The sequence below is a fragment of the Grampus griseus genome, assembly GCF_964374135.1.
Source record: "Grampus griseus genome assembly, chromosome: 19".
Lineage (NCBI taxonomy): Eukaryota > Metazoa > Chordata > Mammalia > Artiodactyla > Delphinidae > Grampus > Grampus griseus.
The window spans coordinates 24,029,580-24,173,758 of NC_139013.1; positions in this window are offsets into that span (position 1 = coordinate 24,029,580).

Consider the following 144,179-nt stretch of genomic DNA (forward strand, 5'->3'; position numbering starts at 1 on the left):
CAGTTAAATGATGTGGAGGACAGTGGCCCTCAATTCTACTCAACTTTTGAGAGTCAGTCAAGATACCTGTCCTTCCAATACGTTTGTCTTGACTTCTCCACCTAAGTTAGGTGCCCTTCTTCAAGGACCCCAGGAACTACATTTTATCATTGAAAATTTTATCATTGCATTTACTACATTGTTCACTAATTGTATGATTATTAATCTTTCTCCTATGCCTGGTTTTAAGTTTTCTCATTTTTATTTCTTTTTTTAAAATGTTTTATTTTGGGAGGGAGAGTAGGTAACACATAAAGGTGGTTAGACAATTAGATCAGTACAAAATGGTCTATGATGAAAAGCCTCCTCTGGCTGGAGCCCCCATTCTTGCCCCACACCCTTTGGGCAGCCATCGTTTCCACTTCTTGTGTGTTCTTCTAGAGAGTGGATGCAGAAATGAGCGTGTTCGTCTGCCTCCCTCTCTATTCCTCCTTCATCCTTTATCTTGCTCCCTGTCTGTCTTTTACCCAAATGATACAATCCACACTATTCTGCTTATTACATTTTTTAAAATAAGTCATCTATCTTGAAGATCTTTTTTATATAAGTATGTATAGAACTTTTAAAAAATTGCAGTGTAGCATTCCACTGTATGAGTCTGCCTCTTTTCTCACTCATCTAGGATTTCCAAAGGCTCCTAGTACAGATCCAGCCCATAGTAGATGGTCGATGAGCATTCGTCAAATAAACGAATGAATGAAAACTCTCTGTGTTGAGAGATCTTAATTAGAGCCTCAGGAATATGAAAAGTTCAACTACATGGAAACATTTTTTTCCCCCAGAGTAAGACATATGGGGGCGGGGAGTGGGGTAGTGCCAGTGGACCTTCTGTGGGAAGAGGAAAGGAAAAAGAGACCAAAGGTATGCCAAGTGGAATTAGACATAAGAGCCCAGCTTGCTGGGACTTTTATTTATTTGATGCACAGGTGGTCTCTCGGCTGGTGTTCTGTGAATCCTGTTCATTTTGGGGCTGGTATTTTTGATATGGGTCTGGATTTGTTCCCTCTGTTTTTGTTTGTTTTCTTTATGGGCAGGGACAGTGTGAAAGCTCTCTTTGACTGTCATCTGTGGCTGACTGCTAGCCCTGTGCAGCCTGGTTTATAGCTCAGCACCACTATGGTCAACTGCAGGCTGTCTGGGTGATGATGTGGGACATGCCAGCCGGCCTCACACACAGGGACACCTTTAGGTTTTCCAGGAGGATGGAGACTCCTGGAAATGGGGACTCCTTCCCCCACTTTCTTTCTGTGCTAAAGCTAATAGTTTAGGGGAAGCCGTGTGCACTATGGTTTCCTCCTTAGAGCCTATTGGCCTGAGTTTTGTCCTCCACACACACCAGCCCCCACTTTGAAACAGACAGGTATCCAGGCAGCTTGAAGGAGGCTGTGCTTTCTGGAAGAGGTGACAGAAGGGTGTGGCGTAAGAACTAAAATTAAGACTCAATATTACGTGTTGCATTGGCATCTCGTAAAATTGGGAGGGCCTCCAATGGTTTAACTGCAAATTCTTCTTCTAAGACTGTTTCCAAGGACAAGGTCCCCAGCTCAACAACCCTCCTTTTCAAGGGACTAGGCACAGTTAGTTCCTGCTTAACACTGGGTAGTGGGTTTCAGTTCCCTCCCAGTCCATGGAATTATTCAAACAAAAACCACATGCTCCCATGGAAACAAGGAACACCTCTTGATACTAGAAAGCCTGCCTCTCACAGCCCCTGGTTTTTCACTCTTCCTGTGTGGCCCTGCCTGGCATTCAGTGCCCTCCTTCCCTGGGCTATGAGTATAACAATCTGCCGTGTTGATCTTATGCGTCCTGGGTCAGGTGTCATCCATCCCCATAACCCTAGGGTGTGAATCCCTGCCTCAGCAACAGGGTGAATGGGGCTTAGAATAAAGGGTGCCTGATTCTGAACTCTTAAGTGCATCAGCATCACCCGAAACACTTGTTAAAAATGTGCTTTACACACAAGAGATTCAGAAGGTCTGGGGTGGTGCCTAGGAATCTGCATTTTAACAGGCCCAGGTGGTTCTCACTTGGGTGATATGCAGCCATGATTTCCAAAGCCTCTCCCTGCAGTCTTAATGTTGATAGGGAGGCCTGTTCAACCTGGGAATCCAGGGAAGGGTAGGAAATACGATGTTCCACTGCCCTTGCATGATCTCTTTTGCCTTCCTGCACCTATAATGTGGGTCAGGGCTCACCAGTTCCATCAGCACTTGGTTCTAAAGGTCCGGGCCGAGAGCACTGGAACGTTCACAAGCTTGTTCTCCATTTGATAAACTCTGGAAGGTTAAGTCACAGAGTGCCACTGAGCAGGAACCTCGGAGGAGCCTCATGGGAGGATGAGGGTGGAGTGGGGAAGTGTGAGAGATGACTCAGTTTGGGGTCTGGACTTTCTCTTGAAGTTCAAAAGTTACCTTGCCTGGCAGGGCCAAGTGAGGAACAGGAGACCTCTCTTTCAAGATCTCTATTAATAGTTGAGTCTAAGTTTATAGGAAGTCACAGAAGAATTTGATATAGCTCAGCCACTGGGTTCATATATGCATCTGTTCATTCACTTTATGTTTATTGATATCTTATTATGCTCCAGGGAAGCATTGTGTCAGGTGCTGGGTAAACAGTGATGAATTAAATAGACATGGACCTTGGCCAGATGGAGCTCACAAACTGGTGGAGAAAAACATTAAAGAAGGAACCAAATAAATACATAATACTGATTGGTTAAGTGCTATAATGGAAAAGATGCTATGAGGGTCTTATCAGGATTCTTTCATTTGCAACAGGAGAAACCCGACTCAAAATGGCCCAAGCAGAAAGATGAATTGGCTCGGGTAACTGGGCCTTTATCTCACTGCCTTTCCTCCGTTAGCCTTCTTCTCTTGGGCTTTCCCCCCCTGCTAAGGGTCCTGCTTGCCAGCAGCCCTGTGGATATGTTTGCACAGCTTGTAATCCAAGAAGAAACAGAACTTAGCTCTCAGTGCCCTTTGTAAAACTCCTGAGAGAGGACTTTGATTGGCCGTTCAGCAATCACTTGCTCAGTTCTGTAACTATGGGGACCACCTGAACCCCAGGGAATGGGGAAAGAACAACTCCCCAAAGGTATGGAGGTTAAAGGTGGGAAGAGAGAATTACACAGACAATGTCCACTACACAGAGGAACCTCACGGGGTTTGTGGAGTTGGGAAGGGCCTTTCTTAGGAACTGCTGTTTGGATGGAGATGTTCTTTCCCTGTTTCTGAAAAGGTGTAGATGCATTAGAGATACAAACAGGAGAGGGGACAGCATATCTGGACTGTTCTTTACATCTGCAAATCGTTTAGGGATGGGAAGGCATAGGGAGGCTTCCTAAATAACTACAAGTCAAGTCAACAACTGTTGAGCTACCCCAGGGGAAATTGTTCTGAGTGGAGCAGGTTGCCTTCTTCCCCAGAGAGGCAAGTGTTTGCCGAGACTACATCTGATGATGGCAACTTGTGGCCCCTCTGTCTGGGTTAACGCTTGGCTTGCTTTTTAAAAGAATTTTTAAAAATAATTTTATTTCTCCCTTTTATTAAAAAATTAAAGGGTATGTACAGTATACAATGTTTATCTCAGAAATAACTTAAGAAAAATCAGGTTAGCAAAAAACAAAACAAAAAATCACTCTAAATCTCACTTTCCACTTGGGAACATTGTGATGTATAACCTTCTGTTTCCTTCTTCTCTTCTCTTCCCTTACTCCCCTTCTCTCTCTTTCCACATACACACAGGTATATGTGTGTGCCTACATATATGTGTCTATGTATCAATATTTATATATACATACATAAAAATGGACTCAATTATAAAATGTTCTGAAATCTGAATGACCTATCATATAAATAAGTATAACATTATGTCATCCTTTTAAGTGTCTCCCTCCGTTTATTAGGAATATTGTTCTATAGTTTTCTCTTTTTTTTCCCCAGGTTTATTGAGATGAAATTGACATAGACCACAGTGTAAGTTTAAGCTGTACAGCACAGTGATTTTATATATGTATATATTGCAAAATGATCACCACAACAATGTTAGTTACCACCTCCAGCACCTCACATAGCTACAATTTCTGGGTGTGTGGTGAGAGCTTTTAAAACCTACTCTGTTGGCAACTTCCAAGTTTCTAATACAATACTGGTAGCTATAATCACCATGCACTACATCACCTCTCCAGAACTTATTCATCTTATAACTAGAAGTCTGTATCCTCTGACCACCTTCACCTGCTTGCATTTTGTCTATGGCGGCTTTGCATTACAAGGACAGAACTGGGTAGTTGCAACAGATGTTCTATAGTTTTCTTTTCTTGTAATATAGTTGTCAAGTTTTGGTTTTAGAGTAAAACCAGCCTCACAAAATGAATTGGGAGGTAGTATCTCCTCCTCTTTCTTCTGAAAATTTTTGTAGAATTGGTATAATTTCTTCCTTAAAAGTTTGATAAAATTCACAAGCAAAGCTTTCTGGGCCTGGAGTTTTCTCTGGGGGAAAGTTTTAAATCAAACATTCAATTTCTTTAATAGATATAAGGCTATTCAGATTTTTCTATTTGACAATTTTTGCTTTCAAAAAATTTGCCCATTTCATCTGTGCTTTTCAATTTATTGGCATAAAGTTGTTCATAATATTCTCTCATTTCCTTTTAATTTCTATAGGATCTATAGTGATGTTTCTTCTGTCATTTCTGATATTGGTAACATCTCTCTCCCTCTCTTTCTTTCTTTCCCCTACCCTTTCTTTCTATCAGTATGGCCAGAGATTTCTCAATTTTATTTATATTTTCAAATAACTGGCTGTTGGTTTCATTGATTTTAAATCTTTCATTTTATTTCGAATATAAGCATTTAAAGGCATAAATTTCCTTCTAAGCACTACTTTAGCTACATCACACAAATTTCAATAGGTTGTATTTTCAACATAATTCATTTAAAATATATTTTCTGTTTTCTCTTGTGGTTTTTTATTTGACTCATAGGCTCTTTAGAAATGTGTTACTTAGTGTCCAAATATTTTTTCATTTTCCAATTGTTTATTTGTTGTTAATGTTTTTAAATTTGATTTCGTTTGATCAATTTGATCAGACTACAGACGCAACGTGATTTCAATCCATTTAAATTTACTGAAGCTTTTTTGTTTGCTTTTTATGGCCCAGCATATGGTCTATCTTGGTAAATGTTTTAAAAAATATAATGTGTATTCTACTGATTTTAGCTACTGCATTCTATAAATACCAGTCAGTTGAGCTGCTTGAGACTGTTCTTCAAGTGTTTTGTATCTTTACAGATTTTCTGTCTACTTATTCTATCGATTACTGAAAAAGGTGTGCTAAAATTTCCAACAATAACTGTGAATTTGTCTTTTTCTCCTTTTATTTCTGTCAGTTTTTACCCATGTATTTTGAAGGTTTGTTATTAGGTGCATTCACATTTAGGATGGCTTTGTATTCTTGATGAATTGACCCTTTTATCTTTATGAAATGGCCCTCTTCATGTATTTCAATACAGAAGAATCAAGAACACTTTCCAATTCAGTATTCAGGTATTCAGGGGCTGGCATTACCTTGATACTAAAACCAGATCAAAACATTACAAGATAAAACTATAGAACAATATCCCTCATGCACATAGACAAGAGCATTCCCAAGAAATACTGACAAATTGAATCCAGCAATATGTAAAAAGCACAATACATTATGTCAGTTTGAGTCCTCTAAGTAGCAGATGCTGAATAGAGCCAGGATTGCAAGAAATTTATTTGGGGGTAACGCCTGTGAAGGATAAGGGGTGAGAGCACAATTATTCAGGGAAAGCTCTCAAGCTATGATGTAGCTCTGACACCTGTGAAAGGAAAGAGAGGAAGTAGGATTGGGCAGGAAGAACCTCAGACTATGGCGCAGCCCTAACAAAGCCTTGACTACCCACTGGGAGCTCTGTAGAAAAGACTGCTCATTAGAGAACTCCTGTATTTGCCAGGACTGGTCAGGTCCCAGGACCAATACTATGCTCTTTCATTGTCCAGGAACTGTCTGGGAAGAGCAAGGTCTTGGTTCAAGTGCTATGGCTGATCCCATAGGTGCTGTAGCTAAAGGCTGTCAGCTAAATATATTCCTCATATCCGAATCACAACTCCTTTCTTAAAGGAATATCTAAGAACCAAAATTTCATGGCACAGACCAAATGGGGTTTATTCCAGGCATGCATGATTAATTTAACATTTGAAAATCAATCAATGCAGTTCACTATATTAACAGAATAAAAGAGAAAACCGTATGATCACCTCAATAGATGCAAAAAAAAATTTCAACATTCATTTACCATAGTTTTTCAGCAAATCAAAAATAGAAGGGAACATCCTCAACCTCATAAACCTAAAACCTAGAGTTAACATCATACATAATGGTGAAAGACGGAACTCTTGGCAAGAATGTCATATCAATACTCCTGTACAACAAGTCAATAACATAAAAAATGAAAAGAAATAAAAGGCATGCAGATTGGAAAGGAAGGAGTAAAACTTCTTTGTTTATAGATGACATGATCATCGATATAGAAAAATCCCAAGAAATCCCAAGAAAATCCTAAAAATTGTTATTGGAAAAAAAATAAGTGAATCTTAGTACAGGATAGAAAGTCAAAAAACAAAAACCAATTGTTTTTCTATTTACTAGCAGTGAAAAATTGAAATAAAAATAAATACCACTTACAATAATATAAAAAACAAAATACTTGGATATAAATCTAATAAAATATGTGCACAATCTGTATACTAAAAATATTCCTGAGAGAAACTAAAGAACACCAGAGTAAATGGGATAACCACATTTATAGATCAGAGGCTTGTTATTGTTAAGATGTCAGTTCTCCCTAAAGCAATCTATAGATTCATGGCGATCCCAATATAAATCTTAGCAGGATTTTTTTAATTTGACAAGCTGATTCTAAAATATATATGAAAATGCAAAGAATTTAGAATAGCCAAAATAATTTTGAAAAATAAGAAGGACATTGGAGGACATATACTACCTGATTTCAAGACTTACTATAAAGCTGCATTTATCAAGGCAGTATGGCGTTGCATAAGAAATCAACATATAGATCAGAGGAACAGAAGGGAGATTACAGAAATAAACTTGCACATATAAGGCCAACTGATTCTTGACAAAAGCGCCAAAGTAATTCAGTGAGGAAATGCTAGTCTTTTCAACAAAATTGTAGGCCTGATGTGATAAATGATGTAGAAAAATTGGATATAAGTGTTGAAAAAATAAACCTCTACCATTACACATAAAATATAAAACATAAAACTAGAAATTATCATAGACAAACATAGAAATGAAAACTATGATGTTTCTAGAAGAAAATATAGGAGAAAACTCTTTGCAACTTTGTTAGGCAATACTGTATTAGACAGGATATAAAAAGCACAAACGCTAAAAATTGGATAAGTCAGACTTCATAAAAATCCAAAAGGTACTCTTTTGAAAAACACTCTTTAAAAAAAGAAAGGTAAGGCAAAACTGGGAACTAATTCACAATACCTCCATCCAGGAAGGGACTTGTATATGAAATCTTTAAAGCACTCTAACAATATGATATTAAAAAGACAGATATTCTAATTTTCAAATAGACAAAATATAGACATTTCTCCAAAGAAGACATACAGATGACCAACAAGCACATGAAAAGACGTTCAACATCACTAATTATTAGAGAAATGGAAATCAAAACTACAGTGAGGTATCACCTCACACCAGTTAGAATGGCCATTATCCAAAAGTCTACAAGCAATCAATGCTGGAGAGGGTTCAGAGAAAAGGGAACCCTCCTACACTGTTGGTGGGAATGTAAATTGGTATAGCCACTATGAAGAACGGTATGGAGGTTCCTTAAAAAACTAAAAATAGAGTTACCATATGATCCAGGAACCCCATTCCTGGGCATATATCCAGAGAAAACTCTAATTCGAAAAGATACATGCACCCCAATGTTCATAGCAGCACTATTTACAATAGCCAAGACATGGAAGCAACCTAAATGTCCATCGACAGATGAATGGATAAAGATGTGATATATATGTACAATGGAATATTACACAGCCATAAAAAGAATGAAATAATGCTATTTGCAGCAACAACATGGATGTACCTAGAGATTATCATACTAAGTGAAGTAAGTCAGAGAAAGACAAATATTATATGAGATCACTTATTTGTGGAATCTAAAAAATAATACAAGTGAACTTATTTACAAAACAGAAACAGACTCATAGACATGGAAAACAAACTTATGGTTACCAAAGGGGAAAGAGGGGGAGGGATAAATTAGGCATATGAGATTAACAGATACTTGCCAATATATAGAAAATAGAAAAATAACAAGAATTTACTGTATAGTACAGGTAACTATACTCAATATCTTATAATGACCTATAATGGAAAGAACCTGAAAAAGAAATAGATATACATATATATATATATTAAAACCACAGTGAGATACAACTACACACCCATTAGAGTGGCCAAAATGAAAAAGAATGACAATACCAAGTGTTGGCAAAGTTGTGGCACACCTGGAACTCCCATGCATTGTTAGTAGGGATGTAAAATGGTACATTTGGAAAACATTTAAGCAGTTATTAAAATAATTTAACATATACTTGCCACACGACCCAACCATTTCACTGCTAAGTATTTACCTAAGGTAATTAAAACATATGTCCACAAAAAAACCTAAAAAGGAATATTTATAGAAGTTTTACTCAGGATAGTCCCGACTTGAAATGACCCAAACGTGCACTAACAGTTATACAGTATTCGTACAATGGAATACTGCTCAACAATAAACAATGTACTACTAATACAGACGACAACATGGATGAATCTCTAAAACATTATGCTTGGCTAAAGCAACAAAACACAGAAGACTACATAGTATATGACTCAATTTAGATAAAATTCTGCACTGCTATATTCATTGCAGAATTATTCATAGGAGCCAAGACATGGAAGCAACTTAAACATCTACTGACTGATGAATGGCTAAAGAAAATGTGGAATATACATGCAATGGAACTCTATTCAGCCTTGAAAAAGAAAGAAATCCTGCCACTTGCAGCAGCGTGGATGAATCTGGAGGACATTATGCTAAGTGAAATAAACCAGACACAGAAGAACAAACACTGCATGATACCATTTATATGAGGAATCTAAAATAGCCAAACTCATAGAAGGGGAGAGTAGAATGGTGGCTGCTAGAGCCTGGAGGGCAGGAACAGAATATGGGAAGGTATTAGTCAAAGGGCACAAAGTTTTAGTTATGGAAGATGGAAAAATCCTAGAGATTTACTGTACAGCACAGAGCCTATAGTTAACAATGCTGTAGTGCACACCTAAATACAATCAAGAGTGTGGCTCTTATATGTTCTTATTACAAAAAGTAATAATAAATAAAGAAGGTAGGATGAAACTTTTGGAGGTGAGGGATAGGTTTCTGGCATAGATTGTGGTGATGCTTTCACAGATGTATAATTATCTCCAAACTCATCAAGTAGTATATATTAAATACGTATAGTATTTTGGTAGGTCAATCATACCTCAAAGAAGAAATTCAATAACAGACAACATTAATCTACAGTGACAGAGAATGGATTACTGGTTGCCTGGAACTGAGAGGTTGGGGGAGGTTGTCAAGATCATGAAGGAACTTCTTGAGTTGATGGCAATGTTATGTGTCTTGACTGAGGTGAAGGTCTCATGGGTATATTCATTTGCCAACTCATAGAATCAATGGGTATGTTTTACTGCATGTAAATGAAACCTTAACAAAGTTACCTTGATGAAAAAGAGGCTCCTAAGTGTTTAATTATATGGACTTACTGAGTCACTTATTTAATAAATTTTCTACTCTTGGATATTTAGGGTATTTCTGATTTTTCATATTTAAAAAATACCCTTATGCACATATGTGCACATACATCTTTGAATATATATTCAATGATTTCTTTAGGTTAAATTTCTAAGATTGGAATTTCTATGTTAAGCAGTGTGCATCATCTGATACATACTGATAACATGACCTCCATAGATGTTGAATCAAATTTCAATCCCACCAGTCACCAGGGAAACACAGAAGGGACTGAGGGGAGGATGGAGATGGCTCAACCTAAGCCCATTCCAAAGAGAAAATGATGAACCTTCAGAGACTCAGCTGTAGGGTCACCTCTCTCTTGCTTGTGAGAAAATCTGCGCCTTTGCTTTTATGCAGTTCAATAACCACAGGTGTTGTGGTTATTCTGACAATATCACAACATCAAGCACTGATTCACTCTGGGAGGAGAGGGTTGGAGGTTGAGAGGGATTCTCAGGAATTAAGAGCCTTGCTTTCATAGAATTAATTTTTTTAATTGTGGTAAAATACATATAACATTAAAATTTCCATTTTAACCAATTTTTTTAAAGTAGACTTTTTAAAAAAGGAGTTTTAGGTTCACAGCAAAACTGGGCAGAAAATACAGAGTTTCCCTATAGCCCCTTCCCCTACATATGCATAAACTCCCCAGTATCAACACCCCCGACCAGAGTGGGACATCTGTTACAATTGACAGAACCTACATTGATACATCATTGTTACTCAGCAGTTTATATTAAGGTTCATTCATGGTGTTGTCCGTTCTATGGGTTTAGACAAATGTATGGTGACATGTCTCCACCATCAGAGTATCACATAAAATAGTTTCACACCTTAAAAATCCTCTGTGCACTGCCAGTTCACCAGTTTCCCCGCACTCCTAACCCCTGCCAACCACTGATCATAGGATTATTTTTAAACATGGGCAGAAAAACCCAAACATTAAACAAATAATTACAATAAAGATAAACAAATATAAAACCAACGTGATAAGAGCTACCTCAGAAGACCAGGAGAGGCCGCACAGGATATACTTATTGAACGAAGGGCCGATGCCGCAGGCTTGGGCTCTGGACTGGGCAGTGCAGGCTGTAGGCCCAGCTCTGGCCTTTACTGGAGGACATGTGTCACAGAAGCTGGGCCTAACCTGGGGAGGGGGGACCTCCCTGAGGAGGTGGAGAGTGGGCTGGGCAGGAGGAAGCAGACCACGTGTGCCCACATGGGAAAGGCCTGAGGGGAGAAACTGAGTCCTGACCGTCTTTAGGATGGACGCCTGAAGAAAGGGAAGGATGCCTGAGATGTGCCATTAGCGCCAGCCCCTGTCTGCACCCAGATCTGGCGGTAGGGGTTGCAGACGGCGGAAGGCCTTCCAGCTCCACTGTCTGACTGCTCGTGTTCCCAGCACGCTCCATCATAGTCAGTGTCAAGGTTAAGAGCATAGACTCTGGAGTCAGACTGTGCATTCAAAGCCCTGTCTACTTCTTACTGGTCATGGGACTGTGAGCTGTAGATGCTGCCTCTTTGTGCCTCAGTTTCCTCATCTGTAAAAGGGAGATAATAGTAGTGCCTACCTCTTGGCTTGCCGTGGGGATTAAACGAGTACATCCATGTAAACTCTTAAAGGCCTCAGTAAAGTTTATCTGCTCTAATTATCATTCAGTGAGCATCTACAGCATGCCTGGGCTAAGCCAGGATCATCTCTCGGTGCTGGGGACCTGGCATGAGGAAAACAAATAGATGTCTCCTGTGATCGCGCCTACATGCTAGTGAGGGGAAACAGTTGAACAACGAAGGAAACAGAAATGCAGGAAAAGACCAGGCATGATAAGTGCTGTAATGCGGGAGGGGGTGACTGGGGATGGAAGGTTCTTTAGGTTTCCGTTGGGTGGTCAGCAAAGCTCTCTCTGGGGAAGTGCTACTGGAGCAAAAATATGAATGGCAAGTAAAACAAGCGATACAAAGTTCTGGAGGCAGAGCCTTGCATCCACACGTGCAAACGTCCTGGGGTGGTCTTGGTGTAACGGAGGAGCAGGAAGAAACTTGTGAGGCTGGAGTACAGTGAATGAGGTAGAGACGAAGAAAAAGTGCCCAGAAACCCCATGCACTGCAGGCCAGAGTGAGGAGTTCAGACTCTTTAGTGCTATCACAGAAATACTCTGGATGGACTTTAGGCAGGAGAGTGATATATCTGATAGACCAGATTGACTGTGATGTTCTTGTTACTTCCTCTAATGTCCTTTTGTCACATTCTTAACCATCGGTCATGCCAATCCAGTACCCTAAGTTTGTTCAGAATGCACCAGTATATTTCTATGAGACTGGCTATAACCTCGTGTGTCCATGTTCATACTGCATGGAATAAGTATTCAAACCATGGAGGTTTTGTTGTTGCTGTTGAACCTAGTTGTTATTCTTTACTCACAAGTGGTATCCATACATACTGGTATGGTTTTTAAACTGTGACCACACAGACATGCAACTGGTTCTTGCGGCAGAAAACATGACTTTGTGATAAAAGTCAAAAAGTTCCAAAATGTACTCAATATTCTGTGATAACCTGTATGAGAAAAGAATCTGAAAAAGAATGAATATATGTATATGTATAACGGAATCACTTTGCTGTAAACCTGAAACTAACACAACGCAATAAATCAATTATACTCCAATAAACTTTTTTTAAAAGCTTCCCCCCAAAATGCACCACTCATGAAGAGCGGTCCTGGGAGCAGCCTCTTTCCTGAGCCCCCTCCTTCCTTCCCCACCCCAGGCCACTGCCCAGAGGCAGGACTATGGGGCCACGACCAGGACTGTGTCTCATGAGCTGCCCTGAGGATGTAGGAATCCCACTCGCTCCTCGGTCATCAGCTGTCTTTCTGAGCATCTCTCTTGTGTCTGGCACTGAGCTGGAGGCTGTGGGCACCAGGAGTGGATGCTGAGGTCTCTGTCCACCTCCTGGAGGGAGCTTGGTCTAGTTAAGGAGTTAAGACTTGCCTGAAATAATTAGTAAGTGGTTTAAGGCATGATCAAAATTCACTGTTAGATTGGATGGCTTATCATCAGCTGAGGGTTATAGGAGTTCAGAGAGCCAGCAATGGAGCTGCTAGATTTCAGAGCACCCGCAGACCATGGCAGTAGCCAGCACCCCTGATAGAAGATTCCCACATCAACTGCAGTCCTGTCAAACCTGCTGAGAGAAAACAGACACTCTGGGGTAAACTCGAGAAAGACTGTGATAGCAGCTACCTCCGTGGGAGCTGGGCCACCCCTACACACACACACACACACACACACACACACACGCGCGCGCGCCTCTTTAATACTTGTGATCCTGGTAGAAGTGAAAAGTTCACAGCTGAACATTACCACCCTGACCTTTAAATGTCTTCAGGTAAATAGCAGAGATCTGGGTGTGGGAGTGGGAAGCTTCAGCTGGAATATCCAAGGTCTGAGGACTGGCCCTGCAGGTTGTGCTACTGACCTGATTTCGGCATGTTCAGAAAACCTTCCTCTGTATCAACCAACCAGCCAGCATTTTAAAATTTTTTATATATACATTTTTTAATTTTAATTTTTAATTTTTTTTCCAGTTTTCTTGAGGTGTGATTGAGATACATCACTGTATAAGTTTAAGATACTGGTTTGACTTACATATATTGTGAAATAATTACCATAATAAGCTTAGTTAGCTTCCATCATCATCATATCATATAGCTACAGTAAAGAGAAAAAGCAAAAAAAGAAAAAAACATTTTCCTTGTGATGAGAACTTTTAGGATTTATTCTCTTAACAACTTTCCTATATAACCTTCAGCAGTAGAAACTCTAGTCATCATGTTGGACATTACATCCCCAGTACTTATTTATCTTGTAACTGGAAGTTTGGATCTTTTGACGTCCTTCATTCAACTCCCGCTCCCCCCATCCCCTCCCTCTGAATATGATCTATTTTTCTATTGGTTTGTTTTATGCTCTTTTAAAATTTTTTTGTTTGTTTTTTAGAGTCCACATATAAATGTGATTATGTAGTATTTGTCTTTCTCTGTCTGATTTATTTCACTTAGCATAATGCCCTCATAATTCCTCCATGTTTTCACAAATGGTAAGATTTCTCAAGGCTAAATAATATTCTATTATATATATGTATATACATATATACATATACCACATATTTTTTATCCATTCCTCTGTCAATGGACACTTACCAACCGTACTTATTGAGCACCTACTGTCTGCCTGGTGACACAGGCCTGGTATGTATCTTCAAAGAACTTACAGTCAACTAGGAAAGATGCCATGTACATCCAATAACCACCAAGTGACAGTGAGGTGATTGACAGCTTGGCTGCAGACCAGAAAGCCCTAAACCAGAATCCCAACCCCCATCCCCACTCACCTGTGAGCCGCGGAAACTACACCAAGAGGTTCCACCTCCCCATCAAGAAAACAAGCCTAATAAGAAAATCTTTTTTTCAGGTTGATGTGCGTCCCGGCAAATAGTATACACTCAACAAATGTTAGGTCTTTTGAAAGTATTGCTCAGTAACTGCTATCCATGTTGCCATATTACATATTTACTAGTAATAATAACTGTGTGTGTTAGCTTGGGCTCCTGAAAGCAGACTGAGTTGGGGACTGAGTGTGGAAGGTGTGGTGGGAAGTGCTCTTAGGAAATACACCTGTGAGGTGGCAAGGGCGGCAGGAGTGGTCAGGGAGTGAGGCCAGTCCTACAGGGAGCTGTGGAGCTGGGGGGGTTCATCAGAGCTTTTGCACACAGGGACGGGGGTAGACTTTGTATCCCTGCATCAGCCAGCCTTTGGCCATGGGAAAGGGGCAAACCCTGGGTGAGGCAGCTCTCTGCAGCTGAGGGTGATTGCCAGCAGCCAGGGGTCAATGGGATCTGGGCAGGACATCCAGAGCTCACTATGGTGTGTTACAACACGTGGAACTCTGGAGCTCATGGATTTGGACTTTTGTTCCCGGCTGACAAGGGGCCTGCCATGTGACCATGAACAAGGCATGTTCCTTTTGGGGACCACAGCTTCCCCCAGATAAGACAAAATTGTTGGTCTGAAATTACTTCCAAGTTCAGCACTCCGTGGGCTGAAGCAGTCAGAGAAGGCTTCATGGAGGAGGAGTGACCTGAGCTGGGTCTAAAGGACCCAGTGTTGGGCTAAGCAGAGCAAAGAGGGGAAGATGAGGAAGCAGCCGGTGTTCTGTGTAGGGCACACTTTCAAAGGCAACCTTGGGTCTTTCCAGCCTCAACACTGGCCCCAACCCTCTCTGGGCCTCCAGGTTTTAAGATCCTTGAAGTCGGGGTCCATGTTCTGTTTGTGTTCGTCTACTGAAGGTCCAGCACAGACCTGAGCACCAATCGATGCTGAATTAAAAGCAGCAGGGGACTTCCCCAGTGGTCCAGTGGCTAAGACTCCATGCTCCCAATGGAGTGGGCCTGGGTTCAATCCCTGGTCAGGGAACTAGATCCCGCATGCTGCAAATACAGATCTCGCATGCCGCAACGAAGACCTGGCCAGCCAAATAAATAAATTAAAAAAAAAGAAAAACAAAGCAGCAGTGCTCTGCTCCCCATCACCTCCCCTTGAGTCCTTATAGAAAACATGTAACAATGAGGACAATCCCTTCACCACGGAGTCTGTGATGAGCTGGTGGGCGGGTGGGAGAGCCTTGGCTGGATGCTGCAGAGTCTGCTGGGAGCTGAATCCTGGGATTGTGGAGGAGGGTCCATGTTGTGCCCTGCTCCCTAGTAAAGAAGGGCTGCTAAGGAAGACCAGTTCTTCCCTACCCCTCCCCACATCCTCTGGGATGGAAAGGGAGCTGATGGAAGGATGCTCACCACCCAGCCCGTACAGGACCCAGACCTCCCTTGCCTTTGCAGGGACCACTGCGGACGCTCTGAGGTCTCCCCCAGACTGGATCCCTCCTTTCTCTTTTGATTTAGCACCTCCCACAGCTCCAACGGCAGCTTCCAGGGGTGGCCTTTCAGGGGTTAACACAGCCCATCTGCACTCTCTCCAAGTCCTCAATCCTCACCCCGGGTACCTTTCTTCCTGGGATTCTGAGATGGAGTTGATGCTCCCCACAGGCTGGGCTGAGCAGTTAATCCACACCCCGAGAGACTGAGCCTCCCTTCCACGTCTGGAGGAGCTCTGCTAGCCGTCTCCTGCTCTGGCAGGTGTTCAGCACCACTTTAGCAACACTTGGAGTTACTTCCAACCACAGGTTACACCAGCAGGAGTCCTTGGATCGGACAACTCAACTACTGGCCTGTTTTAAGCTCAAGGACTCAGTCTCTCCTTTGTCTCTGCTCCTCGGGTGCTCAGCCTTACAGCTCATTCAATTCCATTCCACATTTGCTGAAGCCCTATGATGTGCTGGAATCTCTGCTGGGTGCAGGGCATGCGGAAACAAATCAGACACAAGCCCCTGCCCACAGGTCTGGCGTGCAGAGTGCAGGAGGGGGCTCCAGCTTGCTATATCTACTCAGTCCTCTTGTAGGTGAAGTTCCAGTCCTCAGGACGGTGCCTAGGATGACCTCAGGAAGTTTTTTTTTTTTTCCTTGCGGTAAGCGGGCCTCTCACTGTTGTGGCCTCTCCCGTTGCAGAGCACAGGCTCCGGACTCTCAGGCTCAGCGGCCATGTCTCACGGGCCCAGCCGCTCCACGGCATGTGGGATCTTCCCGGACCGGGCGATGCAGGCGGACTCTCAACCACTGCGCTACCAGGGAAGCCCCAGGAAGTATTTTTGAATGAAGGAATGAATAAAAGTACAGCTATGTGAAGTGCTCTAACAGGAACAGAGAACACAGACTTTGAAGAGCTAGGACTTAAAGATATAGGACTTGAACTCCGAAGACTTAGTTCAAGTCTAGGACTTTTACTAGTAAGTAAAAGTAAGCTAGTAAGCTGTGTGGTCTTGAGCTCCTGTCTTGATGTCTCTGATGGAAATGGGGATATAGTATTTATCTGTTTACTAGATTACTGTAAAACTCAAGTGAGGTAAGATGAAATAATTGATGTAAAATGCTTGATATCAGTGTTCTTAGGAGGGCTCAGATGAGTCCACCTTTCTGGTTGGAGGAGTCAAGAAAGGTTTTCAGAGGCGGCATTCGAGGTGGGTCTTGAAAGGAAGACTTTGAGAAGCAGAGATTATTTTTAGGCAGAGAACAGAGTGAGCAAAGGGACAGGGATACTTGGGAAAAGAGAATAGAAATTTTATGAAGATCCTGGAAATTATTATTTATTATGGTCTCAGAGAGGCAGTTTCGGTGGCAAGTTTTCAGAGCCCTGTGATCTCCCAGAAACCAGCTCTGTGCTCAGAGCTCCAGAGCTTCACAAAGGCCACTGGCTGCTAATTGCAGCTCTGTCAGCTGTGATGGGCTTTGTGAATGAGGAAGGGGGTGCCTTGGTGCTTCCTGGTTGCCGTGGTGTTGCTTTCACAGGGTCTGACAGTCCCCTCTTAAATACTCAACCTCCTGTCTGTCTAGATTTAATTGGTCAGTAGCTGTGAGCTGGACAAGCATATTTTTATTGCGTGTGCCGGCAAGACTTACACCAAATTAGCATTTGAAAATATTATTAAGACAGCAAGCAGCATCGCAAAAGAATGTGAGGCTGTGCATGTGTATCTGACTCTCCTCTGAGGCTGTCTTCTCATTCTGTTTCCCCTGGTAAACAAGGTTCTCTCGCCCATAACTATGCTTTTTAAAGATGGGTGGAGAGCTGGAGGTGCCTTATCTCCCTGCCTGCTCTTCCTCTCTTTGGGGTTCCTACAAGAGGGAGCGGTGCACGTCAGGAACAGTCGTGGAGGTGAAGGTGTGTCTTGCTTCGTTATTGACTAGGCTGGGGTCTGCGCGGAGCCTTCTGAGACTCCTGTGTGACTGCCGAGAACTGCTGACAGTAACAGGCGCCAGGATTACAGTTCTTAAGCAATGTGGGAGTTTCTCCCTCCCGTGCAGGAAGCCTGGATGTGGGCAGTCTAGGGCTGGTGTGGCAGCTACACCATCATCAGGGTCCCAGGCTCCTTTATTTCTGCTCCACCATGGTGTGCCATGTGGCTTTCATCATCAAGTCCTTGGTTCTGAAGGGCCTCTGGAGTTCCTGTGGTCACAGCCCCATACCAGCCAGGAAGCAGGAGGGAAGGGGCGGCCAAAGGGCACGTGTCAGCTGCCATCTGCTCGAGGGCGGGCCTCTACCTCCTACCTGACATGTCTATGTACAACCCCCTGGCCATACCGTGCTGCAAACAGGGCTAGGAAATGCAGCCTTTCGGCTGGACACGTTGAGTCCAGAATAAAATCGGAGTTTGTTACTAAGGAAGAAGGGAGGATAGATACCTCTCGGGCAACCAGCTGTCTCTGCCACAACCCAGGCCTGCCCCACCCAGATCAGCCAACCACGTGGAGGCGGGAGGATGACTGGACATGCCCAGGGCTGGGCACGCTGGGGCACAAGGTGCAAGCAGGAGCTTCACCACAGTGACTTGTGTTTGCACATGTGTCCCGTGCACTGGACCCCGCAGGACGCAGCCCTGTCCATAACTGTGATGAACTAGAAAGAAGAGCTGCGTGTGTGTCCCAGCTGGAGAACACGATGCGGCAGTTAATGACGAGTAACAGATCTGTGGACCAAGGTGGGGCAACGTGCAGAAGGCCCCCAGCGCCAGGCCCCCTCTGTCCCCTTTATTGTGCATTCCCCCAGCTGCCCTGATTTAGGGATTCTTTGGGGTAGGGTTGGGGGAGCTGCTTGAAGAGGGAGTGAGGGGCTTCATTCTGGGAGGGCCTGGGAAAGGAGAGGAAATGTGGGCCTGGCCCACTCTAACGACTACCGCCCAGGGAAGGAGACATATAGGTGCAGCAGAACTGAGGAACGCTCAAGATCTGCAGAAGCCAGGCAGGAAGCCATGAGCAAATACAGGGCCCAGGCGCACCCTTCCCCTTGGGAATTAAAACTAGGGGTGTGTTTCCCTAAGAATGCTTTCCCCAGGGCCCCAACTTCTGGGAAGTCCACCTGGGGTTATTTGGCACAAATTCAAGTTTTCAGTCAACCTCAATGTTAACTAATTTTTTTTTTAAGTAAGCTTTTTGATTTCTGAGCGTAAACGTTTATTATAGTCCACAGGGCTTACCTGGACAGAAGGATCATGGCTGCTTTTGTTTCTGTCTGTATTTTTTTTTTAATTAGGCTAAATGGATCAATTGCATATTTTTATAAAGACTGATTATCCAAAAATTTCTCAAGAAATAAACTTTCATTAAGTTACAAAGCAGAACAAAGGTCATTGGCCATTCATCCTGAAAAATTTCCTCGCAGAAAATTTGGAACGTATAGAAAAGTGGAAAGAAAAAGAAAACATAATCACCCATAGTGCCACAGCCCAGAGACAGGTATTGCTGAAAGTGTGGTAAGTTGGTTTTTTTTTGTCTTCACTGTGGTTTATTTGCATGCTTTGTAAAAATGAGTGTTTTTCAGAAATGGTTCTGAAGAACGTAGGGGCAGGACAGGAATAAAGATGCAGACATAGAGAATGGACTTGAGGACATGGGGAGGGGGAAGGGGAAGCTGGGACGAAGAGAGAGAGTGGCATGGATATATATACACTACCAAATGTAAAATAGATAGCTAGTGGGAAGCAGCCACATAGCACAGGGAGATCAGCTCGGTGCTTTGTGACCACCTAGAGGGGTGGGATAGGGAGGGTGGGAGGGAGATGCAAGAGGGAGGGGATATGGGGATATATGTTTATGTAGAGCTGATTCACTTTGTTATACAGCAGAAACTAACCCAACGTTGTAAAGCAATTATACTCCGATAAAGACATTAAAAAAATGAGTGCTTTTAATATCTCCTCCATATGCAAGCCAAATTCACTCTCTTATTAAGATACATTAAGAAGTAAGATTTAAAAAAATAAGATTGCTTTCTAGTGAAAACATGAGCCATGTTCAGGGATATTAGTCATTCAACAGATACTTTATGAGCCGCAACTTTTTGTCAGGCATCTGTGTTAAACATGAATAAGGCATTTTTCCTATCCTCCTGGAGCTTACAGTTTTGAGGGTTTGGTTTTCTTGTGTGTGTTGTTTTGTGTTTTTTGTCAACAGCGGACAGATATATAACAATAAAGTCTGCTACAAAGTAAACAATGATAGAATTAGGACGGTCATGAAGAGGTCGAGCTGTAGAAAAGGAAAAGGGGTGAAAAAGGGAAATTATTATCAAAGAATGCATTCTTTCAGGGAATGTCACCCTCCGAAGGGGAACAGAGTATCCTCACCAGTGCTGATTAGATAATTCCAGGTTGATGGGTTAAAGGTATATTCCTGGCAGGAGAGGAAGGGTGAGACTGCAGTTAGGTTAGGTATAAAGTCTCAGTTTGCTGACGTGGGGTTTGGCCCAAGTGACTCCATTTGGTGCCTGCTGTCATCTTTTTAACAAGACTTAAGTTTTCAAAGTAAATATAAATTGGCACCAGGCTCTGCTGTGGCGAACAGGTTTCACCGTGTGTTTGTGGTATCAGAAAAAATCAGGTATCAGAATCAATGCTGTACAGCACAGGGAGTTCATCTAGGTGCTCCATGGTGACCCAGATGGGCAGGAAGGAGGGGCGGGGGAGGGAGATCCAAGAGGGAAGGGACACATGCACACAGACAGCTGACTCACCCTGCTGCACAGCATTATAAAGCAAGTATACCCCAACAAAAAAATGAAAAGAAAAAGAAAGAAAGGAAAAAAAAGAGTCAATGGATGGGATCATTTCTTTGTACAAGTGGTAGTTATAGACCTAATGGAACACAGGGGACATGTGTTAGTCGTCTGGTCAGAATTTAAAAGTTGGGCATCTTTGCAATATCTCTTGAACGCATTCCCACCTCCTGGTAGCTTCAAAAACTCATATTTTCCATCTGTGTCATATTCCTTTTTTTTTTTTTTTTTTTTTTTTTTGCGGTACGCGGGCCTCTCACTGTTGTGGCCTCTCCCGTTCCGGAGCACAGGCTCCAGATGCGCAGGCTCAGCGGCCATGGCTCACGGGCCCAGCCGCTCTGCGGCATGTGGGATCTTCCCGGACCGGAGCATGAACCCGCGTCCCCTGCATCGGCAGGCGGACTCTGAACCACTGCGCCACCAGGGAAGCCCCATATTCCTTTTTTGAAAGGGTAAAGTCAAAAAGACAAAATAGTCTCGTGTTTCATGACACCACTATAAGGCATCATTAGAAGTTATTTATTCTGAGCTTAAACATAATAAACCAAGGAAAGAATTAAAGCAAAGATCTAGGTTTACAAACTTTTTCTGTAAAGCACCAGCTAGGGAATATTTTAGTATATGGTATAAAACTGTGGTATGTTTTAATTTAATCTTTAATATGCACATATATATTTGCTTTTTAAATAACCATCCCTATAATGCACTATTATATACTCTTAAGAACAGTTTACGCCATTTTGTGAGAATTTCCCTATGTCCGTAAGTATCCCTCTGTCACACAGCGTGCAATGCTGCATGTAGAATATTTCTTATTTGGATGAACCAAAATTGCTCGACCTAACCCCCCTCTCCTTGGACAATTATGATGAGTCTAATTCTTTTCTATTGTAGCCTATGCTGCCTTGAATGTCCTCAAACACAAATCCTGGGGGACAGCATGGATTAGCGCTGCAGATGCATTTCTAGAAGAGGAATCATACTTAAAGGCAGGCACGTTTCCAAGGCTTTTGACATGTGTGGCTAAATCACCGAATTCTCCTTCAGAAAGTGTGGGCCACTGCTCATTCCCACCATCAGTGTGTGGACTGCCAAGCTCCCCTAAGGTCGTTCTGAGCCGTGGAAATGATCGTCCTGTGATTCAGCTGGATCGGCTGATGCACTTCAGCCAAGGGTCAGGTAGGGAGTGAGGAGGCAGACCTGCGGGGGTGGGTGGGAACACCGGCTGTGGGTCCGTCATCTACAGTTGTAGACCAGCCACCTACGGGACTCTGAAGACATGCCTGGCCTAGGCCCTTCCCTCTAGGAGCTCATGGTGGATGGGAGGCGGACTGTGCTCCAAGAATTGCAGCACATGGCTTAAGTCATTCAGGTATGTGACTTCGGTGAGCTCAGGGACCCACCAGGGGGTCAGGAAGTGGGGCTTCGGATGACACTTGGTCACGTCTTTAGTGCAGGCTGCTATGATAAAACACACAGACTGGATGGCTCAAACCACAAACATCTCTCTCACAGTCAGGAGGCTGGAAGTCTGAGATCAGGACCCCAACATGGCCAGCTTCTTGGAGAATACCCTCTTCCTGGTTTGCAGATGGCTGTCTTCTTCTTGTGTCCTCACATGACACAGAGAGAGAGAGAGAGAGAGAGGAGAGGGGAGGGAGAGGGATCTCATGTGTCTCCTTGTAAGGGCACTAATCTCATCACAATGGCTCCACCTTCATGACCCAATTCCCTCCCAAAGGCCTCATCTCCAAAATCCATCACATTGGACCTGAGAGTTTCAACATATGAATTTTAGGAAGTCACAAACATTCAGCCTATAGTATGCCGTTAGGGTGCAGCGAGGGCCAGGTGAAATTTGTGTGCACGTGTGTGAGCAAGTGAGGTCCCAGCAGAGGGGGCAGCTGGTGCAAGGCTTGGGCAGAAAAGGGAGGCCTGTAGAGCGCCATGCTGCCAGGCCGGGGAAGACATCATTATCCCTGAGTGCCATGACCTGACCATGTTCCTTACTAGCTATTAATTTGCATCTCTCTGGGCCTCTCTTTATCCATCTGCAAAATGGACATAGATGATGCTAGCAGGCTTACTTTGACTTCACTTTGGGAAGGAGATTGGCATCCTAGGCTCAGATACACCTGCATTCCAGCCCCAACCTTACATTTCAGTACTGTGTCTGTGCACCAGCCACTTAGACACTCCCAGCCTGTTTGCTTTCCTTGAACTGAGATAACAATAGTAGCAACTGTAAGCCCTCTTGTGTGGTGGAGCTATTGTGCATGAAAGTGGCAAATAAGTGGCTATGTCTATTAGCTAGATTGTGGTGATGGTATCATGGATATTTGCATATTTCAAAACTCATTAAATTGTACACATTAAATGTGCAGTTCTTAGTATATCAATCATGCCTCAATAATGCTGTTTTAGGGCTTCCCTGGTGGCGCAGTGGTTAATAATCCGCCTGCCAATGCAGGGGACACGGTTTTGATCCCTGCCCCGGGAAGATCCCACATGCCACAGAGCAACTAAGCCTGTGTGCCACAACTACTGAACCCGTGTGCCACAACTACTGAAGCCCACACGCCTAGAGCCCATGCTCCGCAACAAGAGAAGCCACGGCAATGAGAAGCCCGCGCACCGCAATGAAGAGTAGCCCTGGCTCGCCGCAACCAGAGAAAAGCCCGTGTGCAGCAACAAAGACCCAATGCAGCCAAAAATAAAATAAAATAAATAAATTTATTAAAAGAAATAATGCTGTTTTAAAAAGTGGCCTCAATAGAGACGTTCTCCCTGTCTCATGTTTGAGAGAATTCTCAGAGTTCAAGGAACTCTGAGCGGTCACTATCATTGTTCCTGTTTACCCCTCACACTGTTCCATGTGAACCATCCTAAGAAGAGAATCTCCAATCTTTTTTTCATATCAGGAGAGGCTTCTCCTTCTTCCTTGAGTGTTAGGAATTCACAATCCTGAAACTCTGGAAGACTCTTCAGCAGCTAAACTAATGCCAAGTGTAAGTTAAGTTTAGAGGGACAGGCCCGCCCTGTTCTCCATCCACAGACAGCATGGAGCCCAGAACAAAAGGGACACATGGCTTGGGCTAGCAGGGCACCCATGCCACTTGGATAATCTGAGGGGTTTGCTCAGGCCTTGCTTTTACCTGAGCCAGGGACCAACCTTCTTCCAGTTACTGATCCAATTAGTCACCTGCTGCAGACAGAAGGGCAGGAGAGGCCACGTGCCTTGCTTGGAGGTCCAGCTGCTTCCTCTGGGGCCCTGGCTGTGGGCTCTTGGGTTAATCTTTCCTTTCTGTTTCCTTCAGTTGTCAGAAGAGACTCCTGACCTGCGTAGAGGGAGTGGGATGTGGCTCAAATATGCACTTCAATCCATCAAAGAGAAAACAGTGAACGTCTTCAGGACCTGGGCCCGAGCTGAATAATCACAGGTCAAAAGGTGATGAATGGCTATGAATTGGAATTGTGTGGCTGCGTTGCCCAGGAAACCCGTGGAGATCACTTTTGTAAAGTTGCCAGTGGCCCAGGCTTGGGTGAAGAGGTACTGTTACTCTTGGCTTCGTTGGCAATGGGCAGAGCTCTGAGAACCTACTATGTGTCAGGCACTGGTTAAGTAGAATGAAATAGGTACTCTTACTGCCAGGTGGGCTGAGTCATTTGTCTCCAGAGATGGACAACTGGAGTTGCAGAATTGGAACTCAGATCTGTGTATATTCAAAGTCCATGGTTATCGGAAGGGAAAGGGATGGCGAAGAGATAAATTAGGAGGTAGGAATTCACATATACATCCCACTATATATAAAATAGATAACCAACAAGGACCTACTGTATAGTACAGGGAACTATGCTCAGTATTCTGTAATAACCTATAAGGGAAAAGAATCTGAAATATATATATATTATATAAAGAATATATATATATATATATATATATATATATATAAAATTGAGCTGTACACCTGAAACTAACATAACATTGTAAATCAACTACACTTCGATAAAACACACACACACATAAAACCAAAGTCCATGCTCTCAAGTCTGCCCCACAGGAGAAGTCAGTCCTGGCTGAGAGTCCCTTATTCTGTGAATTAGAAGGAAACTTGAGGAAGATTTTTTTATCGTTATGAGAGTTTCTTTCAGAAGCAGCACGGCACCATGTGTTGGGTCTGGAGACAAGCTGCTCGTGTGGAAATCCTGGCCCTGCTAGCGGAGCACGCTTGGGTCTGAGCATGGTAGCTCAGAGCCCAAAAGGGGCTGGCATGCCGGAAGCATGGGGCTGACAGGTTTCTCCGGTGTGGTGGTTCAGAGTATGAGTTTGGGGTCAAGCAGAACTGCCTTGCATGTGCCAGCTGAGTGACTGGGGGCTGTGTCTCCAAGCTCAGTCCCCTCATCTGTAAAAATAGGGACAAGGACAGAACACCTGACGTGTAGGGCCCTGGGAAAATTAAACCAGTTCATTCATGTCACGTACTCAGAACAAAGTCTGGTGCATAAACCTTACTTAACATTATTCATCCTACGGAAATGTATGATTTCCCTGGCTTTCCAATCCATGGACAGTCTGAAAGGTCTTTCTTATGTTTAGCGGAAATCTCCAGCTTGATTGTAGAAGGGCTGTTTTGTTCGGAGAGGCCGGGAACATGGAGAGACGGGGGACTACAAACAGAAGCCTCACTGCCGTGTGGTCAACTCACACAGAAGACAGGGCTTCTGGAATGTGCTCTCAAGCTCCCCCAGTAATGCCTGAGGCTGAGGAGGATGCAGTGGGGCTCTAACTCCCCAAAGCTGTAGCAGGGCCCTGTGAAATTTCCCGGATACTATCAAGGTGCCTTGCTACTCCCTCCAGAGGCCCCTGGAGACTCAGGAAGCCTTTCTATGATGATCTAAACTTCAGGACCTATGAGGAGCTGGGTGTCTGGCTTCAGCCCCTACTTTGCTCTCAGCTTCACTGTTCTTATTAGGAATTTACTCTGTTACTGGTGACAATAATAATTTTTAAAATAATAATTCAATGATGATAGCAACTAGCCTGTATTGAAAATATACTGTGAGTTGGGCATTGTGCTATGCAGTCTTTGTGTCCCTTCTCATTTAATGCTCGAAGAAACACTCTGGGTATTGAAATCCTTATTTTCCAGATGAGGAAATGGGCTCAGAGAGGGACCTTTTCCCAGGTCACACATGGGATTCCAACCCAAGTCGCTCTGACCCCACTAGCAGCTCTCAGACACTAGACTTACCTGTTTAGGGTTAAGAATCTGGGGACCCTCCAGTGATGGAGAATGAAGGGCTAGGTCAGGATGCGCTGGGGAGGAGTCGAGTACACGTTACTTGTTCTTAATTTAAGGATGCTTTTGTGGACACCAGGAACTGGGGCGCCAGGGCAGATCCAGCAGTGTCCTCTCACTAATAACACACTGACGGCTGAAAACACCAGGATCAAGTGGAGCCCCAGCCACCTTCCAGCACATCAGCCAGACATCCGGGCTGTGGTGCCTGGGATAAGAGATGGGACAAACAGCCCAGGGCCTGGGGCTGGGAGGCCAAGGCCTGTACCATCCCATCAAGGAAAAGACCCTGGAATCCAGATGGGCAGCATCCTCCACATATGCAAACCTACCCCTACCCACATTCTATAGGAAGGGAATCTAGTCCAAGAAAATGAAGGAACTTAGCATGACCCCAATGCTAAGAGAGAGAGCTGAGGCCACCATTTATTGAGTGCTTCCTGTGCGCAAGACCTACTTCAGAGCTCCACCTACTTCACCCATTTACCCCTCGCCACAAGCACTAGAAGTTTCCACCAACCTCTGATTTCCAGATCAGCATGGTTCACACTGTACCTCAAGAGTTCCGCCAACAGCCACTACTGGAGGGCATGGGTGTCCTCTCAGGGGACCCCCAGCTGAGCCAACATCCCATGCCCATCAGAGGAAGCTGCCCACCCTTACTTCCAGACTCAGCATGGCCACCTCCCCTCCAGCCACACTGGCTGGCTCTCAGTGCCTTGAACAGAACAACCTCTGGGCTCCCCCAGAGGCTTCGTACATGCAGCTCCCGCCCTGGAGTGCTCTCCATCCTGGGCCTTCCTCCCTTTGCTGTCTATCCTGCTCATCCTCAGGCCTCAGTTTAGGTATGTTTTGCTCAAATAAACCTTTTCTAACCTCCCCCCCTCAAACAAGATCTCTTCCCTCATGCCTTTTCATAACATGTCATTGTGTTTCCTTTATAACACATATCTCAGTTTGCGAATCTAGTTTTATCTCTGGGCCTGTTTGCTGAACTCCTCCCCTCTGCTGAGCCATGAGGTCATGGAGTGCAGGGTGGTGGAGATTTTGGCCACCACAGAATGCCCTTCCCCCAGCACAGTGCTGGACACAGAGCTGAGCTCACTACATATCTGTTGAATAATTGATGGACAGTCAGAATGGGCAGAACATGAGTCATTTAAAAGACTCCATCTCAACTACCAGTTCTGGAATTCAGACTTAAATATAAAGGTTATGAAAGAAAACTGCTGAACTATCTAAAAAATTGATGAAACTAGCTAGAAATCAAAATCCGATTGAGGGGTGTGGTCTAAGTGGTAATAGACTCGTGGCTGTCAAAGGCTATCAGGGCTGCAGCAGCTGATGCTGAAAGAATGTGAGTGACAGCTCAGTGAGAAACAGGCAAGCTGGGGCTGCCTCCAAGTACAGATCATCTTGGAGAAAAGAAAGTTGTGCTATTGGGTCGTCTTCATTGATAGAAAAACCCAATCCACCAACGGCAAGGTTTGAAAAGCAGGGTGCGCCATTCTTTCGCTGGGTGAAGGGATAGTTCTGGAAGTTTGCAGGGATACAGCTACCCTGGACCATCGGGGAGCTGTCTGAGAGCTCCCACATGATAGAAAGCTGTTCAGTGCAGCTATTAGCTCCGTTATGATCCTCATTTATGATTTTATTTACTTAATAATTCAGTCTTTCGTGTCATGAATTTTTGAGAGAGACATTCAGTTAGGAATTATGACTGCAGTTTAGAGAAATATATCGCCTCACTTCTGAGGTGGGTGCCAACTTTCTTTTATGGGTGCTCCTGGCTGCGGTCCAGAACATTTGGAGGAAACAAATTTTAGCACTTCTCTCTTTCCCCCTCAAAGCCCGGGAGTTGTGCCAGTTAGAGAAACCTTCCCGTGTCCCCTCAATTCTAGCTATGGTGGTATGTTGGCAGCAGGCAGAAAGGACAGGTAGTGCTCTGGTAAGGTCTCCCAAGTAATTCACCTGACAGATCTTTCCTAAAACCCCATCACCTCCGAATGCTTCCTCAGACCACACACAGACATGAGGTCCTCCCACTTTAATGAGGTCTTTCTTCCAGATGCTCTCATTCCAGCGTTCACTTCTCATGCTTTCCATATCACCAGACCCAGAGAATTCATCCTAAGCTCACCCACAGGAATACTCACAACTCCACCAAGAACCCCAAAGTTCCATCTGAACTGTGGTCTGTTAGTATTCCTTGGGTACAAGCAATAGGAATGTACTCTAACAAACAGAAAAGGAATTTGTTTGCAGTTCACATTATCATTGGAAGGCTGAAGATCCAGGCTGAAGAAGGGAGGAACTAAGGTGGCAGGAAAGCTGGACCACTTTTACCCCCTAGTCAAGGCAAATGAGTGCCAGCTATTGTCAGTCTCTGTATCATTCAGCTCAAGATGGAAGCTTGAAGGGAGAATATCTGATTGGCTGAGCCTGGTAGGCGGAGAGCAGGGCATTTTGATCGACAGTCCCATCAGACTATACAATACCAAAGGTGGTTCCCCAAAACAAAACAGGATGCCGTTGTCCAGAGAAGGGGGAACACATTTCATGTAGGCAGGCAAAGAGCAGCACAAATCCACTACAACTGGGAGGGATCTGGACACATGCCACCCAAAGAATGAATGAATGAATGGGGCTCTTTCGCCTGGAAGCAAAAAGACCTGGTATTGGGGTCCAGCTTTAAACTCTTAAAGAGCTGTTATTTGCATTTTTTTCTCATTCTTTACAATGATAACATGTGGGTAGAGTTATTATCCCCATTTTATTGATGAGAGGACTGAGAATCAGCAAGATTGAGTAGTTTGTACAAAGTCACTTGCAAAAGGGCAAATCTGATTCAAACCCAGGGTTGTTTGACTCTCAAACCCATGTTGACAGCAGAATTTTTCTCCTTGACTCTTCAAGGACAGAGTTAAGAGCAATGGAGAGAATGGGCAGAAAAACCAGGCAGGGCTTGGCTGGATATCCATATATATATATATATATATATATATATATATATATATATATATACACATATATATACACACACACACACACATATATATATACACACATATATATATACATATATATGTATATGTATATATATTTTTTAACAGACAGAGCTGTCTAGCAGTTCTTTAGAAATAATAATCTTTGTGGAATGGATAAATGCTATTTTTGTTCCCCAGCCCTATGCCTCCCTTTTTTTGGTGATCTGGGGCCAATTTCACTATGAAAATGACTTCAGGAATCTCCTTGGCTGGGTGAGCATTTGAGTTTTTAATCCCTCGTGGAGTTGACAGAAGCTACTGTTTTTAAGCACTTATTCGTCAGGCACCGTGCTGAGTGTTTTTCATCAATCGACTCATTTTATACTCACACAAGCTTTACGAGACAGAAACACTAGTTCTTCTACTTGTACAGAGGAGGAAGCTGAGGCGTAATGTGTCCAAGGTTACACAGGTAGAGCAGAATCTGAATCCAGGCCTCCTGGTTCCAAGTCTGTATCGTCTGGAGTATGGTGAAGAAAAAGCTTCTGTGTCTCTCTCACAACTTCATCCTCTGACCTATGGCATAGGATCCTTCTGGCCCTGGGAGGGAGGGAGTGTCCATGACTCAGAAAGGCAGGGGCAAAGGATTTCTCATAGCCTGCTCCTCTGAAGGAGGGCTCCAAGGGCAGAAACTTGTCCTGTGAGGGGTTAGAGCTTGCCCGCAGCCAGGGCGACTTACCTGGGTTTATGGTCAGTACCATCCAGAAATGCTCATTAGTGTTGCAAACCAGTAAAGAAGACAGAAGCCACTGGCACTCGATGGTCATCTTTGTGCAAGGACAACCCTGTGACCTATTCAAGTGGACATGAATGGGCTCTGCCTCCTCAAGCCCACCCAAGTGCTAGGCTGTTAGCACTGAGTGAGTTCTTGTCCCAGCTCCTTCCTTAGGTGAGTTTCTCAAGGGAGGATGCTTGTGCAGGATGGAGATGGCACATTTATGCCAGGGGTTCAGGAAGGCCCTTGGAGAAGCTGGCTTAGTATTGTGGCTTCTGACATGAGAAAAAAGCTACCTGCCAGGCCCGGTGCCAAGTTCTTACCCACATCACCTCTCTAAATCCTCAGCACAGCCCTAATAGAGAGGGCTGTTGTTACCCCATCTGACAGATGAGGAAACTGAGGCTCAGTAGGGCGACTTATTGCCCCAGGGCTAGAGATGGGACTTGGGATGGTGAGCCTGTTGCCAGAGAGATGGAGCCCTCCCACAGGTCTCCCTGTCCCACCCTCATTTGGGAGGTCTTGCTTTCCTTTCCAGGTTCACTGATTCCCTTCCTCCGTGCCTCTTCTCTCGCCTTCTCCTCTCCTGCCTATGCCCCTAACAATCCTTTCTACACCTCACTGCAAGTCCCCTAAACCAGCCCCCTCTCTCTCCCTCCCACCCCCTTGTGACTGGATGCCCCAGGAGAGAGACTAGAACACAACAGCTCAGACCCTCAAACTTTTACCACATCCCACCTCTTTTATTTGAGTCATTGATTGCAGCTCCTTTCTCATCCACTCTGTGACATCTCTGGATGGAGTTTTGGATTCTTGACTCATCCATTCTCTCACTCATTCATTCATTTCCTTGAACAAATTTTGAGCGCCTTTTATGGATCAAGCCTTGTTCTACATCTTGGGGGTTCAACTGAAAATAAGTCAGAAAAGATCTTTGTCTTCTTAAGTTTAAATCTGGGCAACAGACCACGAACAAGAATGCAAATAAATGAAGACGATAAACAAGCAAGACCATGACAAGTGTCCTGAAGGTCAGACCCAGCCCGTTGAGATGGAGAGGAGCTGGGGATGGGGTGATTGGCAGCATCTTTCTGTAGCCTAAGTCAGTGTCCAGGGCCCAGTGCACTCCCATGGCCACACTGAAGGGGCCCGAGCAGGGCATGAACTTTCTAGGGGCTTCCTCCCTAGAAAGACACTTCTTTCTCCCTTAGGTCAGCCAGGAATCCTTACAAAAGGAGTGAATTAGCAGTCAGACTTAATAAAACCTGGTGAGAGAGGGAAGAGTCTTAATTTAACTCCATCTGTTCTGTCCAGGAAGAAGTGCTGGCTCATTCTTCCACTCCCGGGGGACCATTCTCTCTTCTCCAGGAGTCTTGGTGAGTCGCCTGTCTGCAAGGTTACTTGTCGACGGAGCAGAAGGTCAACTCCAACTCTTCACACCTGTCCGAGTCAGCCTCAGGCCCCCCCTTCCCCTGGTTTTCACTTTTTTTTTTCTACGCTGCCTCGCTTTGTAACTGTCTCCTTGGACTTTCCACTAGCATTTATTTATAATCACACTTCATTTACCTTCCAGGGTTCCTGAGATCCAGAGGGATTTGGGGTAACTGTCATAGGGTGATATTCTCTGGGGTGGGAGTTGCTTCTTTTCCCTGGGAACCTGTGACATAATAAGAAATATATATATGTACTGCCCTCTGCCCCCAGTTCCTGACAGAGAGCTCCTAAAACCCTTGTAAATAGGGGTGCTAGAGGCATCTTTTATTCTTAGTGTTTGACCCTGGTTCCTGACACAGAGCTCATAAATCCCTTGGAATTTCCTGGGTGATAGTAGTGTTTTGTCCTAATGTGACTCACGGATGGCTCCTGGATTCGGACTGGTCACCAGAAAGACCAAGCCATGATTAGAAGCTTGGAACTTTCAGCCCCACCCCACATTCTCCAGAGAAGGGAAAGGGGCTGGAGACTGAGTTAATGATCAATCATGTCTACGTGATAAATTCTGCATAAAAATCCCAGTAGTATGGGGCTCGGAGAGCTTCTGGGTTGGTGACCTCATCTACACACCTGGAGGGTGGTGCATCCCAGCTCCATAGAGATAGACACTCTTCCTCTCAGGATACTTCCAGACCTCGCCCTATGTCTCTCTTCATCTGGCTTTTCCTCTGTATCCTTGATCATATCCTTTATTATCTAATAAACTGGTAAACACAATAAGTGTTTCCCTGAGTTCTGTGAGCTATTCTAGCAAATCATCAAATCCAGGGGGGTGGGTCACAGGAATCTCTGATTTCTAGCCAAGCCAGACAGAAGTTGTGGGTAACCTGAGGACCCACTACTTGGGATTGGCATCTGAAGTGGGCATGGTCTTTGGGACTGAGTCCTTAAGCTGTGGGGTCTGCACGAACTCTGGTTAGTGTCAGAATTGAATTGAAGTGTAGGATACTTAGCTGATGTCTCAGAGAATCGCTTGGTAGGGGAAAGTTCCATACACATTTAGCTGACCATAAGTATAAGAAGTGAAGTGTTCTGTGTGAGGAGTAAAGGAGAGACACAGGAGAAGTGAGTTTTCCTTTACAGAATCTTCCTCACCTTCCGCAACAATATTTCTTGCTCTGGGAGTCTGGGTTAATGGCTGCTACAGCCCCTCCTCCCACCGTTGTTGGAACAATTGGACTGATGTTGACCATTAAGGCTGTACTCCAGGGTTTGAATGTGTGAAACCATGAACTAAAACCATCCATTCACCTTCAAAAGCCCGAACTGTATCAAAACCAAGTCAGATTTCTTTTTCTCTTTATAGATTTGTGAACTGAGCCAAGGTAATTTTATTTTTCAAACATCAGCAGAAGACCCTAATATCCACTGAACTAGTATGACCTTATAATGAACTTCAAAACTGTCTGAAGCTTTTGAACCAGGTCCTCAAAATAGTCTCTGAAATCAACCCTAACAACTCTTGGCCCTGGGTCGTCAGGCTGGTTTTCTGGGACCCCCTGCTCATCCTGTGCCCTTTGCCTGCTGCCCAGGGGTCGATCCTGTGCAGCCTCCATGTGCCTCTCTGCAAGGCCTTCCAAGGAGTGGTGAGACCCTGAATCACCATAGCACCAGTTCTAAGGTGGTCCCTACCAGGGAACATCACAGGTCAAAGAACCTTGGACACCCGTGTGCCCCAGCCACTCATGTTAGAGGTGGGGGAGGACATCCAGAGGGGAGGGGCTGTGTCGTCTTCTGTTTTCAGATGGATGCATTTGTTGAAACTTCCTCCTCAGTGGTTCTCAATCTCAACTATACACCAGAATCATCTGGAGCAAAGGAACCCTTCTGACCAAAGAGGTGATTTGATTCCTAGTTCAACCCAGAAGAAGCCACAGCTCCCACTGACCGGGCCAAGGCAAGTGCTGGGCGTGAGATGGGCTGAGCTGATTCTGTTAAGCTCAGAACTGCATGGGATAAGTCTGGGCTCCCTCTGGTCCCCTTCTCATCCCTCAATCCCAATCCCACTTCCCCAGTTACAGTGTGAAGGGCTTGGTATAAGTTATCCTAGCTGCTGTGAAATTCTTTACTTTCAGGGAAAGGGCAGTAAAGCTCTGTGAGTTCAGGGCCTGCAACTGTCTTGTTCATCTGGCATCTTCAGTGCCTGCACAGTGCCTGGCACACAGTGGCACTCAGTAAATATTGTGGATGAGTGAATGAATGAATGAGCAAGCAATACATGTATAAAACAGAAATTCTGCAGACATGGGAAGACCTGGGCTAGCTTCTCTCCTAGGAAAACTCTATATTGCAGTGTTCAAGTATAGATTTTTTTTTTTTGGTTTCTTTTTAAAGACTTTTTTTAAGGATAGTTTTAAGTTCACAGAAAAATTGAGAGGAAGATACAGAGGTTTCCCATATGCCCCCTACTCCCACACACGCACAGCCTCCCCTCTGTCAACATGTCCTGCCAGAGTGGCGCCTTTGTCACAACTGATGAACCTGCACTGATACATCATAGTCACTCAAAAGCCATAGTTTATCTTAGGGTTCACTCTTAGCGCTATATATTCTATGGGTTTAGATAAATGTATACAGGCATACCTTGTTTTCTTGTGCTTCACAGGTACTGCGTTTTTTTACAAATTGAAGATTTGTAGTATTAAAACATACTTTGTTGCTAAAAAAAGGTAATTTTTTTTAGAATATTACATAAATTTAGTTGATAAAGCAGTGGAAGGGTTTGACAGGATTGACTGCAATTTCTAAAGAATCTTTAATGTGGGCAAAATGCTATCAAAGAGCGTTGCATGCTGCAGAGAAATCCTCCTTAAAAGGGAGAGTCCATTGATGCGGCAAAATTTATTGTTGTCTTATTTTAAGAAATGGCCACAACCATCCCAACTTTCATCACCTACCACCCTGATCAGTCAGCAGCCATCAACACTGAGGCAAGACCCTCCACTGGCAAAAGGATTACATCTAACTAAAGGCTCAAATGATGGTGAGCATTTTTAACAATAAAGTATTTTTTAAATTAAGGTATGTACATTGCATTTTGGACATAATTCTGTTGCACACTTCATAGACTACAGTATAGAGTAGACATAACTTTTATATGTACGGGGAAACCAAAAAATTCATGTGACTCGTTTTATTGCAATCAAATATGATTTTTAATTGTTTATTTAGGAAGCTGCTGGCGTAATATGGCTTAGAGTCAATCCTGATTCCACTAAATTCCAACCGTTTGATCTTATAAGTTATTTAGCCTGCCCAAGCCTCAGTTTCCATATGTGAAAAATGGGATCATAATCATCCCTATGTCAAACTGCATGAAAGACAGTTGGCACAGTGCCTGACACATGGTAACCACTCAGATGTCAGCTATTATCAATATTATTAGAAAGGGATTGAGTGTAGGTAGATCTGTATCTGTATCTAGTTCTACAGCTATTTGGCACTCATAAAGTTCAGGGTTAAGCAATTGCTGTGTTTATCCTACAAATACTGCTGACTGTCTCTGGCTCCCTTTGCAGCTCTGACTTTTTCCCAGCTTATTTTTAACCCTTAAAGAGTTACAGTCCATGTGTTACGTGTCACAGCAACACTTTCTTTTTGATTACCAGAGTTACAGCTTATCAACAGCTCTCTTCAATTCTCCATGCCTGTTTTCTATCACTTGTCTCTTAGAACCATCCACTTGGCAAAGCTCTCAGCTCTCCCTCTCTGTATTTTTTTCTCCCAGTCACCTGATGTTATGTCTGTCTCTTCTGTTGTTTTCTGTTCTTCCCAGCTTACCCTCCTTCGTTGGCAGTAATAGCAAATGGTTTTCATCTCATGTGCCAGCTCAGATAGCGTCGAGAGCTACATTTAGGCTTTGACCCCATGTCTGGGGTCAGTGGGACAGAGCATCATGACTGCTTAGCAATATCTACCACTGACATGGGAGGGAGAGGTAGGGCTGTGTGTGGTAACTATTTGCCATCCTTATTTGGGTAAAGGAAACACCATGACTAATCTTTTTATAGCTTTACTATAAATCTTCAAGCAAAAATCAAACATAGGTTGAAATGCAAAGTTAAATCATCTAATACAGTATACCAGAATTTGGACAGGTGCTAAAAAATGATTTCTTCTCACTCTCTCTCTTAGCCAGAGGGAACATCTATATCCTTCTGTCTTTGGGGAGCTAGGAGGCCTTTGTAAAGAATGTTTTTTCTTCTCTCTAGAAAGGACACCCTACAAGAGAAAAATTGTTCCAGCCCTAATATTAAATTTGCTGAGAAAACTCAGGGATATGTTTGGTTAGAAGAAGAGTCAGGTTTTCTATACAATGGTACATGAGGCTTGCACGGTGGAGCTGGTATCACTGACCTAGGGCCCATCCTCAGTCACCTTGCTCACTTCCTGAAAGGCCTGGATAGGGTCCCCTTGCCTTGGATCCCCTTAGTCTCCCTACTTTAAGAAGAGGAGGTAGCCAGGTGGGGTTAACTTGTGAGCAGTGGGCTTACTGGTGTCTATGCCAAGGTGCTAATGCTGGTACCACATTTCCTGAGCATCTTGCCTGTGGCAGGTTGTGTGCTGGGCACCCATGTCAGCTTCTGGAACTGACACCTTCTGCCAGTCCCATGCATAGACCAGACATGGATGAAGCCCCCGTCCAGGTCTGGATACTCTGTCCTGTGCCCAAGTGTCAAGGTTCTTTTGCTCAGAACCCCTCTGTGAGGAGGCACAGGGCCAGCAAGGTCACCACTCCCACCATCTGCCTGAACATCCTTCTGTCCTTTCAGGCTGCTCCCCTGAGCTGTCCTGTCAGCAGTGACAACCTTGTCTGTGACAGCAGCTGCAGCACCCTTTACAGTGTGCAAGGCCTTGGGCAAGCTTCCTGGCCACTCTGTGCCTCAGTATCCTCATCTATAAGATGGAACCTATACTAGGTACCTACTTTGTGGGGTTGTTTTAAAGATTGGAGGGGTTAACAATGTGAAATTCTTAGGCAAGTGCCTGGCATATGGAAAGGCTTCAAATGTTAACTATTATTATTATCATTCGAAGTGCTCTTCCTCCAGTCCCATTTGACCCTCACAGCACTACAAGATCAGCTGGGCCAATTGGCTTAGAATTCTCATCACCGGAAGCAACTCAAGTTCAGGAGGGTGAGGGTCCTCGTCCAGGGCACCCTGCTGGCGGGGGCGAGCTGAGCCAGAGTTCAGTTCTCTTGAGTCCATGTCCAGGACTGTGTGATGGTGCCTGTGATTTTTAGTACTTGACCCCAGATCACACTGGTGGCTCATTCTACTTTGCCTTTAAATTTTTTCACTAAAAAGGACTTTATAAAAAATCTGAGATCTTGACCATCTCAAAGTCAGATTGGAGTATGCAACTCTACTTACATATGCTAAAGTGTTGAGTGTACATCTTTCTGTTACTTGGGAAAGAGAGTGGGTGAAGGCATTTCATCACTTATGTCTGTAGTGGAGTTCCGCCATTTTCACCAGCTCTGAGACAATTCCACTTCCTGTATGACGTCACTCTGACTTCCTGTTGCACGTCCCCCATTAGTTATGGAGCAAGGGGCAGGGCTCTTAGTTTCTACTCTGCTTGTTTCCACCAGAGTAACACTCCTGACCTCTCACTTGTCCTCTATCCCTCCCCAGGGAGAGGAAGTGACTTGTCAGTTTGGTGAATTTTTAGGGAAGGAACTGGGCATGCTCTGCTCAACCCCTTCCTCCCACTTATCCCTCAGGAACTACAGAGACCCTGCTCTTCTGAGCCATGATTTTACAGGTCAGGGCCCCAAGGGTTAGGGAGACCTGCAGTTACCAGTTCTGCCTGTGATAGGCTGCTGCTTTGGGGATGTTAGTATTTAGAAGCTCACTATTGCTGAACACTGAAGTTACATTCTCCAAAGTTCGTTTTACCGGTAATAACTGTAATGTTTTGAGCTCTGTCTGCCTGACTCTGTGTCCATCTCTCAATTGTTCTGGACTCGGGCAGAGAAAAGGAGGAGTGTTATTTATTAGCCCCTCAGACCACAACACCCTCTCCAGCTCTCAGTCCCCTCCCCAAATCTGGGTGTCATGTGGTCCAGGTGGTCCATCAGCATATCCCCATCCCTTTGGCCACACTGATTGGTTCAGGATGGGCACATGTTCCAAGCTGACCCAATAAGTTGCTATCCCTGGATGGTTACTGATTATTTTTGCAAAAGAAGTTATGATTTCCATTGGAATTACTCAGAGAAGTATATAAACCAAGACTCACTGGTGAGCTCCTTTCCACCACAGAAGAGCCTGCCTGATGGAACTGACACAGAAGAAAGCAGAGCTGAACAATGGAAGGGGACAGGGACCAAATGACGCTGACCATACATTCCCTCGATTGCTTGAGCTAATGTGAATTGATCTTCAATACCTGCAACCAGAGAGCCTTGATTACGTGGTGCTTCTCTTGCAATAGTTTGGCAGAAAACAAAGCTGATCTCAACTTGCTGATGAGACACTTTGTCACATGCTGCCCTTGATATTGGCCATATTTACAGACACATCAACTTCCACTAATATTTCTATGGCCCTAGGTGTCCTATGGGGGTAAGTTTGAGTCCATCTGTTGAATGGACTTGGTACAGTTTAGTGTAATAATCACAGAACTTAATGCTCATGTGGTGGTTTTTACCTTCAGCACATTTTACATAATTCTGGAGCTAATCACCATTTCTGTTATTCTCTCAAACACATCAGAAGGGTGTCCACACTAGTCCCTGTGACCCCCTACACTAAACCTCAACATAGGTCAGGGGAGAAAGAGCAGTTTCAGTCGGCCCTGATCATCATCAGTGTCATCACCAGCTTTCTTTTGTTTTTCTCTCTTTTTTAAACAAAGTCATGTCAGATAAATAGCAAATATAAACCCAAGGACATGGTGAAGGTTTACATTCATATGTAAACCAATACTAATGTAGGCTTCTGGCCAAGGTGTGGTTTCAGAAGGGGCCCCCTGAGATAAGAACCCAAACTGGAAGATGAGAAACCCAGGCTCAGAGACAAGCAAACACGTCGTGACTGCCAGAGCCCAAAGCATGGACTCTTGGCCATTGTGCCCACTCCTCTGGGCAGAGACTTCTGGCACCCAGTAGGCAAACAGTGATTCCATCCTCACAAGCTCTAAGGCCCATTTCTCCATAGGTCATGCAAGCTAGAATTAAGTTCTCTGTTCTCTGAACCTTGAGACTTTCCTGCCTGGATTTCTTGGGCCTTTAGCCTATACTATCTTGTAGTGAGGCATTTCTCCCCGTTCTCACCCTAAAAAGGTTGTGATAATATTGCTAATAAAATCCAAGTTGGTAGATGTGAAATCAGGACAGACTCAGCTCCAGTACTAAGTGGAATCACAAAGGTGATGACCTAGACCTTTTCTTTACTGCTGATAACGCATATGCATATGACACCTGCTGGTTCTGAAACCCTCACTATTCTTACACACTATACCTGGAGCTGTGAAATGATAAAACTTTTTTTTTTTTTGCAGGGGGTGGGGAGTGACTTGGCACTATACATCAAGCTTAAAAGTGCACACACAGCATATTAGTTTGCTGGGGCTGCCATAATAACAAACCAACAACTGGGAGGTTTACACAATAGAAATGTATTGTCTCACAGTTCTGGAGGCTGGAAGTCCAAGATCAAGGTTTGGGCAGGGTTAGTTCCTCTGAGGGCTACGAGAGAGAATCTCTCCCCTAGCTTTTGTTGCTTTGCTGGCAATCTCTGGCATTCGTGGCTGCTGTCGGCTTGGCTCTGTGTCCAAATGTCCCTTTTTTATGAAGTCATATTGGGTCAGGCCCCCATTAATGACCTTTTCTTATGTCTGCAATGACCTCATTTCCAAGGAAGTTCACTTTCTGAGGTACTGTGGGTTCGGACTTCAACATAGGAATTTGGGGAAGGGAACACTGTTCAATCCATAACACCTGGAAATTTCACTTCTAGGAATCTAGCCTGGCAATCTACTTGCATGTGTTCACAAAGAGGTATTTTAGAAGATGTTTGGAGAAAGCTAAATTAGAATGTTATGCATTAAAAAAGAAGGAGGTAGGGCTTCTCTGGTGGCGCAGTGGTTGAGAGTCCGCCTGCCGATGCAGTGGACGCGGGTTCGTGCCCTGGTCTGGGAGGATCCCACATGCTGCGGAGCGGCTGGGCCCGTGAGCCATGGCCACTGAGCCTGCACGTCTGGAGCCTGTGCTCCGCAACAGGAGAGGCCACAGCAGTGAGAGGCCCGCATACCGCAAAAAAAAAAAAAAAAAAGAAGGAGGTAGAGCTATATGTACCACTATGAAATGATTTTTAGGGCATATTATTAAATAAAGCAGCATCTTATAAAATGTGGTATGATCATAAAACAGAACAAAACTCTGATCTATGTAAATGTACCTAGAGATGATCAGACGAATATATGAACCAAACTGTTGACAGTGTAAGCCCTAGTGAGAAGAGAGGGAGTCGAAGTTGGTAAAGAGCCGTTTGGGGTTTTCCGGCTTACTTCTAATCATCTGAATCTTTTCTAATGAGAATGCACTCACATTTCACTTGAGGGATACAAATAAAAATTGTTTCCTTTCCACAGCCAGTGGCCAAGCTGGACGCAAAGAATGAGGTTCTTAAACCAGGTGGTCCCCAAAGGGTCTCCATGGCCCCATGGAGAAGTGGGCCTTAGAGCCCAAGCAAGATGGAATCATTCCTTGCCCACTGGGTACCAGGAGTCCCTGCTGGGAGTGGGGGGGCAGCACAATGACCAAGATCCTGGGCTTTGGAGTCAGGCAGTCATGAGTGCTACATATATTTTTTTACGTCTCTGAGCCTGGGTCCCTCACCTGCAGGACTGGGTTAACACCCATCTCAGGGAGCCCCTTCTGAAACCGCACCCTTGCCAAAAAGCTACGTTAGTATTAGCTCAAATTTCACTTATGAGCCAGAAAATAGGTCTAAAATCTGCCTGAAGTACTTTTCGGGCACTGGCTCAGAACTCTGTCATCCCAATCAGGCATTTGTGAAACTCTTCAAGAAAAAGCCAGGCTCTTGAGTTGGGCATTAAGAAATGGGTGGGAAAAAAAAAAAAAGAAATGGGTGGAGAGAGGGGAACTGTGGCACAATGACAGGAGAAACAGAAATATTCCCTCCCACGTCCCCACATATTCCACTGCCTTTTCTCTATTTAAAAGTTACCTATGTATATACTTGCATGTAGTCTTTATATTCACAGGAAAGATAGGTGTGTGTGTGTGTGTGTGTGTGTGTGTGTGTGTGTGTGAGAGAGAGAGAGATGTGGAAAATGGGGGGGGCGCACAGGGAGAGAGAGAGCGAGAAAGAATTTCTAATTTCTATTTATTTCAGGTTGGTTAATAAGTGGAGAAATGGGATCAAAACTAATTAACTAGAAATTTTGATTCCATGAGCTATGTCACAAATACCCCTCATAAATGACCAACTTTCAAAGAGTTAGAGTCCAATAAAATTCCCTTAAAATGAACATGATGCAAATAGGCTTCTAATCTCTCTTGCAGGATTCTTGAAGAAAGACCTTCGAGGTCTCAGTGTTTCCCAGGGTCACTTTTATAAACATCTGTGAGCAGTGCAAACAGTTCTGGTTATTTGAGTTTTCTGGGTGTTTGGATCTGAATAAAAGGGAGCTGGCATTTCTACCTTTTTCATCCAGCTATCTGGTGGGTTACAGCTCTGTCTGCTGCCTGTGTAATTAATCGTAGGATGTAGCTAATGCCTCCTAAATTAATGCAATTATCAGTGTCTCCGAATAACCAGCTTCATGCGCCGCTATCAAAACACACTGTTGATAGATCTGTAGCCAAAGCAGGGACGCTCTGAGACTGGAGTTGGGAGCGATTTTTAATTAACTTGTTTCTCATATTGCAAAAGTGAGAAAAATACCGATTCTCCGTGGCTCCAGATTAAAAGAATGGGAGAGGGGGGGTGTGCTTGGGCAGAGACTCATGAAAATAATAGCTACAAGGTATTTTTGTTCCAAAGCCTCCATGTCCATGCACTGTGTTTTATTACCACAGTTGGCGAGGGCTCAGCCCCGAACCCTCCTAGCTTGCTCTCTCCTCTCATCACAGAACTTCTGTCTAAGGAGCCCCCGATTTAATTTGCTCTGGGCTGAAGTGTGGCAGAGAGTCTCAGCAGCAGGAGAGACAGTCCATCTCCTCGCCTTTTCTATCCTGAAGTATTTCATTAAATGTGGAGTTCTGGAACTAAGATAAGGTGAAAGAAAAAGCATTTGTTAGTTTGGATTTGTTTTATGCTGAAGCTTTGCTTTTAAAGTTCCGTTTTTCCAAAAACCCAGACAGGTCTCTTGGTGTGGGAGCAGCTGCTTCTTCCCTGGGCACACAGTTTGGAAGGGGTGTCCGTTCTGGGGCTGGGTCATGGGGCTGCATCATGTGGCAAAGAGTTTTCCAATGTGCTCTGCTGCATGTTAGTCCGCAAGACGGTCCTTGGGTAAAAGAAGCATCAAATAAGTTTGGAAAATGCTGTATGTCCTAGCACCTCCCCCCACCCCCCAGATCAGCAGATTTCCTGTGGACCATAATTTACCAGAGGCTTTGGAAAGTCCTGCATTCAGCCAGCATGTTCCTTGTTCCTATTTCAACTCAGTTGTACCCAAGATAATTGACCACAGACCTATGTGCTTGGATTTCATCTCTGTTAGCACTGGGCAGGAGTGTTAGGTGGAATCCAGCCAGGGTCCACTCTCCTGCAGGGAAAAGAACCTGAGATTGGAGCCCTACCTGGAGACCTTGGTTTTCCCCATCTCTGTCACTGCTTATTACGTGGCTTTGGCAAGTTCCTTCCCCTTTCTGACTTCCCTGTGCACAAAACAGCCTTCCCTTGGATTCTATGACTCTATTAGGCCTGCAGACTAGTCAACTGAGTTAAAAGCCAAGGGATATGAAGAAATAAAGAAAGAGGGAAAGAGGGGGAGAGACCATCGTGAGGAAGGCGCTTCTGTTTGGAGATGGTTAGGGTTAGGAGTGAAGAATCAAAGATGACCCTCCCTAGGGCTTCCCTGGTGGCACAGTGGTTGAGAGTCCGCCTGCCGATGCAGCGGACTTGGGTTCATGCCCCGGTCCGGGAAGATCCCACATGCCGTGGAGCGGCTGGGCCCGTGAGCCATGGCCGCTGAGCCTGCGCATCTGGAGCCTGTGCTCCACAGCAGGAGAGGCCACAGCAGTGAGAGGCCTGCATACCACAAAAACAAAACAAAACAAAACAAACAAAAAATAAAACGTAAAGATGACCCTCCCTAAAGGACGGCTTCTGATCCACCCTGCATGTCTGTGATGTCAGCAAACCTTCTGAAAACCTCTTGCATCACAAGGAGCTGGTTCTGCTGTCAGTGTTCCCACTGCCCACCCACCATTCCCCTGCTCAGCACCCATCAGTGACAGTCATCTTCTGGTCAGGGCACAGGCCAGTAGAGAGCACGACTTAGCCTGGTGGAAAGGACCCCTGCCCCACATGGCGCCTTTCCCATAGCCTCAGGCTGCTCCTCTCCCAGGAGAATGCTGTTTTCACTGCAGTGGAAAAGTCCTACCCCAGAGGTCAGCCAACTTGGCTTCAGGCAACTCGGGAGCAAAGCATTACATTGCAACAGTTGAAACTGGAGGATTAATAATTCTCCGTGTGACTCTTGTTATGACGTCTTTCATGTGCCCTTAACTAGGGGATCTGTGGGTGCAAATAAAGGGAAGGAAGAAAGGGCAGATAGTTTTCTTCACAGAATCACTTCCTTAGCCTCCTCCCACTCTGCTCAGATCTGTTCTTCGGGAATGGGTCTGGCTAATAATCACCATCTTATATACCTTTATTTCAATTTTATTTTATTTTATTTTATTTTTGGCTGCATTGGGTCTTCGTTGCTGCGTGTGCAGTTTCTTTAGTTGCAGCAAGCGGGGGCTACTCTTCATGGCAGTACGCGGGCTTCTCATTGCGATGGCTTCTCTTGTTGCGGAGCATGGGCTCTGGGCACGTGGGCTTCAGTAGTTGTGGCGCACGGGCTTAGTTGCTCTGTGGCATGTGGGATCTTCCCGGACCAGGGCTCGAACCCGTGTTCCCTGCATTGGCAGGTGGATTCTTAACCACTGCACCACAAGGGAAGCCCCTCACCATCTTATTATTATTTTATTATATACATTTCAGATGTACAGCATTATAATTCGACATCTGTATACACTACAGAGTGACCACCACCACAAGTCTAGTTACCATCCATCACCTTACAGTTGACCCCCTTCACCCATTTCAGCTACCCTCCAACACCTTTCCTGTTTTGTAACAAGTAATCTGTTCTCTGTATCTGTGCATTTGTTTTGTTTTATTTTGTTTGTTCATTTGTTTTGTATTTTTAGATTCCATATATGTGTGAGATCATATGGTATTTGTCTTTATCTGTCTGACTTATTTTGCTTAGCATAATACCTTCAAGGTCCATCCATGTTGTTGCAATGGCAGGATTTCATTCTTTTTTATGGCTGAATGGTGCTCTATTGTGTATATATACCACATCTTTATCCATTCACCCATCAACGGGCACCACAGGCTGTTCGCATATCTTGGCTACTGAACATAATGTTGCGATGAACATAGGGGTGCATACATCTATTTGAATTAGTGTTTTTGTGTTCTTCTGCTAAATACTCAGAGTGTAATAGACAGATCATGTAGTAGTTTTATTCTTATTTTTTTGAGAAAACTTCATACTGTTTTCCACAGTGGCTGCAATCACCATCTTATTAAATATCTTAAATCTTAAATAAAAATCATTTTATTGTGGGTAAAAACCACTTTTATTTATTTATTTTGTGGTACGTGGGCCTCTCACCGCTGTGGCCTCTCCCATTGCGGAGCAACAGGCTCCAGACGCGCAGGCTCAGCTGCCATGGCTCACGGGCCCAGGCGCTCCGCAGCACGTGGGATCCTCCCGGACCGGGGCGCGAACCCGCGTCCCATGCATCGGCAGGCGGACTCTCAACCACTGCGCCACCAGGGAAGCCCAAAACCACTAAAGGCTAACCATATGAAACCTTTGCTGTGGACCACACCCTTGAGCAGACCATCCGTGTGTGATCTTACCAACTCTTCCTGCAACCCCATGTTGTCAGTGCTATAATTATCCCTTCACAGAGACAAGAACCTAGAGTCCAAAGATCCGAGGCCTCTTCTCATCGTCTGCCTGCTTAGAAAGAAGCTCCAGCCTGGGCTCCCTCTCTCATCTGACGTGCAGTGTCCAAACACCCCACTGATGCATGGGAGGGGTTTTGCCTGATAGGTCCTCTTGGGCTTTAAAGTTTCTGAGATCTCAGACGACCAGCTCTGTGTTCAGTCTTCTTCGTTAAATGATCACTGTTTGCTTCTCCAAAACCATGGTCCTCCCATCCCTGGTATGAATGAGAGGTGCCCACTGCATGAAACATTCAGAAGTCTCTGCTATAACAGCAGACAAGCAGGACCCACTGTCCTCCAGGTACACAGCCCCACCTCACCTCCTTCTGTGGGTTATCTCCAGTGAGCTGATCTGCTCAACTCCACATGACCCTGCCACTCTGGCCACAGCAGGTTGGATCAGCAAGGGCAGCCAATCCCTAGACAGTCCAGGAAACCAGAGAAAAGTCTGGTGTGCAAGCTCTGCCTGCCAGGGCTTCCTATACTGCATGGCAATTGACTAGATCTGTCATATCCTCCCTTTTGAGGACTTGGAACTTGACTCTAGAGACTGAGAATTTGGTAGAAGGAGGTGAGGTCTGAGAAAGAGCCACAGAGAGAAAGGAGTGGAAATCAGGAGGGAACAGAAGACAAAGGGAAGAAGAGAGGTGGTGGTGATGGAAATGGTGGCAGCAGAGATGAGCATGGATGAATCCCCACAATGGAGAGAAACACTTGGGACGAGGGAGTAAAGGATGGGTCGGGTGAGGGGGGAACAGGAGGTCCAGGTGCTGGAGTTGCCCCCTACCAGCCCCTGTCTGTCTTGGGTCCTGGAGTGGGGCTGTCCAGCATTACCTACTCTGCTCTGCATCCTAATGTGAATGTGATGTGACCTCTGTGAGGGACTGGAACAGGACTGTGGCCCCAGAAGCCAAAAAAAACGAATGAATGCACCTGGTGATGCTAAGACTCTGCTAACAACATCAGCTCATTAGGGAACTGGCCACTCTTCCCTGTCCAACTAAATCACTTCTCCAGAGCCCTTCCTGTCCAACCCCTCATCAGAGGAGCCCTGAGGTGCCTCTCAGAACCTCACTCTCTCCCCCATCACCTGCCCCTCCCCATTCTCTCTCTCTTCCTCCCCCCTCCCTCCCTCTTTCTCCATCTGTCTGTCTTGGTCTCTCTCATTCTCTCAAATGAGACTTCAGAGCTTCTCAGAGTGGGACAGTGAAGCAGCAATGCTCTTTAAAAACTCTGCCTGACAAAGGCGTGGGAAGATTTTACTTGATAAAGAGTCAGAGAGAGAGTTTCCTGGAGAAACCTGTCAAGGAGATTTTTATACCAACCTTATGTCCTGTTGGTTGGACTGTCAGTCTTTGGCGGAAGCAGAGGAGAAAATCTCTAATTGTGCTCAATGTGTTGAAGGCATTTTGTTCCATCAGTGCTGCCCTCTGAGTACCCCAGGGCCCCTTTTAAGAGAGTCAAAGCCCAGTGGGTCCAAGGTGGGCTTGATGCTTTGAGACTGGAGACACACATGTCCGGGACAGAGCTCTCAATGATTGCCCCCACCCTACTGACTCAGCGTATAGGAGCAGCACTTGGGGAAGGACATACTGTTGTCATTTCTCTGGGTCTCAAACACCAGGCAGATTCTCCTGCACATTAGGTCACCAATGACTACACGGCAAGCCACAGTTTCCAAAGGGGATATCTAGAAAACTGCCCAAGATCCTGCCACCTCCAAACTTCTTGACACTTGATCTTGTATTATTTAGGATTTTCTGGTTGCCAGTGACAGAAATCATTCTGGCTGATCTAAATTAAAGATAAGAAATGCATTACAAGGATATGGGGTTACTCATAGGAAAAGCTTGACCACAGAGCTTGGAGGAGACAGAACTAGGACAGTTCTGGTGGACAAGGTGTCTGTTCAAGGCACCTCTGGTGGGATGAGTCAGCAACCAGCATTCTCTGTCCTTGTGTCACTCTTACTCAATGTTCAGGTGCTCAAGAGGGAGAGGGACTAATTTGCTGGGTGTGGGTGATGTGCCTGGCATTGCCAGGATCTCTCAGATGGCATGCAGTGAGGCAGAGGGAAAATCAAGGTTGGTCACCAGAGGAAAGGGACACGGGCACTGGGCATCCACAGTATCTCTGCACCAGGGATCCTGAAGTTCTATACCTGTCTTTGTTCTATCCTCCCTGCTCTACTCTTCCATTCACTGGATTTGGCACTTACCAGCAATCCTCCTGAGTTTTCACCCCAGGTCTCGATTCATTCATTCATTAGTTCACTCATCCAACAAGAATGTCATGCACAGGGTAGGAGCTTGGGCTTCGTGCCCCCTTTGACTTGAGCATCCTCCATGGTCCCCTCCGGTCCCAGGCTCAGTGAAACCTCCCTTCCTTACCTTATCTCAGTCCATCTCTTTGACTGGTGTCCAAGTCTGGCCAGTTCTAGGCCTATATGATATGGGAAGTGTGAGAAAGGATTTGGGACAAAGTGACTCTCTGTATGAGTGGACGATTCCTGGTAAACTTTAGGCATTAACACCAGGGAGTGAGTCAGCTTGTGTCCCTTCGATGGGTCCGATGAGTTTGGATAAGAGAATGGGAGAGAAAAGGTCTGGTGTCTGGGGCCCTGACAGAGGCAGCTCAATTGGGTGATGGGAACATGCTAAGTCATGGGCTCTCAGGCATCTAAGGGGAGGTAGGAGAACATGCAGATAGAAGTGAAGAATGAGAGACTGATGGAGAAAAATGATACCCGATTTGGAGTCCAGGGCCTGGCTCTGTATCATAACCATTCCATCCACTAGCTGAGGAACCTCGGGTCCCTAACAGGGTCTATCTCCCATGTCCTTCCTAGTTAGAAAAACCCTAGGCTTCAGGTCTGATGGATTCCTCCCACTCCAGATTCCACTGGATTCATATTTCCTCTCTATGCCAAAGGAAATGATCCCAGCAGACTGTCACTTCAATCAGAGGAGATTTATGACTTTCAACTAGGGAGAAGCTTGTAACAAGAGGAAAGTCGTCCATGCCTGTGAAGATGTGGTCCAGCACACAGTGTCCTTGGAAGTCTGTCAGGGGGTCATCTCCCACCCCCTCACCCCCTTTGTGGCAGTCACTGAGGGTCAAGCAGGCTTCAGACCCTTGGCATGGAGCCTAGAAAGAGAACTCAGAATTTTGTCCTCTGAGGGAGAGGGACATTTATAGACCTGACCCCACATCTCCTATAGTTTGTTAGGATCAGTTTGATCATTTCTCTAGAACTGGAAGACTGTCATTCACAATGACCCTGGACGCTTATTCTCTGGTCATTCCATAGTGGGAATGCAATGCAACTGTCCCTCCACATACACATGATCAGGGAGGACTGGCCAAGTGGGATGCTTGCTGGGCCACAGGAAGTTGGAAACCAGGACTTGGCTGCTGCCCTTTGCAACGCTGGTCAGTGATACAAGCAGACCTGGGAGAAAGTAGGGAGTTAAGAGGCAGGTGCCATTCAGAGAACTAGCTCTCTGTTCTGCCTTTGACTGAGATACTTCTCTAGTATCTCCTGAGGCTGTGGACCAGGGCTGTTTCCTGGAGCACAGAGACCAGTTACCAGGACAAAGTGTGTGATGGGCACAGCACCGCAAGCATTCAGAATGGCAGGTGCCCAGCTTTAAAATCATGTCTGGGGTGTTTGTGCTGAATATTAAGCACACAACCCATGGAGAACTACAGCAAGTCACTTGACTCTGTCTTAGTCTGTTTGCTACAACAAAATACCAGAGACTGGGTGGCTTATCGACAATGGACATTTATTTCTCACAGTTCTGGAGGCTGGGAGTCTGAGGTCAGAGTCCTGGCATGATGAAGTTCTGGTGAGGGCTGTCTTCTGGGTTATTGTATCCCCATGTGGTGGAAGAGACGAGCTAGCTATCTGGGGCTGCTTTTATAGGAGCCTTAATCCCATTCAAGAGGGCTTGCCCTCATGACCTGATCACCTCACAAAGCCTCCTCCTAATACCATCACCCCAGGCCTTAAATTTTCAACATATAAATTTTGGAGGCACACAAACATTCAGACCATAGCAGCATCTGTCAGCATCTAGAAATAATATCTACCTCTCTAGGTTGTAGTACTGACTCCAAGATCAAATAGATAGGGAAGTGTCCTGAAAATTCTCATGGGCCACATAAATGTTAGTCGTATGGTTATACAAGGACAAGCAGAGAGAGAGAGTTTAAACTGATCTTGTGTTTCCCCACACTGGGGAGAAAGGCTTCCTCCAACGGTGTGGATTCTTATCTAGTCAGTCCCTGTGTCCCTGGCACTAAACTCTAGGGTCTCCAGGGTGGAGGCCACCTTTTAGTCTGTATGCCTTCCTCAGTTCCTAGCCCAGGACCAGGAACATGAGAGAGGGGCAGAGGAATGCAGAATTAAAAGTACAGAATAGTAGACAAGAAAAGGACTGTATTCACAAACTTACATGCCTTCCAGGGCCACACAACTAACTTTCATGAGTAAAGTGTGTTGGGTAGATGATAGAGAGTGGTGGGGACTGTGGTGAACTGGAGGGAACATGCCTCATCTCTCAGGGGCAACTTCTCCCCTTCTTAATTGTTGCCATGAGGGAATGTGGGTTCTATGAAGCCAGATATTCTGAGTATTTTCAAAGCAGCCTGAAATCTACATTAAAAAAATGATGACTGTATATTCTTAAAGTGTTGGCAACTAATCCAAATACAAAAAGAAGACAAAGCATTGTATGGAGTCCTCAAAAATCATCTGCTGGCCAGGTCTGGTGTGAGAACTAGCCCTATGGGACCTCAAACTTCCCCTACCTCTTCCTTTCACAGGTGAGGAGACAAAGGCCCAGGGGTTGGGAGCAATTTGCCCGAGGATATAGAGCTGGTGACAAGCAGGGAGCTGTGATGGGGAGGGAGGCAAGTGAAGCACTTGGGAGGACCCAGGCGCCCTCTGGGAAGGTGGGATGCCTCTGCTTCTCACCCAGGTGTCCCGGAGCTTCCTTACCCAGCCCGATGAAGGAGGCTCTGGAAAGGGCAGCCACTGTCCGTGATCTAATTATCGCGAAGAGATTGCCTGCATATTCTCTGCATTAATAGAGCTTGGGGGCTTCCCTGGTGGCACAGTGGTTGAGAGTCCGCCTGCTGATGCAGGGGACACGGGTTCGTGCCCCGGTCCGGGAAGATCCCACGTGCCGCGGAGCAGCTGGGCCCGTGAGCCATGGCCGCTGAGCCTGCGCGTCCGGAGCCTGTGCTCCGCAGCGGGAGAGGCCACAACAGCTAGAGGCCCGCGTACCGCAAAAAAAAAAAAAAAAAATAGAGCTTGGGGTGGGGGCATGTCCCCTTTTAGAAACTCAGAACTGAGAAGTGGAGCAAGAGGAAAGGACGGAGCTGTGAAGCTGAAGGGGAGAGGGGTTTCCCGGGGACCCAGTCCAGTCGCCTTGGCCTTGGCAGCCCGAAAACAGGCAGCCCTGCAAGCCTGTTAACTCTGCAGACAGAAGGAAGAGGGACCAGGAAGAGGGAGGAAGGCACAGCCAAGAGCAGGGGATGAGGTCCCCCAAATCCTCCCTCCTCCCAACCCAGGAGCTACTGCCTGGGGCCCGGGGGTGATTCGCTTGCCCACAAATCCAAAAGGGAAAACAAGTAAATCAGCCGATTGGCTGAGGATGACTTGTTAATTAGGAAATAAAATCTGGCCTGTAGGCTCAGAGCTGTTTGTGGGTTTGTGGGAGTTTGTTTGCCTTGTTTTATTGAGTGAGTGGCTCGGGCCATCGTGATAATAGAGAGCTGATAAACAGAGAAAACACAGGAAATCCGTTGGCTTCAGCTCAAAACGAGGGCTGCAGGGATGAGGATTTCAGTGTTGAAGGAGGGAAGACAGCTGTTCTAGTCCGTGCAAACCGGGACTGGCTTTGGCCGGAACAGACCTCTGGGCCCAGGACCGCACCCTGAATCTCTCACAAGCTGCAGCTGCCCCCTACTACCTCCTCATCCAAGTACTCGTGGAAGCTGATAATCAGGTGTGAGGATGAACTCTGGGAAGCTGGTACACTTCAGGATCCTCTGTAAGAAAAAAGGAACACATGCCACTCTCTCACTTGTCTACCCTTGCCCCTCCCCATATCCCCAAGTCCATTCTCTAGTAGGTCTGGACATATATACACTACCAAATGTAAAACCAATAGCTAGTGGGAAGCAGCCGCATAGCACAGGGAGATCAGCTCGGTGCTTTGTGACCACCTAGAGGGGTGGGATAGGGAGGGTGGGAGGGAGACACAGAGGGAGGGGATATGGGGATATATGCATAGGTATAGCTGATTCACTTTGTTATACAGCAGAAACTAACACACCATTGCAAAGCAATTATACTCCAATAAAGATGTTAAAAAAATTAAAAAAAGAAAAATTAGAAAAAGAAAAAAGGAACACAAATTTACATAGGAAAGTGAATATTGATTTACAGTGAAAAAAATAAATTAAAATGAATAAGAAAACTTGAAACACTGACAAGCCCCACAAATAACAGAGAAATGACAAAAATAACCATACTTGAATTAACAGCTGGCACAGCTCTAAAATATGTTTTTATTCTCTACATTTTTTGTCTTCATCATACTTTGGTTGCCTCTTTATATGACAATGATTAGGTAACATGGTTTTTCTAGAGACAGGATCAGAAGAATGGAAAGGTCCGTTTGGTAAGGACCAACGCCTTTGTGTTCCATGTTCCGTGTCTGAGGTTTAGAACCATGTCCCATAGGCTGGCTTCTAGCTCTGCCCTTTGACTCACTTTCTTCTGGACACATTCTTCTCGTGATATGACCCCTGGCCTCATATTTTCACATTGTGATGCAAGGTGAGTCAATAAGAGACAGAGGAAGGGTATCCTTGGACACCGTTCCCACACCAGAACAGCTGACCATAGCTTAACGTTAAATGAAATTAATGGGAAATAATATACATCTACCCACTATACTCATGCTAAATGTAGCTCCAAACTCTCCTTAGCCAGATCCCCAAATGCCTGCAGCTCGCCAACTCTGCCTGATAAGAGCATGTTGCAGGGGAAGGAAGCAGTAATAGTAACTGGTGTCTTTCCAATATCTACTTTTTCAAGTCTTACAAAAATATCTGAGCAAGGAAACCATTGGTATTGCCTCTCCCAGGGCCTCGGATGAGGCTGGTGTGTGCGAGGACCCAGGAGCTCCATCGTCTTCATGGTGATTCCACTTCCCTTAACAGTCGGACTCTGCCAGCCCTTTCTTCCTGCCTCTCCTCCAACTCACAGCTTCTCATATCTGGCAGAGTGAAGCTCAAATTCGCTGCCTGACACAGACTGGCTGTGTCACATTCAGGGCTGTGTCACTAGCCCTGTCTAAGCCACAGCCACCCTGCCTGGATGATGGGAAATTTCCATCTTTGAGTATATGCCCAGGAGTAGAATTGCTGGATCATATGGTAGCTCTATTTTTAGTTTTTTAAGGAATCTCCATACTGTCCTCCTCAGTGGCTGTACCGATTTATATTCCCATCAACAGCGTAGAAGTGTTCCTTTTTCTCCACATCCTTTCCAGCATTTATTATTTGTAGACTTTTTGATGATGGCGATTCTGACCAGTGTGAGGTGATACCTCATTGTAGTTTTGATTTGCATTCAAAACTACAATTGGTAATTAGAGAAGTTGAGCATCTTTTCATGTGACTGTTGGCCATCTGTATGTCTTCCTTGGAGAAATGTCTGTTTGGGCTTTCTGCCCAGGAAGAATCTTTTATATGGGCTTAATCAGGAGACCATTGTGTCAGTCAAGCTGAGAGATTACGGTGAATGGTCCGAGGTTATAGAGGTGGAAATGGAGAGAAATGGTGGGATTCCAGATATAGATTGGAGCAAAGCCAACAGGATTAATACTTGGATGTGAGTTGTGAGGAAATTAGAGGATTCAGGATGACTGTCTTTTGCAACCTGAAAATCTGGATGAATGCTGGTACTGTTTAAAGGTTGAGGAGCTTTTGGGGTTTGGGGTTCCATGTTGGGGCAGCAGATTTGGGAGGTGAATTAGTTATCTATTGCTGTGAAACCAATTACCAGCAAACTTAGTGACTTTCAACAGCAATAATTATTTATGATCTCTCAAAGTTTCTGTGGGTCTGACATTTGGGAGGGGTTTACTTGGGGGTGCTGGCTTGGGGGTCTCTCCTGAGGTTGCAATCTTCTGAAGACTTGACTGATGCTGGGAGACCTGTTTCCAAGGTGTCTCTCTTAACAGCTGATGATGACTGGATCTAGGAGTTCAAGTGATGCTGTCAGGTTTCCTTCTCTTGGCTTCCATTCTCACATGGGTGAACTCCTAAAGGTGCAAGATGGCTGCAGCTTTATATTCTTTCAATGCCAAGTCCAGTTGACAAGAGAGCCTTTCTTCCCCAGTAAGTTGAACAAAAAGTCCTGGACCTGATGCCCCTTCCTACTGACTGACTTAAGCCTGGGTCCCACAGCAACCACTTGGAGATAGAAAGTGGGGCAAGATACCTCAAAGCGACATGGATTAAAATTGGGAAAGAGCTGTCCCTGTGCTCGGCAGGCATGGGGTGGCTGAAACCAAGTGTCTGCCCTCACAGAGCTGAGCATGGGGGGAGAATAGATACATAAGTACATAAATAATTACAGTACAGGTGAGCAGAGGAGTGCTAGAGGGGGCAGAGTGTGCTTCCAGAGAACATAGGAGGGGCACCTGAGCTGGGTCTTAAAGGATGAATAGGAGTTAATGTCAGGAAGGTGAAAGGATGATGGTGTTCCAAGCAGAAGGCAAACCATACGCAAAAGTGAGAGTCAAGAAATAGCAGAGAAGAGGTGGGTGGAGAACTACAGCCAGTTCCTGTTTCTAGAGAGTTAAGGCAGAAGTGACAGAGAAATGACCTGGATGGGGGAGCTCGGGCCACAGAAGGCTACGCATGCCACTCTGGGGAGTTTGGACTTTCCTTTGGGACACTGGGGAGCCTGTGGGCAGGCAGCAGACCACCCATCACCACCCTTTCCATTCTGTGTGGGTCTCTCCCGCAGAGGGTGGAGGTGGATCAGAAGGGGCCACGCCCAGGCTTGGGGAGCAGGCAGTGACGAGGTGCTGGTGGTGGTCTAGGCAGGGGGGGAGTGGATATGAAGGGGAGAGGGGCCAGTGAGGCTGACAGCAAGAGGCAAATTTGGAAGGCAAGTCACAGACCCAGGCCAGCGCTGGTGATTGGCTGGAAGACAGAAGGAAGACTCATGGGTTTCTTGGGCTGCATGATGAGCAGGGAGATAGAAGGGGCTTCATTCCCTGGGAGCTGGTCCAGCCCTCAGTGCCTGTCCCAGAGGAGCCCTTGCATGTATCCCAAAGAGAATTTACAAGGAATTTCCCTGCAGAACTGTCTGTAATTGAAAAAACTAAAAGAGGGTACAGCCTAAATGTTCTGTAGTAACAAATAGCTAAATTAATCATGGTGTAGCCAGTCTGTGGAATACTACACAGCAGTTAAAAAGACCAAGGTAAATATTCTGATGTGGAAAGATGGCCAAGACATATTGAGCAGCAAAAAAGTGAGTTGTCTAATGATATGTAGAATATATTTGTCTTTGTAGAAAAAAATATGTATATCTATATATCTGTATCTATATATCTGTGTGCATGTGTAAGTGCATTTAAAAATGTCTGGCAGCATACAAGTCAATTGACAATGGTATTGACCTTCAAGGAAAGGATTGGGAATGAAAATGTGGTTCAGGGGGCTTTCTCTCTACCTCCTAAGCTTGAATGTTTACAATAGAATTGCTGTTGAGTTGACGGACCGGTAGGACCCCATGTCTTGAGCCCATGAGGCAGCTGGATGTACAGCTCTGAGGCCCAGAGAAAACCTAGATTGGAGACCTGTTCAGTCTGTGCATGTTGCAAAACACTGTGTTTTCATATACTCTCTTAATCAAGGCTGCTGTGGTTGCACGAAATAGAACCTACTCAAGCTACTAAAGCAGAAATGAAAAGCTACATCCTGAGGACACAGGTCTGAGACCCCAGTGCAAGAAGCATGGCCTCAGCAAAGTCTAGGACAAGAGCTTCAAAATCACCAGGTATCAAGGTCACTTTTCTTTCTCACATGCACTCACCCTCTGGTCTGGGGAGAGCTTAAGACCTTTTCCTGCCCCAAAGCAAAAAGTTGGCTTAGATGGGGTCTTTCCATCCTGCCTAGCTGCGGGACTCTAGAGAGCGTAAACTGGGTCTCTAAACCGTACATTTTCACCACCCACAGGGGGAGAAGACCCTCGGAATCCCACCTATAAAAGCTGGGCTGCTGCCTCTATCCTTGTCCGCCCTGACGACAGCAGTTCTTGTGGCCGTCCACGGGGTGCCCCACGGAGCCTCCCACCCCCACCTCCCCATCACCAATTCAGCTCCAGCTCGGTTGTATCTGATTTGCTGGCAACTTCATGGAGACCAAAGGGAGGCATCAGGAAAAGGGGAGGAAAAGCTACCGGAGAATTTCCTGTGACTCGCGGCTAATGAAGTTGATTAGACTGACAAGTCGCTCCTGTTTTATTACCGACAGCTGTGTCCTCGTTTTGATTTATCACCACCACACCTACCTGAGTCAGGAGTAGAGATTAGTCCAAATTAAAGTCTCGGTGACTCAGGAGAGCTGAGACATGACAGCAGGTGGGAACGGAGGATGAGTGGTGGAGGGAACAGCTAACATCTCTAGGCAGATGGAGAAAGGCCCGGGCAGACCTCCTAGGTGCCAAAGATGGAGGTGCCAAGGATTGACGTTCCTGCTCTCCACTTGGGAGGAGTGAGGGTTTTACTGTTTTCTTTCTGGCCAGGGAAGAAAGTCCGTATATAAAGCTTGTGGGTATTGTGTGTGGCTCTGACAGTCTCGGGAGGCTAATAAATCTTAACCAAGACCCATCTCTGCAGACACCTGGGAACATAAGCAAAATTATCTCCAATACACAATTATGCATTCTTCCCTTGTCTTCTTCCAGAAACACTGCAGCTGGGGCCATAACCCAACAGCTTCTAAGTGTGGTCTCACCAGAGATAAGAAGGGATACTACATTTAAGTCCCTGGGTGAAGTCTGGAACCCACCTGCAGACCCTTCACAGCAGCCCTGTGGTTTCTTAGAGTCCCAAGATTTACCCCTTTAGCTGCAAAATTTGGCAATTTGACCCCATGCCTTCTGTTGCCCTCAAGAAGCCCAATTCCAAAGACCTAGCAGAGACTCTTCACAGAGTACAGATAGTGAGTGCTACCTCACTGGGGGTACTCAAGTCTGATCTAAGCAAACACTTGGAGGAAATATGAGTAATAACTCTTTAAGGTTCCTTCCTAAATGAGCTTCTGGGATACCAGACTGGGAAATTCCTGGAATAAATAAGTAGAACATTGATGTTCACAGAGGTGGCCTTTCAGCAGGAAACAAACTCTAGATTGCCCCATGATATACCGAGAATCCAGGGCTGAAGGTCCTGTTCTTGATGACAGGGTCCTGCCTCAAGTCGTATTCATTCCACTGTAACTCAGTCACACTGAGCTCAGGTCCCGAGCACAGGAGATACTCAATGAATGATAGCTAAGTGAACAGTGGGCCAACCGAAAGAGCAAATTTCAGAGTTAGATGGGTGGAAGGCTGGTCCAGAGAATTTAGACCTCTGTAACTGAGTTCTTACCTCCTATATCCAAATGTCTTTCTGACAGCTCCATTTGGAGGTCAAGTAAGGATCTCAAACATCAGACATCTAAGACAAGACTTGATTTCTCTCGTGTCTTCCTCATCTCAGGAGTGGGTAGACAGCTCAAGGCAAAACCTAAGGGTCATCTTTGAGTCCTCCCTTTCTATTTCTCCATTATGTAATTCATACCTCCAAAATGTACCCCAATTCCATCCTCTTCTCATTCTCCCTCTGCTTCCATCCTTGTTCAAATGTCCATCATACTCTGCCTAGACTACAGCAGTAGCCTCTAATTGTTTTCTCTCCTTCCACTCTTCCATGCCACCTCACCCCCCAACAGTCCATTCCATGCAGCAGCCGGAAAGATCTTCCTAAAACATAAATCAGAGAAATTTTTCCAATTACATCTTCAATTTCATATTATAAAAGTCCACCAGTTCTTATATGATCTTTATCTTGACTAATTTTTCTTTTCCAACTCTCCCTTGACTCACTACACTCTGGCCATACAGAAATACTTCTTTATTCTTTCAACTAAGCTTGTTCCAGGGCCTTTGCACTTGCAGTTTCCTCGGCCTGAATGGCTTTCTCCCAGTTCTTCACATGGCATGGCTGGCTCCTTCTTTTGATTCAGAGTATCAGTTCAAATGACACCTCCCCTTCCTTTGTTTTTTTTCAGAAATGCTATTCCAGTCTATAGTAGCCCTTTTAAGATTTTCTTTATAGCACTTTCACTATCTGATACTGCCTTATTTACTTGTTTGCATATATGTTTATTTTCTGGTTTCTTAAACCAGAGTATAAGTTCTATGAGCTAGTCTACATCATTGACTGCTGTATCCTCAGGGCCTAGAACAGTGCTTGGTACACAGTAGGTACTCAGTGAATATTTATTGAATAGATAGAGCCTAGAAAGTAATTTCTCTGATCAAAGCACTGACATGGAGGCTTCGTGGCCACATTTCTTATTCCTAAAGGAGACAGGAGCTGTTGCCTTGGTGAACTGAGCTTGACCTTGACATCAGGAGAATCATAGCACCATCAAGGAAAAGACACAGCCATGGGAAAAGGAAAGGGGTTGTAAGAGCAAGCCGCCACCTGCTGCCCAGCCTCTCTGGGCCTTCTCAACCCTGTCAAGATTCTATCTTATGGATCTTGTTTTTACCACAGCTTCCCACCCTCCTTCTGGAATAGGTCTTTGCTTTGGGTTTCCAAAATTCATGCATTGAATTTGGAAACTGATTTGCCTGCCTGCAAACCCAGACCAGACATGAGGAACCCTAAATTACAGAAACAGCCAGAAAGTTGAGTTTTCATCGGCCAAGATAAAACTTGTTGTATTGATTGGGGGCAAGGGTAGGAGAGAAGTGGGGAGCAGAAAACAGACAGAAGCTCCCATTTCTGTGTGATTATAATCAACTCAGAGGTTTAGCTTCTCTGTTGCATTACACTAGGGAAAAAGGAAAGAGCCAACTTAACCCCACACCCACAATCTAACACACCTGCAGGTAATATAGCTCTAGCTTGCCAAACCTTTTTTTTAAAAACTATTTTTCTTATTAAACTTGCTCTGGGTGAATCTCCATTGGCCTATTGATTTGAGTATTAGACTGTGTATCAAATATATGAAAATACAAATTGTTATTTCAGAGAGAAGTAATCGTCTTTATATTGTTTCTGTCTCTGGGGTTCTGAATATTCCCTGGGGTTACCAGGCTGAATAGAATCAGAACAAGGGTATCTTCTTGGCAAATATGAAGTGAGTAGATTCTCTGGGTAGGTTCTGTGCAACCTCTTGGTGCTGACGTTCAGGGGCCCAGTGGCAGGTCAAAGGTTTTTCTACTTACATCTTTTTTAACCATTGACTCTTCTTAGGGCGGGATTTACATCAAGACTTTTCCTGGATATATTGCTTCAGCATTTAAATCTTGGTAGTGGCCTCTGTGGGGTCCTGTCCCCTGGTTAGCCACGGTGCTGAGTAGCCCCTTCAGTCATCCCTTCTGTGTGTCAGAGGGCTGGTGCATGCAACTGCCTTTGGCCAGTGCGAAATCAACTCCTAGATGATAGAAGAGTGAGGGGCAACAAAACTACAAACAAGGGACTTCTCTGGTGGCACAGTGGTTACGAATCCACCTGCCAATGCAGGGGACATGGGTTCGATCCCTGGCCCAGGAAGATCCCACATGCCGTGGAGCAACCAAGCCCGTAAACCACAACTACTGAGCCTGCGTTCTAGAGCCCGCGAGCCACAGCTACTGAAGCCCGCGTGTCTAGAGCCTGTGCTCCACAAGAGAAGCCACCACAATGAGAAGCCCACGCACCGCAATGAAGAGTAGCTTCCACTTGCCTCAACTAGAGAAAGCCTGCGTGCAGCAACAAAGACCCAACGCAGCCGAACACTTAATAATTTTTTTTTTAAAAAAACAAAAACTATGATGAGGTATCACCTCACACCAGTCACAATGGCCATCATCAAAAAGTCTACCAACAGGGCTTCCCTGGTGGCGCAGTGGTTGAGAGTCCGCATGCCGATGCAGGGGACACAGGTTCATGCCCCGGTCTAGGAGGATCACACATGCCGTGGAGCGGCTGGGCCCGTGAGCCATTGCTGCTGAGCCTGTGCGTCCGGAGCCTGTGCTCTGCAACGGGAGAGGCCACAACAGTGAGAGGCCCGCATACCGCAAAAAAAAAAAAAAAAAAATTCTACCAACAATAAATGCTAGAGAGGGTGTGGAGAAATGGGAAACCTCCTACACTGTTGGTGGGAATGTGTTGTAAATTGGTGCAGTATGGAGGTTCCCTAAAAAACTAAAAATAGAGCTACCATATGATCTAACAATCCCACTCCTGGGCATATATCCAGAGGAAACCATAATTCAAAAATATACATGCACCCTTATGTTCATAGCAGCACTATTCACAATAGCCAAAACATGGAAGCAACCTAAATGTCCATCGACAGATGAATGGATAAAGATGTGGCATACAAACAATGGAATATTACTCAGCCATAAAAAAGAATGAAATAATGCCATTTGCAGCAACATGGATGGACCTAGAGATTATCATACTAAGTGAAGTACGTCAGACAAAGACAAGTATCATATGATATCACTTATATGTGGAATATAAAAAAATGATACAAAATAACTTATTTACAAAACAGAAACAGACTCACAGACTTAGAAAACCAACTTATGGTTACGAAAGGGGAAAGGTGGGGGGAAGGGATAAATTAGGAGCTTGGGATTAACACACACAGACTACTATATATAAAATACATAATCAACAAGGACAACAAGTATTAACTAGAGTCCCCTGTATAGCACAGGGAACTCTACTTAATGTTCTTTAATAACCTATATGGGAATAGAAACTGAAAAAGAATAGATATATGTATACATATAACTGAATCACTTTGCGGTATACCTGAAACTAACACATTGTAAATCAAGTATACTCCAATATAAAATTAAAAAGTAATTACCTTTAGCAAAAAAAAAAAAAGTGAGGGGCAGAGGGGAACAGAGATTGTGATGGAGGAAAAGAGGGAGAGAAGGAGGAAGGAGCAGGTAGCTGGTGGATTTTCTGCTGATTCTTAGAAAGCAAGTTAAAGAGCTCTCAGGCAGAGCTGGAACTGTGGTTCAGTCCATGGGTCTTTAAGAAAGCACTGGTCCATGATACTGTGATATTCTTTCTCTTTTATTTGCCTTGATTTAGACTGAGCCCCTGTGTGTGGGATGAGTGTACAGATCATGATCTGAAAGAAAATGTCTGGCTGATGGGCACATGGAACTAAAATGTAGCTGATGTTCTGCTTACCACCACCCTGTGTAGCCCTAGCTCAGAGCTGTGTCAGCCCTAACAAAGGAGCGCCTTTTAAAATAATTCTTTTATATTAGTCCTCCCAGCTGGGGTGTCTTTATATAATTTTCACAAAAACCCAGTATGTTCTGGCAGCTGCTCCGAATTTACAATTCCACCTTCCATACCCAAACAGTTTGCTTTCATTCCACCTTTGCAAAGTACCCAAACTAGGATGCCCCTCACCTCCTTCATGTCAATTTAATTCCTGCCAGTGTTTATTTTTTTTTTATCTTAAATATTGTATGTTTCATCTCTGGAAGCTCAGTTTGGGTCTTTTTATATTTTGTATGTATGTCCTGAATATACTCACGCTTGTTTGTACCTTCTTGAACTATGGAATATATTTATGTTAGATATTTTAGTGTCCTTGTCTACGATTTATATTATCTATATATTTTGGGATCTATTTCTGTTGGCTGATTTTTCTTTTCATTATTTGTTGTATTTTCCTGATTCTTTGCATGTCTGGTAATTTTTAACTGAATGTCAGACATTGTGAATTTTACCTTGTTGTGTGCTGAATTATTTTTATTTCCTTAAATGTTTTTGAGCTTTGTTCAGAGACTTATTTAAGTTATGTGGAAACATTTTGGCCCTGTTAAGACTTACCTTAAGTTTTGTTAGGCTTCCACAAGTCTTTAGTATTAGCTAATTTAAGCTTACTAACGAGGCAATGTCCTTCTGAGTACTCTACCTGATGCCCTGTGTATTATGAGATTTCTCTATTCTGGCTTCTAGGAATGTGAACTATTCTCAGTGCCGTTTGGGCTCTAGAAATTATTCTTCATGTTCATTTGCAGTGGTTCTTTCCCCAGCCTTGGATAGTCTCCCTACACGTACGTGCAATTCTGTACTCTGCTGAATACTAGAGGGAAAATCTCCAGATTCCCCTCTGTGCAGATCTCTCCTCTGTAATACTCTGCTCTGAAAACCCTAGCTCCTTTGGTTTCTCCAGACTTCCAATTATATCTCTTCAACTCAGAGAGACCACCAGGCTCTGCTTTGGATGCCCCTCCTTGCTCTACATCCTGGAAACTCAATTCAGGCAGTATGCTCATTTTGTTTCCCCTTTCACAGGAATCCTGCACCACCTGTAGTACAATGTCTGAAAACCATTGTTGCATATATTTTGTCTGGACTTTTAGCTGTCGAAGGTGGGAGGATAAATCTGGTCTCTGTTACTTTATCTTGACCAGAAGCTAAAGTGCCGCCTCATATCAATTTATAAAATGATTTTCTCTCATCCAAATATATATTGTTTTCACAATTTGAAGTACCTTTTTTATTTGCTTTTACAACAACTAGGTGTCTTCAGTAGGACAGATATTACATATTTATTTTAAAGGTAGAAGAACTGACGGCCAGCGAGTTCAAGGTGCCTGCCTGAGAAACTCATGCAGCAGGTGAATGGCAGAGCTGGTACCCAGAACCCAAGCCCCGTGCCCCACCCCCATGCTCATGTCCTACTGAACATTGAATCTCTCCACCTCTTTAGGTCTCCTTTACCACCCACCTCCCCAGAGACTCAGCCCTGTTTACCGCTGACAATCAGTGCATCAATCACACTTGTGATTTTAGAGAGCAAATTTCTCAGCACCCTTCTTAAGGGCTCATTATTTGTTGAACGAACAGAAAAGACAACAAGTTCCCCAGGGGCAAAAACTCTTTGATCTCCAAGGGTCCAAGGCAGGGTTTTCTTGGACATTTGTTCCTGCTGTCCCATGCATGCCACCAGGACTCTCAGTCCCAAGTGACAGAAAACCCAACTTAAATTGGTTAAAGCAAAAACAAGAATTGATTGGCTTTCCTGATTACGTTGGCTTCAGGCATGGCTGGCTTCAGCTGCTCAAATGCTTCTTGGCCATATCCCAGTTCCATTCTCTTGCATGGGCTTCACCCTCAGATAGGTTATCCTCATGAGGTACCAGAGTGGTACCAAAGTGGGCCATGGGCCCACATCTATGAAAAGAGAACTTCTCTTGCCAACAGTCCCAAAATTTCCAATTTTTACCCATACTGGATGAGTTGAGATCATCTCCTCACCCTTGAACAGATGACTGTGGCCAGGAGGATAGAATGTGATGGTTGGCTAAGTCTAGGTTAAGTGCTGACATTTGGAATAAGTGGGCATGGGGTGTTAGCCACATGGATGGGGAGTGGGGAATGGACACTTCTCTAGAAGACAGTTAAGTAACCATTGCCAGAACAAGGGGAGAATGAGTTTGGGCAGGCAGAAACAATAGTTAGCCACTGAATGCTCTTAGATTGTATGTGTGTGTGTGTGATGGTAGGTAACCATTACCTAAGACTTTCTCTGATAAGAAATACTTCCTAGGTACTTCTAGAACCACATGACCAAGTGAGACCTCTTTGTAAAGACTCCTGGGGCCCAAGGAAGGGAAACAACCCAGAGGAGAAAGCATATTCCTGGAGGAACTGATGTCCATTTCTGGGCTCCTGGCTGCCCACACATAGGATTGAATCAGACATTTTATAGGTCAGCCAAGCCTTCATTATCTCATCCCCTCATGGAGGCCATAGCTCAGGGTTAAATGAGACAAGAAAATGCTCAGGCCACTCATTTATTCATAATCTATGTGCTGAGCACTTACTACGTGCCAGGTACCACACTCAGGGCTATGCTTGGCTGAGCTTGCCCAGGCTGGGCATTGAGGACCCCTGGACAACAGGCTTGGGAAGCACAGCTCCATGGAGCTTGAAGTTCTGACCCAGAGAGAAGAGATGGCAAGCTGCCTACCCCAGGAGTCTGGGAAGAGACATGAGTGCTTGTTAGAATCTCCTAGCCTCCAGGACTGCATTGTAGATCTAGCAGCAAGGACAAGATCGTGTGCAATGATGTGACTCAGATTTTGGGTTCTTGGATGCTTGGGCATCTCCCTTGCTTCTACGGGGTGGTCTGCAATAAATTCTGGGAGATCAGGGCGGCAGGAATGAACCTGGCTCTAGTTCTCGATTCCTGGTGGCTTTGTAGCTCTGAGAACATCCTACCTACCACCCCCACTTAGTCTTCAAGGTCCAACTCTAGTGCCACCTCTTCCAGAAACCCTCTCTGGCTCCCCAATTAAGTTCTTTCCTCCTATTTCCCACAGAACTTTGACCTCTTTCGTGGCTAATACCAAAGTCCTCATTGTAGTATTGGTGATAATGATAGCAGTAATGACTGAGGATAATGATGATAATACAGATACCATTTACCAAGCAGATACTACCTGCCGAGAATTTTACATGCATTATCTGATTCAGTCCTCACTACGTCTCTGAGGTAAGCACTGTTGTTACCTCATTCCACTGAGAAGAATACAGTAGCACCAGGGATTCCCTGGTGGTCCAGTGGTTAGGATTCTGCACTTTCACTGCTGTGGCCCTGGTTCAATACCTGGTCGGGGATCTGAGATCCTGCAAGCTGAGTGGCATGGCCAAAACAAACAAACAAACCAATATCTGAAAGAAAGAAAGAAGGAAAGAAAGAAAGAAAGAAAGAAAGAAAGAAAGAAAGAGAGGAAGAAAGAAAGAAAGAAGAAAGAAAGAAAGAAAGGGAGAGAGAGAGAGAGGAAGGAAGGAAGGAAGGAAGAAAGGAAAGAAGGTTGCTAAAGAAATGCAGCTGATGTCTACATCTGCCTCCTGGCCACTCATAGGTTGAGCTAAGCTGGGATATTGAACCCGGACATTCTGATTCCAGAGCCCTGCTTATAACCTCACTGCACTCCTCCTAGTCAGTGCTTGTCTTCCCCAACAGCCCAAGTTCCTGGAAGAAAGACCAAGGTCTTGCTCATCTTCTCATTCCCACAATGTCCAGGATGCTGTTCAGCACCTAGCTGGTACCGAGAGAACCATCCCTGAATTAAGTACCTGGATGTGTAACCTACACCCTGAGATATAAATACAGTTGTTTACATTGAAGCTTCTCCTCTCCCAGGCTCCTCTTTTCCTGCATCGAGACTAATAGCTCATGTAAACAATATTAATCTTCTGGAAGAGACAGTTGCCTTGGCAGAGGGACTGCAAGGCTCTCAGCTCAGGATCTCCCTATACAGGAGAGTTGGCTACAGCATCTTGGCCCAGCATGGCCCTTTTGCTCTTTGTGTCATTCATCATCCATGGAACTAATGGTTTGTCACTGTTAGAAACACGTCTCTGCTTTCAGTATCAGCGTCTTGGGGGAGGAGTTGGTGGACTTTCACTGGAGCCAACCACCCAGAGGTGTAAGCTGGGGCCTAGAGTCACAAATCCACAGCCCCGTTCATGAAGGGTTAAGGAGTGGGTTAATGACAGAAACCCAACTCAAGATGACTCAAGCACAAAGGATGAACTGTCTCATATAACTGGAGGCCACAGGGCAGTCTCTAGAGGCTCGGGTGATGTTGCTTTCTCTCTGTCTCTCTCCCTGCCTCTCTCACTTCTTAGATTTTTTCCATGTGTTGGCCTCAATTTCTCCTACCACTGAGGGACTCTCCCCTTGCAGTGCAGGGCGAGTAGGCATTGCCTTATCCGGCTCTAGGTATAATATCATCTATTTCTGTAATGTCCAAAGAAAGAGTGCTTCTCCAGCTAGTATTGGAGGAAAAAGAAATCCACGCTGGCCTCTGACTGACCCACCTCTAGGCAGTGATTGCTGTCTGTGGGGAGGGAGACTGTGATAAGCCAGGCTTGTGTCGTGTGCCCATTCTTTGGTCCTTGAGGTAGGGCAGTGTGATTGGCAGCCCCTCCAGAGCACGTGGAGTGGGGAAGGGGGAATTCACCAGTAGAAGCTGTTGGCTTTTGCAGGATTGAAAGGTCTCTGTCAGGCAAAACAACTGATATTCCCTATGGACTCTGGAGGTGCCACGGACCTAGTGGTCCTAGTAGATGAGACCCCACTGCTGGGGTCTGAGCCTTCAGGCTGAGGTTGCTCTGATAGCTGCCAAAGACCTCTTTGCCTCTTTAGCAGAAGGACCTCTGGCCTGTCCTATCCTCGTACCTTCTCCAGCCTACAGCTCAATATACAAGGGACTTTCTGGGTCCTCAGTGCGAGAGGAAGCTACTGAGTCCAAGTTTTAAAAAAATATTCATTGTTATTTAGATCATTGTAGATTCACATGCAGTTATAAGAAAACATTCAGAGGTCACTTGCACACTTTGTCTGTTTCCCCCAATGGTAACTTCTTGTAATGTTATCATAACTGGGATGTTGACATTGACACAAAAATGAAATAAAAGCTCCCAACGTTTGGCTTTTCCCAAATGTTTTGTTTTGCCTTTTTTTTAAATCTCCTCTCCGTCTGTGAGCAAGAACTGGAAAGTGAGGAGACTTCCCAGTGGTAACCAGCATAGACAAGCTCCAGAGAGACCTGACCCAAGGTTTTAAACAAGCTGAATCCTGGTGTGGGACATTGAAGATGCAACCAGCTTATCAAGGATTTGAGGCCACACTAAGGAATTTCCAGTGAACCTCAACACCAGGGCTTGGACCCCTTCCTCAAGGTGGGAAGCCCTGAGTTTCTTGAACTTTCTCCTCACCTTCTTGGCAATGACTGAGCTATCACTTCCATAGAGCAGTTCCTGGGGAGGTGCAGATTCTGAATCACCCCCGTTTGTGGTTCTTGCAGACCATCCATTCAGCACACAGCGCTAAGCCCACACTTAACTAATCCGCCCTGCTGTCTTAGCTGTCCGTCCACCCAGAGATGATATTCAAAATATTTAGCAACTTCTGTGGCAGGGGCACCAGCTAATCAGATAGTATGCCAGTCAGCTATAGCACCAGCGCCCTGCTCTGCCAAGTGTCAACCCTTCAGTTGTTGGGCTGTGGAGAGATGTGGGACTCTCAGAAGATGGCCCAAGGCAGCTGGGGTTGCAGAAGAGCCTGTGGGGAAGTGCATGGTCATAGCTGTTTAAAAATAAGAATGGAAAAAAAATAAAATAAATAAAAATAAGAATGGAATTATTTTAAGGTCTTAAAAACCGATACAGATCCACCAGTGTGCATGGACTGGGTGTCTGTCCTGCTTCTCCCCTTATCCCAAATGTTCTTGATTGCTGGGTTCATGCACGTCAGGGACCATGTGTGCATCTTGGTTACCACTGGACATAGTGTCTTGCCCTGTAGGTGCCCCATAAATTTTAGTTGAATTGGTATATGCGTGGTAAGCCCTGCATATGCCAGAAAGCTACCTCTGATCACTTTGAGTAATAGTGATTTTTCTCCCTTCTCTCACCTCTTATGTAGTGTAGACCAGACCAATGCATAAACACTAAGGAAGAACAAAGAGTAAGACATAGCAAGGTCTCAGTCTGGGAGGCCTGTCTTCCTTTTCCCTCCCTCCCTTCCTTCCTTCCTGCCTTCCTCCCTCCCTCCCTCTCTCCCTCCCTTTCTTTTGCTTCAACAAAATATGCTTTGTTCTAAGCAGTGGGGATGGAGCAGTAAACCAGACAGACAAAATATGGGCTCACATAGAACTCATATTCCAGGAAAATAGAGCAAACCAGAAAGTGCAGGAGCCATCAGGGCAGGCTGCGTGGATGAAGGGGGCTTATAAAATGAGTAAGGTTTGGGTATTAGGAAAAAAGGATAAGATGACCATGAAGTAGAGCAATAGCAGGGCCGTTAGAATGGAGGTGGGAATACGTTCCGTGTGTGAGGGTGACCGTGAGACCAGCTGAGTTGGCTGAGAGTGGTGTGCTTGGCTGGGAGTAGCAAGGTATTGAAGGAGACACATGCATGAACTAGTCATGGTTCTGGATCACCAGGAGTCACAGATGGGGGAGGAAATGGGCATGGGAACCATTGTCAGGTAATGTGATCTGTACTCTAGTAGGACTCAGCGTGGGAGGGGCTCTGGAGGGTGTGGGGCAGAGGAAGAGAGGGAGAGCAACAGAGCTGGAAGGAGAGGGTGGCCCCAGGTTGGGATGGGCACTCAATGCCCTGAAAACAAAGCAGAGCAGTCATCGAAGGGTTCTGAGCAGGGGAGTGACAAGATCAGGGTGGATTCTGCGGAAGCGTGAGGAATAACTGGGGAGAACAGAGCTGCCGGACATGGTGATCACATGGGGGATCATTGAGGTAGTTCAGGTGAGAGGTGGGGACAGCCAGGCTAGGGCTGTGGCTGTAGGATGAAAAGGCAGGGCAGGCTGTAGAGGCGTTCAGAAGCCACCCTGGGAGACCCACCGTACGTAGGGGATGGGAAGAGGGACAGGTTTGGGAAGACTGCAATTTGGGGCCCGGGGGTGGAGTGACTAGTGATGGCAGAAACCAGGATTGGGAACACTGGGTGCGCCACCAGTTTTGAGGTAGTGCAGACAGTAGTGATGGGTGGTGGTGGACGGGAAGAAGTAAAGAGCTGCATTTCAGACCTGTTGACTTAGAACAGCCTTCTGGACTTTCTGATGGGGATGTTCCAGGGACAACTGTTGATGGGATGGAACAGAGACAGGGTGATCACCCGCCACAGAATGAAATCTCTTGTGTAGAAAAGAGAACCACTGGTCTGCCCTTCAGGACCCCAAGGTGTAGAGTGAGGAAGGGCAGATGGTGCCCTGTAAGCCGTCTCAGACGGGCAATGCGCTGTGACGATATTCTGAGGCGTGATGCTGTGACCTCTAACTGGGGTCCTCAATCCTTCCTCCCTGAGACTGTCTCTAGACAAACCCATATTTTATATCTGCCTCATCCTGATATCCCCAACCTCCCAGCACCAATTAATGTATCAGTGGGCCTAGGGAATTTTCACCCAAGATGTTACTTCTGAAGGGAGCATCTGGCAACATCTTTAATTTTATTTGGTTTCTTCTTTTTTTCCCAAGGAACATCCTGAGGGGAGCAGATGGCAATAAGAAAGGGCAGATCGATGCTAAGGAAAGTGGTCTGGTTTGCCCTTGGATTCTCAGACTCCTATTCTCTGTTCTTGAGAATAGTTGTTAGAAGTAAGCTTCTAAGGCTAATTTTCTGTGTCTGTGTGTCCCAAATATCTCTGGGGAGTTGGAGCTTATTTGTTTGACTTGTTTATAGCTGTATTTCCAGACTTCAATGCAGGACCAGGGCCACTTGCAGATGCTCCAAAAATGTGTTCATTTATTCGACAAATATTTACTGAGTGCCACCCAGAGGCTAGGCACTTTTCTGGTATTAGGGATACAGCAGTGAACAAAACAAGCAAAAATGTGAGCCCTCACGCAGCCTACATTCTAGTCATTTTGTTGACTGGTCATTAACAATCAAATTTCTGATCGCTCCTTTATGCCAGGCAGTGCTGGGGATACAGTGGTGGTCCTGCCCTCCGGGGGTTAATATCCCAGCGGTAGCGCAGGGTCCCATCAGGTCTGCACGTCAGTTAAGATTCCTTGTTTACAAGCCACGGGAACAGATGCAGTTTACCTCCAGCAAAGGGCAATTTATCGGAAGGCTATTAGGGAGGGGAGAAGAGAAGGGAGGCACTGCTGGTTGCCTAATGTCAGAATCATGTCCCCCATCGCCTTTCTCATGGGTGACAGAGCCCTGATTATGGACGTGTGTTCACAAAATTAACCCACCTTGATAACCGCTAAAGCTTTCAACTGCTGGTCATGTGAGGTGATAAAACCTCCATATTGTTTGAAGGCTGTCGTTTGAAACCATGAGCGGGCTAGCTGAAAAGAAGGGGTGGGACAAGGCTTAGAGACAAGCAGGAGCCTAAAAGTTTGGGCAGGTCGAGGTGCAGGACACAAGAAAACAGCATTCTCATGGCCAGAATTAATTACCCCTCCACCCAGAACACTGACATAGCAAAGCAAGATTTTCTCCATTAGAAATACACTGCTCATTAAGGCAGGAAATTGCTTCTAGGAGACAAAATCGAACAGCTGTGCGTTATACTCTACAAGGGGAAGTTGCGAAGGACCCACCCTGTGCTCTGAGTTGCTCCGAGTGATGCCTGTCCTCTTTGGAGACATGGTGTAGTGTGGTGGGAAGAAGACTGAGCAAGAGGCTTAACTTGAAAAACAAAATTTACGAACAGTAAAACCATCTCCTCCCTTTGGGGTGCACAGTTCTGTGGGTTTGAACACACAGACACCATTACAATCAAGTTACGGAACAGTTCTCTCTCCCCAGAAATTCCACCATGCTACCCCGATGTGGTGAAACCCTGACCCTATCCTAATCCCTGGCCACTGCTGATCGGCTCTCCATCCCTATAATTTTGCCTTTTCATATGTCATGTAAATGGAATCACGGTGTGCAGTCCTTTCACTCAGGATCACGTCTGTGGGAGGAACATTGTTGCAGGCATCAATAGCTTGTTCCTTTTTATTGCTGAGTAGTATTCCAGGGTATGGATGTACCAGTGTTTCTTTATCCATTCATCCATTGAAGAATATTTAGGTTGTTTCCAGTTTCGTAGTGATTATAAACAAAGTTGCTGTAAACATTCATATACAGGATTTTGTCTGAGGACAAGCTTTTACTTCTTTGGGTAAATACCTAGGAGTGGGATTGCTGGGCCATATGGTAGGTTTATGTTTAACGGCCAAATTGTTTTCCACAGTGCTGTACCATCTTGCATAAGAATGTATAAGAGTTCCAGTTACTATGCATCCTTGGCAGTACCTGGTATTATCAGGGTTTGGGTTTTTCTTTTAAGGTGTTCTAATAGGGATGAGATGGCATTGCCCTGTGGTTTTCATTTGCCTTTCCCAATAACTCATGGTGTTGATTATCTTTTCATGTGCTTTTAGGCCATCCACATCTTTTCTCTGTGAAGTGTCTGTTGAAACATTTTGCCCTCTTTTTAATTGAGATTTCATTTTCTTATTGTTGAGTTTGAGAGTTCTTTATGCATTCTGGGGACAAGCACTTATGTAATTTGTAGACATTTTCTCTCAGTCTGTATCTTGTCTTTTCATTTTCTTAACGGTGTCTTTTGCAGAGCAAAAGCTTTTAATTGTAATGAGGTCCAATGTATTTGTTTTTTTTCTTTTGTGCTTTGGTGTTTAGTGTAAATCTCTTTGTATAACCCAAGGTCACAAAAATGTTCTCCTATATGTTCCTTTAAAAGTTGTATAGTCTTTTATTTTATATTTAGGTCTGTGGTCCATTTTGAGTTAATTTTTGTGTAAGGCGTGAGGTGTACACCAATGTCCTTCCCTCCCTCCTTCCCTCTGGTCTTCTCTTCCTTCCTTTTTCTTTCCTTCTTTTTGTTTTTTTCATTTGTTTGTTCTTTCTTTTGGCATAAGGATGTTCAATTGTTCTATATCATTTGTTGAAAAGACAACATTGAATTGCCATTGAATTTTCTCCATTTCTCCGTTGAATTGCCTTTGCATCTTTGTCAAAAATCAATGGACTAAACACAACATTGTAAAGCAGTTATACTCCAATAAAGATGTTAAAAAAAAAGTCAAGGGGTATGTTTTACTTTAAATTTTGGTACTGGATTTCTTATGTAAACCCCTTGCTAAAATTTTTTAACAACCATAATGAAAAAGAGAAAAAAATCCCAATATGGAATTCTTTTTTTTAACATCTTTATTAGAGTATAATGGCTTTACAATGCTGTGTCAGTTTCTGCTCTATAACAAAGTGAATCAGTTATACATATACATATGTCCCCACATCTCTTCCCTCTTGCAACTTCTTCCCTCCCACCCTCCCTATCTCACCTGTCTAGGTGGTCACAAAGCACCAAGCTGATCTCCCTGTGCTTCTTTGACAAGGATCCACCATTTAGGGGCAACATAAATTCTTCAAAGGATACATAATAAATATAGAAAAAATAATCAAAAAAAAAATTAATGGACTGTACCTGTGTGGGTCTGTCACTAACTCTCCATTCTGTTCCATTGATCTATGTGTCTATTGGTCAATAAATACCATACTATACTGTAGTTTTATAATGTCTTAAAATTGTACAGTATGAATTCTCCAACTTGCTCTTCTTTTCAAAAGGATTTGACTACTCTAGCTCTTTTGCTTTTCTATATAAATTTTAGAAGTAATATGTCATAACTATGGTCCTACTGGGATTTTGATTATAATTGCATCAAATATCTAGATCAGTTTGGGAGAGAATTATTGGTTTCTTAACTACGTTGAGTCTTGCATTCCACAAGCACAGTATTTCTCTCCAATCATTTAGATCTTCTTTGAATTCTTTCATTAGTGTTTTGTAGTTTTCAGCACACATAGTCTGCATACATCTTTGTTAGATTTATATCTACTTAGCTACTTTCTATTTTTGGAGCAATTGTAGATGCTATTTTTTAATATTGCAGTTTCCAATTGCTCATTTCTGGATTATAGAAATACAGTGGATGTTTGCTACGTTGCCCTTGAATCTATCTCATGACCTTGCTAAACTCACTTATTAGTTCTAGTCTTTGTTTTTTATAGATTCCCTTGGGATTTTCTAAGTAGACAATCATATAGTGCGTAAATAGAGACAGTTTTGTTTCTTCCTTTCCAATCTCTATGTCTTTTTTGTTTTTGTTCTTATTGCCTGGGATAGGCCATCTAGTATGATACTGAATAGGAGTCATGTGAGTGAACACCCTTTCCTTGTTTGCAATCTTAGGATGAAAGCAAGCATTTTTTTCACCATTAAATATGATGTCAGCTATAGGGTTTTTGTGGATGCCCTTTATCAGGTTAAAGAAGTTCTCTTCTATTCCTGGTTTGCTGAAAGTTTTCATCATGGTTGGATGCTGAACTTTTAAATGCTTTTTCTGGGTCAATTGATATAACTATGTGATTTTTCTTCTTTAATGTGGTAACGTGAAGATTGCAATGACTGATTTTCAAATGTTGAACCAGCTTTGCATTCCTGGGATAAACTGCATTTAGTTGTGATGTATCAATATTAATACTTTTTTGTATATTGCTGAATTCAATTTGCTAATATTTTGATGAGGATTTTGTGTCTGTATTCACGAAGGATATTGGTCTGTAGTTTTCTTGTATTGTCTTTTATTACGTTCTGGCATCAAGGTAATGTTGGCCTCATAAAATAAGTTGGATAAGTTGGGAAATGTTCCCTCCTATTCTCTGGAGGAATTTGTGTAGAATCTTCTTTAAATGTTTGGTAGAATTCACAGAGAAACTATCTGGGCCTAGAATTTTCTTTTTCAGAAGGTTTTAAACTATAATTTCAGGTTCTTATAGGTAGGACAGTTGAGGTTACCTACTTTTTCTTGGGCAAGTTTAGCAATTTGTGTCTTTCTGGGAATTAAGCAATTTCATCTAAGCAGTCAAATTCATGTGTATAGCGCTGTACATACTATTCTCTCATTAAACTTTTAATGTTTGTAGAGTCTATACTGATAGCCTTTCTTTCACTTCTCATAATGGTATTTGTGTCTCTTCTTTGTCTTTGAGAGTCTGGCTGTCAGTTGGTCAGTCTTACTGATACTTGCAAAAAAAAAAAAAAGACTTCAGTTTTCATTGATTTCTCTATTTTTCTGTTTTTAGTTTCATCAATTTCCACCCTTACCATTATTTTCCCTTTCCTTCTACTGGCTTTGGGTTTATCTTTCTCTTTTCCTAGGGTAAAAACTAGGTTATTAATATGAGATCTTTCTTTTTAAAAATAAAAGCACTTAATGCTATAATTTCTAAGCACTGCTTTACCTGCATCCCATACATTTGATATATTGCATTTTATTTTTGTTCAGTTATTTGTTCAAACCATTTTCTAATTTCCCTTGAGATTTCCTTTTGACCCACAAATTATTCAGAAGTGTGTTGTTTAATTTCCAAGTATTTGAGGACTTTATCCAGATAGCTTTCTTATTGATTTCTAGTTTAATTCCAAGATGTTTAGGATTTGAGCCTCATGCCCTACAGCTGGAGGTAGAAATTGTGGATACTTTGGGAGGGTATCTTGATAATTGTAGCAAAAGCCTTAGAAATTTTCATATACTTGGACCCAACAGTTTCACTTGTTTGCTTGGACCCTAAGGAAATATTCATGAAGGCACACATACATTTGTGCAGTCCTCCAAATTTGGAAAAACCTAAACGCCAAACAATAGGAATAGGGAACTGGTTAGCTAAAGTATGGTTATCCAAACAATGAAATGTTATGCAGCCATTAAAACTTTTTCTGAGGAAGAATGTGGAGTGCCATGGGAAGGAGCTGATGATCTATATTAACTCCTTTGTTGTCTGTCATCTCCCCACTGGGATATAACCTCAATGAGACAACAAACATTGCTTCTCTTCTTTATTGCTATTTTTACTGTATTTTCACATCGTAAATACTCAGAAATATTTAAGTAAATAAATTGGAAAAAGTATATTTTATCATTAGTATGTCAGTATTCTATACATTGCATATTATGTAACTATTATATATTATACATATGTGTATGTATATATGTATATACGTGTGTATGTACACATCTGTGAAACCTGGTCCCTCTCTTTATATGTGAGTTGCATTCTTGCTCCTACTTTGCCTTTAAGTTATGTGCATTTTCCCCCTTTTCCCTGTGACTCACTCTAGATCCATTTCACCCTGCTGCTCTTCCACGCTTGTGGAGCAATCCCTACTTGGGGGCTGTTTACAGTCATCATTTCTGATCACTAATTATGATGATGTCCTCACACTTAGTAGGCACAAGCCACCTCATTTTTCTGAAGGACAAGTGTGGACAAACGTAACTTTCTCCTCAAGGCCCAAGGTGAGTTAATGGCCAAGGGGGATCTCGGGCCAGGGTATATTACTCCCATCCCAGCGACCTTCCCTTCCAAGGCCTTGCTCCTACAGCCCTGTCCTTTCAAAGATAATGACTCTGGGGCATCTGGGGCCCCTGATTCCACTTGAGGTTGTGAGCCCCTCATCAGAAGTGTCTGGGCTGTCAGCATCCCATGAAATGCCACAGTGGCCTTGCACTCTTGCTGGTTCTTACATTTCCCAAATACCAAAAGGCCACAGTCTGCCATAGCAACTAACAGTCTGAGAAACGTAATTGCTTTTTAAAAGATATTGGGCAACCGGGCCACTTGTGCTTTGCCATTCTCTAGCTTTTATAAAACAACACAAAATACTGCAGGAGACACCCAAAGGCCCTCAGCAGGCTTCAGTGAAAATAAAATGGGCTTGGGGGTGAACGGATCAGGGGTCTGGTTTTGTCACTGTGTGAACTCAGGCATGTGACAGTCTCTGAACTTCACCTGCCCCACCTGTGAAATAGGGACACGTGGGCATTAAATGTGGTATCACAGATGAAAGGATGGGTACCTTGTGTCTGGGAAATAGTGAGGGCTCAGTACAGAGGATTTGTTGTGCATCCATCCCGCTGACAACTGTGCTCAGAATTACCTTCTAAACGTCCCACCTTCAAGGGAAGAGCACACCATTGGAATCAAGGTGAGCTCTACCTGACTCACACCTTCCTCACCTGTTTGGCTTGCTCCCCTTTCACCAGTTCTTCCTTCTCCAATATCTTGCACATCTCAGTGGTCTTTGCTGATGGGGGGAGATCTTGCAGCTTCTCCAGCTTCCTTTTGGGATAAGAGTGTAGGGAGATATAAGTGGGACTTTTTACCTTCTCAAGGTTTGTTTTGCAAAATCTTTGCCAACTTGGAATTGACCATGTGAGCTGACACTGGATGTCATGGGAGGACACTTAGGTTTGGTGAAGTTTTCTCTGGAGCCCAGAATTTGGGAGACCCTTTGATCCTGAAGGAGACTTTCCAAAGCTGACTGTCCATATCCACCACAGGCTTAGTGGGGAAGGACAGTGTGGACCTTGGGGACTCAACCCTCCTGCCCGACATCCACTCATGCTTTGGTGTCCCCACTCCCTTGGCCAGTATCTGGGGCCTCAGTCCATGACAACAGCACTCTCTCCTTTGTAGCACATGTGTCTGCTTTGTTTCCACCCTCCCAGCCGACCAGGAGCATCTGAGAGCTAGGACCACCGAGCTGCCATCTCTCTCCTCCCAACTCAGAGCTCAGTAATTGGCCACTGGAAGCAACACTGAAGGATGAGGTCATTTGAATCCTGAACTGATAGCTGCTTTGTGCAAAGGAAAGCGATGCCCCCAGCCACACACACACACACCTGAAGATACGCCTCCTTCCAAGGGAGGTTTGGCTAAGGCACTTTGTTCTTCGGCACAGAGCAAGCTAGTGGCATCACGTTTGAGTGGCCTCTGAGTGTCTGAGCAAAATGTTCTGCTTTCGATCGTCACTCTTCAAACAGCATGTTATTGTCATGCTTCTGCCTCTTTTTAATAAAGAAAAACAAGAAGGGGTTTTGCACGTGCAAAATTAACACAAATCAAAACTGCGCTTCTCTGATCCATTCTGGACTCTGATCTGCACCGGCCTTTTTATTTTCCCACTGAGAATGTACAGCTCAGGAAGGATTATGGAGGGAGAAAACCGCTTACCACTTCCCATTTGATTAACACAATTTAATGCGGCAATAATGCCAGGGAAGTTCATTACTGGGGAAAGGCTCTGATGCGGCTGCCTATGGTGTCTGGGGACTGGGTCTTTTTATTTAAAACGCAATCAAGCACCTACAGTGAGAGGATCTGTGAAATTCTGCCTAAGCTGGGGAAAGTGGAATTTCCATTTAGTATAGACAGAAAAAAATCCCTTCTGTTTGTACAGCTTTTGACAGTTTTTCATTCCACCTGCAAATATTTAGTGTGGCTTATTAAGTTCAAAACTCTGGGATGCAAAAAAGGAGCAAAGGACCCTACCCTCATGGCGCTTACAGCCTAGAAGGGAAGGAGGATGTTAGCCAAAGTGAGCGCGTTGGTGAAGGACGTCATAAGGGGAAGGACGGGGGTATGAGAGCAGGTGAGTCAGTAATATGGCATCTGTCTGGGCAATCAGGGAAGCCTACCTGGAGGAGATGACATATGAGCCGAGATCAGAAGCACGAGTAAGAGTTGATTTGGAATCGGTGACCAGGAGAGGGGCAGAGTTTTTGAGGCCGAGAAACAGCCTGTGTGACATTGTGAGGCAGGCAGCAGCCTGAGCTGTGAGCAAAGCTGTCAGGTGGCCACAGTGTCTGGGCAGATGGAGGGTAGCTGGCAGATGGGGGAGGGGGTTGGCGAAGAGTACATCAATGCACCCCAGCCTCCTCGCCTCCAATTCAGCTGCAGCTGGGTGTGGAGGATGGAGGGTCACCCTTATGGTCAGAGAATGATTAGAAGTGCGTGGCCTCCATCTCAGAGGATCCCCCACCCCTCAGTAACAGTGGCTTAGAAGGCCCAGGCTCAAGACCCAACCCTGTGTCTCCTCAGATTTGTGACCTTGGCAGTGTCATTCAGCTCACCCGTGCCTCCATTTCTGATCTGCAAAATTTTGTCATTGTGGTCACTCTTGTCTTGCCTCACAGCACTGTTGGATAAAAGAAATAAAACAGGAGGCTCAAGCAGTTTCGAGGCATTCTGGAGCATATCAGGGCTCCTGGCATCAATCATTAATGGGACACAGGACACAGGACATGGCTGGGCAAGAGCAAGGAGCCATGAGTTGCAGTGAGATTGGGAAGATTCTGTCCAGCCTCTAGGAATAAGACTGAGGTCTGCTGAGGAACGGGCTCTCTGAAATAATCCTCATGTTAATCATGAGCAGGTAAATTATGCTGCAGTAAATACAATCCCAAAGTCCCTGAGTTAGTACCGCCAAAGTTATTTCTTATTCACACGAAGCCGATTCAGTCTTGGGCAACTGTCCAGGGCAACCGTCCTGTGTGCTGTGAGTTCACAGTTCAGGCTGAGGGAGCCTTGCCCATAGCTGCAGGGCCACGGTGGAGACAGCACACCAGCTCTTAATTGCTTCCCCTGGAAGGGACATGTGACACTTCTGCTTTTGTTCCAGTGGCCAAAGCAGGTCACATGGCCACACCTCACCTCAAGGATAGGCAATTCTGCACCTCTTTGTCCCAAGAACATGCATCCTGGCTGCCAGCATCCTGCTTCTTCTAAGCCGGCTCTCCTGCTTTTGTCCCCATAGCATTTTATCACCTATGACACATCACATCGTCTGTTTCTTATGCCGATTGTTTATTTCCTGCTCTCTCACGCCACCACCTAAAATATGGAGGCCACAAGGTAGGGATCTTGCTCTGTTTTGTCCTTGGTGTTTTCCTAATGTCCAGAATGGCGCCTGGCACGTATCAGGTGCTCAATAAATATTTGCCAAAGGTCCAAAGGGACTGCCCAGTAATGCCTGAGTTCTTCCAGTGTCTGTGGCCCAGAGAGCGGAAACCTCTTGTCTGGATTATCATGTTCATTATCATTTAGGGGAACTAAACTCCTCCAAAAATGTGGCATCTCTTGGTCAGCTTCTCTGCCTATCAGGATGTTAATGATAAAGAAAAACAACTGGGCTTCCCTGGTGGCGCAGTGGTTGAGAGTCCGCCTGCCGATGCAGGGGACATGGGTTCGTACCCCAGTCCGGGAAGATCCCACACGCCGCGGAGCGGCTGCGCCCGTGAGCTATGGCCGCTGAGCCTGCGCGTCCGGAGCCTGTGCTCCGCAACGGGAGAGGCCACAACAGTGAGAGGCCCGCGTACCGCAAAAAAAGAAAGAAAGAAAGAAAGAAAAACAACTAATTGAGGCTCAGAGAGAGGAAGGGCATTATTTCAGGGGGGCTGCCACGAAGAGCAAGGCAAACCAGAGGAAGCAGGAGAACGCACCTGGCAGCCAGCGGGTGGGAGCTGCATTTTCTTTCACTCCCTGGACACTCATGAACGGCAGAAAAGGACCAGCTCTCTCTCATGTTCCCTGAATGGCGAAGGCAGAGGCTGTCTTGAGCAAGAACAAATTGTCCTGACCCGTGGATCGGGATCAGAGAACTGAAGTAGAGGCTGGACAGGAGTCAGACACATGGAGCTACTGGGCTTGACTCAACGGCCCCCGAGGGAGAAGACCCGCCTGGAAGGCCGGTAGAGGTTTCCTCCTCGCTTTCTGGCTGCGGCGAGTTTAGCTTTCCCATCCTGCAGGTACTGTCACCCGCAACCTTAGGAGCGCACTTCACTTCCCCCTTGCAGGCAGAAGACACAAGATGCATCTGTATTTAGCCTCTGCTGTCAGGGAGAAGAAAGCCGCGTGAGCCTCTTCTAACTGGCTGGAAGCCTGGCCTGGCTGTGGAGCCACCTGGGTCATGCTGGGTGATGCTGACAAGCTCTTCGCCTGCGGGAAGTTTTATCTGCCAGGCCTCTAATAAACTCTTCACTGCAGTTGCTCACACCTGGGGACCTTTACCCTCTGCGGGGGGCCTCCCTGTGTCCCAGGTGTTTCTTTACTGCCTTGAGAATTCAGGCAAGAGTTGGCTGCGATTTGATTAGCACTGGAGATGTCAAAGCACACCACCCGGCCACTGTCTCCCTTGGGACAATAGGAAGACTTTGTTTATGTTTGGTATTTGCTCTGTCCCTCTCCTGTCACTCTGCAGCAGTAATTATATTCTCCCTTCTTTCTTTCTTTGGATGTTTCATCTGTGATGGTGGAGTAGCCACGTGGGCTTGTGGATCTGACTTGGGCGGCATGTGAGGAAATGGTAAGAACGAGGTGGCTTACGTTGTGTGACGCTCTGACCTTTCCGGCGCCTCCACGTGCGTGTTTTATCGTCACAGCTTCCCCGTCAGGAAAGCCCGACAAGGGGGATTGTCCCTCTATTTGCAGATGGAGCTCTTTGGGCTCAAAGAGGAGCAGGGACTTGCCTCAGGGTCCAGAGTGAGTTACAGACAGACTTAGTGAGAATCCAGCTGGCCTGGATTTTGTTTTTTAGTGTGTTTGACAAATATTTAGTGAGTTGCTACCATGTGCCAGGTGCTTTTCCAGGGGCTGGTGAGAGGCTGATGCAGAGTAGATCGGGGTTGTGCTCTCTGGGGTTGACATTCTTGGGATCCATCTGAAAATAGAGGCAGATTTAGGATATTCACATGCATAATGCAAAATGGTTGTCTTTTCTTATGTGATTTTTAAAACAAGGCTTAGGGTACAGAGTTCTCACTCTGTGTCTATCTCCATCTCTCTCTTTCTCTCCCTTCCTCCCTCACCCTCCTTCTCTTTCTCTTCCTTTTTCTTTTCTGTTAGGACTTGGGGAGATCCAAGTTCACTGCCATGGCCATCTACTACTTTTCTTTCTTCCCTAATGATTTCAATAACTGTTGGTACAATGCACCATAGGCTTTTTCTTGCAAAGGAACAAAAGGTGAACTGTTAATATGATTTTATTTGGGCTCAGATTGGATAAGGAAGACCTTTTGTTTCCTACCTTTCATACTCAAGTCGGCACTCCTTAATTAAATTGAGCTTGTGGAAAGTGAACTTTGGGGGGAGGGAGACTCCTGAGAATAGAATACGTTTTAATCAAATATAGGCAATAAATAAATAAGCAAGAAAAGAGCTATTAGATAAAGAAACACCCTGCACACTTCCAGATGAGAGCCCTTGACGGAAAGGTGATTTGCTTTTTCTTTTGGGTGAAAGTGCACACTTAGAAAGAAAACAGGGCCACTTGGACAAGATCATTTACCACCCCCAACCCAGACACCCTGAGAATGGGGAAGAGCCTTGCTGATTCTGCTGCCGTGGACCACCGCCGTGGTTTTCTGCAATTAAAGCACGAGGGGCTGCCTGATTTCGCTGAGCTTATGCCTCACCTGGCCACGAGGGGGCGTAGAAGAGTCACTTTTCTCTGCGTGGAACGGTAAACCTGGGGGGCCTCTCACCTCTGGGCCAGGTGTGGCCAATGATTTTGTCTGCTGGGCTTGGGGGCACTGAAAGGGAACTGAACATCTGCCTGCGCATGGGGGAGGCTGGTTCACCCCAAGACCCCAGAGGTACAGGGAAGAAATGGAGTGGGAACATTGTGATGGGTGACGGTACGGACTTTGAAGGCTCTGAGACTTACTTTGTGTGTGATTGTAAGTGAGCTACTTTGCCTTTTGAATCTCAGCTTCCTAATCTGTAAAATGGGGATATAACCTTATAGGGCTGTTGAGAGGAGTCAATGAAATTACAAATATAATAAGTTGAGTGTGAAAGTGATAGGTGCTCAATGGTTATTATGATACCTCTGTCCCTCCCCAATACCCAGCCTGCCCCCAAAACGTGCTGCCCGCAAGGAATCCAGGCGTATCCCACTGCCTCTTTTCCTTTGTGTTTTTTTACAGAAAGTTATAATGAAATATATGGTAAGTCTTTTAATGGAAATTGTCTTTGGCTATAAAATATATGTATTCATGCATTCATGTAACTGTTGAGTGCCTACTGTGGGTCAGGTACTCTGGACATGAAATGGAGAGTAAAAAGCAGACCTAGCAGATGCTCTCATAGAATTTCCAGTCCAGACCAGCGCTGTCTGATAGAACTTTCCATGATGATAGAAATGTTCCATATCTGTGTGCCCAATATGGTAGCCACTAGCCACATGTGGCTACTGAGCCCTTGAAATGTGATTAGTGACAGGAAGCAGAAATTCAATTAAATTGTATTTGATTTTAATTGATATAAGTTAAAATAGCCATACATGACTAGTGGCGAATCTATTAGTGTGGGTCTAGAGGATAAATGTGAAAATGTTTAGCACAGAGCCTGGTGCCCATTCAGTACTCAATAAGTGCACACTTCCTTTCCTTCCCTCCACTGTGTGGCCCCTGGTACCTTGTGTGTAACTCCTCTGCTGCTATTACACCTTCTTGGGGATGAGTGAGGTCATCCAAATAGACTCTAGAAAGGCAGGCTCCAGTTCAGATTACTTTATGTATGCCTGGCAGGATTTTGCACACATTAGGTGAGACAACGTGGTGGAGGGAAGGGAACATGCTTTGGAGCCAAGTGGAAATGATTTTAAATCTCGGCTCCATCACTTACCAGCTGCAAGATAGGAGCAAGTTACTTAACCTCTCAGTTTTCGCTTCTGTTAATTGGGGTGATGATCGCCACTTGGGTGGTTGTGAAGACAGATGAGATCGTGCAGGAAACGAACCCATGACACAAATGGTCTTCAAGGATGAGAAATCCAATTGGAAGCCAAATATGGTCAACCCATGATGAGGCTTCTTTGGACATTCCTAGCCTGAGAGATGTACCCCCTGTGGTGTGACTCTGTTGTTCTAACCTTGTTGATTGGCCAGCCTGTGAGCACCTGATTCCAGATAAGCCAATCATGTTTCTTTCAAGAGATTTAAAAAGTACAAGACCTAAGGGAGCAGGCCAGCCCTTCTCTGGTGGTGGGAGCTGAGAGAAGTGAGGCCCAAAGCTAGCTGCACCAAGATTCCCCCATCCCCCAGGCGGAGGGAGCTGGTCTGCAGCAGGAAAGAATCAAACCAACCCATGCAAAGAGAAATGGACATAAAAAGTGGGGAAAGAGAGAGAGAGAGCAAGCAAGCCAGCCCTGGAGATGTTCACACCCTGTTCCAATTGGCCCCGAGATCCGGATGAAGCCTTAGTGCTCCCAGGGTTACATGAGGCTACTTCCTCATCCTTCTCAAACATTCTCCTTCCTGCCAGAGCCGATCTGGCCTGGGTTTCTCTCACTTGCAACAAAACAAATTCTAATTAAAACAGTGATCAATGCAATACCTTCTCTTTCTCCTGCCCATTTGCATCCCATCAGACCTTTGCCTTAAACTTTGTCCTTACCCTCTATTTCCACATCTGCTGTGGGGTAGCTCAGAACCTGGAGTGGTTTCCGGGTTGGGTGGAATGCTGAATCCCTGGATGTTAATTGCAGTTGGAGTCCTTTCCTGTAATGTTTATGTAACGTTGCCTCAGGACAATTTAGTAGCAAAAGAGCGTGCGCAGATGTCTCTGAAGTGGTCCTCTGAGAGGTAGCTCAACATGTGGAGAAGAGGGCGTGCTGAATAGGGAGCCAGGGGACCCAGGTTCAAACCCTTGCCTGGCTGTTCACGAATGTGAACTTGGCAAGTCGTGGCCCGGGCCTCAGTTTCCTCATTGGTGAAGTGGAGATGATACCACATGTCATGCATATCTCACGGGGACTCTGTGTTTGGATGGAAGAATTCATGAATTCAACAATCCCTTGTCGAGTTGCCGCCCTGAGTCTGGCACTTCGCATTCGTGCAGAGCGCTTTGAGAATTACATACGCCTTCATCCATCTTCATCCCAGCTCCGACGAGGAAGAAACAGGAGGCGTGTCTGGGGAAGGAGGGCATTTCCTACCTGCCTTTTCTTGGGACCCCTGATGGGCCAAGGAGGCAGTGGATTCATAGCAGTCTCCTACTTACTTGAGAACTTGGTGGTTTCCCCCTGGAACATCACAGCACCTGGACATTTCATGGCTCACACCTCGGGCTCACCTTTACATGAGACGAGCGTCCCAACTGGGGAGCCACCTGCCACCATTCCTTTCTGTTGAGCATCAGGGCCTCCTTCCCTTTCTGGGCACCCAGAATCAGCAGGCTTGCTTCTCACACCATCCTACCAGCTTCCCAACTGGCCAAAGCCAGGAACATTGTTGCCTTTGGCACTGCGGTGTCTTGACTTTACAAATTCACAGTTTCTGGAGCCCTTCTTTGAGAATTCTTACCCACTGCCGTCCTGCCCCAGACTCAGGTGAAGTCACCTGCACTGAGAATCGGTAGCCGTACCTGGGTCCTGGTCCTAGCGCTGCTCTCAGACCTCGGGCAGGTCACATCTCACACTCTTCATTCCTCAGAGTGCCCGTCTATAAAACCAGGATAAAAATACCTGCCTTCCTGACCTCACAGATAGAAAATTAGATTAGAGATGTGAGACACGGTGAAGCACGATGTGACTGCAAGGTAGTAGTATCATTTTTTATATAACCTTAAAAATCTTATTACAAAAATGATATCTGTTCATTGGGGGAAACTTCGAAAATGTAGATAAGAAAATGATGAAAATAAAAATAGTCCATAATCGCATCACCTAGAGAGAACTGCTGTAAATAATTTAACAGATATCGTTCTAAGATCTCCATCTATCTACTTGAAATGGGACAACACTCTTTGTGCTGTTTTGCAATTTGATTTTTCCCATAATAACATGAATCCTCAGAGATTAAACTTGTCGGATTTCCTCCCATGCTTCAGAGCCAGCGAAACACCTTGGAACTGTTGAAGATCATGTCCTCCGTCCTCCAAAGAGAAGATGCAGAAAGCTTGGATTCACTTGGGAGCCTCATCTCGGAGAAAGGGCTACGGCCCAGGGTCTGTGGAAGGAGGGTAATGTAGTCAGACACTTGGTGCTTTGAGGATAAAGAGGGAAACATCCTGTTCCACAGGGGAGGACCCCTGGGAGGTAGGGGTTGGTGGCTCTGGTCCTAAGAGATGGTGACAAAAGGATCCAGGGCTGACCCAGGGTCCCAGGAGCTGCATGAAACTCCAGACATGGTGGGCTGGGGAGGAAAAGGAGCTGCACGCTTGCACACCCAATTCTAGGGAGCCCTGGGCCAAGCTTGGCACCAAAGGAGTGACATTGTTGCCCCTCCCCCAAGAACAAGAGGGCCTCAACAGGGATATAGACTAGGGAGGGGGTGCAGCAGCTAACCAGCATCCTGGGTGTGAGCTGCCCTCAATGTACTGGGGGATGGTCCACAGCAGCAGTGGACCGATCCACCTCTAGAGTTTCTTCCATGTGGAGAGCCGTGTGGACCATCTATTAACCTTAGGAAAAGCCACGATTGGAAGAGGCTTTAAGAGGGAGATTGTAACTGTTCTCCTAATCATAAAGGTGAAGGATTGGGCAACTAAGCAGAAAAAGGAAAGAGATGTCCCTATTTGTAGTGGGTTGAATGGTTCACCTGGGACCTGTGAATGTGATCTTATTTGGAAAAAAGGGTCTTTGCAGAAGTAATTAAGTGAAGGCTCTTGAGATATCATTCTAGGTTTAGGATGGGCCCTAAATCCAATGACAGGTATCCTTATAAGAGAAAAGCAGAGGGATATTTAAGAGATAAGGAGTAGAGGGGACTCTCCCTCTAGCGACCTCTACTGGCAGAACTCAACAGGAAGGGTGTAGTTTGGAAAGTCGGAGCTCCAGCATCACAGAACAGAGTACAGAAGCACGGATTTGCAGCTGGGACTCAGCAGGTGTGATATGTGGTATAAGAACTGTGGGTTTGTCCATATCCAGTCCTGATTTTACAATGTTCTATGGACCCTGTGAACCCCATTGATGCTACCAGTGGATCTATTTCTGTTCAGGCAGCCAGAGTTGTTTTCTGTTGCTTACAACCAAGAAACCTAGCAGGTACAGCTGTTAGCTTATGTGATCCTCATACAACTCCATGAAGAAAGTCAGTAAAAAGTGGAATACACATTTTACAGATGAGAAAATTGAGTCTGGATGAGATTAAGTCTCCTACTCAAACCTGGTCAGTGGCAGTGCTAGGACCAGAACCCAGGTCTCCTTAATCCAAAGCCTTTCCCGCTCATTTTGCTTCTCACCTGACCTGCTAGAGCCAGAAAATAAAAGAAGCTCTGATCTTCCCGTGCTGGCGATGTTCTCCACTTCCTGCCAAAAAGAAACCGAAAGATCTGTGGAGATTACAGTCAGCCAGAGTGGCGAGTCTGTTTAAGCGAAGTGTCAGTTTGCCCATTACCTTGATGGAAGAGAATTTAACTTGTTGGAGAGATGGTAATTGAATGGAAACAAGTAGACTTTAAATTTCTTCCCAGAATGACTTTGAGATGAGGCAGAGAGACAGGGAATGTTGGTCTCCCTCTAAACCCTCTCCCCTCTTCTTCTCCAGTAATTTCTCAAGTGTCGCGATAAGCCTTGGGAAAGTCTGATCCCCGGAGGACTCTCTCCTGTGGTTTCCAGGAGAGGCAAGCCTTCAGTCCCTGGAATGAGTCTCTTTAGGCATCTTGATAGTTGGCCATAAAGACACATTGGAGGGTAAGGTGCCTGCAAGAACTCCGAAATGGAATAAAAATCTCTTCAAGGTTTAGAAAATAAAAAATGACTGAAACACTGCCCTATTGATTTTCTTTCCCTGGTCTCACACCACTGGGTGAATAAATTATTCTTGGAGGTTTTGTACAAATTACTCAATAAAGTCGCAAGCAATGTGTCTGGTAAATGTGGTCTGCTTTGATTTCAAGACCACACAGCAGCCTGCAGCAGGAAGTGCTAAGGCAGAAGAGACCTTGTGAGCCACAGAATTCAACTTCCTCACTTCATGGGTATGAATAATGGGAGGCAGGGCGACTGGGAGATGTGCCTGGGGTCACAGAGCGAGTTGGTGACAGAGTTGAGAGTAGAACTCAGAGCACTGGACTGCGTCACGCTGTCTCCAAATTTGAAGGCAGATAGGTAGGAGCCTTGATAGTTTCCTGTGGTCGTTTCCTTTATGTGTCAACTTGACTGGGCCACGGGGTGCCCAGACATTTGGTCAAACGTTATTCTGGGTGTATCGGTCCAGGTGTTTCTGGGTAAGATTAACGTTTGAATCAGAAGACTGAGCAAAGTAGCTGCCCTCCTTAATATGGGAGGGGCTTCACCCAATCATTTGAAGACCTGGCTGGAACAATAAGGCTGAAAAGAGGGAACTCCTGCCTGACTGTTGAGCTGGGCCATGGGTCTTTTCCCGCCTTTGGACTTAACTGAAGCAATGGCTCATCTTGGGTCTCCAGCCTGCTGGAATTTGAACTAGAGCTTACACCATCATCTCTCCTGGTTCTCAGGCCTTCAGACTGAGACTGGAAGTACACCAGTACATCTTCTGGGTCTCTAGCTTGCTAATTGCAGATTTTGGAACTTCTCAGCCTCCATAATTGTGTGAGCCAATTCCTTACAATAAACCTCTCTGTAAATAAATAAATAGATAGATAAATAAATGTCAGGCTCTCCAGGGAAACAGAACCAATATATATATACAATGTGTATAAGTTGGAGAGAAATAAAAAGTGATGATTTGGCATCTGAAAAAAAACCTTGACATCTGGAAGAGCTAAAAGAAATATTTAGCATCCTTACTTGAATACACAAATGGATCATACACAAAGGGCCAATATGTGTTTTCTCCATGCACTCCCTGTTTTATTTGTCTGTTTTAATATACAGCAATTTTGGTCCATTGAAATTGCTACTCCATTTCTTCAACTACACGTAGACATGGTCTACAGCAGAGGTTGCAGAGTGATAGCTTTAGGCTGGCATCGTCCTGAAGATGTGTTCTGTTTGGCCCACACTGTGGGGTTTTTCCCCACATTGTATTTTTGCAGTTTTCTTTAGCATATTATGTTTTAAGCATTTTTAAACTTACATCTTAAAAGCCAAGGGATTTCACATAAAAATTCCACCTTTCTTGCCTTAAAAACAAAAAGACACAATTTAGCGGCGTGTGGCTTCTAAATGGCCACAATCAGCTAGCACTAAGTAGCAGCTGTACTTTCAGTTATTGTGAGTGTCATGGGTTCCCCATAGTCCCCACCATTCCCAAATGTCTCCCGGATGCTGAAGATGTGGATCAGTGCCATTTGCCATCATGCTGTGCTGCTCAGATCAATTATCAAATAATTCAGAATGTCTTTGAGATAAAGACATTGATTCATTCAATTAACATTTCTTTGCTAGCAACTACTCCTAGGACGGTGTTGGGAGGTGGCAGTACAAAGATAAAGTTGGCATGGCTTTTGCCCATGGCGAGATGTGGCCACAGTGAAATGGTTCCTGTATTCAGGTCTCAATCCACAGTTTTTGCACCCTCATTAAGTATGCAGGTTGCTGCTTTGTCTGGAGCAGGTATATATTAAGAAAAGTGAGGGTGGGGTTAAGAGTTTGGGTGGTGTCAAACTGAGGTAGGCTGATGTAAGTAGGGGCTTTATCTGTGAACGTGGAAGTGTTATGGAATAGTCTCTGAGTGGGAGTATGGCATGATGAGAAAAAAGGGTAATGATGGCAGAGACCAGTTGTCCACCAAGCCGCCCCTCTTCCTCCTGGGCTCTCAGCGGGACTACATTTCCCAGCATTCTCTGAAGTTAGGGAAGACCACGTGACTGAATTCCAGCCAATGTGGGTGGAAGCAATAGCCCTTCTAAACCTTACTCTCCGAACTCTTTAAAGTGACAGCTTCCGTCTTCTTTCCCCTTTCAACAGCTGAATAATGAGGTTCGGAAGTTGTAGCTATATCATGGAAAGAGCCTAGATCCTTGGGTCACTGTGTAGGGGGGATACCTGCACTAGACTGTGATGTGAACGAGAAACAAGCCTTTACTTTGTTAAGCCACTGAGATTTGGGGATTTATTTATTATCATTTCCTTACCTAACAGTAACAACCATAACAACAAGAATAATTTATTAAGTGCTTACTCTGTGCTAGGCGTTGATCTAAGTGCTCTACATACATTATCACATTAAATCATTGCAATTCTATGAAATAGGTATTTTTATTAATATTTCCACTTAACAGTGAAGAAATTGAAGTACAGAGAGGTTAAGTAACTTGTTCAAGATCACACAGCTACTAATTAGAAAGTGTTTTATAGTAGGTTTATTCTGGAACAAAGGAGAAGCACAGAGGGAGGAGAATTCAAGGAGGCAGAAAAGCAAAGTAAAATGACTTGGAATCACATGTGGTTCCCTGTGCCTGCATCTGAGCTGGGGGTGTTTGGAGACTCAGGATGCAATGGTAAGATAGCTGCCTACGCCCATGGCAGAGTCCTGCTGTGAGGGCGGGGATACTGAGGTGCCAAAGGAGGCACCCACTCTCCCAAGTTGTGTCTTTAGGCTGGAGGACTCTTTAGCATCTCCAAAGAGCCCTTGTTCCTCTTCAGCTTCCAACATAGCCAGCACATAATTCTGACAGAAGGGCCTCACAGGAGAAAGCTTCCTGGGCTTTAGATGGTGCTTAGGTTGGAACATCAGATGGGGCCCAACAGCCTCCCTGCTGTGCCTGCTCAGACCAGAGAGGAGGATGGGGGCTCAGGCATCTGAAGAGAGTTGGCTGCCAGAAGTGTTCCTTATACCCCTCCAGCAGGTCACCCTGACCCAGACTTTGTGCTGCAGCATCAGAGGAGGAAATGGAAGCCCGAAAGCAGCCTTCTCCGGCGTAGGTGCCCTTCTCTGGCAGCCCCAGAGCTCCTCCAGGGGAGCCTGCTCCGGGCCAGGCGCGGGGCGCAATCTCCCCAACCCTGGTTTCCTCCATGCCTCGGTGTTGAGGATAGCAACTGACAAGGTTTAATTGAGCACCTATTTAGTGACGGGCACTGCCCTCAGTGCTGGAGAGCACATAGTAGGTCAACAGGTCAAGGACCTTATTCTCCAAGGAGACAGGCCAGCAAGATCATTTCAGATCTGAGGGACACAGTGGCATGGGGCGGGGTCGGGGAAGGCAGCTCTGAAGGGTTACACTTGGATTGAGAACTAAATGCTGAGCAGCCTCATGAAGACCAGGGGAAGTATCCCAGGTAGAAGGGACAGCAAGGACAAAGGCCCCTGCCAGGAAGGTACTGGCTAAGAAGGAACTTGGAGAGTTTGGGCGACAGCAAGGAGGCCAGAGGGGCTGGAGGGAGCCAGGGAGAAGAGCAGAGGTTGTAGAGGTCAGCCAGGGCCAGACCATGCCGGCCGTGTAGACCACGGGGAGAGGGGAGCACTGGCCTCTCCTCCGTCTCCTCTGAAGTCCTTGGGGGCCAGGACTGCCCAGTGCCAGTTCCCCAGAGAAACCTGCTCCACTGCTAGTTTCAGGGAGTTAGGTGAGGGATGCCTAGGAACAGTCTCTGGGGCCAGTGCAATGAGGTGGTGAAGGATGGAGAAACTTCGATGGGCTGTGCTCAAGTCTCCACGGTCAAAATTCTAATGACACAGTCTTGAGTATGTTACATAACTTGGGTTCCATTTTTTTCTCATCCGTAAAAGGCGAATAATAGTGTACCCACTCTGTCCAAGTATCGTGGGGCTCAAATGCCTCAGTGAGCTCTAAAAACACCTAGCGTGGACTAATGCTCCCTAAATATTAGCCACAGTTATTGGTTATGCTTAATGGACTGTGTTAACTATTAAGAGGGCTTCTTAAAGGAGGTAAGTTCTTGATTTCTGTTGTCCTTTTGGAATGATAGTAGAGAAACCAGCATCTGACTGTGTCCCAGACCCTGTGCTTGTGAATCTCATGAAATCCTCAGGACTCCAGGGGTAAGAACTACTCTGATCCCATTTTTCAGATGAAGGCAGTGATATCCAGAGAAGTCAGTTGACTTTCTAAGAGTCTCACAGCTGACACGTGGCAGAGCCAGAACTGAAGACACAGGTGTGTCTGACTCTGGAGTCCAAGTTCATGACCACCTTGTGAAGCAGTCTCTGTAAAAGTTCTCTCCTTCCTTTTTGGAGCTTCCCCAAGCTCTGCCCACATGGCACACCACTCCTCCTCAAACCGGAGATGCCAGTCAGACATTTGTTTCTCCTGCTTCTCTCCTCAAGGATGTGTGACTGAGCCCACTGTCTCTAAAGCACCCTGTAGTTTGTCAAGGCCATGCACATCTATCATCACTGTCACTGTGACCCCCACCTCATCAGCTGATGCATCAGCTAAGGCTCTGGGGCTAGGACATGACAGTCCAGTGGCAGGGCTGGGACCGGCCCCGAGTGCCCTGACTTCAGTTCAGCCCTCTGCCGGGACACCAGGCTGGTTCTTGGGGCTGGGGCTGGAGCAGACCCTGCCGAAATCATCGTTGAATTCGTCTGGATTGAATTGAGATGAGGATGGGTTTCAGATCTGGAAGCAGAGGAACAGAGCATCCCTGGACTCTCAATCCCAGAATCATCCTTATCTGCAGGCCTCAATTCATCAGCCGATGGCCTTGATGTCATGACCAGGGTTGGGTTGAGACAGGACTCCAGGAAAACCCAGCCAGGAGCTGCAGTGAAGGAGTCCGCTCCACAGAAACAAGCCATTACCGCATCTCTGGCCTGCCTGCCAAGCTTCCTTCCCTCCCCCTGCCGATGCCTCCACCCCACTCCTCACCTCAAGCACCAGCAGGAGCTCTCACTCCTCTCCTGGCCCCCACCCTGCTGCCATCTGCCGGGCCGTGCACTGGCCTCACTGTGCCTGGGAGTGGGCACCGCGCCATGGCAGCACACAGGCCTGCATGCCGGGCGGCAGGGCGAGCATGTGTGAACCCTGCGCGTGCTGTGAAGCTGCTGCATGGCCAGGCTTCTCGGGCGGGGGTTGGAGAGGTGTGTGGCCACGTGGCATGACAGACAGGTAGGGTGGGAGTGGACGCCTGGGGTGGAATGCAGCTGCCTGAGTAGCCCCCTGACTTGAGTTGGGATTGGAGGGGAGGGGACTGGGGAGGACGAGGGGCTGGGCAATTACAACACAGTTCCCGTGTTGCTGCCGAGTCAGCTCTGGTCACGCATGGAGGGGGGCAGAGCCCCCTGCCTCTTTGCAAAAATTGCTTTAGTAACAAAAGAGTAGCAGCCATTCATTGGGCACTTACTGCATGCCGGGCACGATGCCACGCTCTACTCTTGAGAGATAGCACCAAGAGCCTGTGCCACAAGCCCATGAGGTGCCCGCTCTACGATGAAAGACATGGAGCTCAGGCAGTGAAGCCGGGGGCCCGAAGTTACCCTGGGGTAAGTGTCAAGGCCAGGACTCAGCTCCGAGTCTGCTCGGCTCCTAACACCATTTTCGTCTCCTGACAATGCTGTGCCCAGCACTCTACTCCAGACTAGTGAGGCTCCTGCTAAGTGGCATCATTGGAGCACTTCCTGTTTGCTTGAATGTGCCGGATATTGGGGAGGAAACGAATGACATTGCCAACCTTTCAGCTGATTATTGTCTCACTGGGAGAGTCCAAATGAGCTGGAAGCCAAGTAGAACCACCAGACCAGAGTCGCAAACCTGATGGACAGTCAAAACGACCAGGAGAGCTTTAAATATGTGTCCCAGACCCACCCTGGCTCCCTGAATCCAAATCTAGGACAGGGTGCTGGGATTTGGACTGCTGGAAGGTTCCTGGGTAATTCTGATGGGATGGAGAGTCCATGGTGCTCAAACTCAGAGGAAGAAACGATTGCTGGAGGTTGGTGTGGTCAAGGAAGGCTTCCTGGAGGAGGGGAAGCTCAAACATGGGGTGGGGGTATTGGTGGGTATTTCACGCAGGGATGGTGCAGGGACAGCAGGCCTGGCAGCACATGCAAGGAGGGCAAGGAGGTCTCTTCAGTCAGAGGGCAAAGGCACACAGTGAAGTCCTTGGAGACGAGGCCAGGAAGCAGGAGGGTGGTTACCACTAAAGGCCCAGACGCCAGCCTGAGGAGTTCCATCTATTCACACAACAAACATTTATTGAGCACCTACTGTATGCTGGGCACCGTCTCACACACTAAGCGTATAGACAAATCGGATGGGAAGTGATATTTTGGTTACAAATAAAGACATGAGAAAACAAAGTTAGACATGGTGCTGAGGGAATGCTCCTGGAAGGCTGAGCAGGGTCAGGTGAAGAGGGAGAGCCAGCCATGGAGGAAGAACACTAAGGCGGGATCACACAGTGAAGGCTATCCCCTGAGGTGGGGTTTGCTGGGAGTGTTCGCAGAGCATCTCCAAGGGCAGTGTGGCCAGAGCAGCCAGAGCGAGCGTGAGAGCCATGCGAGGAAAGGCCGGCAGGTGGGCAGCGCTGGACTCCATGGGCCTCACAGACCATGGGCGGCGTTTAGATTGAAGCCTAAAACCTTGTGTTTTGCCAACGTTAGGACCAGGCCGTGTCTGCAGACTGACTGGAGGCTGTGGGTTGGGGAGGAGTGCCCCATTCTTCCCCTGAGCCTTTAACACCCCTCCTCTGTGGTCCCGCAGGCCTTCCCCTCCTCCCTCACCTTCTGCCCAAGCCCCCACGTTTCCCTTTGTCTCTCCAGTGCTCAGTCTGGAAATCAACCTTGCTGTCCCCCTCCTCCAGGGAAACACCCACTCTGTCTACACAGCAATCCACTCCAATCTCCTGCCCTGGCTCCCGAGTTGGGTGCCACGCAGCCAGGGGATCATTAGGTTGCCCAGCCCTGGGCTCAAGTCACCTTCCAGGCCCTTCAGCCATCCTTACCTCACTCCGTGCCTGAGATTCCTGGGAAGATGTGGTTCTGACAGGGGCTTTGCTCCCCAGAAAGGCAATTGAGAGTGATTCGTCTCCTTCACACTCACAATTTACTGTACAATTGGTCCAATGCTGCAGCATTAAGAAACTTACTGTTTTTAAGTAAAAGTTTATTGATGGAAATTAGGCAGATGGCAACAGCTGCAGAATGGCAAAGAAAGAAGTACTAATTTAATTGATGAAGCTCCAGTTAAACTGGGCATGGCTGTGGCAACCCCTCAGTTTGGAATTATGGGAGGGGTGTGTGTGTGTGTTTGTGTGTACGCGTGTGTGCACGTGCGCGTGTGTGAGTATAAACGTGAGGAGAGGTGGGATTCCAGATATTTCAACTCTCAGAATCTAGAGGTTCAGCTGGTATAATTGCCCAAGCCTGGAGTTATCCCCTCCACCCTATTCTGCAACCCAGGGATGTGTAGTAAAGCTTTTTTCAACAGATTTTTTAGATTATAATTTCTTGCTGAAACATTTCATTCTCTTTCTCACCAAAGCAGCAAGATCAGCGAGAGAGATCAACAGGAAAGGGGATCAGGTCCCATGTCATCACTAAGCGCGTCAAATGCCAGAATACCTCCCCCCGCCCACAACTTCGGAAGCTGACATTTTGCTCAAATCTCTCTTATCACCCTGTTTTGGTGACACCACCCAAGAACCAAGGCAGGCATTAGCAAAACCGGGTGCTAGGGGGCTCTGGCTCCAGAGTTCAGCGTTTCCACTGTGATACGTGGGAAACGACCTATTAATAACCACCTACTAATGCAAGAAGTCACACACCGTCCATGCCTGGAGATCCTGGAGAGCTCAGGTTGGTCCCATCCTCTGAGGGAGAAAAAGACTCATCAGAGTTGGAGATGATAACAGCTGACACTGATTGAGCATTTCAGCATGCTTTAATACTTCCCCTCCTTTTGTCTGTACATAGAAAAAGAAATCACAAAAGCTATTTACATAGTGAATCCCTTTTTAAATATTTTCCTTCAATCAAACCAAGGCCACTTCCATAGATATTGACTTAATTACATGCAGTCTCTTTATAAACTCAAGCTTTCACTACTTCTCTGGGTCTTTTCTTCTCTTCTCCAGCCAATTCCCTTATGAATCATATGCGCCAGGCACACACTGGTCTTCTTTCTGCCCTTAACACGTCCAGGCTTTGAGCCTGCCTTTGAGTGGATCCTCCTTTTGCCCAGAACTTGGACTATTTGGTTTTATCTCATCATTCTGACTTCGGCCCAAATTTCACTTCCTCATAGAACCTTCCACCTTAACTAAATCAGGACCCTCCCCAACCTGAGTATAAAGAGTGATTATCTTTTTAGCGCTGGCCACTATCCAAAATTTTCATGTTTCTATTGATTCCATGCCTATTGTTACCCTGAAACAGGAGTCTGAAAACTATGGCCCATGGGCTAAATCCAGCTCATGGCCTATTTTCAGTATAGCTCAGGAGGTAAGAATGGTTTTTACATTTTTAAGTGGGAAAGAAAAAAAAGAAAAGTGATATTTCATGATGTGAAAATTATATGAAATTCAAATTTCAGCTTTCAAAATTAAGTTTTTTAAAAAATTGAGATATAATTGACATATAACATTAACTTAGTTTAGGTGTACAGTGTAATGATTCCACATTTTTATATATTGTGAAATGGTAAGTCTAGTTAACATACTCAGAATCAAAGTTTTATGAGAGCACAGCATACCTGTTTATTCGTGTATGGCCTGAGTCTGTTTTTTTTAATCATCTTTATTGGAGTATAATTGCTTTACAATGGTGTGTTAGTTTCTGCTGTATAACAAAGTGAATCAGCTATACGTATACATATATCTTCATATCTCTTCCCTCTTGCGTCTCCCTCCCACTCTCCCTATCCCACCTCTAGGTTGTTTCCACACCAAAACAGCAGAGTTCAGTGGTTGTGATAGAAACTGTATGGACCACCAAGCCAAAAATACTTACTACCTGACCCTTCATAGAACAAGTTTGCTGACCCCAGGTCGAGAATGAGCTGCAAGAAAGCATGGACCCTGTCTGTCTTGCTCTCCACCCTTGCCGAAGTCCTTGCTCCACAGTATTTGTTGAATGAATTTGCTTTTTCCTGGATGATTCTTAATGTGTTCTTCAAGATTCACCTGAGTCCCTGCTTTCAGAAGCCCTCCCTGACCAGCTCTTCCAGGCTGGCGTGAGCCTCTCTCCTGGTGCTCCTGGCATCCTGGGCTGGCACTGGCACAGCACTTGCTCATAACATCAGCTGACATTTGTAAGCCTTTGTAAGCCTTTGCCAGGCACCATGTTACTGGCTTTGCTTGCATCTTCTTTTTTGTCCTCACACATCCAGTGAGGTAGCTACTCTTATGATGCCCATCTTAGCGATGGGGGAGCTGAGGCACAGAGGTGACCAGTGCAGGGTTCACAGCTTTTAGGCAACAAACAGGAATGTGAGCTCAGGCCGTCTGACCCCAGAGCCCATTCATAACCAGCACTCTTGTAATTTTGTTCTCTTGTCTGTCTCCCCATTCAGAGATGAGCTCCTTGGGCATGGGGGCCATGCCTCCCTCGTTTCTGTGTCTCAAGGCTTGATTGAGGAGGCGCTCAAAAATGATGGAGCAGGCTTCCCCGGTGGCGCAGTGGTTGAGAGTCCGCCTGCCGATGCAGGGGATGCGGGTTCGTGCCCCAGTCCGGGAAGGTCCCACATGCCGCGGAGCCGCTGGGCCCGTGAGCCATGGCCGCTGAGCCTGCGCGTCCGGAGCCTGTGCTCCGCAACGGGAGAGGGCGCAACAGTGAGAGGCCCGAGTACCGCAAAAAAAAAAAAAAAAAAAAAAAAAAATGATGGGGCGAATTCATTTCTGCTGCACTAGGGACTCGTGGGCTAATCCACCACCCAAGTCCCCATTCTTCCTCTTCCATTCATGCACACTTCATTCATCCAAACCCTTCTTCCCTTGAGGGTAGCCAACATCCTCACTGGACACCTGGGGAAACCAGGGCTCAGAGGAATTAAGGGAAATGCCTCAAACCAGTGAGTGGCTGAGTCAGGGTCAGAACCCAGGCGTCCCCCCGGAAGTTTCAGCGGACCTGGCTCTTTGATCGATGGATGGAGAGACCATCTTACCGGCAGGCAGACCAAGTGCATCCCTTGGTCCTGTGAGGTTCTCTGTTATCAAGAATTAAAACACGACCAACCCCCGTCCCCCCAGGCAATTTGCCTGTGATGCCCTTGACTGTGATCTTGCCTGACAGGTCCTACCCAGGCACATGTTGGGATCAAGTGCCAGGCTGCCTCCCCACCCCATTCCGCCCCCTCCCTCCCTCTTTCCGTACACACACTCCTGCCTCCAAGGGCAAGGCTTCCTGACCAGCCAGCCATGCCCTAAAGCACAAACAGGGTAGGAAATGAAAACCCCGGGAAGAGCAGATGATGCGGGCGGGAGGTGGAGGCACCTCCGCTCAGTGCGGTCTGCTCGGCTCCCCAGGCTGGCAAGAAAAAAGTAAACATTATTTACTCAACCATGTGTGAGTTAAAACCAATGTCTGCCCGCCATCTGTTCAGCCGAGTGACCCCTCAGAACTTCACGGCCCCCCATGACATCAGCATCATTCCTTCTTGTCCTTCTTATTGCTTCCTGGCTCTCTCCCCTCCCCCGGGAGACCAGGTTGGGAAGGAAAGGGAAGGGTCCATCGTAGGCAGGGACAGCTCCTCGGACTGCATCCTGAACATGCAGCCACGGAGGTTGTTGTTAAAACCCCTGGCTTGGGGGCTTCCCTGGTGGAGCAGTGGTTGAGAATCTTCCTGCTAATGCAGGGGACACGGGTTCGAGCCCTGGTCTGGGAGGATCCCACATGCCGCGGAACAACTAGGCCCGTGAGCCACAACTACTGAGCCTGCGCATCTGGAGCCTGTGCTCCGCAATGAGAGGCCCGCGCACCGCGATGAGGAGTGGCCCCCCGCTTGCCTACAGAAAGCCCTCTAGGGGCTAGAGAAAGCCCTCGCACAGAAATGAAGACCCAACACAGCAAAAATTAATTAATTAATTAATAAACTCCTACCCCCAACATCTAAAAAAAACTCCTGGCTTGGTGTTGGGGCGGCTTTTGCCTTCTGAGGCTTCTTTCATATTCACTGAGGTTCAGTGGGAGCCCCAGATCTTACCTCATCCATTTTCAGTAGCCCTGGTTCTGACACCAACTAATGGTATAACCTTGGGCAAGTCCTTTCCTAGCTCTGGGTCTAAGTTTCCCTACTGAGTACATGAGGGCAGAGATCAGCCCCTCTTCAGGGTCTGATTGAGCCATAACGTCTCCCCGGCCACCCCTCCTTGGGTATACCCCATTTCTAAATCAGGACCCTCACACCAGACATTGCCAGGGAGGCTCTATTCCCTGCTGCACCCATTTACCGGTATATGCCGAGGAAGGCTCCCCGCTATGATGCCTTCCTGTTACCTGGCAACCATCATCACCATGCAGGGCTCTGTAAGCCTGCCAGGCCGGTCTTCCAACATGCACGCACACACTAACACATAGGGGCTGGAGAGGAAGAAAGCTGGAGGCACAGAAAAAGGCTGTGTCTACTGCACAGGAATCAGGACACACAGGAAAGGGTCACAGTGCAAAGATCATTGGGTTGACAATTAGAAAACCTGAGCTCCAGCCCCCGATGCTGATGCCAGATTGCTGTGTGTCCTTGTAGAAATTCTTCCCCTCTCTGGGCTGCTGTTTCCCCTTTCGTGCAGCAAGAGCAATGTGATTTACTGCCGGCTTCCGGCTTCCCAACTCAAGTTCCTTGGCACAATAAAAGATCTGGGTCCTGGCATCTTGAAAGACATGTGAAATGGAGCAAAGTACTGTAGCTACAGCCCTCTCATAATTCTCTGCGCGCAGAGAGGGGTTAAGGCAGTGGCTGAGGCCAGTTAGATAGTGGCTCATGGCCTCCGACTGATGGCGTGTTGGAAACAGCTTGGCTCTGAGAGCCGACTGAGTGCATCTCTTCCCAACTCTGTGTTCTATGTTGGAAGCTTGAAATTGGCCATGGTGGGAGTGGTTACTCCATGGAAATTGGCAAATGCTACAAATCAGGGATTGTAGTTTTTTGTTTTTATTTTGAGAGCCGTTGTTACTCATTTATCAGCTCACCTACGCCTCCAGACCCTTTAGACAGCTGGCTGTGGGATTTCTCACCAAGGGCAGAACTTCCTTCTCTCGTAAGTTTCCTCCAATGGCGTCCACGCCCGTGTGTCCTGTGGAGGGTGATCCACTGCCCACTTCCTGCCAGGTGGGCTCCCAGGAATGCACATAGAGGAAGAGGAGAGAGAAGAGGAAGGGGCACTCGCTTATAGGGACGTCTGTTTGTGGCAGCCGGGATGCGTTGCACAAAGGCATTTATGTACTATCAGGGAAGACTCGTTAATACCAGGGTGTTCAAATATGTAAATAGCATAAACATGTACCACATCCTAATTACTGTTTTGCATTATCAAGTCATTTACTCTTTATGACATTTTACGACTGTTCAGCTGTGTCAGCAAACACTTAGCAGAACCTCCTACCATGGATGAGAAAACACATTTCCCAGGCTCCGGTTATGGGGAGGTGGGGAGGGGACGGAGGCAAAGCAAAGCCTTCCTGCTCCGTGTGCCTGGGCTGTGAGGGAAGACACCCATTGTCAGAGGTTCTCTTTGTGTGAACAGCATATGTTCCCGCTTCCTGGCATTTTCCTTGTCATTCTCTCATCCCGCTTCTCGTGGAGGCAGATTTATCTGCAGGCTAATGAGAGCTGACATTTCTTGTGCCAGTTGCTACACAGACTGCATTGATTTAAGGCAGTGCAGGTGTCAACGAATCGCAAAGCCAGCCTCCTTGAACCCTTCTTTAGAACAACGTCACTGTCACGATTCAAGGAGCTGCCTGCTCCGTGAAGCACAGTGACTTTCGGGTTATCCAGCCTGGGTCCCAGCACTGAATTCTGCCTGCCCTTAGGGCTCTTGGAACAGCTCCAAAGAAAGGAAGTTTCTTGTTTTCGCAGAAGGGTTTGAATTTGATGGCCACTTAGCTCTCTTTGAAGAGTTAGTTTAAACTGGTGGTCTCACACAGGTTGCATACAAACCAGTTCCTGTACATAGACATTTTGTTTGTCCCTCGCCATGTTCAAAAAAAAAAAAAAGGTTTTACTTGCCAATTTTTAAACATTGGGATATTTTATGTAAAAGTTCAGATTTTTGGTTTCTCTGGAAAAAATCTGAAGACCTGGCAATGCCTGTCTGATATTACTATGGGAAAGTCAGCCGTTGGAGGGGTGTGGTAGTGGGTATAACAGGGCAGATGGAAGTATGGCTTCCAGCTTCAGATGGCCTGGCTCAAATCCAAGCTGCATGGCTTAATTGCTGTGTGATTTTGGGTGATTCACTTAACTTCTCCAGGCTTCAGTCGCTTCATCTACCAAAAAGGGGCTAATCCTCGTATCATCCAGTTATAAGCACGGGAAATAGTGCTTTGCACTTATTAAGTACTATATAAGGTTTATTTATTATGACCAATGGCTGCTGCCCTTAGGTAGGGTGTGTACTTTTCCTGTGTTAGACCCTGGAACTTTCCTGGGCTAAGACACAAGACATGGTCCAGGGTCTGATGAAGCTGCCAGCCAGTGGCAATGCTGAGGGTGGGCAGGTGGTGCTGTGGCATCCTTAGGCATAGCCAGAGCAGGAAGGAGAAGGGGAGGAGCGTTGCAACCCTGATCCTCACACTGTTACCATTTACATCCGTCAAGGTCCAGCGTATTCTCCAAATGACAGGTTCACAGAGTGAATGATTCTGCCTTGGAGATTATTAAAGATCGGTGTTGCTAGCAGGAAGAAGGGAACAGAGAGGTGAATGGAAACAATTTCCATTAAAATGGAGTTGGGAGACAAAAGGCACATGGAGAACTATTTTGAGCCCAAGGCAAGTGACATGGGATTCAAAATTTAATGAGCCTTAAATGCCATTGGTTGAATATAGCCGGAGACGCACAGTTACATCAGAAAGGGCCCACACAGTTGCGTGCTTTCCCATAATACTCAATATTTTAAAGGCTCCTTAGAACTAACAAGCTAAAACTCAGTCAAATGAGGGAGTCATAACGATTTGCAGCTAAGTGATCTTTCGGCTGCACAGAGAGACGGAACCCTGTCCTACCTGGCTGCTGCTGTGTCACCCTGTGCTTTGGGACACAGGCCTCCACACTTGTCCGGGTGTCCGTGCCCAGCAGACTGACTGGAGATGCCCCCCACGTCTCCTGCCGCCTCTCCCCTCTGCCCTCCTCGGGATGCCGCCTTCAGCTTCTCAGCAGGGTGGGTTCTGCCGTTTGTCTGCGACAGTTGTGTTCCCTGCAGGGTGCTGCTGCGTGGCTAGGCTCATGGACAGGGCTTGCATTTGTCTAATGCACAAACAGGGGGAACCAGATTCATTTCACAGTTGAGGTTGCTCACCCTGGACAATGCCAGGGAGTCTGGGAAAAGTGAAGCCCCTTCCAGCCTCTGAAACACCTACCGATTTGGAAGCAAAAGGTCCCACAGCAGCGTGAATTCTTGAGGATGTTTCTGGCTTCCCCTAAGAGTTCGTTGACAGCTTTCCACGTGTGCTGTAGCCTGTGACACAGACAGCAGTGGTCGGGTTTTCCTGGGTCAATTACAGGGAGCGAATGATGGAGGCCTGGCAGACTTGAAGACTTTCCGCACCACCCCGCCCCACACACTTGGCCATGACAATCCTGGTCCTCGAAGCTTCAGCCGTTCTCATGCCCCCATCCTGATTTTTGCCGTATCCCTTTGTCAGTATTTACTTAGTACATTCAGGCATCTATGTTAGCCTCAGCATGAGCAATAATATCTGTGAAATCACAGGTTGATGTGTGGGCTTCATTTTTTCTACTGTACATTCAAATAAATGCATAACTGTCAATGGAGAAAAGGTTTCTTTGCATATCACCTAACATTGTCTTGTGAACAGCCAGTAATGAAGGTGTGAAACTTCTGGAACTCTGCTCTGGAGACAACAGGAAGAACTTGCTATGGCAGAAAAACTTGGAGGAATCGCGGCACAAGATTGGTGGCTGAGAGGATTTGAATTCGAAGCCAGAGTGTGAAAGAAGCAACCCCCCTGGATGGGGTTTGGAGATGCATTTCCTCCCCAAAAAAGACTTGACCTGTCTTTCAAGTGAACGATATCAAGCATTTTGGGTTCAGAAATCCAGGCAGGAAAGTGAAGCATAAGGAAGAGTAGGTAGGATGAGAAATGGGGCACTGGTTTTCCTCTGGGAGGAGGGAGGCACATGTTTGACAAAGTGGCTCCCAGGAGCTGGCAAGGAGGCAGATTCCTGCTGCCCTGCTGAGCCACTCTTCTTGACCACAGGACCACACGATGAAGGGTCTGAAGGCACATATTAGTTTGCTAGGGCTGCCATAACAAAGCACCACAGAGTGGGGGATTTGAACAAGAGAAATTTACTTTCTCACAGTTCTGGTGGCTGGGAGTTGAGGTATCAGCAAGGTTGGTTTCCTCTGAGGCCTCTCTCCTTGGCTTGCAGACGGCTGCCTTCTCCCTGTGTCCTCACATGGCTTCCCTCTGGGTATGTCTGTGTCCAAATCTCCTCTTCTTATAAAGATACCAGTCATTTGGGGTTAGGGCCCAACCCAAAGACCTCATTTAACGTTAGTTACCTCTTTAATGACCCTAAGTCCAAATAAGGTCACATTCTGAATTACTGGGGGTTAAGATTTCAATATATGAGTTTTGAGGGGACACAACTCAGCCATAACATGGTCTTTGGAATCAAGGAAATGAAATGATGTGTCAGAGCCTCATTTGGCTGCTTCAAATAATGGGACTATTATATAGCCACCTGAGCCCGAGGAGGACAGCAAGATCTTGGCATTCAGGAATGGCTGTTGTCAGCCCCGTGGTCCAGCAAGCTTCAGGGACCCGATGTCTGGGGTCTTCCACAGCAGGAGCTGTGGCTCATTCCCCTTGCTTTTCACTACTAGTGTGCCTCTGAGCTTCGGCATCCCTCCTTCTCTTTGTGGGTCCTCTGGTCCTTCCACACACTAGCAGCCTGCTGGGCAACTCACTATTTCCTGATGCACATTCCAGACTGGGAGAGTCTGGTCCAGCTGACAACTATGTCAGTTTTTTTCTCAAGCTTGGCCACCCCATATCTCCCTGATAAATGAGAACACCCCAGACACAGGCATGGTGGTCAGGCCAGCTTCCTCTTGAAGGTGATAGCGACTGGTAGACACCACTACTGGTATAGAGGGAAAATATCCAGAAGTATTCATCAAGGTGTTCTCGCTCCCACCAATATTTCCAATTATCTCATGACCCTCCCCACTGCGCCAGGAAACCATGGACCCTCCAGTCTTCAAGAGAGGGGTGTCTCGGGACTTCCCGGGCAGTCCAGTGGTGAGGGCTCCATGCTTCCACTGCAGGGGACGCGCGTTTGATCCCTGGTCAGGGAACTATCCCACATGCCACACAGTGCAGCCAAACAAATTTTTTTAATATTAAAAATAAAAAGAGAGGGGTGTCTCATCAGAATCAGAGCAGAAAGGAATCAGATTCATAGCTAAGGTTCAGGCTTAGAACAAAGATGTAGGAGAATATCTGGTAGTTTCAGGCAGGATTTGCTGCCTCAGAGGATGTAAAAATTCTCTAATCCGAGAGAGAGAATTGGACAGGAATAAAAGGGGTTAGAAGCTGGTGTCTTCCTAAGAAAAAAATCTCCCACCCCGGGAGATCTGAGACCAGAGGGGACTCAGTCTTCCTTCTCGGATGGGGCCTCTCATTCAGAGTTCTCAGGACCCAGCCTGGAGAAGGGGAGCTGAGTTGAAAACTATAGGCCTGTCTAGGCAAGAAGGGCATGAGGCAGCTTCTCAGCAGTTCTGGGGGTTTCAGAGTTAGGTTGGATAGCAGACGTTCTGACTCCCTCCCCTGATTTCCCTCCGCCTTGAGAGGAGCATGGAAGCAGCTGACAGCAGGGGCCAGGCTGGGAGGGGCTCTCAGGTCTGTAGTGAGGGATGTCACAGGTTCAACCTGTGTGTTTTGACAACTGAGAATCAGTCAACATGATACACTTCTTTAAAGGACATCAGCACAGATAAATGACAACCAAGGACAAGAGACCCCACCCCAATCTCTTGGTACCCATAAACCCTGCCCCTAGAACTTAGCAACAGTCCAGGGGAAAAGGGAAGTATCACATTGACTGAGTGTAAGTTTCTACTACCTACTTGCATGGAGGCATAAAATGATGATTAAGTTCAGAGTTATCGGTTTCCTATTGCTGCTATAACAAAGATCACAAACGGAGTGGCTTGAAACAACACAAATTTATTATATTATAGTTCTGTGGGTTATGAGTCCGACATGGTTTCTTACTGGACAAAACCCAAGACGTCTGCAGGGCCGCATTCCTTCTGGAGATGCTAGGGGTGAATCTGTTTCTTTGTCTTTTTCAGCTTCTGCAGGCCTCCCACGATCCTTGACCTGAGGCCCCTTCCTCCATCTTCAAAGCCAGCAATGGCGGGTCAAGTCCTTCTCACACTGAATGACTCTGATCTTCCATAGTCACATCTCCCTGTCTGCCTCCCTCTTCCACTTATAAGGACCCTTGTGATTATACTGGGCCCACCTGCATAATCCAGAATAATCTTAAAAGTCAGCTGATGAGCAACCTTAATTCTGTCTGCAACCTTAAGTCCCCCCTACTATGTAATCACAGGTTCTGGGAACCAGGATGTGGATATCTTGGGGGTGCCATTACTCTGCTTGCCACATTCAGTGAATAGATAAGTGGATATGCATTTCTTGCCTATCTGAGTTGGTAGCCTGAGATTACAGTCATGACACTGATGACAAGAAGAGTCTATGACGAGAGGAGACTCTGGTTTTGAGCTTACAGATGAGGCAGGGTCATGAGGTTTCATCCTTGTACCACTCTGCTCTAAGAAAAATGGTCAGACGAACAAGGGGACCCAACCTTGGGGAGTGAGACCCTGAACTTGGGAGTCACAAAATCATACAATCCATAACAACCTAGGATTGGAAGGGATCGGGGAGGGGATCTGGTCCAGTCTCTCTGGGATAGGAATCTGCTCCATATTCTTGTACCTCCATCTTCACCTCCACCATCTGGTCCAGCAGACCATCCATCATTTCCCTTCTCCACCAACCTCCCAAGTCAACTGCCTGCTTCCACTCATGCCCCGCATGGTCATTTCACCACACAGCGGCCAGAGATCTTCTCAAGAGGCAAATCACATTGCATCACTCCCTACAGCCATTCCTTTCAGGATACATTCCAGACTCCATACTCCGTACTGTGGCCCATACGGCCCTATGATGTGATACCACCTGTCTCTCTGAACTTATCTTCTGCCACTCTTCCCCTATTTGTGTTCTAGCAGACTTGGTCTTTCCCTGTTAAGCTGGTCTTCATTCCCTTTAACTGGAAGTGTTCTCCCCTGGAGCTTTCTGTGGTCCCCTTCTCACTTCATTCAGATCTCTTCCTTAGACAGGCCTTCCCCAGGTACCTGTGCCTCTCTTTGGAGTCCTTTATCATATGTATCACCATGAGTCTTCTTTGTTTTCTCTCTGTATTCTCTAGAATATAAGCTTCATGGGAGCTGGGGCCCTGACACCCTTATTTATCACTGTATCCCCTGCATCCAGTCCATTACCTGTCACATGAAAGATTCTCTGTAAATAATTGTTTAATGAATGATCAAATGAGCGAATGCCCAGTGGTCCCCATGGACCACTCTGAAAGCTCCCATTGCCAGGGACTACTTCAGCAGGTTATTAATAAATTGAACATTTATTTCATTCAGAATTAGAAAAACCATAAGATTCATTTCTATCAGAGAGAAGTATGCAGATTCAGTTCATGGTGAAGACTTCCCAGAGTAAAGTCTTGGGAAACACTTGGCCTCCCTGAGTTTGGGGAGGATAAATCAGATGTCAGGATTGTGGTAGGTACCCAGAGGGAAGCAGAGATGAACATGACACGACACCTTCCCTCCAGGAAATTATAGACTGGTAGGACGAGAGAGACACATACACACATTTTTCTGTTTTCCTGACTCTAGCAGAATGACATAAAACATGAAATATGGATAAACCTCGGAAGGAACAAATGAACTTTGGCACTTTTGCTGTCGCTGAATCGGTGGCCTGTGTTCCCTGTCAGCTGATTTCAATGCGAGGACATTAATTTTACTGCTTAATTACACCAGAGCACGCCAGGATTTTTTTTTTTAATGTTAATTCCCCTCTGGGTTCCTGATATTTGCCAAGCACTGGAGAGGAGCAACAAACACAAGAAGGCTCTTAATATTTGGAATTCTCAGCCCTGCTGTGAGTTATTTGCTTTCCATTTGGAGCTGGAGGATGCAAACCCTTCATCTGTTTCTGCGACCTGTGAGCTGAGTCCCGGGAGCCAGGGCAGCCTGGGACACGGCATCCAGAGAAGATCCTAGGCTTTGCAAAAACAATGGAAGCTTTCTCATTTGAACCTCTCAACCATCACATGAAGGAGATCGTGGCTCTACTGTTTTACAAAGGAAGAAATTGAGGCACGGATTGGAGACAAGACTGACTTGCCTAGAGCTAGACAGTCAGAGCAAAGATGGCACTAGCACTCACATATGCAAACTTCAGCCTGACGTGTTTGCCACCAAACATAAGCTTTTTGCCAGGATATTTACTTCTGTGCCAAATCACACGACAACACACTGCATCACTTATCCTTTACAAATATCATTTTTTTCCACTGACAGCTTCAGGTTAGCATATGTGTTTAATTAACATTTCTAATCAAAACCATAATGTGTAACAATCAGATATTTTCCAGAAGTTACATTCTTCCATATCTGAAATGGTGCCAATGTGCACATGCTAGGTAATTTATTTTAATTTTCCTAGTGAGATCTTCTGATAAGTATTTATAAAATGGAATAAAAGGGAATGAGTTGAAAGCTCTCAGCCAACGCTCAGATCAGGAAGCAGGGGCTGCTCTAAGGGAGTGCTTTTTGGAGCTGAGATGGGTAAGCACATTCCTTAAGGTATCGTGCATCTTCTCCGTAAGAAATTCACTTGGAGGAGACAGGTGCTTGGATGGTGTGGAATGTGAGAGAGGACTTTGCTGCCGCATGGCAAGGAGAAAAAAACTCTATGAAGAGATGGCTGCAAAGTAGAGGGTATTTTAAATGAGAATTGTTTGGTTTGCTATTCTATTCCTCCATGGCCCCAAAGAAGATTGAGAACAAGTTTTGGCACTCACTTATTTATCACTAAGCATGGTGGATTGCTCTTGCCTGCAATGAGATTTCCCAAACCTTAATCATTGCATGATTTTTGCCACATCCTAGAGCTACTTGTCCTATTGTTCACTTAATATTTTTACCTTTAATTGATTCATTCTACTTATAAAGTTATTTACAAAGGAATCTTCATATCACTCTCATAAGCAGAAAACCAGTGTAAACAATATGTATATACACGCACATTACAATTAATAACTACTAAGAAATATTTGTGGGCCTCCAAGAAACATTTAATCTGTTGATGGCCTGTGAACCAATGTTTGGAACGCATCAGAATTCACTCCATCAGAATGTCTTTGCAGAGAATTGATAGAATTTTGAAAATTTATAATAATAACTTGATAATGACAGTCTTAAATTCATAAGTGAATTGGTAAAAATTCATAAGTGAAAAAGCATTGTGATAAATGAGGACTAAACAAAAGCAAAACCAAAAAAGAAATTGTCATAATCATGCCTTTCTTTCAGTTGCCTGGCTAGAGTGGCAAACATGCATCTCCTTTCCCCCCATCCCTGGGTGTGCAAAAGTACTGGGGTCTTACGATGTCTCAAGGTATCACTGGCCCTTTAAATCTCAAGCACTAAAGGATTCCTCTGGAGAAGCCCACCATCTCAGTCCTTGTCCCTCCAAGCCAGTGCTCTGTTGCTATGCTCCCAAGGCTGGAATGCATAAATGTTTTTGCTGAGACCTTCACGGGAGACCCTGCCTTTCCTCGCCTGCTGGTTTCAAAGACACTTCTTCTCTCCTCTGGTTCATTCACATTACAATTTGGTGGCCCATCAAGGGGCATAGTCCTCTTTCTATGGAGGGCAAATTGGACATGATCTGCCTGGGGGTGAAGACAAGCCTCATTTCATTTTTCTGCTGCAGCAGGAAGAAAAACAAAAGTGTTAACTCATACTAAAACAAGCTGCATATTCAGGTACTGCTAATATAATCATAGCACAAGTGACTTTCATGGAGGCATACTATATGCCAGGCATGCCATTCAGTTCTCCGACACACGAGCCGTGACATGGGCAGTGCTGCTCTGCCCGCTTTACCACGTATGAGGACATGGAGACAGAGGCTGAGCAAGGGACCCACGGTTACCCAGCTAGTCTTCAGGGATCCAGCCCGTTCACCTCGCCACTACTTGACTTCATTGCCTTGAGGCTCCCAGGGTGATTTGTGGATCAGAAGTATCTTGCAAACTGCAAATAACTATATAGTTTTCCTGTGGACAACTCTAATTATCCTTACTTGCAGAAGAGGACAACAAAGTGGGGCACATGAGAAATTAGTGAGCATCAGGGTTAAAACTTAAGTGCCGGGCTTCCCTGGTGGCGCAGTGGTTGGGAGTCCGCCTGCCGATGCAGGGGACACGGGTTCGTGCCCCGGTCCGGGAGGATCCCACATGCCGTGGAGCGGCTGGGCCCGTGAGCCATGGCTGCTGAGCCTGCGCATCCGGAGCCTGTGCTCCGCGGCGGGAGAGGCCACAGCAGTGAGAGGCCCGTGTACAGCAAAAAAAAAACAAAAACATAAAAACTTAAGTGCCTCGGTCCTGTGGTGTCCGCTGTGGCTACTGATGCCCAAGCTAAAGGAAAAGACATTGGAGATGCCTGATTCTTCTCTAATTATAAAGGAATATGTGGCAAAAATAATATTGATAACATCAGTGATGGCAAAGTAGGTTATTTCGTACCTTGTAGGTGGGAGAACCAGTTGGGACATCTTTCTGGAGGATAGTGTGGTAAAATCCATTACAGTTTTTAAGAGTAAGTAACCCGTGACCTAGAATTGCCTTCTCTAGATAGCTCACCTGGGAGATCCTCTTCCAGGTACCGAAAGAGGTACAACAAAGAATGTTTGTAGAGCAAAACATCAGAAACGATCAACACTTAATCCAACAGGAGAATGATCGAACATACGTAACACATCCATAACACGGAGTTCCATGCACTGGATAAAAATGTGGAACTAGAGCTCCTTGAGGACACTAAAAACTTTTTCTAAAAAATACATTTATTTATTCTTGGCTGCATTGGGTCTTCGTTGCTGAGCACGGGCTTTCTCTAGTTGCTGTGAGGGGGGGCTACTCTTCCTTGCGGTACACGGACTTCTCATTGACGTGGCTTCTCTTGTTGCAGAGCAAGGGCTCTAGGCATGCGGACATCAGTAGTTGTGGCACACAGGCTCAGTAGTTGTGGCTTGTGGGCTCTAGAGTGCAGGCTCAGTAGTTGTGACACATGGGCTTAGTTGCTCCGTGGCATGTGGGATCTTCCCGGACCAGGGATTGAACCCATGTCCCCTGCATTGGCAGGCAGATTCTTAACCACTGCGCCACCAGGGAAGTCCTGTTGAATGTTTTTATCATGAGAGAGTGTTGGATTTGGTCAAATGCTTTTTCTGCATAAATTGAGATGATCATGTGGGTTTTTTTCCTTCATTTTAGTAATGTGGCGTGCTACCTTGATTGATTTTCTTATGTTGCATCACCTTTGCGTTTCTAGTATAAATCCAACTTAGTCATGGTGAATAATCCATTTAATATGCTGCTGGATTAAGTTTGCTAATATTTTGTTGAGGATTTTTGCATCTATGTTCATAAGGCCTATTGGTCTGCCATTTTCTTGTGATGTCTTTGTCTGGCTTTGATATCAGGGTGATGCTGGTCTCATAGAATAAGTTAGACAGTGTTCCTTTCTCTTCTATTTTTTGAAAGAAGTTGAGAAGGATTGATGCTGCTTTTTCTTTAAACATTTGGTCCTAGGCTTTTCTTTGTTGGAGGGTTTTTATTACTTAGTCAATTTCTTTACTTGTTTTAGATATATGCAGATGTTTTATTTCTTGTTGAATCAATTTTGATAATTTGTGTGTTTCTAGGAATTTGTTCATTTCAGCTAAGTTATCTAATTCATTGGCATACAATTGTTGCACAGTATTCTCTTATAATCATTCTTTGATCCTGTAAAGCCAATAAGTAATATTCTCATTTTCATTCCTGCTTTTAGTCATTTGAATTTTCTCCTTTTTTTTTTTTCTTGGTCAATCTAGCTAAAGTTTTGTCTATTGTGTTGATCTTTTCAAAAATTCAACTTTTCACTTTATTGATTTTCTCTGTTGTTTTTCTGTACTCTATTTCTTTAATCTCTGCCCTAATCTTTATTATTTCCATCTTTTTTTTTCTTTTGGTCTTAATTTGCTCTTATTTTTCTCATTTCTTAAGGTTGAAGTTTAAGATGTTTTCTTTTTGAATGTACACATTTACAGTTGTAAATTTCCCTCTGGAACTGATTTTGTTGCATCCCATAAGTTTTGGCATGTTGTGTTTTCATGTTTGTCTGTCTCAAAGTATTTTTTAATTTCCCTTGTAACTTTGACCCATTGGTTGTCTAGAAATGTGTTGCTTAATTTCTACATATTTGTGAATTTTCCAGTTTATCTTATGTTTTGATTTTTAGCTTAATTTTACTGTGATCAGAGAAGACATTTTGTATGATTTCAATCTTTTTAAATTTATTGAGACATTTCGTGGTCTAACATTTGGTCCATGGAGAATGTTTCATATGCATGTGAGAAGAATGCGTATTCTGCTATTGTTGGGTAGAGTGTTCTATAGGTGCCTATTAGGTCTAGTTAGTTTATAGTGTTGTTCAAGTCTTCTAGTTTCTTGCTGATCTCTGTCTACTTGTTATATCCATTGTTGAAAGTGGAGTATTGTTGTCTCTGACTATTAAAATTGAACTGTCTATTTCTCCCCTCAATTCTGCAGTTTTCCTTTCACGTATTTTGGGTCTCTGTTGTTAAGGATATATATGTTTATAATTATTCTATCTTATTGTATTAACCCTTTTATCATTATATAATGTCCTTCTTTGTCCCTTGTAACAATTTTTGTCTTAAAGTCTGATAGCATAGCCACCCAGTTGTCTTTTGGTTTCTGATTGTATGGAATATCTTTTTTTTTTTTCCAGCTTTACTGAAGTATAATTGACAAACAAAATAGTAAGATATTTAATGTGTACCATGTGATGATTTGTTACATGCACACATTTTGAAACTGGTATATACTTTTCCGTTCTTTTACTTTCAATCTATTTTTTTCTTTGAATCTAAAGTAATTCTCTTGCAGACAGCTTGTAGTTGAATAACTTTCCTAAAATGCATATTGCCAGTTTCTGTCTTTTGATTGGAATAAGTTCAGTGTCTGGGCTTTATCGGGGACAATTTCTTTGATTACCTTTATTTTTCTGAATGCACCATACTTCCTTGTTTCTTTGCAAGCCTTACAATTTTAGGTTGATAGCTGGACATTTTGAATATTATAACATGGCAACTCTGAAGGTCAGAGGCTTCCAACTTCCATGGCTTTGCTGTTGCTGCTTGTTGTAGTTGTTGTTTGTTTACTGACTTTTCTTAAATAATTTTGTAGAGTCTTTATTCTTCATCACATGTGGACACTGAAGTCTCAGTACCACTTAGTGGTCAGATTATGAATGATTAGGCAGAGATTTTCTTAAATGCCTAGAACCTAAAATTCTCCCAGTCTTCGAAGACAGACTGTGAGTGTGTTGGGGCATGCCTTCAGCAACCATCGAGGTAGTTCAAAGCTCTGTGGTAACCTTCACTTCTTGTGCGCACAAAATCTCAAGGTCAGCCAGGGGTGAGAGTTTAGGGCTTTCTTAATTCTTAGTTCTTTCCTGAGCATGTGTACAGCCATGCACATGGCTTCTGGATTCCCAGGAACAGGTTGGAGCTTTTCAAAAACTTTATTCCCCAAAACATCTCATTCCCCAGCCTTTCCTCTCAAGCTTTATGGTTGGTCTATTGTTTGCCACAAATGTTATTCAATGCCTCAGGCAGCGGCAGCTAAAACATTTGCCTGTAAGTGTCTTTGAGAAATGCCACCACGTAGCTGCTTTAGTACTAGCAGAATACTGAGTTAGGCAAGGTAAAGTCAAGCCTTTTACACTGGTCTTCCAGGGAACCACCAGACTGGTCAGAACTAATTGTTACAATTCTTTTTTTTTTTTTAATTTTAATGAGGTATAGTTGATTTACAGTGTTGTGTTAATTTCTGCTGTACAGCAAAGTGATTTAGTTATGCATATATATATTCTTTTTCATACTCTTTTCCACTATGGTTTATCAGAGGATACTGAATATAGTTCCCTGTAGGACCTTGTTGGGGGCTGGGGGAGGTAAGGATTGCAAGCTTGTGATTAGCAGATGCAAACTATTATATATAGAATGGATATACAACAAGGTCCTACTATAATTGTTATCATTCTTGAGGTTCATTCTGCTCCTCTGGACTGTTATTGGTAATATGGGCTGTTATTTTCAAGATTACCACTGTATTGGAGAGCAGAAAATGGACCAGAGTCAGTTAAAACATGATGGAGCTCACCTTTCTTATGGAGATTCAACTACTTCTCTTGATTAACCTGGTTTCTGTAAGGTTTTGGTTCAGTTGTCAGAAGTTGATTTTGACCACTTTTTGCCGCCAGTTCTTTATTTTCGTAGAGTGGTGGACTTTTGGAATCACTTACTCCATCATTTTTGCTGATATCACTACAGGACAGAGATTTTAAAGCATTGTGTTTAATGGGTGCATAATATTTACTGTGATTTCCTTAACCCCTGTTATATTGATGGGCATTTGCCAATTATTTTCACTGTAACATATATAGTGCTGCAACACTTGTACATTCACCTTCACTCATATCTCTATTTCTGTAGGCTAGATTTCTAAAGTGAAGATGTAAGTGAAAGAATATAGTCAAGGCTCATGATATATGTTAAGAAAATAATTCCCAAGTTGATCTGTTAAAAACAAGACAACAGTACATGAAAAGATGCTCAACATCACTAATTGTTAGAGAAATACAAATCAAAACTGCAATGAGGTATCACCTCATACCGGTTAGAATGGCCATAATCAAAAAATCTATAAATAATAAATGCTGGACAGGGTGTGGAGAAAAGGGAACCCTTCTACACTGTTGGTGGGAATGTAAATTGGTGCAGCCACTATGGAGAAGAGTATGGAGGTCCCTTAAGAAACTAAATATAGAGTTGCCATATTATCCAGCAATCCTACTTCTGGGTATATATCTGGAGAAAACTTTAATTCAAAAAGATACATGCACCCCAGTGTTCATAGCAGCACTATTTATAATAGCCAAGACATGGAAGCAGCCTAATGTCCATCGACAGAAGAATGGATAAAGAAGATGTGGTACATATATACAATGGAATAATATCCAGCCGTAAAAAAGAATGAAATATTGCCATTTGCAGCAACATGGATGGACCTAGAGATTATCATACTAAGTGAAGTAAGTCAGAGAGAGAAAGACAAATACCATACGATATCACTTACATGTGGAATCTAAAATAGGATACAAATGAACTTATTACAAAACAGAAACAGACTCACAGACATAGAAAACAAACTTATGGTTACCAAGGGGGTAAGGGGTGGGGGAGGGATAAATTAGGAGTTTGGGATTAGCAGATACAAACTACTACACATAAAATAGATAAACAATAAGGTCCTACTGTGTAGCACAGGAAACTATAGTCAATATCCTGTAATAAACCATAATAGAAAAGAATATATATAATATATACATATTTATATATATATATATGAATCACTTTGTGTACACCAGAAACTAACACAACATTGTAAATCAACTATACTTAAAAATAAATTAATAAAAAATAAAATAAAATAAAAATAAGACAACAGGCCCAAAATGGAGTCACTTATGCTAAACCTCACGTCACCAAACCAAGACTGAACTTAATTACAGTTTTGGCTCTCTCAGAAATAGAATCTTAAACCAGTCAATCAGGAATCACCTGATCAACATTAATTAGATAATCTACCTGATAAACCCCAGCTATCCCTTTTAAGGCAATAACCTTGCAATAACCAGTTCACATTTTTGCCTAGGACTACTTCCCTGCTTCTGTTCCCTTCTGTCTGTAAAATCTCTTGTCTTGTATGGCTCTTCAGAGCTCCTTTCTATCTGCTAGATTAGACCCTGCCTGATTCATGAATCGCTGATAAAGCCAATAAGATCTTTAAACTTTACTCAGTTGAATTTTGCTTTTTAACAGATTGGATCATTTTTACTTCCACCAGCCATGTTTGAAAGTATTGCCTCACCCCTGCCTTATCCCCAGTGAGTATTATAACTCAAGACATTTGTTAAGTAAATTATTGGCAAAAAATAGTATCTCACTGTTTTGTTTTACATGGCTCTGATTATCAGAAAGGCCAAAATACTTACAGTGTTTATTTGATGTTGCCATTTCTTCTTCGGTGGATTTCTGGTCAATGATGTTTGCTGTGAGATGTCTGCCTTTTCATTTATTTATAAGAGCTGTTTAAATATTAAGACTATTAGCCCTTAATGGTAATAATTGTAAATATTTGAAAATACAGGGCTCTAAAACACTTCTAATTTCACATACGCAACGGGTTCTCTTTGCTAGCTCTTGGTCGCTATATCATGTTGTATTACTGAAGTAACAATTACCACAAACTTAATGGCTTAAAGCAACACAGATGTATTCTCTCAGAATTACAGGGGTCAAAAGATTTAAAGTCAGGGTTTTGGCAAGCCTGGTTCCTCTGTGAGGCTGTGAGGGGAGAATCTGTCTTCTTGCCATTTTGGCTTCTAATGGACACCTGTATTCCTTGATTTGTGGCCCCCTTTTCCATCCTCAAAGCACATGACTCCAATCTCTGCTTCTGTCATTACATCACCTCTGCTTCTGACTTCTCCTGCATCCCTTTTATAAGGGTCATTGTGATTACATCAGGCCCACTTAGATAATCCAGGACAATCTCTCCAACTCAAGATTTTTAACTTAATCACATCTGCAAAGTCTTCTTTGCCATATGTCTTGGAGTTCTCCAGATAAACAGAATGAATAGGATATGTAGATGGATAGTTGGATAGATAGATAGATGATAGATAGATAGATAGATAGATAGATAGATAGATAGATAGAAGAACTGACTCGTGATTTTGGGGGCTGGCAAGTCCAAACTCTGCCTGGTAGGCTGTGATATTTGAGACCCAGGAAAGAGCTGATGTTCAATTGTGAGTCTGAAGACAGTCTGGATGTAGAATTTTTTCCTCTTTGAAGGACCTCAGTCTTTTTCCTCAGGCTTGCACCTGACTGGATGAGACCCACCCACACTATGAAGGGTCAAAGATCTACTTACTCAAAGTCTGCTGATTGAACTGTTAATCACATCAAAAATTATCTTCACTGCAATGTCTAGACTAGTGTTTGACCAAGCAACCCAGCTGACACATAAAATTAATAGTCACAGCACATAAAGTTCCAGGGATTAGGTTATGGACATATTTGAGGGGCCATCATTCAGCCTAGGGCTATTTCTTTGAAAGAAAAGACAATGTCCTCTTTTGAGAAAAAGTAGATACTAATTCAGACTAACTAAAATATTATAAAACTCTCCCATTCTCTTCAGAATTTTACAGTAACAGGAGAGAATTTTCCCATGCTTCCTTTTACCTTCATTATGTGCAGGTTTGAGGAGAATTTCATATTATCCTTAGTAATAAAAAGAAAGATCTTCTTCTCTGATTAAAAGCCTTTTTCCATACTTTTGAAGAAGAAAATCTCTCTCTCTTTCTCTCTCTCTCCCTCTCCTTCTCTTGAATTGCTATTCTTGGTAGGAAATATTTTATCAGCTCAGACTCCTAATTGGATAGAAACATGGCTAATGTGGTACTTCTCTGTTGCAGACAGGAGACCCTTAGGTTTGGGGGACTGGAGACACATTTAAGCAGGAATCTTCCCTTTGGGCCCTCAAAATATTTGAAAATGACCGTGAAATGGGAGGAATTGGAGGATTCCCAGAAGTTTCTAGAACTTCAATCCTGAGCTGCCTGTTCCCTCCAAATACAAAAGAAACCAAGATTCAAAGAAGAGACTGCTTGAAAAAAACTTTGCTTCTGTTAAAAACATAAAATAACATCCATTGCTGTTATCTGAATGATTAATTCTGCTCCATACTCCTTTGCTCCTACAAATCTTTTGCTTCTTTAACCTAAGAAATTGTAATTGCAATGAAATCTTTACTCTTTTCAATATAGCAAGCCTTGGGTTACTGGAGGTTTGGTTAGACACCCACATGGCTGAGGGTTTGTAACTCATCCCCCAGTTACACGGACTAAGGTATCCTGATTTGGCGGTACCGTGGACAATTCCCCATATGGCAGCGTGTGGAATAGTCATAATAACAACTGATGTCTTTTGAAACTTATCTTGTGCCAACCCACAGGCTGAATGCTTTCCAGATACTGTCTCAGCTCTGCCTGAAAATTTCCTCCCCAGATAGAGCCCATTATACAGATGAAGAAACTGAGGCTTAGGCTCATTGAAAGGCTCATCTAAGTAAGGTCCCATATCATTGGAATTCAGGTCTGTATGATAGCAGAGCCATGTTTAGCCCTGTTATGGGTTTAATTGTGCCCCCTCCTCCCAAGTTATATGTTGAAGACCTAACCCCATTACCTCAGGATGTGGTACCTTATAAGTACCTTATTGGCAACAGGATCTTTACAGATGTGATTTGTTAAGATGAGGTTGTACTGAGTAGCATGGGCCCCTAAGCCAATATGACCGGTGTCCTTATAAAAGGGGGAAAGTTGGACACAGAGACAGATACACATAGAGGGAAGACAATGTGAAGACACAGAGAGAAGATGGCCATCTACGAGCCAAGCAGAGAGATCTGGGCAGATCCTTCCTCACAGCCCTCAGAGGGAAGCAGATGGCTGACACCTTGATCTTGGACTTCCAGCCTCTAGAACTGTGAGGAAATACATTTCTGCTATTTAAGCTACCTGGTCTGTAGTCTTTTGTTACAGCAGCCTCAGGAAACTAATACAAGCCCCTAAACCATAGCACTTTAAATATTGAATCTCCACGTGAGTGGAACTCTTGGTTAGCCTCTGGACCCCAAATGCAGCTCACCATTAGAAGGGTGAACGGCTTTGTGGTAAGTGCCTGAAATACATTCCTTCGTTTCCATGCTGGTGCCATCAGATCTTTGCACTGCTCTGTTATCCCTTCTTCATATTTGCATTTAATTGTGGATGCTCAGGGTCAAGGCCCAGAGAGGTTAATGACTCACTGAAAGTTGCACAGCGAGCAAGTAGAAGTTATTTGGCTCTTGCGCTCTCTCTCTCTCTCTCTCTCCCTCTCTCTCTCTGCAGTGGCCTCTCACATGTGTGGAGCAGGGACTCTCCCAAACAATTTGAAAAGCCCTCCCTGATCTGTGGTGGCACTAAAATACTACAAGAGTAAGTCACCACCTGGAGAGTCCTGGGAGGAGACGCAATAGGGTCTAAACCCTTGGCATGGATGGTTGCAACTGACTAATCACCTCAGCAGGCAGGAATAAAGTCCTGGGGAAAATGAACTGAGATGGGTGAGTTTTGAGGGCGCTGGAGGGAGAGAGAGGCAGGAGCTGGCGGGTTGGAGTGGACCCCAACCTTGCAGAAGGTCATTGGCTGAAGGTGAGAAAACAGGAGCAGCGAAGCTGAAAAGCACCAAGGCACACTCACCTACTTCCCAGTTTGCTGGAGGAGGTCCTGGCATGGGGTTAATTACCCACTTTCCCAGCACTGTACCTGGAAACCTTCCCAGTCTGCACCTCTGTCAGGGTTGGGCAGCGCCCCTCCCCCGCAGGACAAATCCGAGGGAGGGCGGGGAGGTGGACCAGTGAACTCCTCTCACAGCGCTCTGCTGCTACAACAAACACCTGTCCCCCCCACCCCCTCCTGAACCATCTGGCCCAGAACCATCTGCTGGGGCAATGGGGTGTTCTGAATAGCTCCACAGCCCTTTGTCAGTTTGGATGTTTGACTCTCCACTTGTCTCAGCTAATAGGCTCCCAAAGATCCAGGGCTTCCCCATGGAGGCAGGAGGAGCTGGCTTGCATCTCCCAGGGTGAAGGATTTAGGAAAAGAACAGGCTCATTCAAGCTGTGCCTCTTCCATTTTCTGCAGCGAATTAGGTGTTTTCATACCTATGTTATCTCACTTAACTCCCCAAATAGCCCAGTGAGAAAAATGTCACTATCCCCATTTCATGGATGAGAAAACTGAGGGTCTGAAAGTCACCATGATTAATTAAAGACCTAAAGCTCAAACCCAAACTCTGAGGTAAGCTTGTCCGGGTTCTCTTCTGATGCCTCTGTGAAGAGCTAGAAAGGAATTGCAGCAGGAAAAAAGATGCCCTCACAGGCCTGCCTCAAAATTCCTCCCACTGAGGGTACTGAGTGCCAGCTCCTGCCCCTCAGGAGCTGAACACCCTGTCCCTCAGGCAGTCTCCTCGCAGCGGGGGGACCCACCGTTCATCACTGTGTTTATAATGAGGGAGTTTAAAAATGATGGCTTGTACACAAGTCACATCATAGCATATGTTTAATTTTTATTTATTTTTAATTGCATATTTTTTTAAAATCTAGAGCATTAAAAAAAACCCTACAGTCACCAATACATGATAAGTGGCATCATTCAGGTGTTGCTCCAACAAGTACTGAGAGATGGAAGCTCTTCTTGTTTTCCGCAGCAATACTCAGAACCATTCTTGGCATGTGTCTCTTTCATGTATCCAGTGAGCTCACCGAGAGACACACCACGTGCCCATGGAGACAGGAAGCAGAGGCAGATGCGTGGTCAGCTCCTTCAGATGTCATCATATCGTTTGATTCCAATGGCGTGCTGGGCAAAAACCACGGGCCTGGTGCAGGGGAGGCCCCCTGAGATGGGACGACCACCTTCGTCTGGGCCCTGCTGTGTGACTGGGGATACTCCGGCGGCTTCTTACATTATCACCCACTCATTCCTTCAGTAACACTGTGATGTTAATGCCATTCTGCTCCATGGTACAGTTGAGGAAATGGCTGATTCCTCAGCTAGAGGTCACATGTCTGTCTAGTCTGTGATCAAAACAGGACTTGAGCCTATGCGGTCTGACTCCAGAGCCTGGGCACAGGATGGCTGTGCCGTTGAAGAGGCTGGCGGCTGGGAGGCCTCTGCAGCCTCAGGTGTGACTGACAAAGTCTCATGGAGAACGTTGACTTTCCTCCCTCCAAACCAAGCTTTCACCTGCGGTTCTCAGCCGTGGCTGGGAGTTAGAATAGCCCGCAAAGATTTGCTAAGCCTGGCCCTGAACTTAGGGCTTCTGATTGTTGGGGGTGGGGTCTGCCCATTGGACTTGTTAAGGTCTCCTCAGGGCTGAGGACTGCTGTTCTAAAGGAAGGGTAAGGGTGGGGGGAGCATTCATTTCCTCAGCCAGGGGTAGGCCCTGCCTCACCCAGGTACCCATGCAGGTGATGAATCTGTCAATTATCTTTAGTGAATTTTATACCTGGCCTAAGTCTCTGGTTTGGGTGTAGCCAGGACTAGCGGGGAGGGATGGCTCATGGGTTGGGGGAGGACGGGGCACAAGGTGGGAGGGGCGGTTGGGTAGGCAGCGTGGGGCTGAAATTCAAGAGTTAATGCAAGTGTAGCAGCCAAGCCTCTGAAGGAAAGGGCTGTTGGTGCGGAGAGCAGATGTGGCGGATTTAATGGCTTAAGTGCCGGGAGCAGCTGCCAGCCGACTTGGCTGAGTTACAGGCCAGGATACCTCTTCCCCGGCCTGGCCCGTCCTTCCAGGGAGCCAGTTTTAGAGAAGAATGTGAACGCCCCAGGGCCTGGAGTGAGGTGGGAACCGAGGTCAGCAGAGAGAGCTGGGTGGGCGTGGTGAGCCCAGCCCGGAGCTGATGTCAGTCCCCTGAGATTCCTGGTTCTGCCCATTCACTCTGTGAGGTTGGGTAAGACTCTGCCCTTTTCCAGCCTTGTCCACAAACTGACCAGAGGGACGCTGCCATCATTCCCAGTGCTGACCTCCTAGAACGCTCAAGGTGAGGCTGGAGGAGAGTGTGGGATTTCCATGGTGGCACCTGTAGGAACTGCCAAGGGCCGGGTTCAGCACAGAGGACGGCGAAGCAGTCACTGTTATCATTCACAGCGATAATAATCGATAGGGTCTACTGAGCACATCCTGTGTGCCAGGCGCTGTGCTGAGGGCAGAACAGGTTTTACCTCGTTTATCCTTTGCACTCTGTGAGGTACTTAATATCACTATCCCTATTTTACAGATGAGAAGACTGAGGCTTGGGGATAGGCTACGTGGCAGAACTCCGACTCAAACTCAAGGTGGCCGGCCTTCCAGAGGCAAGCTCTTGGCACCCACCGTGGCTGCTTCTATGGCCAGAGGCTTGCACAGTGGTTGAGAGCCCAGACTGGGGACAGCCAACCGGGGCTCAGATTCTGGTTCTGGCACTCCCTGGAGGAACCCTGTGGATTTCAAGCAGAATCGGGAAAATGTAAGTAATGAATGCTTAGTCCCAGGGTATGAAGTTGTTGGCTTTGTTGCTCCCAATCCATCTTCATCCTTGGGCAGGACAACAACCAAGTGTTGTCCTTTAGTTCACTATGTCCCCAGGAATCACCAGAGACAATCCCACGAGCAGAGAAGAGTGGTGCGGGGCCGTTTGCCGCTGCGGCTGGAGAAGCCGTGAACGGGAGGACAGGGGCCCGTGGGCCCAGGTGTGTGGAGACAGTGTACTGTATATTGCCCCAAAAACATGTAACAGGAGCATGACACATGCCCCCAAACAATAAAACAATTGTGGACTGAGACCCACATCCTGCCCAGTGAGCTCAGTAAGTTAATGATTCCTAGGACATGCTCCTCTGCACACACTAAAAACAAAACTATAAGGAAAAGGTGACAGTATACTGTCTCCACACACCTGGGCCCATGGGCCCCTGTGGGGCGTGGGCCGGCTGCAGGAGCACACAGGGCCTGCCTTTCTCTTGTGCCCCTAAATCAGGCCCTTGCCCCGAGGGTGTCCAGGTCTCTGCTCGTTTGCGGGAGGCACATCCCGGCTTCCTGGAGGGGAGCTGTTGTGGCCCAAGAATGCATCGACCTGGGGGCGCAGTGGTCTGACGTTAGCTAATACGAAAATAGATCTGTTTCCCAGCCCTTTTATTCCACACACAATGGATCGCTGGCCGCTCTCGCTTTCTCTTTCCAACAACAATGATGCCATCAATACCCTCCCGGGGACATCTTTATTTGAAGGCTGGGAGGTATGAATTTTATCATTGCAGATAATCCTACCACTCACAAAATGTACTAAACAAAGTGAGCCACTCCAGCTGCCCACTAAGGCTGGTTTTCTAGAATCAAATGGGCTTTTATTTGCTGAGTCCTCCTCCTACCCGGCCCCCAGCTCTTCTTCACAGGTCTGAATGGCCCTCGCTGAAGCCTTTCCAGAAAGTTGTGAAACTTAATTTCAGCCCAGCAATGAGCCCTGTGTGGAAATGATGGGCTTTTTGAACTGCTCTTCTAGGGCACATCCTCGATTACCGTGTGCTGAACTTTGCTGCAAGTAATATCACTTGCCCTGAATTGAGTTATAAAACCTGAGTCTCAGAAGGGCCAGAGAGATTGCCTAGTAACTACATTCTAATCGAACCTTGCATTTTACAGGTGGGAAAACTGAGGCCCAGACAAAAGAAGTGACCAGTCTAAAGTCACAAAACTAGCGGGTAGCAGAGAAAGATCTTCCCCTGCACTTTCCTCTCCAACCTGTGTCTCCCAGACTGTGACATGTTCTACTGATGGTTCCCAGAGTGGTTTCAGGTGGCCTGTGGCATCGAATGGCATTAAGTTGTATTGATTTATCTAGAGGGAAAATTATTCCCTTTCAACTTTATTTTACTCCTGATGACAGCGGGGAGAAAGGCTCAGTTTGGTACCGTAGGCACCTCTGTAACAGGATTTCTCTCTCTTTGTAACAATCACAGAGCAGACCTCTGCTTGAGACTAGGTAACAATATCTAGTGTGTATTTAATAACACTGTTCTGTTTCATTGTGTTTACTCTTAATGTTACCACCTAATACTACTCATTTTCCACTCAGAGTTTTTTAATGACTGTTTTAAAATAACTATTTTTTGGGCTTCCCTGGTGGCGCGGTGGTTAAGAATCCGCCTGCCAATGCAGAGGACATGAGCTCGAGCCCTGGTCCGGGGAGATCACACATGCCGCAGAGCAACTAAGCCCGTGTGCCACAACTACCGAGCCTGCACTCTAGAGCCCACGAGCCGCAACTACTGAAGCCCGTGCGCCTACAGCCTGTGCTCTGCAACAAGAGAAGCCACTGAAGTGAGAAGCCCATGCGCCGCGATGAAGAGTAGCTCCCACTCGCCACAACTAGAGAAAGCCTGCGAACAGCAACGAAGACCCAACGCAGTCAAAAATAAATAAATAATTTTTAAAAAATAAATAAAATAAAATAACTATTTTTCATAAATTAAAAAATAATGTTATTTAAGTTTTTTTAAGTGAGCTCATTTTAGTAATTAACAATATAGGTGGTCCGTGGGTGTGGCAAAGCTCCTAAAGGCAGCAGTATGAATGGAAGTTTGGAAACTAACTACCACTTTGTACCTGGTACTTCCTGTAAATGGCTTCAGGGCTGAAGTCCACTGGAAAGAATCTCCAGAAAAGGGTGCTGAACTTGAGCTCATTTCTCTTGCCTGCATAAGTCTATTGGACTTATTCTTTCTTCTTATTCCTGACGTTTTGCTCTACTAGAAGCAGGATCTTGCCCTTTGCAGGTGCACATAAATAGAGGCTTGATGGTTACTGCGCTGGCCTGAAGGGCCTTGCTCAGCCCCTCCCTGGCTGTGCTGCCGCATGCAAGCCATTGCCCGCCTGCAGCTGACTCTGTCTTCAACTGCATGTGAGAAAACTCAGGCTGAATGAATCTTTTATATCTTTGTTTGTTTGTAACTGTGATATTGTCATGGGAGTTCCAGAGCCAGTCTGGAAGCATTCAAATCCTCTTTCTACGCCTTCTTAGCTATGTGCTCTTGGGCAAGTTTCCTGGCTTCTCCGGGCCTTGTTGTCTGTATCTCTAAATAAAGGATGGAGAGGTGAAGACAAGACGAGGGAATGCTGTGTGCATCTCAGGCTCACCCAGGGGATTCAAGGGCCCCCAGGGCACCCGATGAGTTAATCAGGCAGGTGGGAGAGAACCCTAGGAAGCTGGCTGGTTATTCACACACTGGCTTATTTTGCCGTGGCCACCATTAACTTCCCTGAGGGTAAGGTCCCCACAGCACATCACAGCACAGCAAAGTACCCAGTGAGCATTGGGTAAATGAATTAACCGAGTCCAATTCAGATTGGATTGTATTGGACGGAGTGATTCTATTCATCCATCCATTCAGAAGATTCCTTTTCAGCATCTATGACGTGACAGGTGGCATGGTTTCCTGTGCAAGAGAGCCAGCTCTGATGCCAGCCAGACGGAAAGGCTCACGGATCCACTACATCCTATGTGATCTTGAATGAGTTACTGAATGTCTCTGTTTTTCAGTTTCTTCATCTGTAAAATGGGTCTAATAATAGTCATCTCTTAGAGGGGTTGTGAGGAAAGGAGGAGATAAAGCATGAAAAGTTGCTTAGAAAAGTATGATCCCAGAGGGCATAAGCAATACAATCCGTGCTAGCCATTGTGACCGAGGGCTGGTGCCAGGATGGAGTAGAGAGTCAAAAGGACACAGCCCTGCCATCATGACAATTACTGTCTAGCAGGGGAAATGGACAAAAAACAAATAGAAAAAAAATGCAGTTAGAAATAGTGGCAAGTGCTGTGCAGGGAACAAACGGGGTGTGTTCTGAGAGAGCATGATGCTGAGGGCTGTTATACTTTTCGATTTTGGCATCAGGTCAAACCTGTCTGGGAAGAGACTATTTAAGTGAGACCTGAAGGATGAGATTGAATGAGCTACGTAAAGGAACGAACAGTGATTCAGACCAAGGGAGCAGCCTGTGAGAAGACCCTGGGCTGAGAACCAGGGCAAGAGTGATGTGCATGAGCCGTAGGTACCAGGGCCTCTCTCCCTGGAGTGTGCGGGACAGGACATTTTCTAAGGCCACACAAGAGTCTCCTTATTAGCTGGGATTATTAGCTGGGATTGACTCAATCACGTCAGTTCAGAGGTGTCATAATTGCACCTCTTTGGGAAGGACTCATTCATTCTGGTCTGTGGTGACCTGTCGTTGTCTACCTGGTGTGAGGCTGGAGAGAAGCTTCTTCCATCTGACAAGGCTCAGCTTCATAATTCTGCCATTTCGCTAAAGTCAGGAAGCAGCCCCCATGGGGAGAGATGGAGCTACGTGAAAAGTGATGGTCCCCGGGGAGACCGAGGTTCTGGGGGCTACACAGACAGCCAGGCCAGGCCAGGCCAGGTGACCCGCCCAGTGAGTCAGGCACTGCTGAGCCCGACTGGCAACTGGTCTGTAGGGGGACACTTACGGTTTGAAGTTACGTCTCTATGTGTCAACATGTGAACAAGCCTCTGGTTTAAAACATGCTTATATATATATATATGTTACAAGGACAGAGTAAAGGGACAAAATAGGTGATTAAATGGCGAATCCCTCTAGGGGATTGTGAGTAAAGAAAAAAGTATGGGAGACCCCTGTAAGTTAATGACCGCTCAACAAAGCAGTTTTGCTTAACCACAAAACCAAGCAGGCTTGCTTAGCAACAAAAACATGTAACAGGAGCATGACACATGCCCCCAAACAATAAAACAATTGTGGACTGAGACCCACATCCTGCCCAGTGAGCTCAGTAAATTAATGATTCCTAGGTCATGCTCCTCTGCACACACTAAAAACGAAACTATAAGGAAAAGGTGACAGTATACTGAAACCTGAGATGTTAGCATATTTTAGTATACGTTACTGCCTGTTTTGCTCATTTCCATATACATATATATGCTTTACTACAGGCAGACAACTCTATGCCACTTCAATCCTAACAGCTGGTGGCAGCTCGCTTGGCCTCCAGTGTCTCCAGTTTGGGTTTGAGCACCGCCCTGAAATTTTTCTGGGTTGAGGCCGGCCTAAGACGAGCCCCAACTTGTGTGTAAGAACAGCTCATACTGATCCAGCACTTAGGACTCATCCAGAATACGTGTTTTCTTGGTCAGCCCTCACCACACTAAGTATTACAACTATCTCACGTTAAAGATGGGGCGACTGAGACACAGGAAGGTTGAGTAACCTGCCTGGGGCCCAACCGGCTGTCAGTGGCAGGGTCAGGAGACAAACCCATGCAAGCAGGCCTCCAGGCCCAGTTGTGTCACAGCAGGGCTGTGCTGGCCCCATGTTCACTGTGATCCCACTCTCCCCCTAGCCCAGACCCACGCCACCACCACCCAGCCTGTGTGTTAGCAATGGCTTTCACAGCAGCCTCTCATTTCGAGTGAAATTTACCAGTCATGTAGAGCATCTGGTAACATGATTTTAAGGGCTAGTTTGGACTGACTTCTTATCTGCTCTGAAAACATTAAGAGAGTAGCAAGGTTTCAGGCAGCCTGACCAACTCATTTCTTAGATAAGAGCTGGGGTAGGGCCCTACCTCTCTGCATTAGAAATGCGGATTCCCAGAACTGCTGATTGAGAATCTGCTGTGAACAAGGTCTCCTGGTGATTCTATGCACTTTAAAGTTTGGTATGCTCTGGTGTAGACCATTATTGATTCAGTTATTATGAGCCCTACTGGGTGCTTATATCTGGGCTGAGAGATGAAGCACTGTGGTCTTCTGGGGCTGCATGGGAAGGGCTAAAAGGGAGCCAGGGTTGTACCTGCTAGAGTTCTGAGAATGGCACCAGTGACTTCTAACCAGTCTGGGGCAGGATAAGGCAACAGAGACAGTGTCTAGAGGAAGTGATGCCAAGTGAGTCAGGTGAGGCAGTGGGGACTGGGGGTCTACAGCAGAGGGGAGCTGGCTTGGAAGCTGTTAGGGGCAGACAAGAAGCCCCCTGGCCTTGACTGGCCTTGGGCACGGATTCCAATCAGATCAGAGTTCCACCCTTATTTGCTGTAAAAAAAAAAAAAAAAAAAAGAATTGAATCTCTGTGAAGTGTCTGGTCATATATTTGACTTTCAATATGTTATCATTGCAATTTGTTAGGAATTCAGCTATGTGTGAACCCCAGTACTGTACTTGGCCACTTGATCCCCACCTGCCCAGTGCCCACTGAAACTGTCCAGCATAGACCCCGCCCGGTAGAACCCGCTCAGGGGAAGTTTGGGACATGCAGCTTCCCTTGACTTCCTCTCCCAGACACTCAGCACGGGGCAAGCTCCTCTCTTTGGCGCTCCTAATTCCATAATCGGTTTCGATGGCAATGATGCTAACATGGTAACTACACTTGCCTGTTTCCACAACCTTGTTAATTGTTAAATTGTGCAGAACCCGCAGGCCAAATATGTAGAGATTTGTTCTCCTCCTCTGGTGCTTTCTATGGCAATGCTGCAGGGCACGCTGGGAGCTTTCCTAGAGGTGGTTTGGAGGGGAGATGACTTGTCTCCCCACTTGACAACTTGTCTCAAATAGGGAGGCTGGGCCGGCTGGCTAGATGCAGAGAGAAAAGAGCTTGGGAGCTGCCTCTCAGGTCTAAAAAGGAGCTCTCTGGCACACCCCTCAAGACACTCCTGGGCGTACAGTGCTGGTGACTTTGCCACTGGTCAGGTTTCAATAAGCTAATTTTTTTTTAATTCCAATTTTCAGCATTTTAATTTTCCTACCACATTCTAATGAAACCCCAACTCTTGCCATCAGAAACTTCAGTGAATGTTGAGTGTTTCTGCATTTCTGATGGCTGGGAGAGAACCAACCCAGATTTTAATTTCTGCCTGGTTGGATTTTCCAGCACCAATTCCTTCTACCAGGATGGTTGGGTGTGGGAACACCTGATACTCAGAGAAGAGGAAGTAAATCCAACCTTTTAGATGGTTCTATCCCATCTTTTGGGTGCCTGGTACCAGGCCTGAGAACACACACGTTTCACACAATCTCATTTAAATGTTTGTCTAATAAGATAATTTATTCAACAAATATTTATTGAACACCTAACATGTGTCAAGGACTTTTCTAACCACTAAAGTGGTGAATATTCTAGTGGGGCATACAGGCCACAAACAAACTTAAAAAAAGAACGAATTGATAAGATTATTTCTGAAAGTAAATGGTGTTGTAAAGAACATGAAACAAGACAAAGTATGTGAAAGCTTCTACTATACAGTTTGGCTCATAGCAACTGCCCAGCTTGGGCTGAATGAAATCAAACTTTTCAATTCAAATGGGCATCCTCGTGGCACATGGAAAAGACAGTGAAATTTGGAATTCGTTGGCTTGAATTGGACTCTAGCTTTCTCAATTAGCACCTATGTGCCTTCGGACAAGTTACTTAACTTCTCTGTGCCAAGTCCAAGGCTGGGACTAGGGTGTGGCAAGAGAGACACTTAAGGAGCAAAGTTTAAGGAGGAACGTGCTGTCAAGGTCCTGCAAATGTAGACTTGTCACTTGCACAACCCTGAGGGCAGTGCTTCCTTAAACTTTGCAGCCTCGGTTCCTCTCTTGCCTCAGCCCTGTCCTGGCCCTGGCCCCATATTTAAAGTGGGAAAGAAATTACACCTATCTTCTAGGGTTGTTATAAGGTAAAGAGCAACTGAGATAAGACAAGGAAAATGAGCCTGTCTCGCGAACTGGCGGCTCTTGGTGACCATGAGAAGGGAGTTGCCAGGATCAGACTGTGCCAAAGTAGCAGGTGGGACTCAAGTCCAGCCACCTCGTCCTATTTCCCAGTGCTGGGACCTAGGAGAAAGTGGGAAAGCTTCCATTAGCTGTGTATTCTCATTAGCACCGAGATGTGCGCTCATTGTTGGGCCACCTATGTGCTGCGTACGCTTCAGTACCATGGCCAGAGCAAAGCCCAGTGAGCATCTCTGGATGAGAGGATGCAGCCAAAACTGAGGGACCGGCAGACTCAGCACCTTGTGTTGAACCAGGTTTTCAGCCTTCCCCCGAGCAGATCAGGTAAAGCAGAGGGTCGGCCTCCAGAAAGCCAGCCCCATCCCTCCCCAGCCTCCCAACGGAATCCCCCACGTAGCCACCCTGCCATATGTGGTCCAGCATAGGGTTCCTAATGAAAAATGGCCGGGCTATTAGCGCTTTGCAAATTGAGGGTCCTTTCATTTATTACTGTGCTCGGCTAAAGATGAGCATTAATTTTTTCTCAAAGCAAATTCACTGGAAACAGACAGTTTAGAATTTATGCTTGTAATGATGGCTACATGGGCCATTAAGACCACCTCTAAGTGAGCTTAATTTGGAGCAGATAAATGTATATGTCTACATATTTTTCAACATAGTTTATGGTGCATCTTGCACAGCTGCGCCCAGCTGATTAAATCCTCACAAAATTTAAATAGGAAACCCATTACGTAGACAGTATTATAGCCATTCATCATGGAGGCAGCTTCAGGTTAACTCTTTCAGTGCCAGGGAGAAGTGGCAGGAATTTGGGGGGTTTTTGGTTGAGAATGCAGGGGCTTCCTGTTCTCCTGACCTCTTTGTTGCTTATACCTTCCTGAACTCCGGGGAAATTTCTGCCCTCCCTGGTTGGCTCAGGGTGAAGTTTTTAGCATGCGAGCAGAGACCCCAAGCTCACCTAGGCAGTTGGACCCTTGCTGTCTGGTTGCAGGGGTCTTCACTGCCCCCACGGACAGAAAACACATTAATCACACAGCCCTGGACAGAGCATCCAGGCCACAGCAGCCCCACCTTTGTTGTCTGGACCAGCCACTGAACCTGCTTAAATCTCAGCTGGTCATACAAAAGCAGCAACAGATAGTAGTGGCACGTTAGTGACCAGAGCATGAGTTCCGGCCTCAGGTGGACGTGGGATTAAGTTCCAGCTGTGCTGCTGTTGGCAGGGTGCCACCCCAGGCACCTTATCAGAGAGTTAAGTCATGCCAAGTGCTTAGCACAGTGCCTGGAACATCATCGACCTTCAACGAATAGACCCTTGTTATCATCGTTGTTACTATTTGTAGCAGACACCGTCACTGCCCCAGTGACAGCCCCTTGGTACCCACCCTCCCATACACACCTCTTGCAGGCACCTAAAGCTTTCTGCTTGAGGAAATTTACACAACAAGTAAATGATCAGGCTTGGTAGGAATCTCAGTTTCTCTAAATTCAGGCTCTTTCCATGACTGCATTTTCAAGTGTTTTGTTTTGAAAGCAGTCATGTAGGCAGAATCCTTTTAATACAATAAATATACGCCTGAACATTTTCATTAGGATCCTTTAGGTTCTTGTTCTAAATGTATTTTCAGGATGAGGGTTGAGGGGGGTGATTTAAAACAATGAGCACCTAATCAACATTTAATAAAGGTACCAATGTTTCTTGAGCCCTTTCAAGTTACTTAGACCTGAGTTGAGGTCTGTCTCTAATCCTTACCACCTGTGTGCTCTTGGACAAACTACTGAATGTCTCTGAACCTCAGTTTCCTTCTCTGTAAAATGGAAACAGTAATATACATAACCCTATGACTATTGTGATGGTGAAATGAACTGACCCTTATGAAGCCTACAGGATTTGGCACTGGGGATAGAAAGATGCAAGGGTGCTGATGTCAACTTGCTTCCAGTTTGAAATAGACAACAGGCTCCAATACAGGGAAACAGATACAGTAAGATGCATTCAACAATTGAAATATATTCCCATTGTTACAAGAGAGGGTGATGCACTCTGTCTATAAGGGGTGATTGTTGGAGAAGGCTTCACACAGGTAGTAATGTCGGAGTTGAGCTGCTTCACAGGTGGGGAAGGAATGAAGTTTCCAGGCCAACAGAAAAAAGGAGGACATCCCGGGATTGGAAGCAACAGGTGCATAGCCGGGGAGAACAGGGAGTCTTTTAGGGCCTTTGGTCTTGCTAAGGAAAGCACCACCATCTTTGCAGGAAGGAGGGAGCATGGAGGGGGGCAGCTAGGCAGCCTTGGGACCTTGAAGCTCCTTGTTTGCCATCATCTGAAGCTGAGACGTTATCCTGAAGTTAACAGGGAGTCTTTGGAAAGTTTTAATCAGGAGTGTGATGGGACTGAATTTGCATTTTCGAAGGATCTCCTTTGCAGCCATGCGGAGAACAGCTTGATAGGGAGTAGGAACGGTGACAGGGGGAGTGGTTAGGAAACAATGGCAGGTGTCTCATTAGACGAGGGGCTAGGACAGTGGGAATGGGAGTGGAGAGATTCTTCAGAAGTGGGATCATCAGATTTGGTGACTGGTTAAATGTGGGGGTGAGAGAAGTGGCAAAGAGGATGTCGAATCTATAGCTTGTTGCGAGCCAAGGCAAGAGGGTGACAGGCTTTGGGGGGAGGGCAAGAAGATGGGACCAGTTGGGGGCATGCTGTGTTTTAGGCGCCTTCCAGGTAAATTTGAATTTCTCTTTATTGATCTCACTTCTAGCAAGGATCCCTTGGCCTGAAACAATACCTCCCGGGAGAAGAATTGACGGTTGGGTAATTTGCTCTAAAACCCCAGGGGATGATTGTTGGCACCCGACAAATCTCCTTCCTGTAAACTACTTTTCAGTGCAGTGAGGGCTCTGACTGTTTATTAACTCTGGGGTCACAAGGAAGCAACATGCTTCAAAGCATGACGAGTTAAGGACAAAGCCGAGATGTGGGGCTGTCTCTCTCTGTGTGTTTGAAAGGAATCAAGTGAAATGTTCTAAATGTTCAATTTTACCTGTCAGAGTTACGGTTGTCATTGGTGGGTGCCCAGCTCTCAGAACCTGTGGTCCATTAGCACGTCACCCCTTTTCTAAAGAACTGTATATGATTCCCTCTCTGGACACCGGGCAGGGGAGCAAGGGGAAATTTTCCTTTTCCTCTCTGATGTTATAAAATATTATTTTTTTATCTTGAATAAATGGACACAAGGAGCAGACTCAAGGGAAGGGACACTAACACTCAGGTACACTGTATGTGCCAGGCGTCATGCTAATAACTTTATTACAGTTAGGAATGATGAGAGCAATAATAATCACCGCCATTTAGGGCTTATTCTTGGTCAGCACTGTGCATTACCTCATTTAATACTTTCAACAACTCTTTCAAGCAGATCCTATGATTATCCCCATTTTACAGATGAGAAAACTGAGGTGGGACTGATTAACCAACAAGTTCAGTAAGAGGCAGAGAAGGGATTCACATTCAGGACCTATTGACACTGAAGCTGTCTCTTGACGTCTATACCATGACCACGGGCTCTCTACAAACCCTCTGACTGCCTGAGTCCCGTGCGTGCCATCACTGCACCCCTCTTATCGCCCTCACTAGGCACTGGCTGAGGCACAGCTCTCATGCTGCAGCAAACTGCACAGAGTAGGTGCTTATTAAATATCTGCTGGGCTGGAGCGATCCATGCTCCCTCTGCCTCTCTACACTTGCCTGGCTCTCCCTCCTGCCTAGAAGGTCACTTTTTTCCTTTTTCACTATTGTTTATCTGTCCTTTTTTTTCAAGCTTAGCCCAGTTTCACCTCCTGCAGTAAGTGCCCCTTGATTAATTTCTTTGCCTGGTCCCTCTGGGCACCTCACCCCAGATTGCTCAACTACCACATCCTTTATACTGGTCTAACTTGGCTTCTTCAGTCCCTGAGTGTGTGTGTGTGTGTCTGTCTGTCTGTGTGTCTGTCTGTGTGTCCTTGAGTGGATGCCCTACTGTAACAGACAATTGGGCATCCCATTATCTGACTGTTTTATCTCAGTCAAAACCTGTTTCTTGCCATATACCAACTGTGTGATCAAATTAAACTTTTGTAATCAATTTTCTCATCTGCAAAATGGTGGTAACAGTAGCACCCACCTCAGAGGATTATTTTGAAGCTTAAAAGAGATAGTGCATGGACAGCTCTCAGGACATCGCTCGGCACTAAGTAGGTGCTTAATAAATGGTAGCTATTATCATCGTATGATCAACAAGTAGGTATAGAGCAAGTATAGGTTGATAATAAGTACCACCCCTCACATGTGCCCCATACTTGACAGTTTTTGAAGAGTGTCTCCATTCATTGCCTCTTTTGATCCATATGGCCACATTGAGGGACAGAAGGAGAGAGAGGGAGAGACGGACAGAAGGAGAGAGGAAAGAGTTTATCACCACCTTGTTAGGGCTGGAAGGAAACTCGGGGCTATCCTGGGGTTTTTATGGATGGGCTCTAGAAGTTTCATGAACCCCTAAAATTAAATGTGCATTATTTATGCATGTATGTTTATGTGTTTTCTTCTGGGGAGAGGACCCCATTGCTTCATTAGATTCTCAAAGGTGTCACAGCTCCCCCAAAGGCTTAGGACAATTGGTCTAATCCAACTGTTCATATATTATACATGGAGAGACTGGGTCCCAGAGAGGGGAAGGGACATGCCCTAGCGAGTTAGGCAGAGAGGGGCACTGGGGTCCATCTACCGCCCAAACTCAGCCTTGCCTAGGCGGTGTCAGGTGGGGACAGCCGGAAGCCTTAATGAGGGCAGCTTGGCCGAGGACATCACAGCAGCAGGAGATGAGAACTTCATTCAGGGCAGGGGACCCGGAGCCCATTAGAACCTGCTTATTGTGGGAGGTGGATGCTAATTGCACTGCCAGGGAGTCATTGACTGACCGTTGGGGCCACAGTGGATGAGCTCACTGCAAAAACTCCGGAGCTGCTGATGACTTTGGGAAAGTAGGGCAACTAGGGCCTGGTACAGGGCCTGCTCGCCAAGCAAAGGTCAGCTCACAGCTTTTATTTATTTTTGTCATTTATTTGTGTCATTTATTTTTCTTTCCTTGTGGGTGTGTGTGTTTGCGGAGAGAGAGGAAGAGGGGGAGTGGGGAGCATTCATTAAAGACCACACGCACACATGCATGCACACTCACACACATTCACACTGGAATTTGGATGTTAAGGAATTGAGCTTCTTTCTAAGAAAAACCTCCCACCTGGAGAGTCAAGTGTGGTTCCTGGCAGAAAGGAGCCTTTAGGGGCCCCTTGGAAGGGTTTCAAATCCCTTAGGTATTATGATAATGACCATACAATAAAAATAACCTTTAAATGCAGACGACACATTTCCAAAGTTCTTGCTAATATATTTTCCCACTTGAAGTCTCAAACAACCCAGGGAGGATGGTGCATGTTTAATATTTATATCACATTCAGATAGCTCGATTTATTTGCCATTTTAGTGTGATTTTTATGGTCACAAACGTGGCAACTAAATACTAACATGGCTGTAGATTTTTAAAATTTTATTTGTATGTAGCACACAAAGGTATTAAAGGTTTTTAATTGGCTATTGATTTGGACTTCGTGAAAAAGATTGTGTGCACATATTCAGAAAATTAAAATGCAAGAGTGTGTGGTGTGTTTGTGTTTTATTTACACATGGCCAAAAGTTTAAACAGTAAAAAAGAATGTCAAATCAAAAGTGGAGGACTGTGCTCCAGCTTCCTAAGAAAGACCCATTCTCTGGAGGTTTGATTAGCTTCAGTCCCAGAGAGGGTAAGCGGTTAGCTTTGAGTCACACAGCTGGACCGAGGGTGCTGAAACCCCACTTCTGACTACAGGTGCAGCCTCTGGTCGCATTCACAGATTTTCTTTTTCTTTTTTTTTTCACATCTTTATTGGAGTATAATTGCTTTACAATGGTGTGTTAGTTTCTGCTTTACAACAAAATGAATCAGTTATATATATACATATGTTCCCATATCTCTTCCCTCTTGCGTCTCCCTCCCTCCCACCCTCCCTATCCCACCTCTCCAGGTGGTCACAAAGCTATGCGGCTGCTTCCCACTAGCTATCTACCTTACGTTTGTAGCGTATATATGTCCATGCCTCTCCACAGATTTTCTTAAACTACGGTTCAGGGTAAGCGTGAACCATCTGAAACAGCCTGGTCTGGGTTCAACCCCAGCAAAGTACAGGTACGATTCTGTGTGGACCTGTTGTGCATGCATTTTACTGTGGAAGTGGCTCACATCACTTTTAAAACCAGATTTTCAAAGGAAATCTTAAACAACTAGGAAGATTGAGAGCCATAGCATTAGAGGTAGCCACTCTGGAAATATAACTAATAGTTGTCAGTGTTATAGTTGTCATTCTTAATCAGGGATTTAATAAGAATGTTTTTTTAAAGCTGTTTTTTAGTTTAGGTTTGGAGAATATTTTGATGCTCCTAGCTAATTCTGGGCCAGTGGTTCTCAAGCGCGATGCCTGGATCAGCGTCAGCAGTCCTTGGGAACTCCTTAGAAATGCAGATTCTTAGGCCTCACTCCAGACCTACAGGGTGGGAAACTCTGTGGGGGAAACCCAGCCACCTGGGGGGGGGGGGTCTAACAGGCCCTCCAGGTGACTCTGATCTTCACTAATGTTTGCAGGCCACTGTTCTAGGTCATTCATTTTGGAAAAAGCTAGGCTTCTAGTTTGAAAGGGTTCCTGGTGTTTCTAAAAAATCACCTGGGTTTAGGATTCAGTTTAAAAAGGAAGGTTTTTGTTCAGGATTCAACAAATCAGTGCAGCTAGTTTAAATCTGAGGTCAGTGCTCCGGCTGGCTCTGGTCCGGCTACACTTCTTTCCCCATCACTCTTGAAGTTACAAATCACCTCTGAAATAACCTCCCCCTCCCCCCCTCCCCATCAGCAGCTTGCTGGAACGTCAGCCAAGTGTGCCGAGAAAGCTGCAGAATATAGTCCAGACACTCCACCAGGGCCAGAGGTGGAGAACTCAGCGGGAACAAACCACCTCCTACATAGACTTGCACGGCTATGCTGAGTCCTGCTAAGCTGTGACCCGGCTGAGTGCCTGGCAGCGGGCTGAGAAGACCTCCCTCTTGTTGTACGGCTGTTGTCAGCGGAGCCTTCTATGCCACCCGTCCCCGTGGATGAAACTAACACAGAAGCACACACGGCTCCCATCAGGCTTCTCCGCAGTCTCCTCCTCATGTGAGTCTGGTCCTCCAGCCCAGTCCAGTTCTCTTCTCATTCACCTGTTGCCTTCCAAACCTCTTTGGAGACCCAGTTCAGAGTTTACCTCTTCCAAGAAACCTTCCCAGACTTCTCCAGCCCATCTCCCTTCTCGAAGTGCCGGCTCACATCACCAGTATCTCATGATTTGGGGCTTCAGGGCTTTCTTTTCATTGTGGGTCTGGGTTCATCAATTTCCACTTGTTGCTTTAGTTAAATCACGCGTGCCAACTCAGCCCTTCAATCAAACACATTTTGAATATCTTCAGGCCCTGTGCTCAAGTCTAGGAACGATTCAGAGCCAGCACTCCCTTCCAGGGTCTCGTAGATTGATAAAAATAACAGCAGCCACTATCCCCACCGCAACCTTGCTAAGCCCGTTAAAGCACTATCTGTTCACGCCCACAATCTGAAATGACCTTCTCTCCTCGTTCGTTTACCTCTTTACTTACTGTCCCCTCCAACAACAATGAGGCTAACACTGGAGTAGAATTGCTGGGTCACAGAGTAAGGGTAGAGGTAGTTTGCTAGAAAACTGCCAAAGTTTTCCAAAGATCTTGTGCCATTTTGCACACACACACCAGCAAAACAGGACAGTTTCCATTGCCTCGTACTGTTTTCAACACTTTGTGATGACAGGTTTTCTAATGTTATAAAATCGTGAGTATGGAGTAGAATCTCACTAGAATCGTAATTTGAATTTCCCTGATGACAAATGGTGTTGAACATCTTTTCATGAGCTTATTGGTCATTCTCAGGGTGTTATATTTCTTTTAACTATTGAGTTCTAGGGGAAAAAATTACATTTATAATGCAAGTCCTTTGTCAGATATACAAATAACTTTACCTCGTATGTGCTTTGCCTTTTCTTTCTCTTTGTGATGACTGTTGATAAGCAGACATTTTAAATTTTGCTGAATCCAATTTGCCGATTTTTTTCTTTTTTTTTATCGTTTGTGCTTTTAAGGCCCTCGCTAAGAAATCTTTGTCTACCTCAAGGCCATGAAGATCTTCTCATATGTTTTCTTCTAAAAGCTTAGAGCTTTAGAGTTTTGACATTTACATTTATGCCTTTGATTGAGTATAAACTGAATTTCTGTATGGTATGAGATAGGGCTGAAGTTAAAAGTTTCCCATACAGTTATCTATTTGTTCTAGTACCATTTGTTGGAGTCTTTCCTTTCCCTCATTGAATTGTTTTGGTACTTTTATGAAAAATCAATTAACCACAGATGTATGGCTCTGTCGCTAAACTCTCAATTCTGTTTCATTGTTCCATTATCTAGTCTTATGCCAATATCACACTGAGTTTTTTTCTGTAGCTTTTTAGTAATTCTTTAGATCAGGTAGTGTGAGTCCTCCAATTTTGTTCTTTTTCATATTTGACTTAGTACTTAGGTCCTTTGCACTGTACAATAATCCCAATAGACTATTTTCTATTTTTTTCTATTTCCCTTCAATCTGAAGAATTACATATAAATAAAAATCTACAGTATATAGTCTTCGTGTAAGACTTTTTTTTTTTTTGCTTAGCTTTTTGTTTTTGTATGTATTAGGACTTTGTTCATTTTTATTGCTGTGTATTATTCCATTGTTGAAGATACCTCAGTATTTTTAGCCATTCAAAAATACTGTCCAAACAATGCTCAACATCATTAATCATTAGAGAAATGCAAATACAATGAGATATTATCTCACACTGGTCAGAATGGCCATCATCAAAAAATCTACGGGGGCTTCCCTGGTGACGCAACGGTTGAGGATCCGCCTGCCGATGCAGGGGACACAGGTTCGTGCCCTGGTCCGGGAGGATCCCACATGCCACGGGGTGGCTGGGCCCGTGAGCCATGGCCACTGGGCCTGCGCATCCAGAGCCTGTGCTCTGCAGCGGGAGAGGTCACAGCAGTGAGAGGCCCACGTACCACCAAAAAAAAAAAAAAAAAAATCTACGAACAATAAATGCTGGAGAGGGTGTGGAGAAAAGGGAACCCTCTTGCACTGTTGGTGGGAATGTAAATTGATACAGCCACTATGGAGAACAGTATGGAGGTTCCTTAAAAAACTACAAATAAAACTACCATACGACCCAGCAATCCCACTACTGGACATATACCCTGAGAAAACCGTAATTCAAAAAGAGTCATGTACCAAAATGTTCATTGCAGCTCTATTTACAATAGCCAGGACATGGAAGCAACCTAAGTGTCCATCATCGGATGAATGGATAAAGAAGATGTGGCACATATATATATACAATGGAATATTACTCAGCCATAAAAAGGAAAGAAACTGAGTTATTTGTAGTGAGGTGGGTGGACCTAGAGTCTGTCATACAGAGTGAAGTAAGTCAGAAAGAGAAAAACAAATACCGTATGCTAACACATATATATGGAATCTAAAAAAAAAAGAAAAAGAAAAAGAAAATGGTCAGAAGAACATAGGGGCAAGACAGGAATAAAGATGCAGAACTACTAGAGAATGGATTTGAGGATATGGGGAGGGGGAAGGGTAAGCTGGGACGAAGTGAGAGAGTGGCATGGACATATATACACTACCAAACGTAAAAATAGATAGCTAGTGGGAAGCAGCCTCATAGCACAGGGAGATCAGCTCAGTGCTTTGTGACCACCTAGAGGGGTGGGATAGAGAGGGTGGGAGGGAGGGAGACGTAAGAGGGAAGAGATATGGGGACGTATGTATATGTATAACCGATTCACTTTGTTATAAAGCAGAAACTGACACACCATTATAAAGCAATTACACTCTAATAAAGATGTTAAAAAATAAAAAAAAAGTAAAAAAAGAGTGAGTACAACTTAAAAAAATATTTAAAATGGTAAAATTAATATAACAACAACAAAAAATACTGTCCATTATCCAGGTGTCTAATGGACACCTGAGCTGTTTTCCAGTTTTTGGATATTATGAATAAAGCTGCTATGAATTTTCTTATACAAATCTTTGTGTATGTGTGTGTGTGTGTGTATGTATGTTTTTCTTTCTCTTGGGTAAATAACCAGGAATAGAATTACTTGGTCATAGTGTTTGTTTAATTTTAGAACATTTTTCCAAGTGGTTGTGCTATTTTATATTCCCGCCAACAGTGTATGAGAGTCCTGATTGTGCCATATGTTTTCCAACACTGCGTGCTGTCACTCTTTATTGTATGTATTTTAGACATTCTGGTTTTAATTTTCATTTCCCTGATGACCAACAATGGTGAGTATTTTATGTGCTAATTATCCAGTTATATATCTCTTTGTGAAATGTCTGTTCGAATATTTTGCTTATTTTTTTAATTTTGGGTTTTAAAAAAATAATTAAGTTATATGCATCCTTTTTATATTTTGGATACCAGTCCTTTGTGAAATATATTTTTTCAGATTTCTTTTTTCCAGATCTGTGGCTTGCCTATTCACCTATTTAATGGTGTTGTTTGAGGACAAAGGGTTTTAGTTTTGATGACATCCACTTCATCATTTTTAATTTTATAATTTTTGTCCTTTGCTGTTATGTACCACTAAAGAAACCTTAGCTTACCCAAAATGTTTTCTATCTTCTTTCAGGTGTTAGACTGTATGTTTAAATATGGTTCATCTCAAGTTGATTTTTGTACATGGTACAAGGTTCTTTTTTCCTCGTATTGCTAATCCAGTTGTTTCAATACCATTTGCTGACAAAGACATTGAATAATCTTGATACATTTGTCTCAAGACAATTAACTGTTTAAGTAGTGCTTGTTCATTTCTAAAACACTCAGTTCACTCTCTGTTCTTCACAGTGAATAATTTCTATTGATCTATCTTCATGTTTCACGACCCTTATTCTGTAGTCGTCAACCCCATCTAGGGAATTTTTCATGACAAATACTGTAACTCTTAGTTTTATAATTTCTATTTGATTATTTTTCATAGTTTCCATTTCTCTGCTGAAATTCTCCATTTCTTTGCTCATTATATCCATCTATTCTTTTGAGGGTTTGAGCATACTTATGATAACTGGTTTAGAGTCCTTTGGTTAATTTCAATACCTCTGCCATTTAAGAGTCCGTTTCTATTGATTACCAGTTTCCTTTTTTCCAGTTTTATTGAGATATAATTTATATATCACATTGTATAAGTTTAAGGTGTACAACATAATGATCTAATATATGTATATATTACAAAATGGTTACCACAGTAAGTTTAGTTAACATCCGTTACCTCACATAGTTACAAATTCTTTTTTTCTTTTGATGAGAACTTTTGAGATCTGTTCTCTTGGCAACTTTCAAATATACAGTACAGTATTGGTATCTATCTGACTACCAATTTCTTGATTATGGGTCACACTTTCCTGCTTTGCTTGCCTAGTAATATTTTATTGTATGCTGGATACTGTGGATGATATCACTTAGGGAGGCTGGATTACATTGTTTTCCTTTAAAGCCTGTGAAATATTGAAGACGTTTAAATTACTGGTGAATCCTCTTGATCCTATTTGGCTTTGTTTTACTTTTTGTCAGGATCAGTCTATTTCAATTTCATCATTAGTCATGAGATGTGGCCCTGACTCTAGGGCAGTGGTTCTCAGTTGAGGGTCATTTTTCCCCAAGGGGACAATTTGCAATGTCTAGAGACATTCTGAGTTGTCACAAATCTGGGTGGATGTCATTGGAATCCAATGGGTAGAGGTCAGGATTGCTGCTAAACATCCTAGTGCACGAGATAGCTCCCACAATGAAGAGTTATCTGTTCTAAATGTCAGTAGTGCCAAGATTGAGAAACCCTGCTCTAAGGTGTGGTCCTTACCTCAGTATATGACCTTTCTGCAGTCTTAACTGAGATGCACACTAGGGCTTCTCTATTCTAGCTGAGCTGGAGCTCCCAACCCTGCAGAGCCTCTGGCATTTCCACCTAGTTCTCAGGCTCTTAGCAGCTGCTCTCTAATAGGCTTCACCAAGTCTTGCTCTGGACTCTCCAAGCCCAGGCTTCACCCAAGACCCCACAGGACATGCCCACACTGACTTCTGGGGTCTTTCCTCACCACAGCTCTCCTCTCCAGTGTCTACCCAACAAATTCCAGCCACTTCAGCAGCCCAAACTCCAAACTCTGCTCAGCTCAATCAGACTACTGGGATCTGCTTGCGTTTCCCCTCCCTCTGTTTCACTTTGAAAAGCACTCCAGGTCAAAAGCCAGGACAAGCACAGGTCTCTTCTTCTTGAGTGTTTCCCTTCTCTCAAGAATCACAAGTCTATACTTTTGTCTGGTGCCAGGAAATAGTTGCCTCATTTATTTTGTTCATTTCAATTTCGATGATGGAGAGAAGGCTGGTAAGGTATTCAGGGAGTTTTTACAAACACAGCTTCCCTTAGCCCCATCCTGAGTGACTGTGACTCATTGATCCAGGTTGGGACCTGGGGGTTTCTATTTTAAAAATCCTAGGAAGATGCTGATTCAACACCTAGTTTGGGACTCGCCACTCTAAGACCCAGGGGTCACATGGGGCAGGAAAGGCATTTTTCCTCTCTCTAGGATCCTCGACGCCTTCCACTGGGCTGAAAAGGATTGCACTATAGATTTGCTACTTTAAAGGTGTGTGTGGCTGTGTGTTCCTTTCACAAACAACACAGTGTACACACAGTAGCCACATAGCCTGAGAGAAGACTTCATCCAAGGTTGAGGCATCCTCAGCCCTTCATTCCTCTGGGTCTTCCCTTTTGGGAGCAGATTCCAGGAGCTATGTGCTCATCTGCTCTGTGTCTGGGGACGCTGAGGTCTCTGAGGTTCTTTCCCTGATGTGTCTCCTACAACCGTCAATGCTTCTCCGAGGGCTCCTGGGACCCAGATCTGAGATAGAGCAGATATTTGCAGGTTTACTGTTTGCTTACTTCACAGTTAATGGTAATTTATGAGTTTTAATCATTATGCCACACAGGGAAAATACGACTGGGAGTCATTTCAATAAGGAAATCCATCTATTTTTATACCTTGGCCCTTATCTCTGTAGCTTCCTCTCCAAATGATCTGTTCCAAAAACCTCATTAAATGTTTAGAGAGGAGAAGTTCTCAGGCATCCTCTCCTCCTTACTTCAAGCAGGCACCCCCAAAAGCTAAGGTCCAAACTATCCAGAAATTCCAACCAGAGTAGCTTTCTGTAGCCCTATATTCAGGAGAACTCTGCAGAATTAATCTGGATTAATGCATTCAATACCGAAGTATTATATGGGGCCAGTGCAGGATTTTATAAACATATTTTACTCACTATTCATACTCAGCCCTTGTTTTCTTCACTCATTTATCAACCTATTAATTTATTTTTATGTAAAGCCATGCACACACCACAAAACAAATATTGATCCTTACTCTGTGCTAGACACTGTCTCTGACCCCAAGAACCTGGAGATTGATAAGTGTTCATTTATTCACTCATTTATTCCATAAATACTCACTGAGCACCTACTATGTGCCAGGTACCTTGCTTGGCATCAGGGACCCAGTGGCAAAGAAGGTAAAGAACGTTACTGTCCTCATAGCTCATTTGTAAATTGGGGAGAATGCAAATAAACAAGTTAATAAAATAAGATCATGTTCAAAATACTAAGTGCTATGAAGGAAATAAGCAGGTCAAAGGAAGGGAATATGGTCAGGGCAATCAGGAAAGACTTCTCTGTGGAGGTGACAGTTGAGCTGAGACCTAAATGACAATAACCAATGAAGAATTAGTTGCAGAATGTTCCAGGCAAAGGAAAATTCAGATGCAAAGCCCCCAAGAAATACAGTGTGGCTAGAACACTGGATGAAACAGAAGAGTGGCAGGAGATGAAGTTGGAGAGGTTGGCAAGGGCTAGATCATATGGGGCCTTATACATCTGGGAAGAGCTTTGGGTTTTTCCAAATGAGAGATTTCTCTTTCCTCCTGTATGTATGTATGTATTTTTATCAGTATGGACTTATGGATATTTACTGTATACTATAAGTTATAATCCAGTATTACCTTATTTATTTTGTTCCTAAAATTTGGCCATTGGGAGCTCTTTCAGGTGGCTCCTGAGACTGTTTGACATACTTTCATTATTGTGGGTTTTTTAAAGGATCTTCTTACTTTCTGGCACTACAGGATGCTCCAGGCTAGAGCCTTTATTCCAAGAGCAAAGGGAAGTCATTGGATTTATCCCATCTATCTACATCTGGCTGCCTTACGTGGTAAGCCCTCAGTGAACAATCTCATTGACTCTTTTTTCTCATGATGCTCTACGCAAGCACCTTCCTCTTCAATCCAGCCAGCTGCCTTACACTCTTACTGTGGCCCTCATACATTTGCTCACAGGATGGGTCTTTCCCTAGTCTCTCCCCTTTGGAAGACTGAATCATTGTTGTCATTTCTTCATTCCTCCCTGTATCCATTCCCTTTGCCATGTGAAGGTGCCAGCTCCTGCCAATAAAGGGGTAGAGTGTATTTCCACCTTAACTTTGGGCTCAGCCATGAGACTTATTTTGGCCTAGGGAATGAGGCATAAGTGACAGTGTGCCAGTTCCAAGCCTAGGTCTTAAGAGGCCTAGTGAGTTTCCTTGTGTTCTTTTGAACTTGTACCATCACTTTAAGAAGCACATGCCCAGGTTAACTGTTTATCCTATCCTACAGCTTAGAGTAACCTATCCAAGCTAGCATAGACCCCAGCTGCCATATGAACTGTATAAACACTTATCGTTTCGCACCACTGAGGACTGGTGATTGTGTGCTACCCAGATTACTGTTAACTAGCAGGCTGATAATTCTTCAAGGCTTGGCTCGGTGCTACCTCCTCCAGGAAGCCTTCCCTTACATCTAGGAACTACACTTACCTTTGCTTTTCTAATTGTTGTCATGCTTTGTACACATTTTGAGATATAATTTATGGAATAGAAATAACAGTAATAGTAGTAGTAGTAGTAGCAGTAGTAATAGTAGTAAGCACTAAGCATGTGCTAGGTACTAGGTGTTCATATGAATTTGCTCATTGAAATCTCAAAATAACCCTATGAAGTCAGTACTATTATTGTCCTGATTCTACAAATGAGGAAACTGAGATGCAGTTAAATTAAGAGAGTAAAGCATCCAAGGCTATGCAATTAGTAAGTGGTAGAGCTAGATTTGAACACCAATTCCTGGCTCCAGAGCTCACCCTCCCTGCTTAACCACTGTGCCACCTCTTGTAACAATATATGTGCTTGTCATTCAAACATTTGACAAAGACATACTGAGAAGCTATTATGTGTTGGGCACTGTGCTGGTTCAATGGATTAGGGCTAAATGAGCCCAAGCCTTGGTTCTCATCCAGCTTAGTTGGGTGAGTGGGAGGAGGTGATGTTGACAATTCAGCTGGTGATTACTTTCCAAACTGCTGGCCCATTGAGTTTCACACTGCCTGTGTCTGGCCTTGATCGCTGGTTCTCATGGGTTAGTCTTCCCAGAACTCCATGTACTTCCCAGGAAAAGTACTGGAAGCTACCCAGGAAGTGCTTTATGCAGTAGGGTGACTTGAACAGGTTTGTAGCAAAACCCAGGAAACCCCAGAGAACGCCAATAAGGAGGATGCAATTCCTTTCTAGTACCCAATAGACAGATGACTGCTCCATCAGAAATAATTCTATTTGATGCTTATTCACCAAGCACCCATAGGGGAAGAGGCAATCTAAGGAGTTTGGAAGACATCTACATCCGTGTCCCTAATGCCCTCTTGAAGAGCTGGGTGGGGTTTATGGGAAAGTGAGACTCACAGGCCTTTGCCATTCCTCTCCTATCAGGCCTGTCAGTCACAGAGTGCTAAAGGAGGCTGGACATTTCTTTCCTCTTTTTTTTTTTCAAAGTAATCTAAAATGGCCAAAATCAAGCACAGGATAATTTCTTAACAGGTCATTATGCTACATTAAATTGTTAATACATCATTTTACTACAATACTGTGAACCTTTGGAATCTAGCCACAACTCATCTATCCACTTGGCTGTGCTATCTTAATGTGCTGAGTTTTTTAATATCTCTGGGCTGGAGTGGTCTGATCTTCCACAGACTGTGATGTCATGTTCCAGCAGCATGACATGAGCTGCCTGGACCTTGGAGGCCCACAGGACAGTGAAAATAACCCAAACTAGTTTTATGATCCTTTCATTGATGTCTTCCTAGCACCTAGAACACCTGGTGCATTTGAGGCTCAAAATAGACATGTGTTGAATGAATGAATTGTTGAAGCCCTGATGAACTTGGTATCTAAGAGGAGTCTAACAAGATTTCAAAGATCCCCAAGTGAGAAGTGGAAAAGACACACGAGGCTTCTGCCTTCCCCAAAGACCAGGTCAAACACAAATCCTAAAAGCCACATGCCCACTCTACAAAGTAGGACTGTGGTAGGACCATCCTGAACTCTACAGTTCATGAAACACTCTTGCATGTAGCATTGCATCAAGTTATTCAGTCCTTGTAGGATAATTGTGAATGGCACCATTTTACAGAGGACGAAACTGGGACCCAGAGAAGCCTCATATCTCGCTCAGTGTCCCATGGCACAGCCAGGACTTAGAACCAAGGCATCAGGCCACAAGTCCTAGCTGGGGCTCTTGACCCTCTAAGCCTCTGTGAAGACACAAAGGAGAGCAGTGTGGGAGAGGGAGAGTCTACTTAGAGTGTGATTGTGGTCCTTATTCTGCTTGGGATCTGGCCATCACCACGTGGGCTCCTGGGTGTTTATGGACACCTACTTCTGTCTCATGCAGCAATGACTATCAGGTAGGAAGGTAGGGTAAGAGCCCCCTTTATTGAGCACACATGGTGTGCCTGGCACAGTGCTAAGGAACACACGTGTAACGTCCTGTTCTCCTCCCAACGAGCCCGTGAGGGAGCTATGGCAAATATCTCAGTTTTATAGATGAGAAAATTAAACCTTGGCCAAGTCAAGAAACTTCCTCAAGGTCATGTGGTTGACTGGTCAGCAATGGAGCCTGGATGTGACCCCAGCTTATTTGGATCCTGTACACATCTTCTTAATCTGCCTTTCTCCCTGCCACTTGAACCCCCCAACTCCAGACAATGTGATATAGATGACCTGGCTCCAAGTACAGGGACATTAAAGGAGTTCCAGTCATGGGGCTCTTCCCCTTGTAATCCAGTGGTTACTGCAATGCTGGTCATGGGAGCTTGTGGCTGGAGTCGGAACCTGTCCCTCCTGGTTGCTTGTGTCCCACGTTCTCCTTGTCCTACATCAACAGGGTGTGGTCTAGTCAGGAAAGGGATGCAAAAGCTCCTGAAATTGGGCTGCCTCTGGGGCCTCTTTATGGGGCTTAGACTTGTCCTGGGAGAGATATTGCTCATCCTGTTGGACCAGACTTTGCAAAATGGTCAAGATTTCTTTCTTCCCCCAGTACTCCAATTCACATCTTTTCTCTGTTTTACTTTACATCCTTCTCTGTGGATGTTCAGGCAACATTAAGGAAAGATTTCAGCACTATAGGTTTGCCATATATTCTTTATTTTTTCCTACTTTTTAATCGAAGTATAGTTGAGTTACAATGTTTCAGGTGTATAGCAAAATGTTCATTTATACATACATATATATATTCTTTTTCAGATTCTTTTCCATTGTAAGTTATTATGAGGTATTGAATACAGTTCTCTGTACTATATAGTAAGTCCTTGTTGTTTATCTATTTTATATATAGTAGTGTGTATCTAGATTTGCCATATATTCTTTAAATCATGATGTAGATTTAATAAAAATTAACCCTTGTCACTTGACGAAACTTATTCACAAAATTGTATTCTATCTCAGTCCCAATAGAGTGGAATTTTCCCTACACATTTATTGGATACGTTCTCTGCACTA